The sequence below is a fragment of the Furipterus horrens genome, unplaced genomic scaffold (assembly GCF_987537825.1).
Source record: "Furipterus horrens unplaced genomic scaffold, mFurHor1.1.pri manual_scaffold_5, whole genome shotgun sequence".
Taxonomy (NCBI): Eukaryota; Metazoa; Chordata; class Mammalia; order Chiroptera; family Furipteridae; genus Furipterus; species Furipterus horrens.
Window position 1 is genome coordinate 7,557,009 of NW_028327175.1, and position 144,179 is coordinate 7,701,187.

The 144,179-nt window shown below is 41.5% G+C and overlaps 2 protein-coding genes, 1 long non-coding RNA gene and 1 pseudogene across 3 annotated transcripts in view; 3 read left to right on the plus strand and 1 right to left on the minus strand.

Moving 5' to 3' along the window:
• The first annotated feature begins 17,504 nt into the window (after positions 1-17,504).
• C6 (complement C6) lies at positions 17,505-73,587 on the plus strand. The gene is made up of 18 exons (XM_090276145.1): positions 17,505-17,639; positions 23,883-24,044; positions 25,457-25,613; positions 26,901-27,045; positions 31,372-31,513; positions 36,078-36,216; positions 41,167-41,367; positions 45,879-46,119; positions 50,501-50,623; positions 54,078-54,244; positions 55,607-55,832; positions 56,682-56,853; positions 57,183-57,294; positions 58,952-59,084; positions 59,970-60,158; positions 66,447-66,537; positions 67,401-67,642; positions 72,846-73,587. Exons 2-18 carry the CDS (start codon positions 23,902-23,904, stop codon positions 73,025-73,027), a joined length of 2,805 nt encoding a protein of 934 aa, XP_090132271.1. The 5' UTR covers positions 17,505-17,639; positions 23,883-23,901; the 3' UTR covers positions 73,028-73,587.
• Positions 18,611-19,820, minus strand: LOC150008155 (uncharacterized). The gene is made up of 2 exons (XR_016511276.1): positions 19,785-19,820; positions 18,611-18,924 (listed from the first exon to the last, which is right to left on the minus strand). It is a non-coding gene; the product is annotated as an uncharacterized LOC150008155 (long non-coding RNA).
• Positions 73,588-91,574: 17,987 nt separating the features above from the next.
• Positions 91,575-94,864, plus strand: LOC150008156 (calcium-transporting ATPase type 2C member 2 pseudogene; annotated as a pseudogene).
• A 74-nt stretch (positions 94,865-94,938) lies between these two features.
• Positions 94,939-144,179, plus strand: part of MROH2B (maestro heat like repeat family member 2B) — a 55,332-nt gene continuing 6,091 nt past the window's right edge. Inside the window, exons 1-37 of the mRNA XM_090279300.1 lie at positions 94,939-94,996; positions 101,694-101,755; positions 103,175-103,285; positions 104,251-104,410; positions 104,933-105,031; positions 107,679-107,833; positions 111,261-111,401; positions 111,774-111,866; positions 111,957-112,026; positions 112,464-112,577; positions 113,485-113,558; positions 115,081-115,203; positions 115,904-116,017; positions 116,853-117,009; positions 117,155-117,195; positions 117,832-117,973; positions 118,539-118,582; positions 120,660-120,767; positions 121,419-121,535; positions 124,018-124,125; positions 124,641-124,793; positions 125,813-125,839; positions 126,532-126,651; positions 126,873-126,952; positions 129,447-129,582; positions 129,675-129,770; positions 130,052-130,141; positions 130,509-130,629; positions 131,792-131,889; positions 134,126-134,278; positions 136,941-137,098; positions 139,331-139,457; positions 139,970-140,157; positions 141,239-141,379; positions 141,784-141,898; positions 142,679-142,825; positions 143,061-143,243. Of these exons, the coding sequence (XP_090135426.1) occupies positions 94,939-94,996; positions 101,694-101,755; positions 103,175-103,285; positions 104,251-104,410; positions 104,933-105,031; positions 107,679-107,833; positions 111,261-111,401; positions 111,774-111,866; positions 111,957-112,026; positions 112,464-112,577; positions 113,485-113,558; positions 115,081-115,203; positions 115,904-116,017; positions 116,853-117,009; positions 117,155-117,195; positions 117,832-117,973; positions 118,539-118,582; positions 120,660-120,767; positions 121,419-121,535; positions 124,018-124,125; positions 124,641-124,793; positions 125,813-125,839; positions 126,532-126,651; positions 126,873-126,952; positions 129,447-129,582; positions 129,675-129,770; positions 130,052-130,141; positions 130,509-130,629; positions 131,792-131,889; positions 134,126-134,278; positions 136,941-137,098; positions 139,331-139,457; positions 139,970-140,157; positions 141,239-141,379; positions 141,784-141,898; positions 142,679-142,825; positions 143,061-143,243 (4,224 nt within the window). The remainder of the gene's footprint in view (positions 94,997-101,693; positions 101,756-103,174; positions 103,286-104,250; positions 104,411-104,932; positions 105,032-107,678; positions 107,834-111,260; positions 111,402-111,773; positions 111,867-111,956; positions 112,027-112,463; positions 112,578-113,484; positions 113,559-115,080; positions 115,204-115,903; positions 116,018-116,852; positions 117,010-117,154; positions 117,196-117,831; positions 117,974-118,538; positions 118,583-120,659; positions 120,768-121,418; positions 121,536-124,017; positions 124,126-124,640; positions 124,794-125,812; positions 125,840-126,531; positions 126,652-126,872; positions 126,953-129,446; positions 129,583-129,674; positions 129,771-130,051; positions 130,142-130,508; positions 130,630-131,791; positions 131,890-134,125; positions 134,279-136,940; positions 137,099-139,330; positions 139,458-139,969; positions 140,158-141,238; positions 141,380-141,783; positions 141,899-142,678; positions 142,826-143,060; positions 143,244-144,179) is intronic.

A 144,179-nucleotide genomic window follows, 5' to 3' on the forward strand; every position in this document is an offset into this window, starting at 1 on the left:
CCACGTGCATTCAGCAGCCTCCTGCTGCACTGGCAATTGTCCAGATTGGATGCTGTACACCCTTGTTAATGATTTCACGCTTCAATCCAGTCCCAGTTCCTAAGCCAGAAGCAGAAACACAGACAAATGCTAACTAACCCACAGCAGCACTTCGTATTGCAATGACCGTCTTCCTTAGGAGCCAAGGAAAGATGAAAACACTTTAGCCAAATGATTTGAAAAATAAAACTGGTTATTTTACCTCCTGATCATGGGTAGGTAGTTACGTACATAGCAAATTCCTCTGTTTGAAGGGATGCTTTTCAGATAGCATGTGTTACTGATTTGTTTTGTGTTAGTATCTCCTGTTGGAAGTTCTAATATATTACGCAGTTAGTTCAGTCTTTTCAGAGTGACTCCAAACAGCAGTGACATACAAAGTTTAGTCATGACCAAATGGGTCAGTACACAGAAATTTCTAATAATCTTAAAAGGATGGAAACATGAAAAAATAAATTTCATCTTAAAATTGGCATGTGAGTTATAGAGGCCCTATCCACACGCAAACACAGTCTTACAATTGTCTTTTAAATGAGCTCAGAAAACTCAGGCTTCCCTGCATGCTCCACATGCCTGGAAGCCCCCCGCCCCCAGAGTGAAGGGACAGACAGAGGCCCTTCCTGTGTGGAGCCCCGGGGAAGCCAGGGCTGGCCCATCCTCACAGCACAGTATACCCCTGGCTCCTACTCCACTTTCAGCGACTTCAAGTAGCTTCTCCTGCCCTGGAGTACCACTGGGGACTTTTAAATTGTCTGTAGCCATTTCCTCTCTCTTTATTTTCTGTTGGTGCTTTTCCTCTCCTCCCTGCCCATCGTAGCTCTTCAATTCCAGTTTTCAGAAGTATATTTTAGGCAAAGTGGATCTCGAAAGGCAGGAAGGAAAAAAGGAGGGGAAAATGGGGAAGGAAGGGAGGGAGGGAGAGAGAGAGAAAAAAAGAAAAAGAAAAAGAAGAGAATGAAGGAATTTACTTGCTCCCTACATAGTGACAAGATTTTTTTCCGCCATGAGTTTTTCTCCTTACAAAAAGATCTCTTGCTTATTACAGCATTTAGTCTATTTTATTCAATGAAATATTTTTTATTCAATTTCTGTGTATTCTAAAAGCTTGTCAGAAACATAGAATTTAAAAGTATTTTGAAAGCAGGAAAAATCACCTTCTGGCAGAGGGATATCACTATTTTTTTCAAATCTCATTAAATATAAAATAAAAGATAATTCAGGGGGTTGATAAGAGGCCATTAAACAATTTAGAAATGACTGTTAGCACCATTTGAAAAGTTTAATTGTAAGACTTTAAATGTTTATATGCAACTTCAATATTCTTTTCCTGGATACATGATCTTTAAAAATAAAGTGAAAAATTATTTTATTTTTAATTTGTGGGGTTTTTTTTAATTTAAAAATGATGGGAGGAAGAAACTTAACAATATAGTTATGTCTCTGCTCTACCAATTTCTGTTGAAAAAAAACTTTAAAATGTAGACATTTTAAATTCGATTTGGAGTATATAGAAATTTCTCTCTAAGATATATTTGAGTCTATTTTAATTTCATCTTCAGCTTAACACTTCTTAAATTTTATTCTGAAATGAAGTCTTCAGAACTAGAATGCTTTTGTAGAGAAATGCTTCTGACCTCAATATTTCGGTATCCTTGGGATGCCTGATGAGAGCCCATAGGAGAAATACGAAATCAGTTACTTTGGACTTGGCCGTTGTGCTGAATGTCTGCTGCTATGTCTTCAAGTCATCGGTAAGTTTTCCACTTTTTAATTATTTTCTTTCCTTTATTGATAAGGATGCCTGTAAGGTTTGTGTTTCTTAGAATGACTGGTTTAAAAAAAAAAAGGTTTTGTAGATGATAGTTGACTAAGTTTTAGAGACTGTGTTTTATCAATACATAGTATCTGTCATACCTTGTGATTGGTAGGTGACTGACAAGGTCTGTGTGAGGTGACTGGGGGTCGCATTTACACGTTCCGGAAGCAAGTTCTGTGTCGTGTGTGGCTGTCGTTCTAACTGAAGTGCGATCTTGTCCAAATTAACCAGTTAGTATTTTCAGTTATTAATTCTGTTCTTTCTACTCAGTGTTCATCTTTAAGATGAGTGTTTGAGCCTCGAGAAGTTGTGGGGTTATTGTTTTGTGTTCGGGAACAAGTCTGGAAGTCTGAAAGGACTGACTGAGGTTTGACATTGTATGTTTGAAACCCAGTCTCTCAAAAGTTTGCAGTGTGCCCTTTCCCTGCCTGGAGCTGTGTGACTGAGCCACGCAGCTGTTCTGTGTGTGCGCCAGCTCCGTTTCCCACCAGGGAACCCCTTCATTTGCCAACACTGAGATTTTAAAAGATATTGGAATGTTAGAGCTTATATTAATTTTGTGGTGGAATTAAAAACAGAACGTGGGACTGAATTACTTTGGAAAAAAATTAAACTATAGGAAACTTGGGCTATAATTTGTGATTGATCTAGAAGTAATTATATGTATGTGGATAATAAACAGAGACATTAAAAAATAAATTAGTTCTTCCTCCTCTGAGGTTTAGGTTTCCAGCTGGGGGTGGTTTGCTCCCTATAGGACATTTGAAAATGTGTGGAGGAGGTTTTTTATTGTCATAATGACTGAGGACAGCCCCAGGCATTTCGTGAGTGCAGGACAGAAATGCCAAAAAACCCTCAATGCATATGAGACATTCTGACCTAATGAAGAACTGTCACTTCATAATGCCAACAGCACTCCTGTTGAGAACTGGCGGTGGCCCTATTCTATTCTTTTAAGATTTTCTTTATTTATTTTTAGAGAAAGGAGAAGGGAGGGAGAAAGAGGGGAAGAGAAACATATTGGCTGCCTCTTGCTCGCCCCCAACCGGGACCTGGCCTGCAACCCAGGTGTGTGCCCTGACCAGGAATTGAACCAGCGACCTTTCGGCTTGTAGGAAACGCCCAACCCATGACATATAGGGAGATATGAAGAAACTAGAATGAGTCATCTTCTCCTTCTCTTTCTTCTTCTTTTGAAACGCAGCATCAGGACAATAAAACGAACTAATTAGGAAACAAAAATGTCCCTCTTCCAAAAATTATAGTTAACACCCACTGTAAGCAATTGGCAATTGAAATCCTCAGTGGTTGTGCAGAGGGCCTTGCTGGTTGCATGGAAGGGGTAATGGGCTGGAAACCATTGAAATCTTATTATAAAAAATAACGCTATTATCTCAGAAAACAAAAGGTTTCCTATAATTTCAAGTGCTCAACATTGGGACAGCTGGGGAGGCTTAATATCATTGGACCTGAAAAACAGGATTTAACATTAAAGGGAACCCTGCTAAGAGCCCAGACATTATTGTGTGCATTGATATGAAATACAGTATTCCCTCACTTATTGTGGGTACTACGTTCTAGACCCACCCACCCCCCACGAAGTAGGAACCTTACATTTATTCTACACTCTTAAACCTACATAACTTTAACAACATACGTACACAGTACTGCAAAATCCCGCGATAGAGCAAAAAATCCATGATAAATAATTAAATATAATATTTTTTAAAATCCCGCGATACAATGAGGCCGTGATAAGTGGACCACGATAGAGAGAGGGACGACTGTAAACATAAGAGACTCTAGAAATTGACATGTATATCAAGGAAAAGAGGCTAAAATAAACTACATATTTGGCTCATCCTTGGCCAAGGAAACATTTTTCCTCGACCTCTTATGCTCCTCAAATGTTGGAATATAATGATTTTTACGTTGAGTAAATAATTCTTTCAAGTCCATTAGAGCAATATCCCCTAAAAGCAGCACCAATTCATTCTATTATTTTTAATTAATGTTTAGGATGTAATTTCTCATCTGTGATCATGACCCAGAGTTCTGTTCTTTATTACTGAACTAAAACCCATGGACATTTGGTTAATCTCATTGTTTATATGTAGACACAGTTACTTTCATTTAACAAGTCTCTAACTTTAGAACCTGTTTACTACAACCTGCGAGAGTTCAAAAAATATTTTTGCAATCTTTTCTAGTAAACTTGGGTTTTAGTTGTGTATTTCTCTGTTCTGAACTTTTGAGCTATTGCTGAAAAACCAAGTAGATAATAAAAAATGTATTTGCCTTGGGGCTGAGTTTAGGCTGTAATGTTACAATTAGTTGAACTGTAGTTTGATGTTAGGAAACTGACATTATCCTAAATAATCCTCACAGCAGCCGTCAAGGTTTGGTGGTCCTATCACCACCCCACAGCGTCAGAGCGCGTAAATGACAGGGTCCTAAGGTCTAACATTTGGAAAGGGGCAGATGCGCTTCCAGTTTGAAGTTTTTCCTGTAATATTATATAACCTTCCCATTTTATTTCAATATGATTGCTTCATAATTTAGCTGATAAAGCATTCAACGTAATTGTGCAACTACTGTAGTAGACACCTAAACCTAAAGAGAAAATTACCTTTGCTGCCTTCCATACGTATAAGTCTAAGAAAACACTTCTTATTCAAATAGACTGCCTCACCTTACCTACTGGAAAGGCTGAGCCAAGGCAACCTCACAAAAGGTTGCGGAGGTGTATTCTGCAGTGTTAAGAAAAGGTATTTCAAGCAGTTTTCCTGCAGGGTAGTGCTGTGACACGCCCGTGTCATCTTGCGAGTTTCTCTTGGTGACTTAGCATCTGGGATTATTCATCCGCCCAGCCTGTTGCATAATTGTTGTTCCCCACGGATTTCCTCTAAAGTCACTGGAGAGAAGAGTAGGAAGAAAGCACTTTTGTCCATGGACGGTTTCATTCAGCCATCTAGTCCTTGTAGGAAAATAAATTCATCGCTGCTGCTTTATTTGTTTTCCCGCCTCCTCTGACATGTATCTCCCAAGTGCCCTTCGGGGTAACAATACCTATTTGTTCCTAAATGTCAGCAATGTGAGAAACCATAAAAACCAAAGCCTTTGTTTATTACAGTAGTACCTGAGGCAGGTCTAGCTTCAAGCTGAAGGTGCATCTCTCCCTCACAGTCTATGAATGATATTTTTTATATCTGTAATTCAAACAGATTGGAAAGCATGATTTACAGTAGAATATCAAAAGGATTTGTGGCGTGTTCAAGTTTCTGGAGATGGGGGACGGGAATAAGGGAAGTATTTAATTAAATGAATATGGTTAAGAGGTTAAATTTATTCCCATTTAAAGGGCTACACGAATTTCTATGGAACAAAGCAGTTTTTCATATGGGGTAAGTTCATGAATCTCTCATCATAATAAGAAAGAAATAAAATGTTGTAAATCCAAAAAAGGCAAGGAGAATAGAGATCTCAGTGGACATACTATGAATTTCAACGTTTGGAAACTAGAAAGCAGATGGAAGAATGGCACCTGACTTGGAGCACAGGAAGCGGTGGGCTAAAAGGCACATGGAGGTGAATCCCAAAGGGAAGAGTTTGCCTCTGCAGAACCTTGTGCAGGCGACAGGCTTGGAGGCGCCACGTTGCCTGTCTCAAGATAAGCAACCATGTCCCATCTTTTCCCAGCAAGAGATCTAGGCCTGGAAAAACAGATCTCACACATGGACTGAAGAGCATCAGGAGTGACGAATATGTGGACGTTCATAAAAGTAAACAATTTCTTCCTCTTAATTTCTCTAAAATACATATGATGGTTTAAATTATTTTCCCAACCTTTTTTTCATTATCACCTCCTAGGAAACTTGTTAGACTTCTCCCCCCTAACCACTCACTTCCCCCCACTGAATAAAGTTTTAATATTTAAGCTATATTGAATACCTGTTTATATGTTATATGCATATCAGTGCTTTATGCATAAAAAGGAAAACAGTTTATTCTTTTTATTTAATGCAGTGGTCAGAATGACTAAACTTTTACAAGTTAAAAGTTAAGCTTAAAAATAAAATGTTATAGGCTGCTAGCATGTAACAACTTTATAACTGCACGATTATTGCTAAGTAAATTTTCATGTAGTTATATAGTTCTATATATTATAATTTATAAAATTAATAGCATATTAGTAACATAGGTAATACACAGTAAGAGAAGCATATGAAACTATTAATTGTTGAAAAGGTAATAATTTAAACATTAGATTTCTAAAACTTATTTTTAATAAACTTAATTTTTAATTTTTGGTTGATATGCAAAAATAAATAGATGTTCATTTGGATTTAGTCAACATCTTTTTCAGCACTTGACACAATGGGTTGAATTATTTTTATAGAATTGAATAATAAAATATAAACTATTTTCATTGAATTTTCAAAGCCAAAGTCACAAACAAAAACCACTGAGGATCAAACAAACAATATCTATGAGGCAGTCAACAGCAGTCAATAGACGTTTGTAGGCCACTCTTGCCTCAAAACAGAACAAACAATCAAAAGAAAGAAGCCATCTACTCCCCGGTTATTTAACCCTGATCTGGCATACGTCATGTCCGCCTTCCATGAACTCAGTGTCAACGATGCTCACGTGATACGCAAGAAAACCCAACAAGGGAAATTCAGTTCTTAGGAAAGACTTTCTACTGGTTAGGGGTCAGCTTTGTAGGGTCATAGACGACTGTGATTCCTAAGAATTTTCATCACACCCACCAATAGCCACGTGGCATCCTTGTGGGACGATGTTGCCTCTGTTGTGAATGGATAGTTTAAAGCAAATGTTATGATATATTATGGGGTTTATGTGAAAACTGTAGCGTAAAGACCTGGGATCATGATAAATGGAGGTATATAGGTACTAGCACTAAGAAATATAAAGATCAAGACAAAACAAAAAACCCAACTCTCAGCTGAAAACGACTGGTACTAATGAGAAGACTGAAGAAGTGGGAAAAGGTGATGTAATGGCTTTGCTTTGTCATGAAAGACTTTTGTTCTATTTTTTAAATTATGTGAATAGCTTCTTTTAAGAAAATATTGTAGTAAAATATAAAAATTAAACTACCAAGAGTGTTTATTATATCCTTTCCCTTTTTTAAAAAATCTAGTTTATATACAGGCCTTTATTTTTTCTAATTACACTCAAAGCATTAGTAAGTCTATTAAAGGAAACAGGCATCAGAAATGATTCGGGTGACCATGGGAATACTGAAAGACAGCAGGAAACAAAGTAAAACCAGTTCCACTAGAGAGCAGCAGACCTCTAATTCCCCTTTTACCATTTATTTTGTGCATTAATTTGGATAATCACTAAAGGCCCAGAACATTAGACTCTTCTTTATTAATAATGCTTTACCTGCATAAAAATGAAGGCTGTACAAATGGCCAACAGGTACATGAAAAGGTGCTCGAGATCACTAATCATAAGGAAAATGCAACTCAAAACCACGGTGAGCGGTCACCTCACACCTGTTAGACCGGCCATCACAAAAAGAGGGAGAGAGGTGACAAGTGCTGACGAGGGTGTGGGGAAAAGGTAGCCCTGGTGCACTGTTGGTGGGAATGTAAATCAGTGCAGCCACTGTGGGACACAGTGTGGAGGTTCCTCAAAAAATTAAAAATAGACCTACCATATGATCCAACAATCTCACTGCTGGGTATATATCCAAAGGAAATGAAAGCAGAATATTGAAGAGATATCTGCACGCCCATGATCACTGCAGCATTATTTCTAATAGCCAAGACATGGAGACACTCTGTGTCCCTCAGCAGACGAATGGACAGAGATGTGGTGCACAGCAGTCCCTCTCTATATCGCGGTTCACTTATCACGGGTTCACTTATCGCGGCCTCACTGTATCACGGGGTTTTTTAATATGTTATATTTAATTATTTATCGCGGATTTTTCACTGTATTGCGGGATTTTGTGGTACTGCACATGTATATTGTTAAAGTTACGTAGGTTTAAGAGTGTAGAATATGTTTAAGAACATAAGTAATGTTTATAAAAGTGTGGAAAAGGTTAATAAGGGAGTGGGAAAGGTTAATAAGGGACTGGGAATGGTTTATAAATGTGTGGGAAGGGTTTATAAAGCCTTAAAATATATATAAATACTAAAATAAATGTAAGGGTCCTACTTCGCGGATTTTCACCTATTGCGGGAGGTCTAGGACATAATACCCATGATAAGTGGGGGAATACTGTGTATATATATATATATAATGGACTATTAGTCAGCTGTGAATAAGAAAGGAAACCTGTCATTTGTAACAACACAGATGAACTTGAAGACATTATGCAAGTGAAATAAGCTGGAAAGAGAAAGACAAATACTGCACTAAGCTATCACTTATATATGGAATCTAAAAAATAATAGAGTCTATCTCTTAGAAACAGAATTGGGGAGTAAGGAAAATACAAAGCGGTTGGTAAAAGGTTACAAACTTTCAGCTCTAAGATGAATAAGGCCTGAGGATCGAACATAAATTATGGTAACTATAGCTGATAACGCTATATTATAGAACTGAAATTTCCTAAGAGAGTAGAAATTACATGTTCTCACCAAAAAACAAGACATATATAAGGTGATAGACATATTCATTAACTAGTTGGTGGGACTCGTTCACAGTTTATATGTATATCATCAAATCACCATAATTTATATTTAAAATAAGTTAAATAATTGTATTTGTTGGTTATACCTCAATAAAACATATAGCCTCTTTTTAAGCTTGAAGAAAAGAATTCTACAACTCTATCTGTCTCCTTTTATTCTACTTACTAAGTTCTTTAATCTAATAAAATTTCAGCTCCAATGTTTGTCCTCCATCCATTCCTGATCTCCAAATCTAAATTCCACATTCTTTAGACTTTCTCATAACATGCTATTGTTTTTATGGCAATTACCATATTTTATACATACTTTTAAAGTTATTATTTAAAATAGTATATAAGTTATTACATAATTTTTGTGTGTGTTCATTTATTTTGTATCATTTTTCCCTAATATACTATAAATAAGCTCATGAGAGCAAGGATCATATCTGTTTAATTCAGAATTATATTAAGGGTTTAATCCATTCCTTCATCTATGGGAGGCACTCTGAATATTTCAAAAGTGAAGCTGGAAAACAGGCTTTTAAAATAATTTCAAATTAAGGGTGGGTTGGAAAATAGTTTGAGTTCATTCTGAACTCTCTTAAGATAAAATTTTTATAGATGCATAAGAAAAAGTGGCCTTTTATCAAGTCTTAAACAGGATAAACACAGCTAAATGATCAGTCCCATTTTGGCAAATGTTTGAAAAACATGTCAAGAAATCAAGAAACTCTTTGTTCATGTCAACAGGAGTTATGTTTTTCGTAACTGTAAGGCTGTCTCATGATCATTTATAGAAAATAAAACTATCCATCAGTCTGGTTATTTTAAAATATGACTTTGCCAAACGCTTTTGAATTTGTTCCATTTCTTTCCCTTTCCTCTCTCCTTTGGCCACGGACCCAGTGCTGTGGGGCGGATGAGTGGGAGCTGCTGTCTTGCACCGCTGAGTCAAAGATGCGGGGCCCATTCATGCGCTTGTCCGGCTTCCAAGCGTTTCACTGAAAGTGTCCCCCTTGAAGAACTTGGAAAACCTTGATACTTATTTGTGTGAGCCGAGCCTCACTGTATTTTAAATTCAGACTGTTGCTAAAACTCAGACTTGTGGCCGTTCCCCCAAACAGCGTTTCTTCCTTTGCCTGACAGCCACGGCCCTCACCGTGACCCCAGGAACATGGGACCGGGACTTATTTCCTCCTTCGTTTCATGCTTCAGGTCCTGCCCTTTGCCCAGAGCATCAAATCACTGCTGTCATTCCTTTTGTGGTGCTTTTCCACAGCCTCACAGCTCAGGATAAAAGCTTTCCCTCCGAGCGCTTTGTCAGGACTCTCAAGGACCTCGCATCTGCCTTCATGGCTTTAGTGCCTCGTTTACTAGCTGTCACAACCCAGAAAATAAACCCTGCTTGGTGCAGCCCCCTGCAAGCTCTCTCAGCAGCCCTACCTGAACTAGGGATGACCTTTCGCAAGCTCTTCCTTTCCCTCTTCTAGCCTGATCCGAGATGACCCAACTCCAGGAAGCTGCCCTGATTTGGAAGCACGATTTCTCTCTCCCCTACTTTCCACGCTATCCTAGGAGATAGAATAAATAATTTTTAGTAACTGATGTATTTATTTCTAGAATCGCCAGCGGTTGCATGTAGCTCCGAGAAAACAGGCCATATGTACCATCCACTTAATTGTGAACAGGGCTCCGGGCTGACATCAGCTGGGAAATGTGGCTTGGAGGAGCTGGATAGGGTTCGTTCTGATTGAGCATACCATCGCAAAGGTGTCTGAATATCTCTTTGGACACTGTCTGAAACTGCAGTTATTTGAAAATCACAGAATTGATCTTAGTGAAGGATCAATTATTTGTAATAAAAAATACATTCAAAGCATCATAAGCAAGAAAGGACAATTCATCCAACAAAATGGTATTCTTTTTTTTAAGTATATTTTATTGATTATATTGTTACAATAGTTCCAATTTTTTCTCCTTTGCTCCCCTCCGCCCAGCACCACCCCCCTCCCTCAACAATCTCCCCACCAAGTCCATGCCCATGGGTCATACAGACAAGTTCTCTGACTTCACCCTTTCCTATATTATTCTTTTTAAAAAATTAATTAATTAATATTTTTAAGAATAAAAAAATAACAATCCCCCCCCAGACTTAAGACCCTTTATAATCTTGTAAAGGACAATGGACGAAGGTCTCGAGCTCCTCTAGCTGCTTCAAGCTGGACATGGTCGTCGTCCTACCTACCCTTGGATCCAGAAATCCCTAATAAGAGTGGGGGTGTGGAGGGGAGGGTGGCCTTCCCACATGGAGAAGAATCATGCAGACTCTAGGTCAGGTGGCTGTCCCCAGACAATGGCGTGTTTGATTTAACAGGTTGGCATCCTTGTTGTATTCTGGGGGCAACAGATTTGGCCACAGGGTTAAAAGACATCATTCAATTCATAACCACTAGATGACAAAAGGCAGGGATTAATTTTTTAATGTTTCACATTAGGGAAAAAGAGAGCTTCTTTGGGAGAAAGTGTGCCAGGCATGTCTCACCCATCCAAAACCCTTTTGCCCATTATACTTAGTTTGGGCTGAGGGGAATATTTTAGGTTTCCCCCCTCTCCAACCTCTGGGCCCTTTCTGTCCAAGCCTTTAGGATAGAAAAGAGAAACAGTTTTAAAGTGACAGAATGGTATTCTTTATGGAAGTCAAGGAAAGTGCGCCTGAGCCTCACGAGGGACAACATTTACATCCTCTGGGGCCACAGGATCTCAGCTCTATATATTCCTTCAGGTTTCTTCTTCATTCTTCTTTCTGCAGAAAGGCATTCTCTGCTTCTCCTTGCATGTAGCTTAAGTGAGCTTCTCATTATGTCTAATTAATCTCATTCCCAATCCCCAGCTTGGGCTCATGAATTCCAATTAGCTCATACCCAGTCCTGGCCCACAGTTGTCTCCAAAAGGCAGAATTATGAGACCTGCAGCCAACTCAATAGGTCCCATAGGATGAGATTTTCTGAGACAAGACTGGACATATATTTTTCTAAGAAAGCCTAGGAACGTGAAAAAATAGAAGCGGAGAGAATGACCTGCATTTTTAGAAAATACAATATTTTAATAAATATTAAATAAGTGTTCCTTAAAAAGCTATGTAATTCACATACATAGTTTGTTTCCTCTGTCTTCTGATCAACAGATTGTAAATTCCACAAAAGCAGAATTTTTTTTTTTCTGTTTTATTCACTCCTCAAGTGCCTGGGATAGTGCCTTGCAGTAAACTTTTGCTGAATGAGTGAATAAACGGCCCTGGTTAACGATAAAGGTGATAATTACAGTGAATATGACCTACAGACGAGAGGATGAGTGACTGAGTGCACAAGAGGGGTTATGATTTCTGTGACAGACTTATAATTTGCAGTGCTCCTCACATTCACTTCTTTTCTTTACAACTATCATTATCTTTTAACTAAAGTTCCTGAAAGAACTAACCACAATTTATCTTTAAGTTTCAACATAATGTCTAGTGCTTAGTGAATAATTATGAATTGATGAGAATGGGTCAGTATGTACTGCTATTCTTCTGGCACTTTGAAAAGTATCTTACATACCGTAAAATGTTACCCAAATACTAGGTTGTCATGGCACAGCTTTAGGAAAATGCTATATATTAAATATTTGTGTGCCTCCCCCCAAATTTATATGTTGAAACCTAGTCCCCAATGTGATGGTATTTGGAGGTGATGAGCTTGTCATGAGTGGGATTTGTGACTTTCTATCAATTAGATCTCAGAGAGCACTCTTGCCCTTTCTACTAAGCTGTTATAGAGAGAAGATGGCTGTCTATGAACCAGGAGGCGGACTCTTACAGATACCAAATTTTCCAGCACCTTGATCTTGGACTTTCTAGCCTCCAGGACTGTGAGGAATAAATTTCTGTTGTTGATAAGCCACCCAGTTTATGGTACTTTTGTTTCAGCAGCCAAAATGGAATGAGGTAGAAAATTACCTTGGTCACCGTGGTCAAGACACATGGGACAACTAGAGGTCAAGAAGCAAACTAGGAAATTGACACAAGAGTTTAGGTAAGACCTATTTGACCTTAATCAGCTTTCTGGTGGTAGTTGCCTTTTCTCAGTAGGGCCTGAATTAACATCTAACCCAGGTTCCTCTATAATCCTAGAAGGGGCAAAAAACTTGCAGAGGCTTGACTTGTTTTGTCTCAGACTAGATTTCTTTGACACAGCTGTTTATGTCAAATCAGTTTTAGATTAGGAGCTGAAATAGCAGTGTGCTTCCTTTTCGTTCCAAAGAATCACCAAAGCGTTTATTCAATTTAATATCATCCTTATGCATTCCTCAACAGTTCAACAAATATGTAAATAAAAACAATTCTTGGAGCACTTTGTTGCAGGAATGGTTGTTGCCTCTTATGCCAAGTGAGTGAGAACCTACATGGTAGAACTTTGGCTAAGGACATGTATGAGGATAGACTCCCAGATGGGAGTCAGAAGGGAATCGTAGTGGGAAGAAAGAAGTTTCCTCATAAATGTCTGTGTCGGAGAAGCCAATGCAGATTGAGATGAGACCATTCCACTTGACAGTTAGGAGGTTACTGGTGGTCGTTGAGAGAATAGTCCCTGTAGGTTGGTTGTGTTTATAGCCCAGATAGCAAAGAGTGAAGTTAATGAGGAATTGACGGTAATAAGTCAAATGCAGCCAATTTAAACTATTTAATGATTTTAATAGTTTTAAAAAAGAGAGAGAGAGAAATAACATGGTGGCCTGAGGCCCAATGTGAACTTCTGTTTTCTACATTTGAGAGTTTTGATCTATGAATCACCACGTGAAATAATTTAATTTGCCATTTCACTTTATCCACGCACACATTGACTGACAAAGTACGCACTAAAAGACTTGTGAAATAGATGTGGTCATTAGCCTTGGCTCTAATGAGAAATTATAGTAGTTTTGCTGTAATGATCAGATAGCATGTGAACACTTAGCATATGAAAAAGCCTTCAGGTAATCAGCGGCTTCCGCTGTTTATTATCTTATGTTTGGGGTTATTTTCTTGGCAGAAAATACTATTTGGCTGTAAATCTATCATCATTAGCAGAGGAGTAAAGATTTTGAACAAAATACATGTTCTCCTTCTGGAAACATTATAATTGTTCCATCTTAACTTTCCATGTCCTGGCTCCGATTTCCTCCTACACCCTTCTGTTCTTTTGCAACTAAAGGCTTTTTCTATTGGTCCGTCTACATGTAAGCTCGCTACTAACTTTCTACTTTAGGAAAATAGAGAACATTTTGTGTGGACATTGTATTCCATGTGCCCAACCAATACTTTAGAAGGCTGCAGTTTCTGAAACAGCGCTCTGCGGGCAAACTTCAGCGTATGCTCTGTTTCTCAGCAACATGCATCCAAATATTGCTTAGAAAGTACTCATATTCTTGCACAATTGCATACAAGCATTTGATTCCTAGCTCTGGAACAATCACTCATCCATCAGTCCCAAGGAACACTACTTCCACCTCCTGGAACGGGACACTGTGTTTATATTGATCAGACCAGAAGACTCAACTTCTCTTGTAAAGGGCCAGGTAGTAAATATGTTTAGCTTTGCAGGCCATATTGTCTCCGTTGCAACTACTCAACTCTACTGTTGTAGCATCAAAACAACCATAGACAATGACAGTGTGTAACTTCATTTACAAATGAGTAGTTGACTGTGGTTCGCCAAACCCTCCTCTAGAAAAGGGCTCTGACTGGACATATTATTGAATCATCCATAAGGACCCCAGATGGGGAACCCAAACATACATTATTGAAAAGATGCTAGATTCTTAGTTGACACCAGGTCAGTTCTATACTTGGGTCACAGACATTCGCACTCCATCTGAAGAATTCCTCCATGCCACCTTCAACTTCCTCCACCTCTGTCTTTCCTGTGCCATGACACACAACCTTCTCACTTCTCTGTCCTTATAGTGCACGTGGCTTACCAATTCTGTTTAGGCTCATATTATTGGCTCCAGACTTTCATCTCTTTAAGTTATGACTTCTAGAATTTACCTTTAGTCCCAGACACCATGACCTATGAAAAATGTGTTCAATTTTAGGGCCTCAGAGAACCAACAAAAAATGAAGGGTATATATTTAAATGATATATTTTCTTTCTAGTCACCAAATATTTTCTCTCCTATTTACCATCTCACACATTCAAAGTGAAATCTGCTATTCCATCCCCGAAGTGTCTTCAACACACCACTCTGCTTCCCTCCTTAACCTGAAATTCCAATCTTTAAAATTCCGGTACAGTATAAGAGAAGGAAAACGTACTACAAATCAGATGCCTGTATTCTGGTTCTGACATATTCTGGGACACATTTACATCATGCATGTTATAGTATGTTGCTGGGAGTAGTGGTTCCCAACTGTCCTACAAAGAATCTTTAGAGCTGCTGAGGTAATCATTTCCTGCCACATGGTGAGAATTTGAGTTTTTTGAGGAATATTTTTTCACTGTTTCCCATATTGAGAATATAATTAATATTTTTTAAAGATCTTTTTTTTCTGCTGTTTTCCAAAAGTGTGAAATACATTTATTTCACCAACAAGGAAACAGTTTCGATGAAGTAAAGCTACTTATTGAGGATCACACAACAGATTATTGCATAATCAAAAGTAAAATAAAAGCTTCGATGTTCTCAATCCTTATCAATTTCCTCTTTATATTTTTTTTTAATATTTTTTTTTAGAAAAAGGAGGGAGAAAGAGAGGGAGAAAAACATCAATGTGTGAGAGATACATTGATCAGTTGCCTCTCACACACCCCCAGATGGGGACCTGGCCCGCAACCCAGGCCTGTGCCCTGACTCAGAACCAAACCGGCAACCTTTTGGTTGGCAGGCCAGCACTCAGTCTACAGAGCCACACCAGCCAGGGCTCATTTTCTACTGCACTGTTTTGCTCCACTTTAATTTACCATAATATTCATACTAGCCAATCTCAAGCTATATTGTGAACCATTTATAAAACCATAATCATCATTAGATGTTAAAAAACCTTGACCATTGTTATTTAAATTTTCTCAAATTAAATATCCTATTATGTTTTGCTGATATGTGGAAATAATTTTTTCTATAATAAATTTGTATCTAGCAAGCTTACTAAATTAATTTATTAATTCTAATATGTGTCTGTAGATTCTTTGGAATTTTCTACACACACAATCAAGCTGTCTACAAGCAATACCATTTTATTCACTTTCTTTCAATGTTATGCTGACTTCTTACACTAGATAGGAGCTCCAGTGCAGTACTGAATGAAACGGGGTAGCAGGCATTCTTATCTCTCTTCTGATCTAAGGAGGAAAAAGTTCAGTCCTTTTCCATTAACTATGATGTTAGCCTCAAGTTTTTTGTAGATGCTCTTTGCCAGATTAAAAATGCTATCTTCTGTTCCTAATTAGATGAAAGATTTTTTTTAAGAGTAAGTGTTGAGTTTTAATAAATGCTTCTCTGCATCTATTAATTGGTAATTTTTGAGGGTTTTATTTTATTTACTTAATTCACCTCACACCATTTATAAAACACAGTGTAATAGCAGAGAATTAAAGAATACCTTATAAAATATAGAACTATAATTTCTTAAAATAATTTCATAAGCAAAAGAAAAACTATCCATGGCAAAAACTATCAGGGGAAAATAAACATATTAGATCACATTAGAATTAAGAGTTTTCTGTTCAATCAAAGACAGCATAGATAAAATCAGCACATAAGTGAGAGGAGATCTGCAAAATCCAAAATTTACAAGACATCAGTATCTAGAATATATGGGGCATACCTGAAAATCAGGCAGCAAAAGTAAGCAAGGAAATACTGTAGAAAAATAATCAGAAAATAGGAGTTCTTAATTTACAGATAGAAAATTAGAATGTCTGTCAAGAATAAAAAAAGGCTGGCATTCACTATTGATCACAGACGAACTACTTAAACAACCATGAGATGCCACTTGGCATAGATCAGATATGACATCAGTAGGCTGGCTAGCAGCAACCGCTAGTAAGAACTCACTAGTGAGACGCCCTCATAGGTGCTGGTAAGCAGGTAACAGTGCATAGTTTTTCTAAAGAGTGACTCGGAAATCTTTAGACATCTTCTCGCAGGTTCACTGCGTTTCCGATTTCAGGGAGCTGCAGGCAATAGAAGTGCAGACTAAGAGAGTGGTAAGTAAAACGTGGTTCCCATGGCGAATGTCATGTCCGGTAGATTTACATTCAGTAAGGCTCAGAGGCATAAAGCTGAGGGAAGGAAGTAAGAAATCAAATAAAGCTTTAAGCAAAATATCATTTTTATAAATTACAAAAAATGTACATGGAAAATAGTGATATAAAATAAAAAACATTTGCACAGGCCAGTGATGATATGGTTCTATAAACTGTGGAATGTGATCAATTCTATACATTTAAACCTTTAAAAAAGTGTGTCATGCATTTAAAAATTATATATGTATGTATGTTTATGTGTATACTTACATAGAGACAAATACACATTATATGAACAGAAGTATTTATTACAAATATTAATAGTGGTTTTGTCTGGTCATTAAAAAATGATTTTGATTTTTCTCTTTATACTTTTTCATATTTTCTAAATCTTCCTCAATAAATATTCTATAATCAGAAAAAATAAGAATCTGTACCTTTTAATTAAATAAACATTCCTAAAGGGAAAGAGGAAGGCAATTTTAAGTAATTTATTTTAAAGTTGTTTATTTTAATGGAGTCAAACATTTCTTTTCTCTGCAGTAGCAATATTTATTACAATATCCCTTGAATGGGACAATCATTGAAAAGTCAAGTTCTTACGAAATATCCCACTCTTAAGAGTTTGCAGGTAACTGCTGATTGAAGTAATCATTTACAAAGTCCAGGGTTTCCACAGAATGTTTATATAACAAAGTTGAGGTGTGTCAGGTCTCAGCGATACAATGGCATTACCTTTTGCTAGCCAGCAACAGGGTCAAAGGCTCGTTTGGATTATCATTTAAACCCTTTTTATTGTAAGCACCTATTGTTAACCAAGCATCTATGGATTCACTCCTTGGCCACCACTAACTCTGTTTTAAAGGTGAGTGACATAATGATTTCGTTTGTAAGCTTAACCTTTCAGAATTGTAGGTTGTGTTTCCAACAAACGTATTCTTTCATGCGTAAGAAGACATAACTCAGATTATAACTATTTATTTGTTGTTTTAAAATAAGCAGTGACTTACTTTGCTTAAATCTCAAAAGCACCAGAGGTTCAAGTTGCTTAAAGAAATTTTCTTTCATAGAACTACCTTGTCATTAGGACTAAAAGTTAAGCAACTATACCCTTTAGCTAAAAGACCAGTCATGTGCCGGGGGCTCCCCATCTGCATTAACAATGGTAAATAATATTATATCATTTCTTGAGCTCCTGAAGGAAGCACATAAGAAAAAAATTAGGAAATAAGAGATTCAGGGAGTTTACAGGGAGAAGGAAAGGAAGGACCCGTATTTGAGAGCAAACTAGATCTTCTCTAAACCTGTTGGGTAAGATGCACTGAGCTGCGTTACAGACAGATCAGTCAGTGGAGGGTAAAGGGTCGAAATCAGGGGGATTTCACCCTCTATGGACAATCTCTAAATGCTCACAAAGCCATTTCCAAGGACTCAACGGGGTCGCTGATTTTTAGAGTTCAAGACAGGATGGCAATTACAAGAACCCTGCAGAACTGCTGCCCTTCTCCCTGGTCCTGCAGAGGAAGATTTTCTCAGCTATCACCCTCTGTCACTGAGCACAGTTTTTTCCATGTTTGTATGAAAACCATATGGTAATGCGTAAAATATCCTTATATAATTTTATATATCCACCTAATGCCTAGAGATGTTGAAAATTAACAAATAAGGCACCATTTGATATTATATGCCAGGACATGAATACACAAATTTAGTAAAGTACTTATCTTTATTTGAATGAAGATTATCTTTTTAACATAACAGTTACTCCTTGTATCAATAAAATGTTATAAAAAGAGATGCTACCCGTTAGCTCTTTTGCGAGCATCTCCACAAATAAGAAGCTTTGATGTTCCATCTTAATTCAGAGCAGTTTTTAACTTGCCTCTGAACAGTTAGAGCCAGAGAGGAGATCAGAATATTGTTTCAGGGTTCTGGTCTTGTGGCTTCTGAGGATAACAGAAATAAAAATCCACCTATACTTTTCAAGCTTTGGAGAGTTAAAACAGTGTCTGCTGAGAACCGAGAATTGGTCACCTCTTGTAATTCAGCCTCTCCCATTCACTTACACGCGGATCACACAAAATGCTTTACAAATCTGTTCTCTGTACAATGGAGAGAATTATTCTGGAAGATATCCATTCTTCCAAAACCTGGTAAGATAAAGCAAATAAGCAAACAACAGCAACAACAGACAAACCCTCTGTTTAGATTTCCTTCTTGAGGCAGTCTCATATAGGAAGACCCCAACGGGGGGGACGGGAATGGGATTGTGGTCTGTCTAGTAATTAAACTGGGAAACTGAACTAAACAGGCACACTTCACATTATTTAGCAACTTCAGCTCCCAAGGGCTGTAATAGCATAACTAATAAAATATTTAAATTTGAAAAATTTTAAAAAGAAGAAATTAATATTTAAATGTAAATGAATAGAAAAAGCTTTAGAAGTATATAATCTAAGTGGTAATAGCAGTTACTTCTAGAAAGAGGAGGTAGGAATTATGGGTAATAAAGAGATAACATTTAATATTTTCATTTGTATGAGATAATGTATTCATCCGTTACTGGTATAATTTGTAATTTTTTAAAGAAAGTACCCTACAAATTATACACAGAAAGAAAGAAAGAAAGAAAGAAAGAAAGAAAGAAAGAAAGAGAAAGAAAGAAAGAAAGAAAGAAAGAAAGAAAGAAAGAAAGAAAGAAAGAAAGGAAGGAAGGAAGGAAGGAAGGAAGGAAGGAAGGAAGGAAGGAAGGAAGGAAGGAAGGAAGAAAGAAAGAAAGAAAGGAAGGAAGGAAGGAAGGAAGGAAGGAAGGAAGGAAGGAAGGAAGAAAGAAAGAAAGAAAGAAAGAAAGAAAGAAAGAAAGAAAGAAAGAAAGAAAGAAAGAAAGAAAGAAAGAGGGAGAAAGAAAGATGGAAAGAAAAAGAAAGAAAAGGAAAACACCATCCAATCTGAATTTGGGTCTGATGTTTAGGCCTCAGACCATTCTGTCCGATCACAACCTAAATTCTACCTGATCATTCTGGTCCCAACGTCCTATGGTTCTGAGCTGCTGAGGGAAACCAGGAAAGGCGAGTTACATACTTACCGGAAAACTAAAACCAGCAGGCAGGTGCAGTACTCAGTTTAATGATTGAAATAGCCTTGAACTGTACTATGAATTGGATTTAAAAAAAAGCTTGGATAAAAGACATGGGAAGCATCTTTAATTTCTGTCTACTGGCTGGTTTGGCTCAGTGGATTGAGCGTCGGCCTGCAAGCTAAGTGTCGCTGGTTCGATCTTCCAGTCAGGGTACATCAGAGAAGGAAAACTCTGACTCCATAAAACCTCCGCTGCCTTGCGGCATACCTCTTCAGGGGAAAGGCTAAGGGAGTAAACCCCGACAGAAAATCCGGAGCTGGCGTCCCTAAGGCGGTTTGACGTTGTAGTCAACACTGGCAACTCCTGCGGCGCACCTGAAGCCAAGCTGTATTGACTCCGTCTTTCCCTTGGACCCTTCAGCTGCAAAGAGAGGGGGGGTCTGCTGCATGGGCAACAGCGGACCCTCCATATCACCCCGCCCAGGCTCTGTAGCTTCAGCTTCACTGGAGAGGACACTCCAGTGTCATCGCAAGATGTCGATTCAACACGGGAGGAGACAGATACCGTGTCACTCCCGAGTCGGACTGCACAGCCATTCTCGGCGGTGCAGATAGACTCTTAAGAAGCTACACCATCGTCTCTCGAGACGGACGGCTGCCGACGACGACGACTCCCACCCAGACAATGATAATGAATTCTATTTCTTTGTATCTCCCTCAATGCCTAGCAGCACCTAATGGATACTCAAATGTGTGCTGATTCATTTTAACCTGAAGGACACGTTTAGCCACATGTCAATGAATTTGGTGGCTTTTATTCCAGCATTCTTCTCTGAACTTGTAGGAAAAAACTCAAAAAGCTTCCTGATTTATTAAGAAGGAATGGTTTGATTTTTTAACATATTGGAGGAACAATTTTTATATCTGATCTCAAGCTTCTGTCTTGAACAAAAATTTATAAAATGATTAACCCCATTTTTTTTTACTGAAGTATTCTTTCATCACAACTAAGAAATGTAAAATAACCACATTGAAATGTAATCAGAAATTCACCTTTGAGACAATTGAAGGAGCCATACTTCAGTAGAACAATTTGGCAATATCTATCAAACTTTAAAATTTGCATATTGTTCAAGCCACTTTGCTTCTAGGAAGACACCCGTTTACGGATGTACTATAAAATTCTGCTAAGATATATTACAAAGATGTTTGTTGCAGTGTGTGTATAAAATAAATGTCTGCAATTGAGACAATGGTTAAATCTAATATAATACATCTATATGGTATAAAATCATGTAGCCATTTAAAGGAATTAAGTAGGTATGTATATGTTATTATGGGAATACCTTCAAAGTATATTACAGAGTGAAAAAGCAAAGTGTAGAGGAGTACATCAGAGAAGGAAAACTCTGACTCCAAAAAACCTCCGCTGCCTTGCGGCATACCTCTTCAGGGGAAAGGCTAAGGGAGTAAACCCCGACAGAAAATCCGGAGCCGCAGTCCCTAAGGCGGTTTGACGTTGTAGTCAACACCGGGAACTCCTGCGGCACACCTGAAGCCAAGCTGTATTGACTCCGTCTTTCCCTTGGACCCTTCAGCTGCGAAGAGAGGGGGTGTCTGCTGCATGGGCAACAGCAGACCCTCCATATCACCCTGCCCAGGCTCTGTAGCTTCAGCTTCACTGGAGAGGACACTCCAGCGTCATCGCAAGATGTCGATTCAACACGGGAGGAGACAGATACCATGTCACACCCGAGTCGAACTGCACAACCATTCTCGGCGGTACAGATAGACTCTTAAGAAGCTACACCATCGTCTCTCGAGACGGACGGCTGCCGACGAGAGGAGTATATAATCATACGTTTTCTTTTTGTGTATATAAATAATATATATGACTAAGTAAATAAATTATAAGTATTTAAAACTAAATCTGAATCTCAAGAGTCCTAGTTTTTTATTTCAATCAATCACTACGATAAGCTAGGGATTAACCAGTTTATCACTCTTGCTAAAACAATGAATGACAATTGAACAGACAAGTTCATTTCTGAAGTCCATAAAATATCCTTAATCTGGCAGAAATATTAAGAGTAGTATTAGAGAAGTGGCTGTAATTATGGGCTCAAATTTCATTATTCAGATTTCATTAAAACCCATTTGTAAACTCTTTCTTCTACTCAATCAATTTAGCAATATTTATTATTATACTATGCTTGCTCTCATTGTTCTGAATGCTAAAATGAACAAAACAGGCAAAAAAGATAAACCTCCATGGTGTTTAGATTCTACTGAAGAAGGAGAAAGGGAAGAGGGAACAATTCATTGAAACTTAAGTAATAATTTATATAGAAGAGGGGACGGATAGCAGAGAAAAATAAAGCAGTGAAGGGGGAATGGGAAACACTAGCAGGAAACTGTAATTTTTAATAAGATGGTCAGGAATCTGATTTCATTTGTAAGATGAAAAGTAACTGAAACCATAGGACTAAATCACTTTGAGTACTCAATATCCAAACATATTTTTGACCTTCACATAATCCTTGCTGTGTAATTCAAAGAGCCCCTGATTTTGAAAAATGCATGACCAACAGCTGCAATTAAGCTTGCAACACTCTTAAGTGTTATTATTAATTTTAAAAGCTGATACTTCCTGAGCGGTGATTCTCTGCCAAGAATTGTTTAAAGCACTTTACATGAATGTTCTTACTGAAGCCCAACAAGAAGCCTTATGAAGAAAGTAAAAGTATTATTTTTGTTTTCCAGATAATGAAACTGAGGCAGACAAGTTAGGTAAAAGGGATTTTACTTCTTTAAATGAAAGTTACTATATTAATTATGCGGTATTTTCTCCATATATTTAATTATGGTCCTTTTTCTTAGAGCTATAAAGGTCAAAATGGCAATATTGTGGGGCAGAGAAGTTCTGCACATTTCTTTGAATAACTCCCAGGGCCTAGAGGCCCCACAGCGTACGGTGGGAACTGCTGGTCAGTGTTCCCTGCCGTTTGGCCACATCTGGATAAACCCTCGTGTGGTCTGGGCGGTAGAGCCCCAGGCATTGAGAGGTGCTCCAGGAACACAGTAATTAGTGTTACTACAAATTCAGTGGAGGGATGCGTCCCGTCTACGAATGAGAAGTCATGGGCTCTCACTTGACATCCAGCCTCCATGTTAATCCACCTCCTAAAGCCTCAGTTTCATTACCCACCAAATGAGGGATGTTAACCTGCAGATCTCAAAGAGCAATTCCAGCTCTACCTTCTATGACTCTGAAGGCAGAGGGAATCAGTGAACTCTCTCTCTTTTAAATCTGTCTGGCTATTGGTTCCTTTTTTATTGACTTTATTGGGGTGACATTGGTTAGTAAAATTATATAGGTGTCGGGGTATAATTTGACAACACATCATCTATATATGGCATTGTGTGTTCACCACCCAAGTCAAGTCTCCTTCCATCACCATTTATTCCCCTTTACCCTCTCCTTCCCACCCCCCACCTTTTGCTCTGGTGATCACCATCCTGTTGTCTGTTTCTACGAGTATTTTGCTTTTGTTTTTTACAATAACAGGTTTCCAGGGTGTCAGGGAACTGAATAGAGCTTCTGGGAGAATCATTCTAACTCATTCCCCAGGCCCAGAAAAGTATGAAGGATTGAAATATACTTGAGGGTCCTGCCCACACAAAATGAACCGTTGTTTTGAAAAGCATAAGGTTATATAAGAATTCCCATTTTGGAATGAAATGGGTTTCAAATATATACCCCGTCCTTTGTCTGATAACCTATCACTAACGGTTCAGAGAAATTCACTTGTACTGGGGGTTGTAACCACAGGAATATATACTCTAAAAATCTTTAGAAACAAGATTTGTACTCACGAACTTGTAAGGTTATAAGTGTGAACTTAACCTCAAGAAAGGCAGGGAGATGCTGATATTTTCTAAGATAATATCTGAGTCTCAGAACCGAGAACGATTTGTAAAGCCTTGCCCCTGATAAGTCTTTGATACATATTATATCATTCCTTTTCAGGACCTGGGGGCTCTCAAACATGGGCAGACACTCCATCTTGTATTTCATCCTGCTGAGTACTCTGATTGGCAGGAGCCAAGGCTGTTCCTGTGATATTTACCAGTGGGGCGAATGGTCCAGCTGCTCAAAGACCTGCGATACTGGAACCCAGATCAGATCCAGGTGGGCGTGAGCTGTTGAGCTTTGTACGTGTGTGAGCCCTGGAAACCTCGAAGATGAGTTAGCAGTATGGAAAGCGCTGCTCCTCAGCAATGGGGAAGAACAGAACACCACAAAACAAGAATGGAGTTTGAGGTCTTTCCCACATATGGTGGAATGGATGTCTATTTTTGTTCTCTCCATAAAATTGAGAAGTTTCAAAGGCATTTAATTAAGAATCTGTGTGATATTTTCAGTTGACTATTTACGTAGAATCACTACTCAAGCTTTTTATTCAATCTGCATATAACTGCTTGCCACCAGTGAGTGAGTTAATTATAGAGGATTTTATACTCATTAAGCAGAGTCTAACAGGACCTCAACTGAGCAGCAATGCTAGCTAATAGCTTGATTGTTGGCATGTATGGGAAGGCAAGAAAACTGTGTTGACTTCATGACATTCAATAATGTCAGCCTTTTCAGCAATTCAGGCTCCTTGTCGCCGGCAGTTTTAAAAAATCTGCTGGGTGTTTCTGTTCTATGGAGATGCTCACATGACTTGAGGGGAAAAGGCATACGTCTAATGTAGTTTAGCTATGATAGCACTTTTTAGAGATTGATTTTAGAAAACTAGTTTTGCATATGTGGTGTGAGTTTCATTAAAATAGCTGCTTGACTGCCTCAATAAGCCCTCCACTACATATGCAAAAACAGATTTGTTTATAATGGCCTTCTTCCGAAGAGTCCTTCACTGGCCCTCTTGCTGCCTACCAGCGGAAGTTCAGCAAAAAATCTCGTTCCTTCCAACTGTGCCCTTCACAAGCCCATGCCACAGGCCCCTCCACGGACCTGTCATGTGGCTGCACCTGTCACCTTTGCACACGCCATTCCCTCCACATGCCCTTCCCTTGGTTGCCTGGAGAAGTCACGTGAATTTTTCAAGGTGAACCTCTCACGTCACTTTCTCTTTGATCCGTTGGCCCCACGCCACTCTGATTCCATTTCAACCATCAGACCTATCGCAGGGTTTCGTCACCTTTTCAGCTACTTGCAGGAGCCTTCTCCTCTCCTTTCTATCCCGTACACTCTCTTCCAGGAATCCCATCGGGGCCAGCTTCACAGCGTGTGACCCTGCCCGGAGCAGAGCTTCATGCCTGGCTTAATGCTCTACCATCACTGTCTTGAAACCCTTCAGTTTCGAGTCAAGAGCAGCCCTCTTCCCCATTTTCATTTTGCTACTGGGCCACATCAGCGATGCACCTGATCCTCAGTTCCCTGGAGAGATAAGAACTGCACGAGACCGACCCCCCTGGTGTTTCATGAAAAAAATTCTTTCCTTGTATTCACTGTAATGATGACTTCGTGGTGTTTTTCTTATGGGGCCGGAGCCGCAGCGAGTATATCCATTCTGAGCAGCCGGTCCCTCCCTATTGCAGACAAACGGCGCTGGATGGGTTATACTTCCGAAACCCCTGTGTCCTGCGCTGCACCTCTCATGAGTTCAGAGACTGTAACCAGCAAGGGTGTCCCATCAACTGCCTCCTGGGGGATTACGGACCATGGTCAGACTGCGACCCTTGTGTTGAAAAGCAGGTAGGCGATACATGGCCACATTCGGGAAATCGGAACCGCAATAAAAAGGCTCAGACTCCCTGCCAGGTTCAGCCACTCACAGAAATGCTGAATTGTTTCCCATTTCCGGAAATAACCTTTCCCATCTTCCACTGAGGGAAAAATTTCATTTAGTAATTTGGGGGGGGGGGGGGTCGGGGATATTCATTTGACACGTTTCACTGTTGTATGACTGCCAAAAAGAAACCCTGCCCCCCCACCCCCCACCCCCATAGTCGCATTGCAGCTGCCCAGGTGTGTGCCGCTGAGGACACAGGAAGCAAAAGCAGGTGCTGGAAAATGGGGATTTCAGCCTAAGGTTTAAAATCAGACGAAAATTGGGGACATGAACGAAAAGCCTGCTTCCTTATCTTTCCTCTTATTTCCCTCTCTCCATGGGAAAAAAATAATCCTTCAATTTGTTTGGTGTCCCCAGCTGCAATATTGACCCACCTCGAGCTCATTCCTGTAAGGGCATTGCCCGGGTGACCCCTGTCAGGGCAGGTGCTGAGCATTCGCACGTGAGGGGAGAAAAAGAAACTCGTTTGTGGAGCCCCTGCTCTTGCGCTAAACTGGTCTAAGCCCTTTACATACACGAGCTCATTCCAACTTCACGCCCCCTGTGGTTCTTGACTCATTCGCAGATGAGGAACTTCGGCACGTTAGGGGTTAAACAGGCTGCTCAAGGACACGCTGCTAATGGGTGTAGAAGCTATATTCTGAACTGGAAGTGTTCTGACGTCAAAGCCAGAACTCTTTAATCCTGTCACGTTTCTATTCTTCCCCCACTCTCTGTTCTACTCACCATTTAAATCTTTGCAAGTGTAGAGAATGTGTCAGCCTTGGTTTCCATGGTGACTTCCTTGTACAAAAGAACGCCAGATCCTTTCACATTTATCACTCATGTCACACTGGGTCGGAGAGACAGAAGGGCTGTCATTATTATTATTACCCGGAGGAATCTGCACTCAGGAGGCAATAAAGGTATGTGTGCCTTAGATTTCGATTTAATTTAGAATCAGATGATTTTAGAGTTGGAAGTCTTAGAAATCGTTTTGCTCCACTTCCTCATTTTAGGGAAACTGAGACCCAGAGAGGGATGACTTCCTTAAGGACACACAAGAATGGAATCAGAAAAATCATTAGTTCATACAGCAAACACCACTGTAGTCAAAATCACTCCTGTGCATGAGAAGCCCCCTTTTCTCAGGTACATTTGGGCTTTCGCCCTGCCTCCGAGTTGCTCATCTTTCTCTCCTTCCCTCTCAGTTTAAGGTGAGACCTCTGTTGCACCCCAGTCAGTTTGGAGGACAGTCGTGTACTGAGCCCCTGGTGGATTTTCAACGATGCATCCCATCTAAACTCTGCAAAATCGAAGAGATTGACTGCAAGAATAAGTTCCGTTGCGACAGCGGTAATGGACTTTTAGAAAATATTCAGCCTCCACTACCGGTGGCTTGGCTAACATAAAGTTATTCCAACTGACGCCAGTAAAAGCTGTGACAGGGAAACCCCGCCGTAGTTTAGGCACGGGGTGTTGGAGGTGTTATACCACCAATTACCAAGCTATTTTTGTGTGAAATTATAACTTTCCAACTAAAGCCACCCTGACTGCTTACCTGATTCATTTGCTCCTCAAGTACCCAGGTCTTTCCACTGTTATAAAGCAGGAGAAAGAGGAAGGATGAGGAGGAAAGGAAGGAGGAGGCAAATACTTTTAAGAGTTGGCCATTAATAAGCACAAATCTATAATCAGAACAAGCAATTGAAAAGAAGTAAAAGGTTAAATATTTTTTTATACTTTATTAAGCTAAGAATATTAATATTAAGATATGATGCCAGGGGCGTGATCAGAGATGAGGTGACAAATGTTCTGGGCTGGTCCATTAACTGGCTTCAAAGACAATTCCCAAGGAGGAGACTGAGAATGACTTAAACAATGACAATGTTCCATTCAAGTTCGGTACTCATTCAGATTTATAACTGCAGTTAATTTTCCCTAGATTATAATCAGATCTTGAATATACTCCTTAATGGATGTATTTTCTTGCTAATGATTAGCCCTCAACGCTCACCAGTTTGAATAGTCTAGATCAGATTCCTGCAAACTTTTTCAGTGAATCCCCAGAGGGTAAATACTTCAGGCTTTGCAGGCCCTGGGTCTATGTTGCAATTATCCAGCTCCCGAGTCCTCACATCCAAGCTGCCATAGACAGTCCTATACAAATTGGGCGTGGCTGTGTTCCAACAGAGTTTTATTTACAGAAGCAGGCAGCAGGTCAGTTTTAGACCGTGGACCGTAGTTCACTGACCCCTTATCTAAATAGCTCATTTGAATTTAAAGTTAGAGTTCAGATGAATACAATTGACACCATTTCTGTGTACTCTGAGATACACTGGAAAGTGAAGTATTTATAACTACCTAGCAGATTTTAAATTCCATAGAAAATTGACCCCAGACCTTAGACATAGAGGTTTTCCTCCTTCGCCCCTTGCTTTCTGCCTTCAGCTTAGCCAATCCTTTTTAAATGTCAGACAGAAATGCAGGTGTCACGGTTTTCCCTCCATGCCCTGCTCCTCTAACCCTGGAATAAGAGGGTGTGACGAGGGCAGGTAGATTCTGATTGGGTTGTGCCGGGGTCTATTGGTTGTTAAATATCAGGCCTGGATGGACAGGGTCAGGTGAGATACTGACCAAGAGGCTGAGGAGAATACAGACGCAAGCATTCCATACAGAATATTAAGATGAAGATTTAGAACTGACGGATAGCTATTTGTAGCTTGAAGAAGTGTTTTTAGAACAAATTATGAGGGAAAACTAGTTTAATAAATAATAAATTCTATAATTTTTTTTAAAGCTTTGTTTAGGCCAAAACCATTCCGAAATTTAAGATGGCTTTAAATACATCCATAGGCCACCAACTAATTCCTAATGAGTAATTTCAGGAACAGTTAGTAGCGTACACACATGTAATCGCTAGTTCATCAGCAATACATCCATAGCCATTGATTTAAAAAATAATTAAACTATTTAAATGCATTTTCCGTGGTTAGTAAGCAGCTGCTACCCGGAATCCCCTGAGAACCCCTGCCCTGTTGTCCAGGCTCCTTCAGCAGGGATCCCTAGATCTTCCCATGATTCAGCCACTCACTGGTTAATCCCTGGCACAGACTTGGTTGGCAACCATTCTGATTGGGTTGTGCCATGGCCTATTGGTTGTTAAATATTCTACTACTATGCTTCCCTGAAACCACTCACTAATGCTGCCCTCAAAGGGAATAAAAGGTTGGATGGACCATCACGTGTCTGACTCAGGATGATATTTAGCCTTCAACTGCCAAAGAACTGCCCATCGTAAAGAGAGGTTCCCTCTTCCCTTTCCTCCCTCACAGTTTCTGTTCAGAGTCCTCCAAGAGTCCCCAAGACTACGCATATTAATTTAATGAATCTTTGAGAATTACCCATGAGGCTAATCTCCTTGCACTATGCCAAGTCCTCTCTCCAAGTCCTAATTTTAAGCATGGCCGACCAGAGAATTTGCAACTGGTTATAAAAATAATATGTCATTGCAGGAATGAAAATCAGTTCAAGTAGATAGGAAAAACAGGATCAAGTTATGAACCATTACATGGCTCCAGATATAAGTGTATATGTGTTATGGATACGTGCCGGCTAATTGCTGACTTCTGCAATCCTGCCCTACCCACGCTGCCCTTCACCTTGCAACCCCTCTCCCTTGGTGCTTCGTACTCCACTGAGTTTTGTGTCCTGGAGCCATTCCTAACTGTGTCCCATCAGACCTATACCATATATGCCACTCAGTCCTAAACATCACTCAAGGGATGTCCTTTTGCTTTCTTTTCTACCCTTGCTAATAGATCTTCTCCAATGTACCTAGAAATAAAAATAGGTAGCGTTTCCTGTGTTCTAAGAAATCTGGTACCCTGCTCACGAAGCTGGGTTAATGAGAACTATATCCTGCACGTGTATTCCTACCTCTGTTGGATAAAATAGGAATTTTTTTCAGTGTAACAATATCAAAAATTAGCTTTTGCTCAAATTTGTAAGTGCCAAGTTCAAAAAAGTTAAAAATGTAATATTTTGGTTTCTTTTTTCCTTTAGTGAAAGCATCTCTATTTCAAACTAAATAACCCATTGTGTTCTACTCTATAAACAAAAAAAGACCTAGAAATGTGCTCTTTTAAAAATAAAGCATTTTTCAGGTTATATGCTGGGATTAATAGAAATTCTTTTTTTTCCCTATATTTTCAGTCTCATATGATTCTGGGGTGCATAGCTATAATTCTTTATAATATTAGTCTAGATACAATACAGGGTTTTGAATAATCAGATGACTTAATTACTTTCATTACACTCTACCTTCTTAATGAAATTATTAACGAAAAGGGTTCAAACTAAGTGCTTTCTGGGGTAGTCGCTATTAATTTTTCTTTTTAAGTACTCAACAGAGTACCTAGTTTCCCTATGCATTTCATTTAGTCAGAATAGTCACGCATAGCCACAGTGAGATGCTGACCACGACCTAAAATAGTTAATCAGATAACCTTGAGTAAAACGTTTAATCATTGTCAGTGGAGCCTGTGCATAATGGTAGGATGCCAGCAGCACCCCCAACTATAGGCAAGAGGGCGGGGGGCAGGAGAGGGGCTGTCCTGTCTGTAAGGCATTTCCATTTCTGTAATATATAGTTACTGATTCCAAAGATCCTTATGAAATTTAGCAAGGCCAAAAGGGCAAGGAATTGCCTAAGTACAAGAAGTTTGTCCTATTTCCTAAACTCACTAATTTAACCCACCAACTAATACTGTATCACAGAGGCTTTTAACTTGTCCAAAAAATAATTAGATATAGTAAACTATATGTAGTAAAAGAATTCTATGCAGTAAGTATACATAGTGACTATATAAAAAATATTAATTATGTATAGTAACATAATTATAGAGAGTAAAATACACAGATAATGACTGTGCAGTTGTATTTTGATGAATGTAGGCATCCATGTAAACAGCCTCCAATCAAGATACAGAAAATATCCATAAACTTAAAGAAGGTCCTGTTTTCTTCTTTCCACTTAATCCCTCTCCTTATTTTTGAACCTCATAGAAGGGAATCATGTGGCATGACTCTTCTGTGTCTGGCTTTTATAACATCAAAGTTTAGAGCTTCAGCCATATTACTATATGTACTAGTGCATGTGTGTAAAATTAGAAAAAAAAATTTAATAAAGCAGTGGCCTTGCATCTGCTATACTGGGTCAGAATAAAATTCTGAACCTACTGTTCATTTTCTCTGATAGAACGTGATTTCTGCAGAAAGCTTATGTAATGGGAATGGGATTCTACACTTAATTCTCTCATTTAAAACAATCAGCCCCACAGTGACCAAATAATCATTCCATTTCCATATGTTCCTCAATCTTTATCAAAAATAATAAAAACTTCGGTGGATACTAGAATTATTGGGTAATCACTTTGTAAGTTATATGAATATCTAACCACTGTCTGTACGCCTGAAAATAATACAATATTGAATGCCATCTATCATTGAAAAATTTCTAAAAATTTTTTAAAGTAAAGCATGAATTGGGATGAATCAGTTAAAAATAATGAAAACCTGCTTTTAACTTTTCCTTGAAACTTAAAGCACTAATGCTTCCAATTAATAAGCACGGTTTTACACGGTCACTTGTTGTCGGTGTTGTTTGCTCTTCTTGACTAGGCCGCTGCATCGCCCGCAGACTGGAATGCAATGGGGAGAACGACTGTGGAGACAATTCAGATGAAAGGGATTGTGGGAGGAAGAAAACAGTGTGCTCACGGAAGTTCGACCCCATCCCTAATGTAAACATGATGGGCGCTGGGTATGTAACACCTTTTTATCGTCTGGGGGAATAAAAGCATCTCAGAGCTGATGAGCGCGAGGCAGCAATGGAGCGATGAGACACATTGTCTCATTGTTCCATGAAGCTGATTAACCGTTGTCTCTGGCACTTGGCTACCAAGCTCAGGCAGCATGTCGCCAGGACCCTCACTCCTAGGGACTAAAATTATTTAGCATTTTCACAGTTACTTTCTACCAGGCAATGTTAGGAGCTCTTCATACTTATTGCTTGTTTTAACTCTCATACATCCTTTCTGACAGCTCTAGAGCAGACCAGGGCAAAGGGAAGGAAGCCCGCCACGCTGGGAAGTGCCAGGATGGATCCTTGAGGCTAGATCTTGAGTGGGCGAGTAACCACTCAGAAAGGCCAGGAACAAATGGAGAACAAGGGTCTCCGAAAAGTAGGCCTAAAATGGTGTCAAAAGTCCAAACACTAGAGAAGCAAAACCAGTCTTCAAGGGTGAGAGTCAAACCCTGAATCCATAATGGGAGACCAAGCCGGAGGAAAGGGCTTAGGCAAACATTGAAAGAAGAGGCAATAAAAAAAAAAAAAAAATGGTGTGAGAACATTTAGAGAGTTAGAGGTGACATGAACATGGCTAGGCGTTCAAAACTTTTTCTCACATAAACTCTGTGATGCGTGTGCAGGTCAGTGCGATTTATAAAGGCCGAAGATCAGACCTGCATTACCATCGGGTCCTTGTTCAACTTACAAACTGCACCTCAGAAAGGTTCAGTAACCTACCAAGTGTACCAACCATTAAGTGGTGGAACCAAGATTCAAATCCAGACTTCAAAATCCAGGTTATTGACACCGTTTCATACTAATTCAGGACAATGACTGCCTAAACGATGGGAGCAGACTGGTAGGAACCTCCAAAGACCATGCAACCCTCCTCCCAGTCTTTGACTGGGGCTCAGAAGTTCTAATATTCCCACTTCAGAAATTCTGATGGTTCCTATTTTAAGTCATGGGAGCGTTGGAGGTTTGGCAAGGGACTTTAAATGTATTATACTGAGCTAATGACTTAGAAAACTTTAGAAAATGTCAGAGAAATCAATGGGAGCAGAAGAACTAAGCCTGAGTTGGAAGCATGAGAAAAATCAGTAAAGATAATCTGCCGTCCTCTCCTGTTCCCCTGATAAAGAAACCTCCCTTTGATTTTTGACCAGAAACCAGATTGGTTGCTACAGGCTTTTCTTACTTTGCATTGGACTTGTTTTTTAAGTTCTCCACTGATGCTGCCAGGGTTGCCTAACACGAAGCCTTGAGGCATGAAAGGCAAACAGCAGCCATTGCAAGTACCACTTCACTGGACTGGAAGGAAAACCAGAAGCTACTGAATCCAATTCAGGAAGAGCAGGAAAATGGAACAGCCGTTATTAGCCTGGAAGTAAGGGGAACCGGGTTCTAAAGCTGGTTCTGCATTAACTCACTACATCATAACCAAGTGATTGAGCGTCTCTGGGCTGCAGTTCCCTGGGCATATGTTGGACGGCTACAAACTTATTTGAGGTTCTGTCCTAAGAATTCCCAATTAGAGTGGATTTTAGTGAGCATATTTCAACAGCATCTTCTTATCAGTGTGCAGAAATGGTTTTCCTTTTTTTTTTTTCTTTTCCCTGGAAGGAAAGCTCAGCCAAAACTCCCACTTGGTAGTCATGTTTTCTAATGTCCTGATTGATGAGGGGTGACATCACAAACTCACCTCTTCCTCGGTTGGTCTAGACTCTGGAGTTCCAGAGAGGGAGGACCACGTGTTCTGTGTACTTTGACAGGAGGACGATGTGGCCCTCTGCCAGACACAGCTGCTGTCCCAAGGATTCTCAGAAATGAGCAAAGCCCGCTGGCTTGGGACAGCCAGTTCTCCCTCGCCTCCCCGGAAACTGGGTCTGAGAGCGACTTACTGGAATCTCTGTCTAATCTGCTGGCCTTAGAATCTCTGCCCCCTCTCTGACACAGTTCTACCCGTAAAAGCTAGCTGTGCCTCTTTTTAAATGGCATTTCCCCAAGGAAGAATTTGACAAGACAGAACAACATTCTTTCTTTGCCAACATCAGTTATCAGGTCTTAACCCTAAAGCAAGAATCAGGCAATATTAGCACGCTGCTTATTTTTTTCTCAGGTTCAGTCAAGACACAACTACACATACATGCGTGCGCACACAAGCATATTTACATAGGTATATATAATTTTTTAATAGATTCAAAAAGTTACAAAATATGATGCATGAAACCAAATCAGACAAAAGCCCTTTATACATCTATAATATTAAAATCCATGATGTATTTGAAACACCAGCATATTTAAAGTCAATTTAAATATCACAGAGGGGAGGAGATAGAACAGGGCTGAAAACGGCTGCCTAGTTGACTTAACTCATAAAAGATTCCCTGGGCATGGCTTCAGAGAGCCACCTCTGGGAAAATCCTGTCTTCAGGCTCTGTGCAAACCGCTGCTACCTTCAGAGCTTCCTCACGACCTGGGAGCCATTTTTGCGAAGCCCTTTCTAGCTTGTGACAAACTCAGGAGTACTCAGCACAGGAAAGGAAAACGAATGAGTCTGAAGCACCTGTGTTTGTCATGCTAATGTAAGTAGTTCGGACCTTGTTTGTACTTCCTCCCTCAAGTCCCCGCTTTGATGCAAATTTAAATACAAAGGAGAACAGACCTGGAATTGTGCCCTCAGCCCTTGGAGTGTGAGCTGCCTCCTACAGAACCCGCAGGAATCACTCTTTCTAGAAGAACAGCTTCACTGAGCCCCAGCTCACGACCAGCCCTCCTGCTGCGCCTGTTTTCCTCTATACCACCACCTCCCTCACACCGCTGACACCAGATGTGGGGGAGCTCTCCCCAGGGAAGGGTTCTCAGGGACACCAGCTGCCTGTCCTACAATTGAACTCCATTCTGACACCATCTACCTGGAGAGAGAGTCGGATGCCCCAGGTGAAGGGCTCAGTCCCTCGAGACCGCCCCCTCCCCCACTTCAGATGCCACCTCGCCTGCACTCCTGATATATTGAAGGTTCTCACCAACCCCCTCCTCGAATTTGATTACTTTGCTAGAGCAGCTCACAGAGCCCAGTAAGACAATTTACTTACTGTTTACCGCCTTATTATAAGCGGATATGATAATAGAAGCAGATGAACACACCCAGCTGGGAGGCATGAGTAGGGCAAGGTGTGTGGGAAGAAGCACTGAGCTTTCACGCCCTATCTGGGTGCCCCCCAAGTATTCACCAAAACAGAAGCTCTCAGAACCTTATATTTGGGGGATTTTTTTCAGAGGCTTCATCATGCAGGCGTGATTAATCAATAACTCCATTTTCAGCCCCCCTCCTTCCCTCTGGAGAATGGAAGGTGGGGCTGAAAATTCTGAGCTTCTACTCCTTCTGGTGACCAGTCCCCACCCAGGAGGCCACCAAGTCACCTCATTAGGGAAAAAAACGTTGCACATACAGTTACTAGATGTATCGAGGTGGTCACTCCATAAGTTATAGAAATGTCTTATCACTAGGCTGTACACCTGAAACTAATATAATACTGTATACAATTGTATGTCGACTGTAAAAATTGACATACTGCTATTACCCAGGAAATTCCAAGAAATTTAGGAGCCCTATGTCACAATCCAGGGTGAAAGACTAAATGTTAGAACAAAAGATACTCTTAGTGCTCTTATCATTTAGGAGATTGCAAGTGTTTTAGAAGTTCTGTGCCATGAAGAAAGGACAAAGACCATTAAATATATTTATTATCTCACCATACGTAATCCAGTGTTACCAAACATCTGACACAAAACTTCTCTTTTTATTTCCCCTCAGAATACATATTAATATCTATAAGCATCTGGAAAACTATTAGCATTTTGGAAAACTTTTTATCTACCAAAAAACAATTTCTTAAATACTCGATTTGTGCTAAGCTAATTAATCTCTATGCTTCAATGTCCTCATTTGTAAAATGGGTATAATGATTCTACATCACATGGTTATCATACATTTTAAATAACTAACATTAGATATAGATCAAACAGTGCTTAACTTATAAATAGAATTGAATAGTAAGCATTTGTAAGTAAATTTTAAGTATTATTATTAGTTAATGAAAACATTACTACAATTCTATTAAAATATTGGTATTATTATTTTATTGCTAGCTCTCTACAAGAATTCCTTTACTCTAGCATAATGCCAAGAATGGCATTAGTTATGTAATAATTTATTTCATAATCTGCTTCCAAAGTTAGTGCTGTGTTTATAAGTCATGAAATAATTATAAACTCAAATTTTATTTCATGTGAAGGCCCAGAAGAACCAGTGACTGGAATAAGGGGAACCTGACAGACCGGAGGGGCTGAGTTTTGGCTTCCAGACCTTTCTGCATGCGTCACCAGGGACTAGGGGAAAAATGGGCTTTCTTTCCTTCAAGTCATTTGTCATGAGTCAAAAATGTCTAAAAGAGGGATTTCTTTCATATAAGTAAAATAAATTTTAAGGATTGCTCTACATCTACTGAATTCTTGAAAATTACTTTATTTCTAGGTTTAATATTCTGGCAGGAGAGACCAGAGGAGAAGTCCTTGATAACTCTTTCACTGGAGGGATATGTAAAACTGTCAAAAGCAGTAAAGCAAGTAATCCATACCGCGTTCCAGCCAATCTGGAAAATGTCAACTTTGAGGTACGCCAGCCTATCTCAGTGGCATTTCAATGCCAAGGGTGGTGGTAAACTAGAATTTCCAATGAAAAATTATTGATGAATGGATAGAATGAAAAGGCAATGAATATTTTTAATGACCTCTTATGTGTTAGTGTTTAATCCTTCCATGGCCCAGTGAGGTCAGTGTAATATTATCATTAATTGACAAATGAAAAAAACTAAGGTAATTAATTTGCCCGAAGTCTAACAGTTTAGTAAGTAGCAGATTAGAGATTCAAGCCCAAATTTTCTAAACTCCTGAGTTCATGCTTTCCCCAACGAACATACACAGCTGTGGCATAGCCGCACACAGAGAGTGGCCTAACTTATTCAGAATTTTCTCTTACTCTAGCTCGTCCTCTGAGGCAACCACTAAATCTAGGCCTAAAAGAGTACCTGCCTTCTGAAAAGTTGAGATGAATCTAAGTATAATGGGGGTCGTCTTGCCCACCTTCCTTTCTATTTTATGAGTGGATGTGGCATTCTGTGTTTTCCCAAATGGTAATGAGCGTCACGCTACATACTCCCAGAATCTAGCCCAATGCCTTATACATGATAAGGGCTCCGTACTTGTTGGACAAATGTAAAACTTTTATTTAATATATGATAAGAGAAACAGAAAAGACTGGTTTTAATGGTAACATCCATGCATACAGATTGAAGTGCCAGTGGGAATTTCACAGGGTTTAATGATTTCCGAGGCCACTTTATGGAGCGCATGAGTTCAGCAAAAGTCACTCAGCCCTTTTCTTTAAAAAGTAACTTCTGTATACATATAAATACAAGCATTGTCCGATTTGATAAACTCAATTCCACACCATCTAATATATATTAATGGTGTGGGGAGCATCCTTACGGTCCAACTGCCAAATTTAAACAGTTTTGGGGAGATTTACCCTGGGAAGCCTCATCTCAGTCTGAAGGTCGACGTGACAAGGGTAGCAAGTGACCTCTGACCAGATAAAGGGACTACCTGGAAGTAGATGCTAAACCCGCAGGGCCCACCACCGACAAGGGAGGTGGGGAAGACCTGCCGGTACACTAAATAGTAACTCAGAAGAGATGTTTTTCCAGGGAAACAGTAACGTCAAAAGTTCTGTCAGTGATGGTACTATTCTTAACATGTATTATATTGAATAGGTTTTGTAGACAGAGCTAAAACCCAAATATTTACATATCATATTGTCCTGTTGCAGGATGCTTTCTAGCTCTCAAAAAGGAATTAAACCTACTTCAAAATTCATTAATGTCCAACAAAAAATATGCTGCCTGTATTCTCAGCATCTATTTTGTGCAGTTTTACAAGTAAGAAAGGTCAAGCTCAGCACTTGAGGTTAGGGCCCATTTGGGCTTAGGTAAGAGTTCACACTTACAGAATACTTGGGAGTTTTGTTAAGTAGTTGCATGCATAGTTTTACCCAATTCCCATTACTGCCTTCCCAGAAAGGTAGGAAATTCTTTATATCACCTTATTATTAGAAGATCTGGGCTCAGTGAAGATAGAAAACTTCCTCGGAGCTGGGCAGCAAAGAAAAGGCAGAGCAGAATCAGAGTCCTGGCTCCCACTCTATGCCGCCTGTGCTGGAGGAGACCTCGCTGGTCACGACAAGAAAGACATGAACAGCTGTGCTACGTACAGCAGGTCTGAGTACCTTTTCTAAACCATTATTTATAAGGTATCACCTGTGCAATTCACCGATGACTCCAGGCCTTCCAGCTTACAAGAGCCAATTGTTAAATTTTCAGAAAAATTGCAAGCCGATTGTTGAACATAGGCATTATTAAATATTTACTATAGAATCTTACAATTCAATAAAAATATAACAACCATGGGTGATAATTACTGAAAAGTGCATCACTTCTCAATGGTGCTGTTCCATTTTACTACTTCTTATGCTCCTGAGCGTACCTGACATCTCTTGTATCTGTATCATGAAAACACTATGTAACAATTTACTTCTGTGCATCATTTCCCAAGCTGGAATTCAGAAGCACCGAATCGGTAGCTTGAAATCAGCTATGGTAGGAATGTATCCGCCATGAGAAAGGGTAATGCTAGAGTAAGTCACGGTATTTTCTCCCCTTCCAGAGAGCTGGTTGTTCAATATTGAGCAGCAGGCCACTGGATCCACCCACGTGACTTAGTAACTCAAGCCTAGAAGGCAAGTTACACCAGGAAGTAACAGCCTGGAAATCCTTATTCAGAATAAGGTAGACGCACCGCATGATCAGTGTAGTTCTGAAGCCCGTCCAAGCTGAGGAAGCTGCGTAAGCTGACCTCCAACTGCATGTGTCACTGAGTTCTAGGTGATATTCAACTGCTGAGGAAGATCATGGTGACATGTACGTCTTCAAACAATGATTTGGAGATGACCCCACTCAAGGGCACTAGCTGTTGAGTTACTTCTCACTGATTTCTATATTACTTTGCATGCCATTAGCAGGCACGAGCAAGTCTAGGCTATACCTTATTGGAACCAAGAGAGGAGGAGAAATGTAGCAGGCAGCTGACTTCCCTTCTCTTACAGCCTTGGAGTTGATTAAGACAGATGCTGTAACGGTTGGCTGTAGAGAGGCTCCTGAAGAAGGGAGGGAAGAGAAGGCATTGGACAGGAAGTCAGAGTAGAAGGCCATTGGAAGAATTCTGCCCCTCAGGGGTCTCCCTGCTGCTGACTGCAGAGCCATCCCTCAAGATCCCTGCTCCCATCCCCAGAGTCATACCACGTACTCAGGATCCTCCCTCTCTTTTGTTTGGTTGCACTGCTTTGCTCTGGCTGTATGGCTGCAGGGCATGGTTACCTTTTACACTTTGATTCATACCAATATACCGACCTACCTAGAAATGGCCTCTGGCTGCATCCCAAAGCCCCGAAAACCTTCACAGCTCGGCACTTCCTTGAAGCCTTCTTAAATCCCTTGTAAAGTTCACAACTTCAGGTTCTGTTTCTAACCCTCACAACACAGGAAACCAAACGCCGCCCTGCCCCCTCCATAGCCCTCCCCCATTTTCTCTTACCTCTTCTGCCTCTGCCTACTCACCCCCTTTTTCCAAGCACAAAGGTAAAGGCGTCCATGAGGATGGGGCCCCAGGACATCATCAGCCCACAAGAGGCACAGATCATCAAGATGGGCTTAGGGAGAACCTTGCAATAATATGTAAAATGGGAATTAAAACTTTTTTCCCAGAATTTAGTTAACATCTCTTCCTGGGAAGATGAAATTTATCAGAGTCTACCAGCTGTTCCTTATCCGCCACTAAAAGAACTCATCTTCCTCCTTTCAAAAGTTACATCGGCTTTCTACATCCTATATTCCCTTTCATGGAAGAGTATTCTCTCTCTCTCTCTCTCTCTCCGCACACACACACTTTCTCTGTCTCCCTACCGCCATCTTCTTGGTCAGAACAACTTCTGTTGATCTTCCTCTTATATATCTTTTCAGTCCACCAGTTTCGCTCTTCCCGACCACAATTGCCCTAGACCTGGCCATTATCCTGTCCCGCCTGGCTTATTACACCAGTTTTTAAACCACTCTCCTTGCCTCCACTTTAATTAACTACAGTTCATGTGATCTTTGAAAACCACAAATGTGATGGTAACACTCTCAATTTTTCATTCATTCAGTTAATATTTTTAAAGAACTTATTATATGCGGAAGTTTGCCTGTAGAAGCCAATCCCAATATTTTAGCAGGACCTGCCAGACTGGCCCAGTTTCCCAGTTTCATCTACTTTTCCAGCACTGCTCACCTGTGAGCCTACCCTCCCCCCAAGCTCATGGGCATGGTCAAGTTTGGTCTGAGCTTCTGTCCGGGACACCCAAGCCCCTTCCTTGCATTTGAATATCTTTTTATTTAAGGTGATACATCTTATCTTGTGTAAGAACTAGTTCATGAAGCAAAATATTTGTAATCTGAACGTTTTAGAGAAATGGTACAGAAATGTCAGCAACTATATCTGAATATGATTGCATTGCTTTGGTGTTAAGAGCTTTATTCACAGACATTTTAAATGCTATCTAGTGTGCAGTGCAATATCTGAAAGTGACATTGAACTTTTGACGGTATTTTACTGTTGAGCAAGACTTTTTTGCAGTGAGTTATTTTGTCTTTGCTTGACTAATTGTGCAAGATAGTTAATTGTGACATGTGGTTGGCCTCAGTGTTCTTAAATACTGAATATTTTAAAACAAGAAGAGATTTTTCCATTGCAAACCAGAAAAGCATATGTAACATAAAGAAGTACTCTTTAATTTGTTTTGCAAACTTAAAAAATAATATATCCATTCTTCTCTTCTTACCAGCATAACCATAATGAGGGTTTGACATGCATTTAAATCCAGCTCCACTCAGCTCAAGTCAAGTGCCACTGGCTTCTTCTCTTCTTCCGGGCAGAACCAATGGACTGTTTGTCCTCTGCCTTGCAGGCATGGCCAGCAGAGGGCTAATGCCCAGCACCGAAACAAGACTAAGGGCATGGGAATGATTACAGAGCAGGATTGGACAGGACCTGTCCTCTCCTTTTCTAGGCCTTAATTTTCTGAAAGATATCTGAAATTAAATTGCAAACTGTATCAAATTCACAGGCAGACTGAAAAGAGTTGCTTATTATCCTAGTAAGTCTCAGCTTGGGAGCTATTTCCGTGAGCTAGACTTTCCTGGTATTATCTCTCTGGGTTTTATAGCTATTTGTGGCAATTTCATCGATGGCACAACATATCATATATTGAATGAAGTGTCTGTGATTGTGTTTCTCCCAAACTAAGCTATTGACTCTCTGTGGGCAGGAACTAATATCATCCCGTGTTCTTTAGCAAAATGGGTCCTCAATAAAGATTTATTGAATACACAAAGGAATGATCATTGCATTAGATCTTTACAAGTAGCTCCAGGATTCCCTAAACTCTGTTTTATTTCATATGGATTTTTCTCCAGGTAGAAACGAATGAAGATGATTTGGAAACAGATTTCTACAAGGATTTAACTCCTTTTGAAACGAACAAAGATCAAAAAACCTCAGGTTCGAAAGCAGCAGAGAGTGGTTTCTATGTGCCAATTTTTTATTCCTCAACAAGTAGTCAATCCTCCAGTCAGAATTCTGCCTTCAAACAAGCCATTCAAGCCTCCCACAAAAAGGTAGTAAAACTGGTTCCTGAAAATTAACGCCAGTTCCCGTGGGCCTGAAACAAGAAGGGGGAAGTTTTGATAGCAAATGAGTAGGCTTTCTACTTCATTTTTAAATAGCTTTCATGTTTTTGCGGTTGTTGTTTTATCCCACTTCAGAAATGATAGTGGCGGTTTGTGTAACGATGCTTCCTCTTCGCGTATATTTGCCTGTTTATGGTTGTCTTCTTTGTCTTACTGTTTTAGGTGTGTATACTTCTTATACACCACGTGTAACAGAATTTTCCTTTTTACGTGTACGCCGACAGTCTCAGGCCTTTGCTAGGGAAATTCAGCCAACTTCCTTTTAGTATACTCACCGAAACACTTGATCATTTTCCTCCCATTTTCATGTTTTCTTACTCATTTCACTTGGTTGCTGTTTCCTGTTTCTTTACGTCTGCTATCTTTGTCGTGATTCTATCTCCCCTTTTTTATCCTTTCGGTCATTTTGGAAGTTCTGCTAACTTTAAAATTCTGCTCATAGTTACCTTTCTCAAGTTATGGAGCCTAATTATACCTCTGTTTTCCTTTTACCACAATAAGTAATAGCTATACCCTCCCAGAAGATGTTTTCCTGTTCCCCACATCCCTGTTCCACTCTGTCCTGGAGAACACATGTGCTCTCTACCGCCCAACATTCCATCGCAGGCCTTCAAAACCCATTTTGTGCAGACAGTTCAAAACCTTTGTGTTTTGTAAAGATTGTTCTGTATTGGCTTTTATATTATACGTGTACATTTGTATTTTATTCTGACTCTTGTTTCCTTTCCTTAAAGATCCCATGCATAATACTCATAAATTCCAAGATTTTAATTTTCTTATATTTTATGTTTGTGTTGTATTTTTTATATGTATTTGTATGTATGTATGTGTGTGTGCATATATATGTGTGTGTATATATATATATATTTTTTCCATTTACTCATCTCCATTTTCTGTCACCTCATCTTTCCTTTTTTGAGATCCTTCTTCTCATTTAATCATCATATTTTTTTGTATCATCCATAGGTAGGATGCCTGAAAAATATATTCCCTAAATTCTTATAGTATCTCTAAAAATGCCTATGTTTTCCCTGACCAATAAAGATAAAGAATATCTTGGCTAAATAAGGTATCAGGGATCACAGTCTTCTTCTCTTGATGGTTGTTAGATGTTATTCCACTGTCTCCTAATTTCCATTGGTGCATAGAGAAATTTATAAAATTTATACATTTATCATTTTTTTATGCTTAGAATTTAGATTATGTCTAAGTATGGACTTTTCTCATTAATCTTGCCAGAAAAATTGTGGAATTCTTTTAATATGTGAAAATACATCTTCATCCAGTAATCATTCTTCATCTGTTGCTTTTTCTCCTTTTTTTGCATGTTAAACCTCTTGGATATGTCTTTCAACTTGTAAATGATTTAGGGGAGAGATTTTTCTTTTAGATATTTTTAGACACTGGGAGGGCACCATTTTATGGCTCCTCCTGCTTTCTCTATAGTGTCTTTCATATTTTTATTCACTCATTCATACACCTAGATAAATATGAGACCTATAGCATTTTATAGATAAATTTCCTAAGCATTTTATTTATCTTCAAAAGAACCCTAAGAAGTAATCAGAGTAGATACTTTTAACACCATTTTGCACATGAGCAAATTGAAGTCCATATATTTATGTTTAATTCAACACACATTTGTCAAATACCTAACATGTTAGGCACTACACAAAAGTCCAAGAAGCTAAGTGGCTCACATGATTTTACAGTAAGCAAATGCCAGAGTTGGGAATTGAAGTCAGTTTGTCAAATTTTGTTCACTATTCTTACACACTACGTTACACTTCATTTATTTATAGTTTCAACAAACCTTTGAAAAGAGTACAACTCTGATATGGACATACGAAAAAATGAGAATAAAATAGATTCCTTTTATAACATAAGATTGTTAAGTCAGTTGAAATGGACTATGGGTCATATAGTGTCCCTCAAATTTATCAAATCATAGTCTTAAAACAAGTTAGTATCAGAATTACTAGGATATAAAAATATATCACCAGCCCCACCCCCACCCAGATCCTTCCATTAATTTATTGATTCAGGATATCTAGGGCTGGGCATGTGATTCTGGCTTCTTCTTTTTTTTGTTTGTTTGTTTAAAGGCCCTCCAGCTCACTTTGATATCATATCCAGGACTGGAAATAACTACCTAAAATATAATCAAAGATGGGAAAGAAATGGAGATGTTGAAAGATATATATATCTTGACATTAAGATTTGCATTACAGAATTGATTTATAAACATGTTTGAAACTATGTTTATAGTTTGTAGAACCCTCATCTGCAGGTAAACAGCTGTTATCTGATTCTCAAAGAGTCTTCCTAAAGTGGAAACATTTAGGGCTTTTACAGTATCAGATTGAAATATGTGAATCTTCTGATAGCCAACAATTTCTAATTTACAAAATTGTCAACTTCATATGTTTCAACCCAATAACATAACTGTTGTCTTTGATTAAATCAGAACAGAATGATGAAATCTCAGTTTAAATAGGAAATACTACTGCAGCCTCTCTTAGTCTTCAAATATTGCAAACAAGATCCCCAAAACATGAAAATCAATCCAAGCCCTTTAGTTGAGCTTAATGTTGTATTTATTATTGTTTTCAATCGCAGATTTGACTAAACATATTTGTTGGGCATACAGTCTATTTCAAAGTCAAAATACCAGTTTTCTCAGTAAAAATTAGTGCTTTTATCATTTGCTGTGTAACGAAAGGTCTCCCAGAATGTTGAAATAGATCATACATGGTTAAAAACATACTGTCACGTAGTTCTTTAATTTAAAAGGACCCGTTCGAGCCATCCTGCCCTGACAAGTGGAGCACCATGGAGACGCTCATACTCAGCCGAGCTACCAAAGTTTTACTTGTATTTTCTACAACTTAGTTCTTAAAGCTACCTGGAAATTTTGAAGCACTCATTTCCATGCCCAGATATGAACAGGCATTCCAGATACTCACAGGGCGATTGTGCTTCTCATTGACAGCCCACTGTCCTTCCAACTTTCAAAAGCCATGGTTCTATGGCAAAATTCAAGTTTTAAACTTAAAAAATAGAATGAACGGGCACTTGAAATGTACGCTCCACAAGACGGGAGCTTTGTCTGCCTCGTTCGCTTCTGTGTTCAGAGCACCTGAGATAGTCTAGCAATAAAAGTATTGAAAGGAGGAAGGGGGGAGGGAGAGAAAGAAGGAGGAAAAGAGAAAGGAGAAGGGGGGGGTGAATAATGACTCTTTTTCGGTCCTTGTGATTATTGCCTTTTCTTTGTGTTCGCAGTCATTTTGTGCCAGAATTATAGAACACAGGAAGATAGCTGTTTAATAATTTACAGCTGTAATAAAGTTATTTTGCTAACACATGTTCCTCTTTCTGTTTCTTTTGCTCAAACACTATAATTTCCTATAATTGAGAGATCAGATAAAGTATATAAAATTTTTTTTGAAAGAATGGTTACAGGGGTACACTTATAAAACTCAGTGGCTATGTAATCTAATGGAATGAGATTTGTAGCTTAATACCAACCACCTAATCCTAAATCAACCTTACATAACAAGAAACTATTAAAAATTTAAAAAATCCTTCAAGCAGATACATTTGCTCATGGGTGGAGGAGAGAGAATACAAATAACTTTGGTTAATTTTACCTCTTAGTAATGTTGAAGGGTTATGAAAAGTCAAGGTATACAACCCTCATCCGCATGCCAGGTGACACCGCTAACTGAGGCCTAGAGAATTTAAATGCTTTTTTTGAGTGACAAAGCTGTGACCTGAATCTGTTACATAACTTCCCATTGAAAATCTGTGGCACAGTCCCTGTTCAATTAGTATTTGCATTAGCAAGGCTTTCTAAATTAAAAACTCGGTAGGGATGCAGCTATGATTGACAATCAAGAGAAAAAGATGAACTTTTCTGATAACTGATCTCTTTTGGGGAGAGAACATACTAGTCACAGTTTGCATCCTTGAGCTAATCTCATCTGTTTGGGTCCTTCAACATCTCAGGAAAAGGTACTGGACAACAAAATGAAAATTGTAATTTTGCATGTGAGAACGTGCAATAGTTAAAATTATAATACAGCGATCCCTCACTTATCGCGGGTATTACGTTCTAGACAACGCCCCCGCCCCCCCCCCCACCCGCAATAGGTGAAAATCCGCGAAGTAGGAACCTTACATTTATTTTAGTATTGACTGTACAGTACCGCAACATCCCGCAATATAGCGAAAAATCCGCGATAAATAGTTAAATATAATATTTTATAAAATGCCGCGATACAGTGAGGCCGCGATATAGAGAGGGACTACTGTACTAGATTGAAATGAGGCTGATGATCAATAAATGACATTTAACTGCTTGATACCTAAAGACAAGCTTTCATTACCTTTAATCGTCTTTTTTTTTTTTTTTAACTCTTTTCTCCTCTCCCATTCAGGATTCTAGTTTTGTTAGGATCCATAAAGTGATAAAAGTCTTGAACTTCACTATGAAAAGTAAAGACCTGCAGCTCTCTAATGTCTTCTTGCAAGCACTTAACCATCTGCCCCTGGAATACAACTATGCTCTGTACAGCCGGATATTTGACAACTTCGGGACTCACTACTTCACCTCCGGCTCCCTGGGAGGCATGTATGACCTCCTCTATCAGTACAGCCGGGAGGAGCTGAAGAACTCAGGTATGCTGACTTCAGCCCCCATTTTTATTAACTGATCTGAGAGCATGCAATACCTTTTTCTCTTGCTGTATCATTTCAGTTCCTTTTTATTAACTTTTCTTAGACCCTGCTTTATTTCAAAAATGACATGAAGAATAACCAAAAAGTATGCAGTCAAGGAAATAGAATAAAAATAGAAAATTGGGACCAAAGAAGAAGGAAAAAGATATATGCTTAACCTCTTTGAAGAGGCATCAGATTTATCTCTGAATTTCTTGATTATTTAGGAACATCATAAGCTACACATCAGTGGTCCCCCGAAAAGAGAGATGCATGTTCTTACCTCAAGGAAAACAAGATTTGTGCTGGAACCAAATTCTAAAGGATAATTTACTTACAGCATTTTTATAGGCAATAATAATTTTATAGCACAATCATTGTAGCAAATTTACTAGCCATCTTTTTCTTCTAATCATTTTAAGCTAAAAGCCAAGGGCATTAGAGGAAAGAACGATTCGGATCTTTTTGTTTGTTTTTGAATTTTTTGTTTTTTGGGTTTTTAAAAAATTTATTTATTGTTTTTCTCTTACAGTTGTCCCACTTTCAACAATTAAGGTCTTGACAAGGGACTAAGTTAATGTGAGCCAGATATGCACCTACTAGTGATAAAACTTGAAACCAAATGAGAAGCACTTTTATTTGAGGAAAAGTCACAACTTTATATCTTGGAATATAATCAGTGATGTTTTTCTGAATACATATAAAATAATAATATAAACATTTATAAATAAATCTTGGTTTCTTAAGTATTATCTTAAGTTGTAAATATTAATTATTGTTACAGCTTAAGCACCTTTGAAATAATTTCTTTTTAGGCTGCTGTGTGAAATGGCGCAGGGTCCTTGTGATGATTCTATCACATGTCTCTTGAGAACATGGTTAAAAAACCAAATGGTGACAGGAACTCAACTGACCAATTCCCCCAAATAAATCGTAATTCTCCATTATGTCACTTTATACAAAAGAAACCAGGAATTTATTTTTAAAAGACAGCATCGGAGTCAATGGAGTGTCAATTCCATTGTTCTTACCTCTCATATGACAAATACTAATGTTCACTGGGGCTGCCCCAAGTCCTTCCAAACCTTAAGTGACCAGAGATCTCTCATGATCTGCTTCCTAAAAGGGAAGTTGGGATAAATGTCTTTGAGAAGTACTTCCAGTAAGAGGGTCTTAAAGAAATTTCACCTGGCAGAGTTGGCAAAGGTGAAAAGGTTCATGCTGTGATGCACTTTCTCCACCACCTAACATTCATGTTCATGTCTGTTATCCTTTCCTTTGGGGCAATGCTTGCATGATGAATGTGATGTCTTCTGCCACTGAGAACAGCATCCCCATCAGTGCTGAGCCAAAACAGTTGGGGAAACCTCAGGCCCTTGCATTCACATTTGGGGTGAAATTATTCTGGTCACTGCTGCTGTGGCCCAGAGGATAATTTCTCACTTGATGAACTATATTTGTCACGCATTCAGAGCAAAGCCTCCCAAGGCTTAGAGATCAGGTCAGTTAAAGAATGATGTGAATCTTGAATCAACTCTCCAGCATTTAAAAGCTGAAGCACCATAACCAAAATGAAGAGGGATGAGCTATACTTCCCTGTTAGAACATTCTCACCTTCCATCTCTTTCTCCGTAAATGGAGATAAAGATTGACAATCAGATACACATAATAAGGGAAAGAAAGGGAGTTTGAGATGTGATAGGAAACCAGAAATATATAACCATACACACCTGCATATATTATATATGTATATTAATTATAGTCAATAAAAATTTTATATATATTCTTATGTTTAAATTCATATGTACTTATTCATTTCTCTGAGTCACAATAATAATATTGGTGCATAATTTTAATTATGGTTAAGATGAAGCATGCCTACACAGAAACAAAGTTTAACAAAATGGAATTCTCCAGGCAATGTGCATACCTCTTTTTTCCCATTCTCTAGATAAATACATATCCTGGCCTCTTCCTTTTTCTCTCTTTCTATTCTTTCTCCCTTTACTTATCTATAACATGAAACTAGAATATAAGCTTGGTTTTTGTTTGCTTTGTCCAATAAGAATCATATCCCTTGTCATTAATTTCAAAACATGACTTGACTATTGCACAGTACTCCTTCATCTCCCTCAAGAAAAATAAACAAAAGTCAGTTGCTTTTTTATTTGCATCCTTTGGTTTATCCTCTTGTTCCATGTTCCCAAAGTCAATTTAAAACCTTGAATAAAAGGTGATGTTGATTCAGTATGCAAGGTGAAAGGAATTTCAGGAGTTTGGGGAAACATCAAACAATTAGAATATCATAATAGGCAAGGTGGCGATTTTAAACTCCTTTTTTGAGAAGTCACTTTCTGCTCTTCATCTGTGGAGAAAATTAATTGCTTCTGTTGCTCTTTGCCCAGTCAGAGCAACTGAGGACATTTCCAAAATACTCCTCCCTGTGCCAAATCAGAGGGCCACTCAGGTTTGAGGGGCCGTGTGCTGTAGCATCAGACAACTCCTTGGTCAGAGGGGACAGAGGCCAGGCAGCAAGCTAGAGAACACAGCACAGAGGAGGAAAGGATTGTGCTGAGATTCACTGACGAAGCCTTGATATTTTAATCAGTGTATGACCGACCATGGCTCATAAGAGGGATTCTTTATTCAAATCTTCAAGGAGTCTCCTCTAACCCTCAGACAATAAAATTAGCTAAGTTTATGGCTAGTTATGTCATAATTAATGAATTGGACACACAAAATTTCATGTTAACTTAAAATAATCAAAACCTAACAAAAGAAGGAAAAAAATGTGAGCGTTATGTGCTATAGGTACAGTAAATTCCTAACATGGCCTAAACACTTGATTCTGACCCACTTATAAGAACAAAGCTATCAGGAGAAAAGTGACTCATATATATTCAGCTTGATCAAAAGAACCATTTTTATTTTCTAAAGTGAAAGATACAAGGTAAACATGAGGACTTCAAACCAAGAATATTTTATTCCCAACTTCTAATGCATCTCTTCAAATGTGTCCAGCTATAGAAAAATACTATTGAGAAAACTGTGAAGTGGGCACACCCCATCCCCATCTACTCAGCCTCCTTTCTCGGTGATCCCCGCTCTACACATGCTCCTGCTTGCCTATGGTAACATGCAACCCTAAATATCAGTATTTGATCAACTACTTTGCTTTAAGGTGCTTAGGGGCTGACATTAACAGCTCTATCTCTCACGTGGTTGTGTTTTGCAAGGCAATTTTTAACTAAACACCAGAAGAGCTGGATTCTAATATGGATGTTTCAGGTAGCAGGTCAGATGGCTTGGGAAGTGGTTAAGAAAAAAGAAACATTGATTCTTCTCGCATGAGCCCAGAGAGGCAGTACCACCTCAGCCTGCAGGCGGCAGGGCCTTTTTCCATGCCCCGTGCCCCACTCAGCCTCTGATACGGAGATGTCTTAGTCATGGGGAATCGTGGCCAGCGTTGTGGTGGGGAAAAGTGGTCCAGGTGACAAAACCAACAAAGATGCTTGGGAGTTTGATAAAGATAAGGACAGTGAGGGCTAAAGATATTAACACTGGCTGGCCGCAGCCTCGGCGTATCAGAGTTTTTATAAGACTTAGACGACGGTGGAGAGGCGTCCTGCAGAAGCAGCTCTGGGAAGCGAGGATGATTGTGCCAACCCCAGCTCCCACCCCTGAAGGGACAGTGAACAAGGCAGTACCAGCGTCCCTTAGGGACAACGGGATACACATCACGTGCAGGATTGAATTCAGATGAGGGGAGCGAGAGGACAGTCAGTAGGGATGTTGAAAAGAGGCGTTCCTAGGTGAGAGGTCAGAATTTCTGAGCGCACAACGAACGGGTTTTGGAGGCAAAGATGGAGTGAGTCGCCGAGTCGGGGAGAGGACGCACAGGTACGTGTGAGAGCGGGTGCTCAGGGAAGGAGACACGACCTGCAAGATTTATGTTTCAGGCGATGAGCAGGGGCAAGCGTGGAGTGGGCTGAGGTCTCGCAGAGTCAGCGCGGCCCAGGAGGGGCTGGCAGCGGGGCGCCACACGCACTGGGTGCTATCTCTTGGTCTGCAGGGTGCGCACTGGTCGTGGCCAGCAGGATGAGCAAGCTGAGAGCATCATTCTGTGCAGGCACCAGGGAGAGGCCAGCGCGGCCCCTGGGCTGGGCCATGGTGACCCCCGCGTGCTTGGTAGGGCCAGTGTCGAAGGCGGAGAGAGCAGGGACTCCTCTGTAGGTCTCCTGTTCAAGCCCGTGTGGCTCCCAAAGGGCCTAGAGCCTCCTGCGCTTCTCTGCGTCCCCAGTGGTGCCTTCTCAGGAGCCTTTGCTTGTCCTCCATGTCGTAGGTTTAACGGAGAAAGAAGTTCAAAACTGCGTCCGGATTGAGACAACTCAACGCTTCCTTTTCTTTAAAAAAAAGAAAGTGGAAGAGCGCTGCACCACCAACAGGATGTCAGAGAAATACGAAGGTAAGGGCGCGCCTCCGTGGCCCCCTGCGCACCCGCGGCTGGCGGTCATGTCCGCGTGCTGTTTCTACCTTTGCACTCATTTCATTTGTCCTCCCCAGAGCGCTGGGGGTGGCGGGGAGGGAGTGCAAGTAAAACATCATCAGCGCTCCTTAAAAGTGGAAATGGTGAAGCTTTTCTTTATCTTGTGCTTAAGTCGTTTAACTTAATGCACATTTATTAATCCTTCTCATGGACTGGGCCCAGTATTAGGGATTGTGATGTAGAGGAATGTGAGTCAGGCCTGATACCAAGAAGCTTACAAAGTAATGATATGTATAAGCAGCCGTTAAAAATACAGATAAAGGGCCTAGAGCATTATAGAAAAGAAGCTCCGGCCACTAAGCCAGAAACCCGAGTGTTACCTTATTTTTTCCCTTTGGTCGCAACGTGGCCTCTTTTTTATACCTTACAGAAGTTCTGTTCAGCTAGTCGTCAGCTGGTTCTCCAGGTTGATTGTTCTCTAATTTAGCTGTAATTTTAATGGGGTCGTGGGAAGGGGCGAGCACAGCGTTCTACTCTGCCATCTTGGCCCTGAGCGTTAGCTTCTCTTTCTCCCTCTTTCTAGCCTTCAAGTCCACTAAGCAATCCCTCTGCCTCCTTAATACTCCCAGTTATCCCCATCCGTTCACTGTTCATTCCCATGCACACCCTCCATTCATTATTTCCGACCTGGCTCACCACAGAAGCCACCCCACTGGCTCCTGGCCACCGATCTTGCCTTCCTCCTGCCCATTCCACACATTTCCTGGGAGGAATCTTCTCCCAGGCAAGTCTTATCATGCCTTAAACATGTCATGGTTTCACAGAGCCTGAACGACAAGTCCCTGCCTCTTTTTCTCTGCCTAGCTAAATAAGTCATGCTCTGGCCTGTGCCTTGCCATTATAAATAACTCCTTTCTCTGTGTAAAATTCTCGTATTCCCTTACATCACCGGAATGCTTGCTACTCTCTCTGCTCAGGACCAAGGGAAGCAAAATCACAGACACTTCCCAAACGGGAAACTTACTTCTCATAGGGAGTCAGATAAGGAACAAATACAAATATAATCTTTCTTCGTCGGCAGCCGTCCGTCTCGAGAGACGATGGTGTAGCTTCTTAAGAGTCTATCTGTACCGCCGAGAATGGCTGTGCAGTCCGACTCGGGAGTGACACGGTATCTGTCTCCTCCCGTGTTGAATCGACATCTTGCGATGATGCTGGAGTGTCCTCTCCAGTGAAGCTGAAGCTACAGAGCCTGGGCAGGGTGATATGGAGGGTCTGCTGTTGCCCATGCAGCAGACCCCCCCTCTCTTCGCAGCTGAAGGGTCCAAGGGAAAGACGGAGTCAATACAGCTTGGCTTCTAATATAATCTTTACTATCATAATAAATAGATAATTTAAAATATCAGAGCATATAGATGGTCTCTGTGCAGATACCCGTGTTAAATTAAGCATGAGCAAAATGACAAGAACTGTTTTGACAACTATGGATTCATATTATATTTAAAAAAAACACGGAAAAGGAGAAGAGCATGCAAAACAGACAAATAACCTAGTAAAAGAATAGATACAAGTTCTATGCTGGTTTTCCATGCAATAGAATAATTTAATAAGAATGTAAATTTAATAAATTAAGAGCTCAGGGACAAAAAATTAATTTTAAGAATTAAGTGAAAAGGGAGATTTCAAAGCTAAGATACAAAGGCAAACAATAAAAAAACCCACCATTATAGTTATAAATAAATTAGACATTAAAAAGACAAAATTAATTGCTATGTTTCAGAGACACTAATTTCCGTTTCCATTAGATTTATAAAATAATGGTTACTATCTGAATTTTTCTCTGCTTTTGTTAGGAATTACTTTGACTATTTTCTGTATGTAATTAACTTTGTTAATTTTATTTTTTGACAATTATATCTTGTCACTGTCACTTGGTATATGACATATTGGCAAATATTAAAATTTCCCCTATTTTTATATAAAAATAAATACAAAAATCTCTAAAATTTCCTCTTTATACCCCTCTGTATTATTTTACATAACTCCCTTTGAAGAACACCATACTACCCTTCACGGGGAGAGTATTTCACCCGTTATTCTACTCATTCCAGACTATTCTACAATAGGGGCATGGCTAATCCTTCCTGGCACCGAAGAATCAACATCAAATTAGTGGCATTAACTATCACCCATATCACTAGCCTCCTTTTCATTTGATATCTTAAATTTCTTATTTTTTTCTTTTATTTTTTGGTTTTTCAATTACAGTTGTCCCATCTTTCCCCCATTGCTCCCCCCCCACCCAGCCCACCCTTCTCCCACAATCATATCCCTCCCCGTTGTCCATGTCCATGGGTCATTCATACACATTCCTTGACTAACCCCTTCCCTTACTTATCCCCCTTCTCTCCCTCCCTCCTACCTTCTACTGACTGCTATTCTAGTCTTTGCCTATTTAGTTCGTTTGTTTGTGTTGCTCTTTAGTTTGCTGTATTAGGTGATACCATATGGTATTTTTCTTTCGCTGCCTGGCTTATTTCACTAAGCATAATTCTCTCTAGTTCCATCCATGTTGTTGCAAATGGCAGGAGTTCCTTCTTTCTTTCTGCTGCATAGAACTCCATTGTGTAAATGTACCACGGTTTGTGATCCACTCATCTACAGATGGGCACTTAGGCTGTTTCCAGCACTTAGCTATTGTAAACAGGGCTGCTATTTCTTACTGCAATTTGCTATTACTCAGTTCCTATTCTTTTAGTTAAAGACACCATTAGTTAAAAGGGATTGTTCTGAAAATGTGTAGAAAAATCTGTGCTATGTATATTAAATGTCATTGCCTCTAAAGAAACATCATGCCAACTCTTGAGTTTTAATTCGTTACTTGCCTTTGGTTAGTTGTGCTTTTATTCCTGTCTTTAAGCTTAAAAGCACTGTCAACTTCTTGAATGCAGTCACGGATTGGCCCACAGAAGCCAGGTGGTTTATATCATCTCACAGGCCCAAGACATTCACTAATACACACCAAAAGTGGGGGTCTGGTATCAGAAAGCAGGGAGCAGAGTAGTCAGGACTCAGGTTGCATTTGCATCCCAGCCCCCCTGCCCCACTTAGTCCAGGCCAAACTGCTAGCTTTAAAGTCCACGTTCCCAACAATACCTACTTCTCGGGAAGGCTGTGAGAATTGCATAAGATAACGTGTGTGCAGTGCCTGGCATATACAAGCTGTTTAATAAATGGTAGCTGTGGGCGCTGTTATTATCGTTTCTATTATTAAACTCTCTGTAGGGTTGAGGAGCAGTGTTCTCTTGCTTTTCACTTAGCTTACGTAAAGGAGCTACACAACTCTACCAGCTCCTTTTGTGAAAACAGGTTTTCTTCCAAGGGTGAATTTGCAATCACATTAAAGGAGTGATTTTCTTAAAACACCTTGCAGGTTCGATTCTGCAGGGAGCAGAGAAATCCATCTCCTTGGTTCAAGGAGGGAGGAGTAAACAGGCAGCAGACTTGGTGTGGGAGAAAGGGACCTCTGGTCCCAGTGAGAAGGCCTTTTCTGAGTGGCTGGAATCGGTGAAGGATAATCCTGTTGTGATTGACTTCAAGGTAAGATGAAAAAGCAGTATGGGTGAGAGAACTCAAGTAGTTTTCTAGCAGCCCACAACTGCCACACCATTCCTCTTCTGTTTTTCTCTCCGATGCTAAAGGAAATGTCTTCTTTAGTGTGCATGCACAATGGACCTTTGTTTAAATGTTAAATGACACGTCTATTGCTTTTGCTATTCAAGCAAGCATTCTCTAGTATAGGATTTAGAATTTCTTGCATATATAGAATATCAGGAAATGGAATTTAGTGAATAAAACTGCTCAAATTTGCCTTGGGTAGTGTTCTTCATCTCCCCAACGTATACAATAAACTGGATTTCTGTAGTTTTTCTGCAACTCTTTATTTGATGAACACTCTTAAATCTTCATTTATAGTTCCATCAGATAAATGGGATTTGGGATCTATTTGGCTTTCTGGTTCTATCACCTTTGATTAAATTTACTAGCCTTATGTTTGTTGTAATTACATAACAAGGAGATTTTTGTTATTTATGGAATGCTTTGCCCACACCCCGTCATAGGCCACGTAGAACCAGTTTTGCCTAAAACATAAGCACATTTTGTAATGCCCTCTAACAAGATCTTCTGCTCATTTCATTTAAATGAAGACAAAAGACTTCAATCGTTATGAAAGCAGAATGATTTCCACACAGCATGAGGATATATCACGCTCTCCAGGTTGTGGTAGGAAAATGAGATCCAGCCACCTGTGAGTCATACACGGCACTGGATAGTCATCCCTTTGGGGTTTTAAAATACTAATAAAGTGAGCCCTGGTTTGGTGTTAGCCCCATTACTGGTTACTGTAATTCTTCCATTCGCCCTACCAGTGGGTTCATCTCTCCATTGTCTGCCTCTCTACACGTTCTCCTCTGGTTCCACCAAAGCCAATGCTGCCCTGGAAAGACACAGACCTCAGAAAGCCTCTCTTCATCCTCTCTGGCTTTTTCTGCTCCAGTCAAATGTCATGAGGTTTCAGCAGAGCATCCCCGAGCTGCCTTACTCAATAAATGACATGATGCCAGTCCAAGTAGGCGACACCTCCCATGAGCCTTCTTCCATAGTAGAATTCCAGGGAAAGGAACCTCCAGATACGTCATGCCTGCCATACTTTAGGGACAACTAAAGCAAGCTGACCTTGCTGAGAGCTGCCGTCCCCACTGTGGAAGGGAAAGCAACACCTCTTCGCTCCCCCTTTTCTCCACTGGTTCAACTGCACATATACTATATTCTCCCATAATCCCTTTAGAGTGTGGCGCTCTCCATGCATTGCCTCCTGCTCCATGAAAATTGGGCAGCGATGGCAACATATGCAAAGGGATGTCGCTGTGACTGGCCCTCCTCTCTGCCATCTGCTCTTAGCTCGCTCCCATCACGGACTTGGTGAGAAACATCTCCTGTGCTGTGACCAGACGGAACAACCTCAGGAAAGCTTTTAAGGAATACGCAGCCAAGTTTGACCCTTGCCAGTGTGCCCCGTGCCCGAACAATGGCCGCCTCGCACTTTCAGGGACCGAGTGTCTGTGTGTGTGCCAGAGCGGCACCTATGGTGACTACTGTGAGAAACGCTCCCCAGATTACAAATCCGGTAAGTGGCCGTCACTGACTGTGAGGCAGGCACCTTTGCCCCTCCAAAAGGTGTGCGAGGTTGGTCCCTTCAAACAAAAACACACTTCTGTTAACACCTCCTACCTTATACAAGCTCAGGAGGAAAATAAGCCTGTAAAAAGTTAGACGCTAAGGTCAAACAGCCCTGGGATGCGTCCATTGTGCCCTACCGGTGATATGGCCTTGGGGAAGTCACAGAGCCTTTCTGTGCCTCCAACTGTTCATCTATAAAATATATCCAAAGATGTATCATCTATGTGTGTGTATGTGTGTGTGTGTCTAGAATACACAGCACAATGCCTGTAATATGAAATAAAATAATAGAAAATATTATAAAATGTTTAAATGTGATAGTATTGTTGTAAGCCTTTCTATGTATTGTAATGTAGAATGAAGCTAGGGTAAATTAAGCCAGAACCACAGTTTCCATACAGGACTAAGTAATGTTCCTGGTTACCCGTAATTCTCCTTAGAAAGGGGATGTGTCATGGGAGTAAGAAAACATTCCATCTTGGACACATGGTTTGATACATATTGTACTCAAAAGAGCTTCTTCTTTAGACATATATGTACGCATGTATATGTGTATGCAATCTGTGGCAGATAGTTTAGAATGATCACAATAGTTGCCATTTTATCCAGGTCATGGAACAGGCAAAGAAAATCAGGCAATGTGGCAGGCCCTAACTTCTTTTTACCCTCACAATAATCTTGGGATATTCTGCCAAGGATCATGCAGCTAAAAAGGGGGGAAACCGGGTGGGCCCAGCGCCACAGCCCACGTTCTCTTGGTGACCCTGTGCGGTGGGCGCGCCTTCCTGCCTTGCAGATGCGGTGGACGGGAACTGGGGCTGCTGGTCTCCCTGGGGCCAGTGTGATGCCACGCATCAGAGAGGGAGAACCCGGGAATGCAACAACCCCGCCCCCCAGCGAGGAGGGAAGCCCTGTGAGGGGACCGAACGGCAAGAGGAGCACTGCACGATTTCAATAATGAAGGACGAGTAAGGCTGCGGGGTGCGTGGCGGGAGAGAATGGGCCCGTTGTCCGCTGACACAGGCAGGGAAGGCGTTAGTATCCTCCTGCTAAATAAAGAAATTATTAGAATTTTCCCTGCTCCAACACAGCACATTAGTGAGGCATTGTACCTGCTGTTACCCCCTTCTCCCTTCTTTACATATATTATATATACACACATAGATATTACATAATATGTACACATATATAATGGGCCTGTATGCATACATCTATGCATATACATACACATGTAAATATGTGTTACCTACATGCAAGTTTATTATATTATATACACATGTTTGTTTTTCCCTTTTAGTGGACAAGCATGTATCAACGATGATGAATATATAAAAGAAATAGACCAGCCTGACGTAGAATCAGATACAGGGTGTCTTCAGCCAGTTCCTCCGGAAAATGGATTTATCCGAGTAAGCACCCTGACCTTCACTTTTGGTTTGGAATTCAAAAAAATTGAACTTAAGAGTATGCTTTTTAAATTTAGAGTTACCGTTTTTCTAGTTTGATCACCTTCTGTTGACTTAAAAGAGTAAAAAAGTGACCTTTAGAAACGCTTGGCCACTCTTCCACCTTGAATCCCCCGGACATGGCTTTATACCTGTCTTTAGGCCAAAGGCTGCAAGTTTCTTGTGTTGTTTGGCACTACTAAGTCATATGCTAATAGGACACGTATGTGAACATGCGAATGGAGAACGGAACTTGAGCATGACAGAGGTTTGCATGACTGGTAAGAATCTGCAGCTAAGGTCTGACTATTTAATTCTGCGTCTGAGCAAACTAATCCCCAGTCTGAGAATGTTATCAGAGAGACAAACTAGTCTTGGCTATAATCGTAGAAGGTGTTGCGTCTGTAATGACTTACTAAGTTAGAAACCTATAATACTCTTAACCAGTCAATACAATTTTAATATAATTAATGTAAAATTAACCTTTTTTTTTTTTCACCAAGCCACAACATGTTTTTATAATTAAAAAAAAAAAACAATTAGCCCTGGCTGGTGTGGTTCAGTGGATTGAGCACCAGCCTGTGAACCAAAAGGTCACCAGTTCAATTCCCAGTCAGGGCACATGCCTGGGTTGCAGGCCAGGTCCCCAGCTGGTGGCACATGAGAGGCAGCCAATCAGCGTCTCTCTAACACATGGCTATTCCTTCCTTCTCTCTCCCTTTCTTCCCCTCTCTCTAAAAATAAATAAAATCTTTAAAAACAATTTATATGTGTATATATATATATATATATATACATATATATATATATATGGTCAGACAGGCCTGTGGCTTTCTGACCACTCTGTGGCTTTAGATATAAGCTTTCAGGAGACAATTTAAAATTAATCACAAAAAAATTTAGAAGTAAAATAAAATTGATCACCAAAGGCATGCTCCCTACTCAATTTTACCTTTCTTATTTTTAAATTTTACCTTTCTGTAAAAAGCCTTTAAGTTAATGTTTTTTTCAACTGTATCATTTTATCTTGAAAATTTTCATGATCTACCCCCCCGCCCCCCCCCACACACACACTCACATGATAGTAGTTGGGTTTTAATTACCCACAATTGGGAAAAATGTATTATGACCAATGGCTTACTAGGAATTAACACTTTCCAATGATTTCTAGTCCATTAGTCATCATAGCAACTGCATGTGTTTGCATATGTAGGATACATGATATATCCAGTTTATAGCTGCTAAATGATAAGCATTTAGTTGGGCTTTTTAAATTCTTAAAATAGTAGGCTTTCCCATTTACAGGGGAGCAAGTCTGTAAGTGTAAAAAAAAAAAAGACTCCTAATGAATTTAGAGCAGCAATGTGGAAGGAGGATTAGAAAAGGGACCAGTTAGAAAGATGTCCTCGTCAGAGATCATCATCGTCATGAACAAAGGCAGGGGTGATGGCGAAGGCAAGGGGAGCGCATTGGGAGACATTTACAAGCTGAAACTGAGGGGAAGACTCTGTGACTGAGTAGACACAGGATGAAGGAAGAGAAAGAGCCCAGCGTGACCCTGCCGTGTTCAGAAATATTACATGGAGCCCTGATAACTTTGTGGTTTCGGTTTTAATTCTAGAATGAAAAGAAAGTGTACTCAGTTGGGGAAGATGCTGAAGTCGTATGCTACACTGGATTCAAACTTGTTGGCTACCAGTACTTGAGCTGCTTGCCAGACAGGACCTGGAGACAGTTGGACGTGGAATGCCAACGTGAGAACTGGGCAGCCGTGTCCCGTGACCACTCGAAGGAATGAAGGCGCCCAAAATAAACAGAGCAAAGTCACACCCATAGATCAGTACATTTGACTGCTTTTTAATAAGTCTGGTGAAAAGCCTTAGTGAAGCAGAAAGTAAGATCTAGCTGCTAAAATTAGATTTCAAAGTATCTCCACGTTTCAGTTCTGGCCCTGTGTGTTAGCCTCATACACCCAGGGCGGCAAAACATGCTTAAAAAGGGATCCGGGAAGTCTGCTCGCTGCATCTAACCACAGACATCTGCCTTCCCTGATGTACAAATTGATGCTAATGGACGAGTCCCAGGAAGATGATACTTACGCCCTTTGTGTATCTGAAATGGGATTTTACGGGAAATGCAGTTTTCTCCTTGGAGCACTTTCACATCCTTTCCTGAGGAGGGAAGGATGAGCTTGTAGGCTCCCCATGAAATGAGATTCAAACCAGGCTCACATGGGGACTCCATACAGTTATTATGGGACCCCAGGAAGCAGAAATGAGACTCGCATCCATTCCAATGGCCTGCCTCTGAGTCTCTCACAACATGGTGCCTTGCTTTGGGGCAAACCAGAGGGAAGAAGAAGAGGTCCCAATAATGCAATGGGAGTTGGAAGTCTCTGAAGCCAGATCCTTAGCTAGGGAACCTCAGATAATGGAGCTAAAGGGAGGTTTGCAGGGGATGCCTGGGATCCCCGCCCCCCCCCCCCCCCCCCCCGGTTTTCTGATCACAAGGCGACATTAAAGCAGAGCAAATGCAATGAATCATAGTAAAATTGCCTCTTGAGTTGTATAAAATCTGCCCACATCCGGTGAGTATTCTGAGCCCCACTAAACATGTCGAAAATGCTTCTCTTCCTGCAGGGATGCAATGCCTCAAGCCCGTCGTGCCGAGTGTCCTGACACTCGCCCCGTTTCAGAGAGTGTATGAAATTGGTGACTCCATTGAGCTAACGTGTCCCACAGGCCTTGTTGTTAATGGGCCATCGAAGTACACGTGCACGGAGGATTCCTGGACACCAGCCCTTTCAGAGTCACTCACCTGTGAAAATGGTGAGGAGCAGCTCAGAATGCTGGGGTCTGGTAAGGGGGTGCCTCCCACGATTGGGAGGATAGCATCTCCCAAGGCGCTCTTCTGTGAGTGTGTTTGGGGAGGCCAAGGCCAGCGTGTGTAGATGACGAGGTTGTAGGTAGGTCATCTGGTGTAGACAGAGAGGCCAGGTAGAAATGAGAAACGATTGGTCAAGTGGACATATTCAAATTTCTGAAATTGAGGTCATTTTTCTTTTTCCAGATACTTCAGTATTTTGAGGGATTGCCAGTTCACTCGTCTAATGAAATCAGAATTGCCGATTAACTGAGAATCTGGTTAACGTGGAGGGCCATAAAGAATCAGTGCCACTGCTTTTGAATTATGTGAGCACTTTATTTTAACTTGAAACATAGGAATACACATTTATTCACCAATTTTCTGATGTAGGACCAGACTCTTATTACTTCTCATGAGGCTCCTAATTTGAGTTCCGGGACTTCTTCCTCATATAAAACAAATGCATAATATCCCCACACCATGTTCTCTCAGGCCAGTTACTCTAAAACTATAGTTTTTAGCTCCAGGTTGGGCACTTCCTTTAAAAACACCCCCCTTCACGTCCTATTCCCTGATTCTGATATCATTAAACTAGAGAGGGCGCAGTTTTCACTCTTTGTTTAAAATCTGTCCTAGCTAATCTGCATGTGCATAGAGTTGATAAGCATTGTCTTAAAAGCACTTTTAAAGCAAATTAACTACAGAATGCTTTGCAATTTTATGTATTTTTCTTATTCTTTCACAGTACTCTTATTTACAATTCAAAACAGAATTTCCCGAATTACTTTAACTCATTCAATGCGTTCCCTTAGCTGTTATAAAAATAACTGTCTTTTCTGTTCTTATTTCACCAGTTGATATATTTAATCAACTTACACATTTACAATAACAATTGGCATAAATAGATTTGGAACAAACCAAGCTGACTCTTGGTAAATCTGTCGTTCTACTGGTGGGAGCAGAAGTGTGAAGCTGTGTACGAGGAACCACAAATCTTTTCTTTTTTTTTATTTGTGATTACATTTTATTTTTTATTTTTGGATTTTCAATTACAGTTGTCCCATTTTTCCCCCATGGCTCCCCCCCACCCAGCCCACCCCTCTCCCACAATCATATCCCTCCCCGTTGTCCATGTCAATGAGTCATTTATACACGTTCCTTGACTAGACCCTTCCCTTCCTTATCCCCCTTCTCTCCCTCCCCCCTCCCCCCTATTGACTGTTATTCTGCTCCTTGTCCTATTTAGTTCGTTTGTTTGTGTTGTTCTTTAGTTTCCTGTATTAGGTGATATCATATGGTATTTTTCTTTCTTTGCCTGGCTTATTTCACTAAGCATAATTCTCTCTAGTTCCATCCATGTTGTCGCAAATGGCAGGAGTCCCTTCTTTCTCTCTGCTGCATAGTACTCCATTGTGTAAATGTACCACGGTTTTGTGATCCACGCATCTACAGGTGGGCAATTAGGTTGTTTCCAGCACTTGGCTATTGTAAACAGCGCTGCTATGAACATAGGGGTGCATAGGTTCTTTTGAATTAGGATTTTAGGATTTGGGGGGTATAACCCTAGCAGTGGAATCGCTGGTTCAAAAGGCAGCTCCATTTTTAGTTTTTTGAGGAAATTCCATACTGCTTTCCACAGTGGCTGCACCATCTGCGTTCCCACCAACAATGCACCAGGGTTCCCGTTTCTCCACATCTTCGCCGGCACTTGTTGTTTGTTGATTTGTTGATGATGGCCGTTCTGACCAGTGTGAGGTGGTATCTCATTGTGGTTTTTATTTGCATATCTCTGCTGGCTAATGATGTTGAGCATTTTTTCATGTGCCTATGGACCTTCCGTATGCCCTCTTCAGAGAAGTGTTTGTTCAGTTCCTTTGCCCATTTTTTAATTGGGTTGTCTGTTTTCTTGATGTTGAGTCATATAAGCTCTTTATATATTTTGGAGATCAGTCCCCTGTCTATGATGTCATTGGCAAATATGTTTTCCCATATGGTTGGTTTCCTTTTCATCTTGCTGATGTTTTCTTTTGCTGAGCAGAAACTCTTTAGTTTGATGTAGTCCCATTTGTTTATTTTTTCCTTTATTTCTCTTGCCTTGGGAGATATATCAGTGAAAATGTTGCTATGTGGGATATCTGAAATTTTCCTGCCTATGTTTTCCTCTAGGACTTTCATGGTGTCACGGCTTACATTTAAGTCTTTGATCCACCTTGAGTTTATTCTGGTGTGTGGTGTAAGTTGGTGGTCTAGTCTCATTTTTTCGCACGTCCCTGTCCAGTTCTCCCAGCACCATTTGTTAAAGAGGCTCTTCTCACTCCATTTTATGTTCCTTCCTCCTTTATCATATATTGATCGTATATTCCTGGATTTATTTCTGGGCTCTCTATTCTGTTCCATTGATCTATATGTCTGTTCTTATGCCAGTACCAGACTGTTTTGATCACAGTGGCTTTGTAGTATTGTTTGATGTCTGGTGTTGGGAACCACAAGTCTTGATGTTCAGTGTCAGACAGGCAGCTGGCATAGAGGGACCAGCCGGCAAGTCGGTTACTTAGATGGAGGACAGTTAAACAATTAACAGAGCTTCTACAAGTCATGTCTTCTAAATGTCTCATCATCCTTGTTCAAATAATGTCTTCTTTTTAATCAGAGAATCCTTAAGGTTGTATGTGAGATCAGATATGATTAGGCCCATTTTGCTTATGAAAAAACAGGAGGCGCAGAGAAGGTAAATTAGACCCAAGTTTGGGTCAAGCAGGAACTGTGCTAATTCCTCAAGTTCTTCACAATCTTGCCTTCTTTGTCCTCTTCTGAGTTTTTATAATGTGTGAAGGAAAGGGGAAAAGTTAACCTGTTCCATAACCCTAACACTATTGCTAAAGAGATCTCATGAAAATTTGTAAGAACTTGTGGTAAATATAGAAGTTTGGCCTCAATTCACTCCTAGTCATATGTGAGAGGGATAGAAATATTTGAGACTCACAGGCTTCAGAAAATTAAGATTCTTGGGGCACTTTAGGCAGCAACCTCCTCTCTATGTAAATAATAGCTCATGTATACACACACACACACACACACACACACACACACACAGATGCATGACTCTGTTTGAAAAGGCAATTGAATTTATAATCCAAACTGAGGGATAATGAGATGTTATACATCTAGATGATGGAAATCAATATCCTCTCTTATATACTTTCTCTTCAACAACATTGACAAAAATGATTGGCGAAGGAAGTCACAGAAAGAAAAAAAAAATCATCAGTGAAACTGAACACCCTTTCAGTGTGGGTGGAGCTGTGAAGTCAAGAGACTTTCAGGCCATTTGTTGGTCAGGGAAAGGCTTTCAATCCTCTCAGCACGAACAAATGAGATGCTGCATGCCTCACAGCAGAGCTCTCAGATTCCTCTGAGAAATTGACACCTCCAGGGGATCCCCTTGCCCTCAGACCTTTGCACATGGTGATGTTCTTATTTCCACGTTGCTCACACACTGTACTGGGGCGTGTGGGCCACTGAGGCCAGTTCTGGATTCAGCCTGACTCGGTGAGGGCGCAAAGACTCCTTGCATGTGATTGCTGACAATTTCAGCTCCCTAGTGATGGAGGAATGCTCTGTGCCCCTTCAAAGGTGGTTCTCTTCAGAAACAATGTGTGGCTTGGGGTCCCTCCCTGATTTATTTCCAAAGGGCAAAGAGATATAGCTATATAAGAAAGCAAAGTAACATGATCGCATGTCCGTGGAAAGCTTAGGATCTGACATCTAACCAGTGGCTATAGGTCTCCATATTTGTGCAAATTCTGGACCCGCTTTCACCAGATGGAATGAGGGTCCTACTAGAGTAGCAGGAAATGGCAATAGCAGCAGGGAAGAAAACCAACCAGTTTTTTAAACCTTTCTTTTCGCCTCTAACATAAACCTCCTTCCTTTCTCAAACCTAACTTGATTGGCTAAGAGGAGAAACTAGGAACAGGGTCTCCTGGTCTGTCATCTAATGTGGCGGAATATAAAGGTAGCTGCCTACTGCCCTCCTGTGACAATCACTTGCTTGTAGGGGACATTGTGTTTCCGTAGATGCCTGATTAGTCAGATTCGGTCCCAGGAGGTGTTTCATCCCTCAGGCTCCAGAGGTCCATTCCAGGTCCAATTCAACCACTGAATGAGCCTTAATGTAAGCCAAGATAACCAAGATTCCCCCTTCCTTATGATATACCTGAGTGCTCTTCTCTCTACATTAATTTCCCTTCCTCACACACACACTATTCACTGCTCATCTTTGGTCACGTGTCATTTCCTTATGGATCTTCCTTACATTTCTCAGTTATGGTCTTGTTTTATGTGATCTTCCAGAACCACATTCTCTTTCTTCAAAACACCCATCTCAGCCTTTAAGTGTGAACCCATTACTATGATTATGATTAATGTCTGTTTTCCCACTACCCTTTAGATTCATAAAGAAATGGACCACTGCGATTTTAGTCCTTCATCTTTTTTTTTTTTTCCATCATAATATCCTAGTGCCCAGAATATCATGCAGGTATAAATAGCTACATTTGGTGATACATTTCTGCCTTGATTCTTCTTATAAGAATATCAGAATTGCAGGCCATGGCTGCCCTGCATCCATCTGCAGAATTATCATCATGATTATCTGCATTGCTAAATGTAACAGACAGTATTTTGGTCCTCATCTTTCTTGACTTCTCAGCAACATTCAATAGTGTTGACTGTCTGCATACATGTCCTTTCTGTGGTTTCCAAGATATGACACTACCTTTTTTAGATTCTACTTCTCTGGCTATTGCCCTCTACGTTTGGCAGGACCCTCAAGGAAATCCAGCATTTAATGTTGGAGCTCCTCAAGGCCCCAACCTGTCTCTCTACCTGTACTGAGCGCTCCTGCTGGGGAGTCTCACTCCTACCCATAGCTTTGATGCTCCTCCCTATACTAATGACACATACAAATCTTCAGCACAGGCTCCTCCACTGAGCTCCACACTGGAATATCCAAATTTCTATATACAGCAGTCCCCCTCTATATTGCGGTTCACTTATCGTGGCCTCACTGTATCGCGGGATTTTTAAAAAATATTATATTTAATTATTTATCACGGATTTTTCGCTATGTCGTGGGATTTTGCAGTACTGTATACGTATGTCGTTAAAGTGATGTAGGTTTAAGAGTGTAGAATATGTTTAAGAACATCAGTAGTGTTTATAAAAGTGTGGAACAGGTTAATAAGGGAGTGGGAAAGGTTAATAAGGGACTGGGAATGGCTTATAAGTGTGTGGGGAGGGTTTATAAAGCCTTAAATATATATAAATACTAAAATATATGTAAGGGTCCTACTTCGTGTATTTTGACCTATCGTTCCACTGCTTATAAAGACAGCAGTCCTCCCAAAGCCCTATAAGACCCTGCCCAAGGCCATATCTTGGTCCATGCTCTTATTTTGAAGCACTTCACCCTGGTCTCCAGTTCTAGGAAAGTCACATGCTGCCACTCTCAAGCACTTCAATGACTGATGTATCCTTTGCTTTGAAAACGTCCCCTTTTCTCTTCTCATTTTACCCTTCCTAACCTCTTAGCGATGTCAGTTTTCTTGGCAAATGCTTTCTCTTTAATAGCATTAAGAAGGACAGCAATTCTATTTGTATTCTTGTGTTTTTTAATTTTATTGATTTGAGAGAGAGAGAGAGAGAGAGAGAGAGAGAGAGAGAGAGAGAGACATCAATTTGTTGTTCTACTTATTTATGTGTACATTGGTTGGTTCTTGTATGTGCCCTGACTGGGGATCAAACTCACAAACCTGGTACTTCTGGATGACACTCTAACCAAACGAGCTACCCAGCCAGGACTGTATTTTTTCATTGATATCTGTCTACCTCCATAAGACCATAAGCTCTGGGAGCATAAATCTGGGTAAAATTTTGCTTAATACTCTACCCCCAAAACCTAACATAGTGCTGGAAATATCATAGTGGCTCAATAAATATTTTAAACACAAATGAACAGAAAGTGCTACTTTTTTAGTTATCTGAACTCAATAGCAATTTTAGGTTGAAAAGTGACTGCTCATGAGAGCCAGAAAGGACCTTTCAGATGGAATATTACATGACGGCTTATTTGGAAAAGCCAAAATGAATGCTCTAAGTGAAAAAATAAATGACCTTTGCTCCTAAATTCAGGTGTATCACTTAGAATCTATACTGTGCACTGTTCTTCACTCATTTTTTTCTTCTTTTAGATATTCTGGGCAAATTAAGGGGCCATTGTCCACTAGGACAAAAAGAATTTAGATCTGGATGCGTTTGTATGTCCCCAGAAGAAGACTGTAGGTAAGAGATCCTCTGTAGACTGTGTGTGGGAACTGGGAAGATCAGTCTAGTATAGCCAGCTGGACGGAGGAGCTTCTTGAAGCATAAACATGAAACATATTCATTTTTCCAATAACTGATAGCCTCTGTGTTCAGTTGAACTCCTTCCCCCCCACTGGTTGCACGTTTTCTCATCATGTGTCTGCTCAGTTCCCTGAGTTTTCATGGATTTTGTGGATTTAAGCAGTCCTATTTTTATTGGAAAGACTTATTTCTGTCTATTTTAAAACTTCAGACTCAATGATCTCAAAGCCTTCCTCTTTCCCAACATATAGGGCAAAGTCCTGAGTCCAAAAGCTTGGAGGAAGTAGTATGAAGACACACACACATGGACTCACATGGGCAAGGTCAATGGGGTCTATTTTCAAACTGTAGGCAGGAACTGAGCTGGACTCAAATAGGCAGAAAGGAGAGACTGCTCAATGTTGATTGGGCAGGGCATGGGATGGCAGCAAAGGAAGAATAATCTTACCAGTTTGGAAAGTGAGCAATACAGTTGTCAGGTGATAAAGAAGGATTAGCGGGATGGGAAAATAATTCTAGAAAGGCAAGTTGATTGGAGTCAAGATATGGAAGACCTTCGTTACAAGAATTTAAGAACACAGATTTTAATCCAAAGGCAATTGTCAATGATACCAAGACTAAGATGAAATTTTAGAATGATGAATCCCAGAGTATGCAAAGGGACAGAAAGAAGAGAAACCGGAGGGTGGGGGAGTAGAGTAAAGATAACTAGGTATTAAGGTAATATATTTAACTGGCTAGACACCATTTCTCGTTTTCTGCTCTTCATGTATAAATGCCTTCTTTCCTCTCTTGGGCAGCCATTATTCAGAAGACCTCTGTGTGTTTGATTCAGATGCCAACCGTCACTTTACTTCTCCGGCTTGTACGTTTTTGGCCAAGAAATGTTTAAATAATCAGCAACTCCATTTTCTACATATTGGCACCTGCCAAGATGGTCCCCAACTAGCCTGGCCTCTTGAAAGGGCAATACTTTCATTCAACAGCACAACGGAAGAACCCTGTGGCTATGACACCTGCTACGACTGGGAAAGGTGCTCAGGTAAGGTCCTGGGGGGACCACCTCCCCAGAACACTCTCACCTAAAATTCATCTCAGCCAGCGTAGCTTACTTGCATGTATATACTCTCTCTTAAAATTAACTTTTCCTTCATCAGAAATGACTCCATTTTAGTGTAAAAAATGTATGAAGTGATTTAAACAGAAGAGAAAAATAGGACCCATCCACAATTAGAAATAACTGCTTTAACCACTTTGGTGGAAATCTCCCTAATCTTTTTATCTCTGCATACACTATCAGCACAGTTAGACGCCATGAGGAAGAGTACCCATCCTGACTGCATAGACCCGGCACCCTTCCCTACTCCCAGCTTTGGAAGGCACGAGTCTACATTACCTAGGGTTCCCTTCGGCATTGGGGACCAGCCGGGGCCAGCACAGGTAGAGTGCCCTGGGCCTAGACTGGGTTCCCCATGGACACCGACTGCTGAAGCAGCTTCCTCAATTTTGTTTTACATCCTGTTGTAGTGCCTGGCCCTAGCCAAGGCTGGCATATTATTCAGGCAGGACACCCTGAACCCAGACAGGGTCCCTTAGGGACTCAGGCTCTGTTTCTCTCTGTGGAACATTCTCGGACCCTCTCCCACTTCTCTCCTCCACCATGCATGGGGTCAACCAGATGTTCTAAGGGATCCCATCCATAGAGTCATCCCTGGCTCAGAGCTAGATCTCATTACCAGAGAGCACCCTGCTGAGCCCCCACCAGCAGGGTAACATCTCTCAACATTGCCTGGGATTGGACTGCCAGTTTGGTACTGACACTCTCAACCAGAGCGGCTTTAATCATTTATACAAAGAAGCATTCCTTTAAAAAGTGTTCTCCGGGGGTGGCCCTGATTATATTTCAAAACTTTTTTAAATAAAGTAGGATCATACTCTACATATTATTTTACTTATTGCTGCTTTTTACTTATATCATGAAACTATTTCCATATCATTGCGTATTATTCCACCGCATATTTTTTAATGTCTGCAAAAGCTTGTATGGACACTTTGGGATTTAGTTAACCAGTCTTCTGCAGGCATTTAGATTTGCTCAGGTTGTTTTGCTGTTACAAACAGTGCTGTGATAGACAAATCTATCACAGAAAAATTTATCATGTAAGATTATTTTCTTAGAGTATATCTTAAAAAATGGAATTTCTAGTCAAATACTATTTTAAATTATAAAGTCTGTTGTATCAATTTGCTTTCCAGAAATATTTTTACTATATTATATTTCTATCTACCGTGTGTGATAAGGACTGCCCTCCCACTCCCTCACCAAACCTGGGCTTACCACTCCTTTGTATCTTTGCCACTTTGATACTTAAGAAGTGACGTTACACTTCCATTCTCTGTAAGTGTAATGGTGGTTTGCATTTTATTTGCGAATTGCTTGGAAACAGAAACTCCACAGCAGCACATCTGCTCTGAGATAAAGTTTGACCCTGAAATAGCCCAGATTAGCTTCCTATAATACATAAATATGGGTTGGGGGTTAGAAGTGAACAGAACTCAAGTAGATTTCCCTTGTGACACTCTTCAAAAACTTACCTTAAAAGGGGTATAAATTATGCAATAAAACCTTGTTAAATTGTTACATCTAACTTTTGCTAAAGCCACCTTATTTGGGGGGAGCAAAACAACCTCACCGTTCCCTTTGACTCCTCTTTCACTTCCCAGCCCAATGTTCCTCCACTTAGTCCTGGAAAAGGGGAGCGGTCCCTGTCACCCAAATAAAGTTCCGTCCTGATCTTCATAAAAGCCGATGATCAAGGTCCAGCCCCCTTGACAGGTGGCAGGATTGAACTCATGGCAGAGGGTAGACACAGGGGCCATGGTCAGCGGACCATCTGATGGTGGCAACTCGGAGGGTCGGTGTGGGGTGCTTCCAGCCTCCGAGCCATATGTGAACAAAGCGATTCCACTGTGAGAGACAGCAAACCAGGGCCCCATATGTGCATCGCCAAATCCTACTCACTACTAACTCATCTCATAGATTAACACGACTGTTCATTCTTTCACTGTTGAGCCAATACCATTATCCAACTGCCATCTCTCTCAGACACAGTAATTTGTGGTAGGAAAAAAGCTGACAGTCTTATGCAGCAACATTTTATATTTAAAATATGAACTTTTTCTTTGAAAATGTATAGTGTTAAAACACCATTGTCAAGAATACATACATAAAATAAAAGGAATTTGGGCAGAAGATCAAATAAAAATGGTCCCCGTCTGTGCTATAATAGGTAGCTCAGGCATGCAGGGATGTGTTTAGTGTTAACTTTCCTTCCTCCTTATTTAGCACAGAGAAAGGCCTTCAGGGAACTCTTCTACTGCAAAGTACTTGTGTTTTTATTTTTTGTTGTTTTTCCACAAATTATTCTTTTTAAATCTGTCTGAGTAACAAATAAGGCGCGGCTCACAATTTCATAGAAATCTGTCTTTACCATTAGTTCTTTGATTTATATATATCTAAGTCCCAGGAGTCTAAATTTATCTAAAAGAAAGAATATAAAATGTTTGAATATACCAATTTTGCTCAACTTAGCAGAATGTCTTGGGGTAACCACACTAAAATGTAAATATTAATAAGAGATTTATGTTAATTAAAGAATTCTTTGATCCTGCACACAGTCAGAAAACAGAAAGCATCTTCTCCCCTGTAGATATGGCCTGCCTCCTGCAGCCTTCTATAATTAGAGAGCAAAATCAGTGTCGCAGAGAATTCAGTTCAGGTAGCACTATAGAACACTGTCAGTGTGCACACCACAGCATTTATAAAGAAATAGAAAGCCAAAAATGCATTTTATACCTAACCCACTCATGGCAAGTTGGGAGATGATTAATCTTGAGTCGAATTGTATGTCACTGTGATTAAATTTTGTTCTTGATTACTGTGTACTTTACTAATTTCCTTCTTTCTAAACTGCAATAAGAAAAAGTTTACAATTGAACTTCAAAGTAACACGAAGTTCACTTTTCAAAAGTTAGAACACAAATAATTTTGAAAGGAGCCTATTTTTATGAATGTTAAGTGTTTTGTCTGGATTTCAAAAATACCCACCATCGACCACCAAGAGGGGACGAGTTATTCAGAAAATAGCCATTTGTTAGTCAATATGTGGAAGTCACTGTACAGAGTATGGTGAGATGTCTGAAGTTAAAGGACTTTGTACACTTAAATGTCCTACACGGCTGGGGGAGCAGCTTTACACGATTATTGCATGAATGCGTCTGATGGACGGCCATATGTAACAAGAGCTGCAGGAGGGATAAATACTTCTGGCCCGCAAGGATGTCATCAGGTTGAAAGCAGGAGAACAGAGTGTTGAGGGGTGGATGGATGTAGGTGACGGGCAAGGCCCCTGGTGCTGGTACTCTGAAAATAACCTTGCTAAGAGCATTGAAGACACCACTGTTCTAAGAGCAGTGGTGACTGTGGCCTTTCCAGAGACCAGACAGTGTCCTGTCCTTCACCATGTCCTGTCCTTTCCAACAATGGACAAGACTTCCCACATCTCAAATCTGCTCTTGCTGGTTAACAGAGGTCATAGAGGGGAAATGCATGCTTCCTCGTGAAATGTTCCTACCAAGGGCAGAAGGCCTATGCATGTGAGTATCTCCCCACTTCCTTTCCCTATTTTCTCCCATCAGTTGAGACACATGGGTTAGAACTAATATCCACCTAAAAGAAGCTACTCATTAATCAAATCCCTGCTGATTCTCAGCCTGAGTCAGATGTTTTGGCAAGATGAATGATCTCAGATCCATCAAATTCATTTCTTTTTGAATATGTATGTCTGCATCTGAAATTCAGAATTTGAAATCAATGAATGAAGCAGAATTAATTGAGTGTCACTGTAAGAACTGAGTGGGACAAACAGATGGATAAGCCACAGTTACTGTTCTCAAACAAAGCACTTGTAATTGTCTCAGGAGAAAGACCTATGAAAAGCTAACTAACAAGAAAGTATGAAAATGTCAGATATAGTACCGACAAGTTTACACTGTTAAAGTTCAGTTAAATAAAAGATTGATATGGGGGTGAGTGGCTATGAAATGCTTCATGGAGGAGGTAAGACTTGTAGAAACTGGGCATATGAGGGAAAGTAGGAAAAAGCACATTCATCTGATTTAAAAAAAAAAAGGGTTGAGAATGGTATGGGCAAAAGGACAAAAATGGGAACACCTTTTGGAAGGAGAGTGTGGGTTACTCTACCTGGAATGGAGAAAGCAGGAAAGATAAAGTTGCAAAGGGAAGTTGAGGCCAAGCTGTGAAGGACCTTGAACTTTGATTAAAACATGTATGTAGATAAATGAGTCTGTGATTTAATATACTTGACTTTGGTAACTTTATTCCTATATGATTTTTTTTTTCTTTATTGAATTTATTGTGGTGACATTGGTTAATAGGATCATGTAGATTTCAGGTGTACATTTCTATGTTACAAGGTCATGCTTAAATGATTATTTTAATACTATTTCATAAACACATAACTTATATGAACTATGAAGTGATTAGGTGGTTTTGAAACTAGGCCTCGCTTATAAGAGAATTACCTAGTTTAACTGACATAAATAACCAAGGAATATCTTAGAAAGAAATAATAAACAAATATATAGAGTTAGGTTAAAGAGTTCAGTCTATGAGTCATTTAGGATTTAAAACCTGCCTTTACCACTTACTAATGTGGGACCATGGACAAATCACTTAACATCTCTTAGCTCATTTTCCTCATCTCTATAATTAGCCTGCTAACATGTATTTCATATACTGTTGTAAGGATTAAATGAAATAAAGCATGTAAAGTGCTTGGCATATTATGTGGGGTTTATAGTACATGTTCAATAAATGGTAAGGATAAGTGTACTTTGGCAGTGCCGTGAGAAGAGAACAGAAAAGACTGACTGAAGACATTGTAGAAATGGACCGACAGGATGGAACTGATTGGATGTGGGCAATGAGCAGAAGGAGGGGTCAGAGGGAGCCCCACTGCTGCATCTCACTGGCTGGCTGTGCATTCTCCTCTCTCACACCCAGGCCACTCCCTTCAGCCACAGTTGGGTGTTTCTGGTCATTGCCTTTGTTTCTGCTTTGTCTTTTATGGCCACCAAGGAGCTTGTCACTCTGGAGACAAGGCAGTAAAATCCAACCCTGGCTACTGTGGTGAGTCACATGGTCTCTCTCTTTCTCATTTCAGCCTCCACTTCCAAATGTGTCTGTATGTTGCCCATCCGGTGCATCAAGGGTGGAGACCAGCTCTACTGCGTCAGAATGGGATCCTCGATGAGTAGTAGGACAGTGAACATCTGTGAAGTAGGAGCTGTAAGATGCACCAATAGGAAAGTGGAAATCCTGCATCCTGGAAAGTGTGTGGCTTGACACAGTGACTGATAAACAAACTTACTGTCCAAAACTAACCCCTACAAAAGGCCATTCTTGTGCAAACAGCAGACTTGCATGCCCAGAAGTTACTGACAAATTCTTTTGTGTTAGTCTCTTATTGTTATTCTCCCCTGCCTCTCTTGCCTTAGCTTCCCCTCCAGTTCCAGCCCTGACATCCTGTAGCACATCCCTAGGTAATATCTTTCATATTGGCCTAGTGAACCCTTCTGTTCATGTTGCATTAAAATGATAGCACTTTAGAGGACCTTATGAAGCCTGTGGTATTAAGCATCCTCCCAAATAGAAATAAGAACAAAAACCATAATTTTCTTCAAGTCAAACACAGAAATCTAAAACAACCTGTAAAGTACATTCTTGAAACCCAACCTTCCCACATTCATTCAACAAATAGTTTTGAATGTCTACCATGTGCCAAGTACTGGTTAAGGTGCTGGCGAAACAGCAGTGAATGAAACAAGCAAAATCGTCTGCCTTCATGAAACTCACATTCATGTGGAGGAAGATATACAGAAAATAAAATAAACACAACAATTACACGCTGTGTTTGATGGTGGTAATTGTTATGAAGAGAATAATACAGGGAGAGGTGAGTCTTATCCTTAAGCCTCATCTTATGCAAGGAAGTATTCCAATAGGAGTAAGCATCACAGTAAGAATGATTGGACTCAACTGGAAATTGTTTAGAGTGGTTAATAAATTTCTGGAGTTTCAGTCTCTTGGGAAGAACAAAAGAGATTCTCTTTGCCTCAGCTAAAGTGCATCACAAAGTTTTAAGCCAAAGCCTGTCCTGGATGGAAAATCATCAGAGAATTTTCAAGGAATAATTTTTAAAGTACATCGTATCTTTCATATTAGGCCATACTAAGTAGACCTCCATTTCTTAGAAAGTCTCCAATGCCATTGGGGAAGAGAAGTGTCTTGGAAACCACAGTCCTCAAATATTCATGTGCATCGATATCACCTTGTTAGTACAGGTGCCTGCAACGCCTCCCCAGTCCTGGTTCAGCGGGTCTGGGGGGCGGGGGGCCTGAGAATTTGTATTTCTAAGAACGTTCCAGGTGGTACTGCTGCTGATGGTTTTGAGAACGCTTAGTTTAGAAGTGGAGTCACTAGACAGCTAATCTTGGTTTAGAAATGGATGTCAGAACCTTAGCGTGCCAGTCTCCCAGGAGGCAAGTGGAAGGAAGCTGACTCCCTTCCTCTAAAACTCATTGGGACCCCCACCTGGTGGAAGGGGCGATGAGCCACAGCCCCCTGGCCACACTGTCGGTGGGCCGTACACATTCCACGCAGCTCCTCCTCCGCTCACTAATAATCGGATGTTGACAAAGTCGAAAACATCTCGCAGTGTCAGAGGAGAACGGTAAAGGAAAGAAACCCTAGAAATGGAAAAGGTATTTTCTGGTGTAAGGGAAACTAGGAATTTTTCTTTTCCCCAGCGTTGGTAACTCGTCTTTGTCCTAGCAGCGCCCCTCCAGTCCCCTCTCACTACAGGAGAGGTGCAGGCCTTCAGGGCTCCCAGGGCCCCAGACACAGGGCGAATACCCCCACATCCTAAGGAGAGGCACCAACAATTGCATCCGGGAAGTTTTCTCAGGACTAAATTGGCCCTGCTCTACACGACTCACAACAGCCCACACATTTCAAGGCTGCTCAGCAGGACTGAGGGAGGAGGGGTGTTGGGGATCTACAGCCACGTGAACGCAGTGCCCAAAGTGATAATCTTAACCCTCCCCAACTCCTAACCCTCCCCTTGCTGAAAGTATCCATGGAAGTCAGAAAAACAAAGACCCAAGAGAGTCATTTGTAGGGTATGAGGGTACCTATAGCAAGGATTTACCAGGCTGCCCCCTCTGGGGAGCAGGGCGCTGGAGGGGTTCCTGGGGTACACTGGAGAGTTCTCCCTGGCCTCTGCCCAAGACCACCTCCTGCTTAGAGAGTGTTGACAGCAGGAGGCTAAGAGCATCCAGCACACCGTTTCGCCCCTTTGTAGTGAGAAAGACAGGGATTAAGTGTCGTGCTTCTCCATCTGCGTCCCCAGGTACACCCAGCGAAGGAGAAACTTTGCTGGCTCTGCGGAAGGAGCACGGAGGAGAAGAAAGGCAGGCACTCTGAGACTATCTGAATCTTGGACGTGAACTATAGAAAGCACCAGAAGGAGACAGAGCTGCCTCCCTAAGGAAGTTCTGGGGGGCAAAGCAGGTAGGAGAAAAGCAAAACATCACCCTAAGGAAACACAGCGACCACCAGTAACATTGAGCCAGATTTAGTAAGAACAAGTCCAGAGGTGGCGCCCATCATGGATGGTTACATCAGATAACTCCTGGCATCTCACCTAGTCCGCTTCCTTGCTTCCAACACAGAAAATCAGACCCGGCAGACTCAGAGGAGGGCGGCATCCTAGAAGGAGGCAGCCCCCCTCATCACTTCCATGACGCTGGAGAGCTTGGAAACATGCCAACACAACCCTGGCTCCTTCCCCACCCCAGGTCCTCTGACCCAGGAGGCTGGTTGATACCACAGGCAAGGAACGTGTTGAGATATAAATTGAATATGAGAGTGAAGCCTTACACTAAACCAACCCCTAAAAACAGGAACAGACCAGAAATGTATACGAGCCGTCCCAGATTTATTTATTAAAACCACAGAAAGGTATTGTTCCAGAGTTCTGGAAGACAGAAATCTGAGATCAATGTCTCAGCAAGGCCATGTTGCCCCTGACACCTGAAGGATAGGCTTCTTCCTTGCCTTTTCTGGCTTTTGGTATTTTTCAGAAATCTCTGGCATTACTTGGCTTGTAGATGCACCCATCACTCCAGTCCCAGCCTGCATCATCATGTGGAAGTCTGCATTGGCTTCCTTCTGTGCACGTCTGTCTACCCGCTTTCCCTCCACAATCCTATCCCCTTTAGTTCATGTCCATGGGTCATGCATATAAGTTTCTTGGCTTCACCCTTTCCTACATTATTCTTAACTTCCCTCTGTCTATTTTGTACCAACCAATTATGCTTCTTAGTCCCTGCACCATTTCCCCATTTCTCCCCCATCCCCCTTCCAGCTGACAACCCTGCAAATGATCCCCATACCTATGATTCTGTTCCTGTTCTGGTTGTTTGTTTAGATGAATTTTGTTCTTATTTTTTAGATTCAGTTGTTGATAATAGTGAGTTTGTTGTCATTTTAATGTCCATAGTTTTTATCTTCTTTTTTTCAAATAAGTCCCTCTAACATTTCATATAATAATGCCTTGGTGATGATTAACTCCTTTAGCTTTACCTTGTCTGGGAAGCACTTTATCTGCCCTTCCATTCTAAATGATAGCTTTGCTAGATAGAGTAATCTTGGTTATAGGTCCTTGCTTTTTATCACATTGAATACTTCTTGCCAGTCCCTTCTTGCCTGCAAAGTTTTTTTGAGAAGTCAGCTGATAGCCTTATAGGCACCCCTTTGTAGGTAACTCTGCTTTTCTCCTGCTGCTTTTAAGATTCTCTCTTTATCTTGAACGTTTGGCATTTTAATTATGATGTGTCTTGATGTGGTCCTCTTTGGGTTTAGCTTCTTTGGGACTCCCTGTGCTTCCTGAACTTGTATGTCTATTTCCTTCACCAAATTTGGGAAGTTTTCCTTCATTATTTTTTCACATAAGCTTTCGATTTCTTGCTCTTCCTCTTCTCCTTGCATCTCTATGATGCTGATGTTGGCATGTTTAAAGTTGTCCCAGAGGTTCTTAAGCCTCTCCTCATTTTTTCAGTTCTTGTTTCCTCATTTTGTACTGGTTGACTGTTTTCTCTTCTTCTTTATGTTCCAAATAATTGACTTGAACCCTCATTTCCTTCTCTTCACCATTGGTTTTGTGTGGATTTTCCTTCGTTTCATTTAGCATAGCAAATGCTATGTGTTTGTCATACTTAAGCATATCTGTCAAGTCTGTGAGCATCTTTATCACCAGTGTTTTGAACTCTATATCTGTTAGGTTGTCTATCTCCTCGTCTGTTAGGTTGGCCATTTCCTCATCACTTAGTTCTCCCACTGGAACCTTGATCTGTTCCTTCTTTTGGGCCATACTTCTCTTTCTCCTCATCTTGACAGTCTCCTGTGTTTGTTTGCCTCTGTGTCTTAGGTAGAGCTGTCGCACCTGTTACATTGTAAGGGGAGGAGCCTTAGGTATTCATCAGTACAGGGCAACCTGTTTCACCACGTTGTGGCACTGTGTATGGGGAAGGGGTCTGAGAGGGAACAATGCCGCTTACTCAGCACTTGCCCCTTTTCCAGGCACTTCTCCCACTTCCGTATGGGCCTAGCACCTCTTTAGCTGTTGCCCTGGCCGTCGTTCCCAGAGTGGGTGAGTCTGCAGATGTTCTAGGACCATGGTGGGCCTTTAAACAAGCAGACTCTGCTGAAATACTGGCAGTTTCTGCCTCCGCCCCAACCCCCACTGGTTTGCACAATCAGATACAATGAGGCTTTATTGTTTCCAGCACAGGAACTGTGAGCTGTGGGGTCTGGTCTGGCACTGGGGGTGCTCCCCAGGTGTCCCTCACAACTTTTTTAAATGTGTGATTGTACTTTCTGCCTGCCTGCCACTGCTGCCACCACACTGCATCCTCTCTGCCCCAGCTCCACCCCTCCTACTTGAGTATTTCTTCTTTATATCTTTGTTGGACTTCCATGCAGCTCGATTTTCTGAAACTTCTGGTTGTCTCTAGTTTTGAGGTAGTTGTATTCCTTCTTAGTTGTGGAGAGAGATGCAGTGTTTCTGTCTAGGCCTCCATCTTGGCTGGAAGTCCTATGGCAAAGGTTTTTTTGAGTGCATTAACCCCTTAAAGTCTGTATTAAGTTACTTTGTGTACCACTTACCAGTTGTATTTTTCACACTCTGATATTAATATTAATAAAGCAATTTAGTACAATAAGTGTTAAGAGCTAGAGAAAAAACCATCATCATGAAGCAGAGAGCAAAACTGAAACATATTAAATACCTGGAATTTGGACCTAGAATCTCCACTACTGTCCTAGAAGGTTAAGTAAATTTTAGGTCAAATGTAAAAGCTTTATCTATCCTCTTAGGCTATTAGAAATGAATATAAACCATTCATGCTTGTATCTTAAATAAGAGGAAAACAATTCAGGTCCTTTTTTAATATAAATTTTAGTTTTTGTTGATTCTGCCAGGTATGGACGAACTAAAAGAACTTCATCAATCATAGTGTTATATATCTCAGACACCCTGCAAGCAGAGTTCTAAGACTATGTCTGGTGAAGAGACATTCAGGCTTCACTAATGAACGCCTCCTTTCAGCAGTCTATGGTAAAGCTCACTAAATTTTATAATACTTCACTGTTTCTTCTCTTTCTGCAAAAGCCTGCAACTGGCACAACTCAGATTTCTCAAAGATTGTGTCTCTTCTGTCATGTGCAGAAGAGCACCCAGAAGCTAAACCCAATCCACATCCCTTCCTAAATTCCAAGTCTGAGTAACGAGAGTCTGGTGAATCATGATGTGTGGTTGGTATTGGACAGCAAATACCCTGAATCTTGATTAATTGGATGCTAAACGGCCAGATGTCTCTAAGGTCACCTTCATTCTTTTGGGATACATCATATGTGGAATCAATGACACATCAAGCTTCTTACCAAACAAATGGCCTGCAAAATTATAGTTGTATCTATTTTATTTTATGGGAGTAAGACAGTCACTGCTACCCTATTTGTCATCTTGACAGGTTCTAGCTATACAGCTTCAGTTCCATGTGTCAAATGACAGTTAGTTGAGGTATGTCTCACTAATCAAGGGACTCCAAAGGACAGATGGTGCCTTGAAAGTCATGCTTACAAAGATTTATAGAGAAAGGTGTTCCTGACAGCATTATTTATAATAGCAAAAAATGACAGAGCCTAAATGTCCTAAATAATAAATTATGGCCCCGCCGTATGGGAACAGTACAAGACCACTGACAAGCATCTTTTAAAAATGATTTTAAAGGAAGTAATAAAAAGTGAAAATACCAGGCTATCACACTGTATATGATTACAGCTATGTAAATTATGTTTATATAATGCCTTTGAAAACAATGACTGGGAGAACAAATCTCTGGAATTTGGAGTTATTTTAATTTTCTTATTTGTATCATTCTTCATTTCTAGATTTTCTGCAATCAGCATGCACTTTTTTTTTCATAATTGAGCATGAAAAGTTACTCTAAAGTCTTTCTCTTCTACTTTGGTTGAGAAATGCAGAGAGTTACTTCTGCTTATATAGATACAATGATAGCAGACGGGCCTTAGAGTTCAAGCCAGCCCCACTGCTCTGGACTTGCCCACATAAAGTCGGCAGTAGCTTTCAGCCAGACATGTGAGCTTCACGTGCATGCATTAATTCAGTCACAAGCATTTTCCGAATACCTGCAAAGTCAAAATGCAGAGATTTTCGAGGTGCTTATGGTATACAGGGAAGATTTTAAAGTTGTATTTAAACCAGTATTATACAAAATAGAAAGCATCGGGTCATTGTTGAAAACTTAAACAGGTACAAAAACATCTTTTGGAAATTAAAACGAAGATAATTAATAAAATCAAGCCTAAATTCTCACAGTTTGGTGACAGTTGGAAACACCGAGTAGCGGTTTGAACTTAGAAAATCCTCTCATGTGAAAATGGAGACAAAACCAGCTAACTCGCTCTGTTTGTACTGAGAATGGGTTGGAATGTGTGTATTCCAACTACTAAGAGCCAGAATGAATTGTGCTTTCAACTGCTCAGGTCTTATTATCATTATTTAACACCACTGGAGAGAGTGACTGGACTTTATCTTTTATTTTCTATTTCGCGAGACACTTTCTCTACTGTCGACCTGACCATTGGAACCTGATTTATTAAGGCACTTATTAGCACACTTAGAGCATTACTTAGAAAAATAGCGGACGTATTCAGATTCCATATCTACCAAAACAGATTCTGAAAGGCGCTTGTTCATGGTGCTCATAAAGGCCTGACCACGATGAGCAATATCAGTAATAAAGGTTTCAAGTCCTCTTTGGAATGAGTCATCCTTCATGCCAAGTCAGTGGAAATGGCCCAGTGTTTTCCATAGAAAACCTAACAAGTAACAATATCAAAGCAATGTGGACAGAAGACCCATGAATAAAAAGTTAAGGGAAAATTAGACAGGGTAGCTGAAAATACATGCCAAGGATCACTTATTCTATACCACCCTCCCGGTCTGCAGAGGTGACGTAGATTTGGAAAAGGTGTTTGCATTTTTTTGTCTACACCAATATGTGGAAGAGGCTCCAGCAGAGACATAGAAAAAACGCTTTGTGGACTTTTTGTGGAATCATTGGACCCTGAATTACTCAACTTGGGAGTGTTCATGCTTTTGGTCTTCTTGTTATAAAATAATAAATATTCTCTAATGTTTAAGCTATTTTGTAAGTTGGGGTTTCTGTTACTGTGGCCAAAGTTATTCTGATTCAGAAATTAATCATGGTCTTGAGGTTTGTACTTTCATGATGTCTCAACACTGAGGACACAAAATTCCACCAGAGTTTCAATGAAAAACTCTGGTGGACTGAGTCCTAAGGACAGGTAATACACCACTACCCAGCCTCAACCCAATTCAGACAATGAGCCAAGTAGTGATCAATTCCACACTCTAACTGCCTAGCAAAAAAATAATCAACAGTTCCCTGATGGGTATTAATATCAACTGAAGACTCTACCTTTTAAAAAATATTCAATATTTGATAATTAACTAAAAATTATTAATCATGTGAATACAGGAGCATACAATAGTTATATAATCACAAGTCAAGAGAAAAAATATACAATAAATGCAGATACTCATGTGATCTAGATATTAGAGTTAGGAAATAGAACATTAAAATAAGTATGACTATTATGTTCAAGAATATAGTTTTAAAAAGGAAGAAAGAAGGCTGATGTGTCTGGATGGAACGAGAGAGTGAAATATGAGACTGAATGTAGAGACCAGGGATGATCATGCAGGATCCGCTAGACCATAGTAGAAAGTTTTAAGTTTTTTCTAAGTCATAGTTTTAAGTGAGAAAGATAAAAAAATATATCTAATTTTCATTTGAAAAAACAATACAGAATCAAGGAGACTATTTAAGAAGCTATAACTGTAATCCAGGTGAAAGATACTAGTAGTTTAAACTGGAGTTGTTATAGAACATATGAAGAGTAGCAGCTAGATTCAAGCTATGTTTTAGAGGTGGAATCAACAGAACTTGCTGATGGTTTGAATATAATTGATCATAGAAAGACACCAAAGATAACTCTCAGCTTTCTGACTTGAACAGAACTGGGTAGAATGATAGTAAAATAGACTAGGGAGCTAAGGGAAATCTCATAGGAGTTGAGAAGCTTTCCTGAGATCACCAGCTAGATAGTAGCAAAACAAGAACTAGAACCCAGTGTCCTCATTTTTATTGCATTCCTTTCTATTCTTTTTGGTAGCATCATGCTTGTCTGGATCACACACACATTGAATAGAAAAATTTTGTTTAGGAGTCCAGTTTCCAGGAGTAGTCAGACATTACCTTTCAGACTTTAGACATGGGTGTCAAGTATAAATGTCTTCAGAGCCAGGAATCAAAGGATGGGTGAAGATCAGGTTTTATGTAACAGAGAGTGGCAGGTGCAGGTGGGGTCTTGATGAACCAGCAGCATATATATGCCACATAATGGCATTCAAAATCAATTTTAAAGTATTTTTAATCACTCTCCTGCCAAGTAAAGCAGATTTACATGCAGTGTTCCAACTCCTGATAATTAAATGCAAATATGTTTTGTAACACCTTATTTCACCTGGAGCGTAAGCAAAAGATAAGCACATTCTAATCAAGGACTCTACTGTCCTCTTGTTCAGCCACTTATTGGAAATAACAATGTGTTTCTAACTGCAAGAATATTTGCATGTAAAGCAGAAACCTAGATATTATTCCATTTACAAACAAAGAACTAAAAGGAGGCCATGCCTTATGATCCAGTGATTACAATTAATCAACCTTTCACGACCAAAATCCAAATAAATTAATTGGATTATTTTATCTGATGCGTTTATTGTTCCTTTGAGGTATAATGCCAAGAATCCTCAACCTCATCACCTAGTAACAGACAACAGAAAAAGGAAGAAAACAACAATTATAAAGTAGTCGCTACGAGTGATGTCTGAACATATAAGTCCTCAGAAAGGAACCAATGGGGAAAAAAACTGTGGCATAAAAAGAGCTGTTTCCATCTGTCTCATGAAATTGCTTAATGATGAGAAAAAATGTTTAATTTGTTTCTATTTCAATTAGGAAGTTGCTCAACTTAATGTTTCTTTGCCTGAATGCCTTTTATATGCTTACTTTCTGAAGATGCATTTAGTAAAAGGTCAAAAATTTAATCCATTATGTAGCCCACATTACAAAATAATTAAGTAATATCTTGAAAACATATGACCCAAGGAATTTTGTTATCAAGTTAACATTTTAGAATTTTTATTATCACTTTTGTATCTATTTTTTCATAACATTTATTTTCTTTTTTTGGCTCTCAAGATACCTGTTCTGGCTTAATTTATTTCCTTCCCCACTCCTTAATAAAAGTGGGCAACTTGTTTGATCTATTTCTTCTGCTATTTTGTTATAAATAATAGATTTAATGTGACTGTATGAACATGGCTATATTTACTTTCATCTGTTTACAAAAATATATGCATGGACATCAAAAAATGTTATTGTACATGTAGAAAATCAAACATTAAATTCACAACAGTTCATACAAAATACCTGAGACTTTTAGGTGATGGCAAGTTTAACATGAGCCAACATTGCAATAATTATTCCTGCTATTTCTACTGTAACTACCCTTGACAATAACAGTAGTAACACTTCATTCTAGTAAAGGTATGTTACAAGATTACTCATGAAATCAACAACTTTGCTATAGACATATAACAATGATAAATAAAATATTTATATATATTTTTAAAGTTGTATGTATGCTTTTTTTAAAGTATATTTTATTGATTATGTTGTTACAGTAGTTCCAATTTTTCCCCTTTGCTCTCCTCTGCCCAGACCCCCCTTCCCTCCAGCAATCCCACCCCCTTGTTCATGTTTATAGGTTGTGCATATAAGTTTTCACCCTTTCCTATATTATTCTTAACTTCCCCCTGTCTGTTTTGTACCAACCAATTATGCTTCTTAGTCCCTGCACCATTTCCCCATTTCTCCCCCTCCCCTTCCCAGCAGATAACCCTCCAAATGATCCCCATACCTGTGATTCTGTTCCTGTTCTGCTTTGCTTAGTTGGATTTTCTTTTTATTTTTTAGATTCCACTGTTGATAGTGGTGAGTTTGTTGTCATTTTAGTGTTCATAGTTTTGATCTTTTTTTTTAAAGTAAATCCCTTTGACATTTCATATAATAGTGGCTTGGTGATGATGAACTCCTTTAGTTTCACCTTGTCTGGGAAGCATTTCGTCTGCCCTTACATTCCAAATGATAGCTTTGCTGTATAGAGTAATCCTGGTTGTAGGCTGCTTTTCATCATATTGAATACCGCTTTCCAGTCCCTTCCTGCCTGCAAAGTGTCCTCTGAGAAATCAGCTGATAGTCCAATAAGCACCCCCTTGTAGGCAACGCCCCGCCTCTCTCTTGCTGCCCCCAGGACTCTGTCTTTATCTTTCACCTTTGGCATCTCAATCATGAGGCATCCTGGTGTGGTTCCCTCTGGGTCCAGGTCGCCCAGGATCCCCCGTGCTTCCTGGACTTGTCTGTCTATCTCCTTCACAAAATTTGGGAAGTTTCCCTCATTTTTTAATTCTTGCTTCCTCATTCTGTAATAGTTGACTGTTTTTTTCTTCCTATGTTCTAAATCATTTATTTGAACCCTGGTTTCCTTCCCTTCACCATTGGTTTTGTGTGGATTTTCCTTCGTTTCACTTAGCATAGCCTTCACTTCTCCTCTTTTGCATCTGCTTGCTGTACTCGAGCATATCTGTCAAGCCTGTGAGCATCTTTATCACCAGTGTTTTGAATTCTGCACCTGTTAGGTTGTCTATCTCTTCATCTGTGAGGTTGGCTATCTCCTCGTTGCTTAGTTCTCCCACTGGAAACTTGATCTGTTTCCCCCTTTGGTCCATACTTCTCTGTCTCCTCATTCTGACAGGCTCTTGTGTTCGTTTGCCTCCGTGTCCCCGGTAGAGATGTTGCTCCTGTTAAGTTGTAATGGGTGGAACCTTAGGGATTCATCAATACGGGACAACCTGTTTCACCACGTTGTGGCGCTGTATGTGGGGGAGGGGTCCAAGAGGGAACAATGCCGCCTGCCCAGCACTTGCCCCTTTTCCAAGCACCTCTCCCACTTTCACACCGGACTGGCACCTCTCTAGTTGCTGCCCTGGCCATCGTTCCCAGAGTAGGTGGGTCTGTGGGAGTTCCAGGAATGCTGGGGGCCCTTTAAACAGACTCTGCTGAGACCGGCAGTTTCTGCCTCCGCCCCAACCCCCACGGGTCTGCACAGTCAGAAGCAATGAGGCTTAATCTTTCCCCCGTGCTGGGGCCATGAGCTGCGAGGTCCAGTGAGGAGCTGGGAACGCTCCCCAGGTGTTCCTCCGGACATTTTAAAATGTGTAATTGCTTTCTGCCAACCTGACGCTGCCACTGCTACTGCCACCACCACACCGCGTCCTCTCTGCCGTGGCTCCACCCTCCTACCTGTCTGGATGAGTATTTCTTTTTTATTTCTTTGTTTGCTGGACTTCCATGCAGTTTGGTTTTCTGGAACTTTTTGTTGTCTCTAGTTTTGAGATAGTTGTATTCCTTCTTCGTTGTGGAGGGAGACGCAGCATGTCTGTCTACGCCTCCATCTTGGCCAGAAGTCATAAGTGACTTTTTCTGTATGTGTGCTTTAAATGATGCTAACTCGTTATTCATGAACCAGAAAGAGAATTAAATGGGGTTAAGACCACAGATGTAGCGAGCTTCAGGATGGACCCAGAACAAACATCTAAATCAATCTCTAGGTGACTGATTAGAAACTATAATGCCACATACATTTTAGGCAACCAGGGTCAGTTTGGTGGCATGAATTCAGAGAAGAGCAAGGACTCCATGCCATGAATGAAATCCTTCTCTTAAAAGCTTATCTAACCTGGAGAGAGCAGCAGTGTTTGAGATCCCAAACTTGGGTCCAGCTAACCAGTTGTCTTAGGAAATGAATCTTTGATATTCTCCCAGCATAAAAGGCCCATGTTACCAAAATACAGTCTGGTCCACAATGAGGATTCCAGCTTACTGGGAAATCCAAGTGTAAAATACTAACAGAGAGGCAGGTGCAAAGTGAGGGAGAAAGAAAACACACACAAGGGCATACAAGATACATGTAAATCCTACACAAGATCAACTTGCAAATAAAATTGTCAAAGTACATGGGAAAATAAACATCAAAAAGCTGGGGAAAAAAAACAGAATAAATTGCTCTAAAATAATAGCAAAGATTAAAATAGTCTTTTAAGGACTAAAATCGTCAGAGCTGATGATGAAGAAGAAAAGAAGGAGGAACAGGAGAATAATAACCATATCAACAGCAAAATAGTGGCAGCTAAAATGCATGGAGGACATCTGTTACTATTTTAAAGTGGACTGATTTATTTACTACAACAAATCAATGAGGGAAATAAAGGGAAAAATGGCAATTTTACCTGACCCCCATTAAACCCCTAGAAAGCCCTGCTTAACTTCTCAACCTCTGGACTTTGGAATCAGCAAACACCTGAAGAGGAAAAAAAATGGTGCAAAAGCCTGAGCATTCCTCTGCGAATTTCCACTTTCTCCCCTGTTCTTGCTCTCTCCTCTTTAATGCAAAATCAATAATTAGGAAACAAAGGTAGGAAATCTCAACCAATGATCCTTGGTGCCAATTCAACACCAATAGGAAGTCAACAGGAATCCCCAGTTTGGGGTGCAGTGAAGAAGGAATCTTTATTCAGTGGGAAACAGCTCAGTGGCGACACAGCAGGGCTGTACAAAAGATTCACTGACAGAAATAAAAGCCAAGAGAAATCGAGAGTATGTGGGGGGAATCTCAGATCAGAGCTGCTAATGGTGAAAACAGATCAAAGAAGGAGGGTTGCAGAGGGAAGAGCCCCAGACAGCAGCACAGCTCTGATCTGGGCTCAGCCAGGCTGTCATGGAGCCCAGAGCAATGGCCCACTAGCTGGGTCACCCACTGGGCAGGACAGGTGCAGCTCGTGAGCCCCTGCCATGCTTCTCATTATTGGAAGCAGTCTGAGTAAAGAACGGCCTTGGGCTGAATGCAGCCACTGATCCCTCAGTAGCTGGAGGCATCAGCTTCTCTCTTGAAGACAGTGCCATATCTTTTAGAGGCCAGCATCCGCCATTGGTCCTGTAGAGATCCACACCTCTGTGTGTTTTTAAAATATTCATATGTTACAAATACACTTTTAACAGGTGTTACATGAAACACCTTTGTTTTATTGCTTATCTGTGAAATTACAACTGTCACATGGACGAATACCGCTCACGCTCTTGGTATGAGCTGCCTGATGTCAGTGCTACTTTTTATAGATGACATCAGGCTGACTGGAAAAGAAACGTGTAACGCAAAGGAACCTCAGAGACAAAAGGTTTTGAAAATGTAAAAGCACCCCAGAACGAGGGTTTTATGACAGTTCAAAGACGTGGGTAGAGCACTTTTACATTTTACAAGAACTTTCTCATTATATATTGTTTCCTTTGATACTCTGTGGAAGTGGTAGGACAGATGTTACCATGGACAACTTGTCCAAAACCAATCAGTCCATAAGTGATATAGCTAGGTAAGGCCTTGTGAATCCACATGCACTCTTCTTATTCCATAGCTTTCAATTTGATATGATATTGTATATACACATTAATTAATACTAACTCTTTTTAAATGAATGTTGCTAAAGTTTGACTCTCATCCTTGTGCTTAACTTTGATATTACCAAAAAAAAAAAAAAAAAAAAAAGGGCACCGAGGAGCTAGTTCTGACCTGAACCAGTTAATAGCCATACTCTCCTGAAAGTCAGGTGACTTCTATTCCATACACATGAATACCCACTAACTGCTGAGGCATTTAGACAAAACATCATGAATAATATAATAAAAATGAGTATATCTCGCCCACTCAGCTGGCAGTCAATAAAAATTGCAGTGCTCTAGGAGAGGAAAATATGATAAACAGAACTAATGATCCAGACAGAGAGGAAGTATATTCTCAGAGTGATTTTTTTCATTTCTAGTGGAACTTTCCTTTGGGCTCAACCACACAAACTGGCATCCTTTCATAGCCAAAGTTTATACAATTGGTCCTTTGTATTCATGAGTTTTGCATTCATAAATTCAACCAATGGCTGATTAAAAACATTTAGAGAAAAACAAAATACTGGAAACTTTCAAAGGGCACAACCTGAATTGGCCATGCACTGAGCACCGCAGTGAATCCATGCAAATGAAATGATGTGTAGGGATACCCTGCTGTAGCCTATAAACAAATGTAAGTTATATGCAACTACTACACCATTTTATACAAGGGACTCGAGCATCCTCAAATGTTGGTATCTGAGAGGGTCCTAGAACCAAATGCCTGCAGACACCAAGGGAAAACTGTTTTCTTCGTCACAGGAAATACTCCTTCTAGAAACTGATATACAGTGATCCCTCACTTATCGCGGGTATTACGTTCTAGACCCCACCGTGATAGGTGAAAATCCTCGAAGCAAGAACCTTACATTATTTTAGTATTTACTGGACAGTACCGCAAAATCCCGTGATATAATGAAAAACCCGTGATAAATAATTAAATAAAATATTTTAAAATATCCCACGATATAATGAGGCCACGATAAGTGAACCACAATATAGAGGGACTACTGTATTTTTAAATTTGTTTGAGGTGCATTCAATCCAGCCCTTGACAATTCTGCCAACAACAAATGTGTTTCCTTCCAGTTCTGTAACGCCACCTCATGCCCTCCCGGCCTGCAGCATCTTTCTCTTATTTGAGACTTCAATCTGCTGCAGGCTCAGAAAACACTGTGATCTTTCTGTAATTCATGTTTATTTTTAGAGGTATATAACTCTCATTAGAAATTATGCGTCTATCTTAACCCAGTTTAGACTTGTGTTCTGACAAAAATGTTTGTGCCGGAAGAGTTTCCGTGAGCAGGCTTTGAAAAATATTCAGAGGAACTATTCCTGGAGAGGCAAGATCATGGTGGGGCATGTTCCTCCACGTCCCTGATTGAAAGAGTCCTAGGTGTTTGATTCATGCCACCGAACAATGTCTGGTGAGGGTTTCTTCAAAGATAAAGAGTATGAGTCAGATAAATAAATCACAGCCCCGTGAAGCAAGAGGAAAGCACATTTGAAACAAAGCATGTTTGAAGAGGGAGGGACTAAACATTCAGTGGGTGCCCACCGGGTCCCAAGCACTTTCTGTAACATAAGACGGAGGCGTTGTTACTATCCCCACCTTAAAGCTGACAACACTGAGCAAGTAACGAGCAGAGCCAAGATGTGAACCCACGTCTGTTTAAGGGCCCGGACCATTGATTTCTGCAGCCTTATGTCCTGTAGAGTACACGCTGGACCGGAGTGCGAGCCGGCCTTCAGGGGTGGATAGCATTAACGCTCCCAGTTGTTCACTGCTTGGCTGGCAGTCCTAATTTTCACTCTTCATAAAGAGTTTCATAAAGTGTTCTCTCTTTTCATCCTAATGACTTGCCACTCGCTAAAAATAACCCCACAGATCTCCCCTGCCAATTTATTTGCACTTCTTTTAATAGTTTCTTAACACTTTCCAATTGGGTTTTGAGGTAACTTTGTCATGTTGACCCATCTGCTACAGCAACCTAAACTGGTCACAAATGGAATTGCCTCCAGAAGCCATAGGGGTGACGATGCGTAAAGAGGGCTGAAAAGTGGCACTTGTGGGCAGTGAAGGTTCTTTCTAACTGAATGGGCCTGTCCCATCCAAAGGGAAGAGCTATACTTGGGTCCACCTAACATTTGCTAGTTAGAGAATATAAACTGAGAGGTGACAAATCTATCAGGTTTTACCATTTGAGACGCCAGACTTTAATGTAAAATTTCTCAACTTTATGTAAAAAAACCCACATTGAGATGTTGCTGTGGCAGAGAGTTGATTATTGCTCTGAGCTACATGCCCTCTGTCTTCGTTCCCTTCCCCACCGGGGAAGGGCTGGCTGTGTGATGTGCTTCACTGAGTGGTGGCTGTATTCCACATGTAACCAGAGCTTAGCATGTGCCACTGGAGCTTCTGATCCCAACATGAGAGGCACCTGGAGTGGAGCCTAGCCCCGTATCTGCAGCTTGAAACACGGCCACCCCAGCTGGCTGTCATGAGCCAGGAAAGAAGGTGTTTGTTGTTGCATGTTACTGAGGTTTCTGGGGTGATATTTACACATCATCATTGTATCCAAAATCTCACTAAAACATTTGAATATAAATTTAAAGAAAAAAAATTAAAGCACAAAACACTCTGGAAATCAACTGTGGCTCATAGTCCTATAGGTTTCTACCTCCGTTACTGGGAGTTTTTTGAGGGGCACTCAGAATGGGTCTATTTTCATTTAAATTCCATGTCCCCCCCAAAAAATAAAAATAAAAGTAATTAATTGTCTGCCCCCCATCATTTCAACATTTCATATCACCCATCACTGAGAAGAAGAAAAACAAGAACACTGATTTTTACTTCATAAACATCTGCCACTTTATAACTAATCTCTCCTTATTAAAAATAGAAATTTCTCCAGAGCCAGATTATGGGGAGATTAATCTATAAAGGATGTTGAGTCATCACTAAAATAAACTATCTCACATTCCCACACACCATTTTCCCACATAATCCCTACAAAAGTAGGTAGCACTCTTGAAAAGGAATTCAAAAACACTCCCCACAGCACTGACTTAACTATTGATTATTGAGACACAAAGAAGCAACTTTATTTAGCAACAAGTTGACATTCTGAGTTAGTTAAAGGCAGTCTTAAATCTGGATCATTAAAGATGCTATGCCCAGAGAAGTTTCGTTCTCTCAGTATAGGTTTTGTCTGGCCATCCTCGTGGGTACATAGACTCAACGATGACTAGAACAGGCTTTCCTATGATGCTTTTCTGCCATCTCTAAGTGACACCCTAATCCTCAAGCCAAAAACAACTCACCACAATAACCCACCTTCTAGCCGAAAGGGAAGATAAAGAAAACATAGGTCAGTCTCCTTTCCTTCTGAAGGCATGACCCAGAGGTTGTTATACACAGCACCTTTGCGCACATCCTACTGGCCAGAGCATTGTCCCGTGATCCTTCGGTGCTAAGGAAGCTGAGGAAATGTAGTCTTTACAGACATATTACTCCCCAGCTGGTTTGGCTGGGGATTGAGCGTCGGCCTGCGAGCTAAGTGTCGCTGGTTCGATCTTCCAGTCAGGGCACATCAGAGAAGGAAAACTCTGATTCCAAAAAACCTCCGCTGCCTTGCGGCATACCTCTTCAGGGGAAGGGCTAAGGGAGTAAACCCCGACAGAAAATCCGGAGCCGGAGTCCCTAAGGCGGTTTGACGTTGTAGTCAACACCGGCAACTCCTGCGGCGCACCTGAAGCCAAGCTGTATTGACTCCGTCTTTCCCTTGGATCCTTCAGCTGTGAAGAGAGGGGGGGTCTGCTGCATGGGCAACAGCAGACCCTCCATATCATCCTGCCCAGGCTCTGTAGCTTCAGCTTCACTGGAGAGGACACTCCAGCGTCATCGCAAGATGTCGATTCAACACGGGAGGAGACAGATACCGTGTCACTCCCGAGTCGGACTGCACAACCATTCTCGGCGGTGCAGATAGACTCTTAAGAAGCTACACCATCGTCTCTTGAGACGGACGGCTGCCGACGAGTAACTCCCCAGCTGCATTTTAATGACTATAGAAGAGAATATGTATAGGTTGAAGAGAAAACTAACAGTCTAAAATGCAGATAAAGAGAACATTTTGACAATTTTTTAAACATTGGTTCTGCTTTGTTCTGTGTATGTAAATTTATTTAAAAATCTGTCTCTCTGTATGCTTCTTTAGTAAAAACTGCCTTTCCCCTTACTTCCACTATGTAAATATTGAAGAAAGATATTTAAAGAAACAAATTAAAAACAGGACCATAACTTTTGGCTGCCCCAAAATGGCCAGAGGACTTGATCCAGCCTTTTCCTTGCTTGCCACAGGATTGATAGTGAATGCACTTCGTTACGAAATGAAAGTGGTGAATTTCACAAAGAACACTCAGGCAGGTGATCTGTATTTGTTCCTTAGTGGTTAATGGCTACCTGTTTATCAAAGGACAGCATGCCAGGGCACTTTGCTAGGCATGGAGGATACAAATGGATAGCAACGCACACATGTTCTTTGTCTTTATGGAGAAAAGATAGACATCAATCATATCATTGCTCAGACAGAGGCATGATTACGATGGATGGAAGTGCAGTTAAAGTCGATGGTGCAGGGCAACACGTGGGCAACGGGGAGGTGAAGATAAACCAGCTGCTAGAGAACACAAAAAGCTGCTCCTTTTACACTCCAGCATGAACTCCAGCTCACTTCGTGCATCTTTTGTTTCGAGGGAAAACCTAAGGGATTTTTTAAGAATATGCCATCCAAAAATGTAGCTGATTTGCTTCCTGGGACCACTGTTACGCCTTTAGGAGTACTCTATTGAGATAGCAATTGATTTTTACTCTAGTTTTCTATTAGGAAAAGAAAAGCTGAGTCGCCGTCGTTCGGCAGCCGGAGTGCGCAGCCAGGCCCGTCCTCGACAAGGATCAAGACACGCACGCTGGGGCGGCCGCCGGCGGGAGCCGAGGCTGAGCGAGGGGCCTCCAGCCGCTCACCGTGGTCCAGACACGCTTCTCCAAGTTCTTGCAGAAACTCGGCTTCTCGGGCGCGGGCCATCAGTACGAGCCCCTGGAGAGGGGCGAGTTGGAAACCTCGCTTGATGAAGAATTTGAATTGAAAGCCATCGAAAAAGAGAAGGCAGTGGTAGCTCTGCCACCCAAGGAGGCGAGCAAGTGCCACAGAGAGGATCTGGCCAAAGCGTTTTGTGTGGACTTACAGAATGGGCTGTCAGAGTTCTCGGTGACACAGCGCAGGCTGGTCCACGGCTGGAACGAGTTTGTCGCTGACAACACTGAACCCGTGTGGAAGAAATATCTTGATCAGTTTAAGAACCCGCTGATCCTGCTGCTTCTGGCCTCTGCTTTGGTGAGCATCCTCACAAAGGAGTATGAGGACGCCATCAGTATCGCCGTGGCCGTGCTCATCGTGGTCACTGTCGCCTTCATCCAGGAATACAGGTCAGAGAAATCTCTGGAAGAGCCGACCAAGCTGGTTCCTCCCGAATGTAACTGCATAAGGGAAGGAAAGCTCCAGCATCTGCTTGCGCGAGACCTGGTTCCCGGAGACATCGTGTGTCTCTCGATCGGAGACCGGATCCCTGCGGACATCCGTCTCACTGAGGTCACAGACCTCCTGGTAAATGAGTCCAGTTTCACGGGAGAAGCTGAGCCATGCAGTAAGACAGGCACCCCACTGACAGGCGAGGGGGACCTCACCACCCTGAGAAACATAGTCTTCATGGGGACCCTGGTTCAGTCTGGGAAGGGGCAGGGAGTGGTGATCGGGACAGGGGAAAGGTCTCAGTTTGGAGAGGTGTTTAAGATGATGCGGGCCGAAGAGACACCTAAAACTCCTCTGCAAAAAAGCATGGACACTCTGGGGAAACAACTGACCCTCTTCTCGTTCTGCATAATCGGCGTGATCATACTCATCGGCTGGCTGCAAGGCAAGCACCTTCTCAGCATGTTCACGATTGGGGTCAGCCTGGCTGTGGCCGCCATTCCAGAGGGTCTGCCCATCGTTGTCATGGTTACTCTGGTCCTGGGAGTGCGGCGCATGGCCAAGAAGCAGGTCATTGTGAAGAAGTTACCGATCGTGGAGACTTTAGGTTGCTGCAACGTCATCTGTTTGGATAAGACGGGGACTCTGACCGCCAATGGAATGACTGTCACCCAACTTGTAACGTCTGATGGGCTCCATGCCGAGGTCAGCAGAGTTGGGTACAATGGCCAAGGGACAGTCTGTCTTTTACCGTCAAAGGAAGTCATTAAGAAGTTTTCCAACATCTCGGTGGGGAGATTAGTGGAGGCAGGCCGTGTCGTCAACAACGCTGTCATCAGAAACAACACCGTGATGGGACAGCCCACGGAAGGGGCCTTGATCGCCCTGGCTATGAAGATGGACTTGAGTGAAATTAAAGATTCATACGTGAGAAAAAAAGAGGTCCCGTTCAGCTCCAAGCAGAAGTGGATGGCGGTAAAATGCAGCCCCAAGAATGAGGAGCAGGAAGACATTTACTTCATGAAGGGGGCCTTTGAAGAAGTGATTTGTTACTGTACATGTACAACAACGGGGGCATCCCCCTGCCACTGACACCCCAACAGAGATCCTTCTGCCAGCAGGAAGAGAAGAAGATGGGGTCACTTGGCCTGCGGGTGCCGGCCCTGGCTTCTGGGCCCACGCTGGGGCAGCTGACATTTCTGGGTCTCATCGGAATCATCGACCCTCCGAGGGCTGGCGTGAAGGAAGCGGTGCAGGTTCTGTCTGAGTCCGGCGTGTCCGTGAAGATGATAACGGGGGATGCCATGGAGACGGCCTTGGCGATAGGAAGGAGCATCGGCCTGTGCAATGGGAAGCTGAGCGCCATGTCTGGGGAGGAGGTGGAAAGTATGGAGCAGAGCATGCTGGCTGACCACGTCGGGAAGGTATCTGTCTTCTTCAGGACCAGCCCAAAGCACAAACTCAAAATCATAAAGGCTTTGCAGGAGTCAGGGGCAATCGTGGCCATGACGGGGGATGGGGTGAACGACGCCGTGGCCCTGAAGTCAGCAGACATTGGGATCGCCATGGGGCAGACAGGGACTGATGTCAGCAAAGAGGCTGCCAACATGATCCTGGTGGATGATGACTTCTCAGCCATCATAAATGCGGTGGAGGAAGGCACGGGGATTTTTCATAACATCAAAAACTTTGTCCGATTTCAGCTGAGCACGAGCATCTCGGCCTTGAGCCTCATCACGCTGTCCACCGTGTGGAACCTGCCCAACCCCCTCAACGCCATGCAGATCCTGTGGATCAACATCATCGTGGACGGGCCACCTGCACAGAGCTTGGGGGTAGAGCCGGTGGACAAAGACACCCTCCGGCAGCCACCGAGGAACGTCAAGGACATGATCCTCAGCAGAGCCCTCATCCTGAAGATCCTCCTGTCGGCTTCTGTCATCGCCAGCGGGACCCTCTTCATCTTCTGGAAAGAGACCCCCGAAGACAAGGCGAGCACCCCGTGCACCACGACAATGACCTTCACCTGCTTTGTATTCTTTGACCTCTTCGATGCCCTGACCTGCCGCTCTCAGACCAAGCTGATACTCGAGATCGGCTTCCTCCGGAACCATATGTTTCTCTACTCGGTGCTCGGGTCGATTCTAGGGCAGCTGGCCGTGATTTACGTCCCACCCCTGCAGAAGGTCTTCCAGACGGAGAACCTAGGAGCGCTCGATTTGCTGCTTTTAACCGGATTGGCCTCATCCGTGTTCATTTTGTCAGAGCTCCTCAAACTATGGGGAAGATTCTGCTGCAGAGCCAAGAAAGCCGAGACTCACAACGAAGCTGTATTGTGGAAACCGGACCAGTGTGAAACCCTCTAAATAACCTATATTTTTATGTGACCACGGCCCCTCCCCCAAACCTCCTTAGAGAGGTGTTTTCAGGACAGCGTAGCATGAGGTCACTCGCCGAGTCCTTCCTGGGAAGCCAGCAGGAGGCTCGGGACCAGGCTCGCAAGTACACATGCTCTCCCTCGGGGCTCTGGGACAGACTGTGAGGACCGTGTACAGAAACACCTTGCTATTTATTAAATCACAATGATTTAAAAAAAAAAAAAATGAACACCATATATTTGTACTGAAAACAATAACTGCATAACTCTTGGAAAATAAATAGAAAAAATCGATCATCTCCTAACTTTTCTAATCTCTATGAAATCAAGGAATTCTTTATGTACAGACGTTCATTAAAATTTATGCCATCACTTACAAAAAGAGTAAGAAATTATAGCAATACCTAAATGGCTAGCTTTCTTCTTATTGATTCTATTGCATATTGTTCTCTAAGATTCTAAGTGCATGTAATTGTCAATGAATTTTTTTTTTAATTTTCCCATATAATGTTAGGAGTTTTAAGACTCTCATCACTTCAATAGCTCTCTGAGCCACCAATTCTTGGCCCTTCCCCAGTGGGTGAGTCATGGTGTTCGAGGTGAGCTGCTGGTCTTGCCCAATCCAATGAATGCCCTGAGGTAACTACCAAATTTTCATTTGTCCACTAACGGGTGATTGGGCAATGATCCTGACCGGTGCTTCTCAGACTTCAGCAACTCAAATATCACCAGGAGTACTCATTAAAAATACAAATTTCTGCCTCTCATGCTAATTTACCAGGTCTGAGGTGGACCTGGGAAGGGACATTTTAAATAAGGACCCCAGGTGATTTCTGTTACTAGGTACTTGTGGGCACATCAGAAAATGGTGATACTGACTTAGGAAGCTGAAAATGTTCTTAAACACCTACAATAAGGTGAGGACCCCTACAATAGGTACAGTGCAAAATAGTGGTCTATGAAAAGAATGATGAATTCAAAGATTTATTTGAAAGTGTTTTACCTTTGAATCTGAAATGAATTTCACTAATGAAGGGAAGATAACCAGAGAAGCAACAGCACCTGAGCACGGTGCTGAGCCCCGCCCCCCTTCCACCTCCGCACTCCCCACCCCCACCCCCGCCACCTGGCTCCTTTCCCATCCAGACTTATAGACTGCTAGGACTTTTTCCCACTCCCTGTAGCATCTGCCACATTAACATACCATCTGGACACACCTTGGAAACTGAGATCATATAGATTTAGGGTTAGATTTATGTCCATACTAGTAAAGTTAAAAGCATTATAGCCAGAGTTTGGCATTCTAAACAAGTAAATAATGACATAAGTTCCTTTGCATAGAACTAATAAGACCAGTTGTCAACAGAGGTTCTTTTTTTTTTTTTTTTTTTTGACCAAGTCTTTGACTGGAATGTCAAGCCTAAAGGAAACATACTTGGGCTCAGATTGTTACCAGAAAGCCCTGAGGAACTGGGAATGACTTTCAAAGGTAATAAAAGCCCGTGAGATAAAAGGCCTGGTACCATGGTTGGTTGTGCGGTCCACAGCAATCTTTCCAGGGAAGGAACGAAGGTTGTTTTCCTGAAAGATGGCTAGAAGGGACCTTAAGGCACAAGGAAAGACCAGAAAGACTTGGAAAAAACAGGTGTGTACAGGCAAGGATGAATGCCAGATATGTGGCACAGCTTCTGTGCCCTGAAGAACAGACTGAAGGTCACCCCAAATATTCCTTGGATAAGTTCCAGCAAAGCAGAACTAAAGATCATAAGTGATCATTTGCTGCTCTTGTTATGTTTATGCAAACGAACAGGATAAATTAAAAATGGACTTAATGTAGTCCCTTTAAAGACAAGGAGGGTAACCTTAGGGAGAAAAATTATTATTCAAGGAAAATCACAATGATCAGTAGTAGAGTATAAAACAGGGCAACTAACCGTCTTAAAAGTTTCTTCTCCAGATTTAGAGACTTGTTTGCAGGTTATGTTACATAAATTAACACGTGTTTTTTGTTTTCAAAGGACATAAGCCTATGATCGCATTACCTGAGTGATTATCTGTACACATAAGCCTCACTTAATCCTCTCTGCAGCGCTGCCTCCTGAGACTCAACGGTTTGGCTGAACTAAATGGCTGGATTGGGGAAGAACGGGGTGGTCTGTGGACTTCACTTTAAAACGGGTTTCTCTTTTCTATCCTAATGGCTTGGACAGAAAAGGCCCAGAGGTCTGAGAGGGGGAAAAACCTAAACTATTTACCTCAGCCCAAACTAAGTATAATGGGCAAAAGGGTTTTGGACAGGCGAGATGTGCCTAGCATACCTTCTTACAAAGAAGCCTTTTTTCTTTTCTTTTTTTTTTTCTTTCTTTCCCTAATATGGAACATTGAAAAATTAATCCCTGCCTTCTGTCATCTAGTAGTTATGGATTGAATGATGTCTTTTAACCCTTTTCGCCAAATCTGTTGCCCCCAGAACACAACAAGGACACCAGCCTGTTAAACCAAGCACGCCGTTGACCGGAGACAGCCAACTGACCTGGAGTCTGCACGATCCTTCCCCATGTGGGAAGGCCACCCTCCCCTCCACACCCCCACTCTTATTAGGGTTTTCTGGACCCAAGGGTAGGTAGGACGACGACCATGTCCAGCTTGAAGCAGCTAGAGGAGCTTGAGACCTTCGCCCATTGTCCTTTACAAGATTACAAAGGGTCCTAATATTTGAGAGGGCGGGGATAGTTAATTTTTATGAACCAGGGGTATGGACTTGGGGGGGATTGCTGGGGGAGGGGGGTGCTGGGGGGAGGGGAACAAGGGGGAGAAAATTGGAACTGTTGTAACAATATAATCAATAAAAAACATTATAAAAAAAATGGACTTAATGTAGTCCCTTTAAAGACAAGGAGGGTAACCTTAGGGAGAAAAATTATTATTCAAGGAAAATCACAATGATCAGTAGTAGAGTATAAAACAGGGCAACTAACCGTCTTAAAAGTTTCTTCTCCAGATTTAGAGACTTGTTTGCGGGTTATGTTACATAAATTAACACGTGTTTTTTGTTTTCAAAGGACATAAGCCTATGATCGCATTACCTGAGTGATTATCTGTACGCATAAGCCCCACTTAATCCTCTCTGCAGCGCTGCCTCCTGAGACTCAACGGTTTGGCTGAACTAAATGGCTGGGTTGGGGAAGAATGGGGTGGTCTGTGGGCTTCACTTTAAAACGGGTTTCTCTTTTCTATCCTAATGGCTTGGACAGAAAAGGCCCAGAGGTCTGAGAGGGGGAAAAACCTAAACTATTTACCTCAGCCCAAACTAAGTATAATGGGCAAAAGGGTTTTGGACAGGCGAGATGTGCCTAGCACACCTTCTTACAAAGAAACTTTTTTTTTTCCCTAATATGGAACATTGAAAAATTAGTCCCTGCCTTCTGTCATCTAGTAGTTATAGATTGAATGATGTCTTTTAACCCTTTCGCCAAATCTGTTGCCCCCAGAACACAACAAGGACACCAGCCTGTTGAACCAAGCACGCCGTTGACCGGAGACAGCCAACTGACCTGGAGTCTGCACGATCCTTCCCCATGTGGGAAGGCCACCCTCCCCTCCACACCCCCACTCTTATTAGGGTTTTCTGGACCCAAGGGTAGGTAGGACGACGACCATGTCCAGCTTGAAGCAGCTAGAGGAGCTTGAGACCTTCGCCCATTGTCCTTTACAAGATTACAAAGGGTCCTAATATTTGAGAGGGGAGGGATAGTTAATTTTTACGAACCAGGGGTATGGACTTGGGGGGGATTGCTGGGGGAGGGAGGTGCTGGGGGGAGGGGAACAAGGGGGAGAAAATTGGAACTGTTGTATCAATATAATCAATAAAAAAAAAACTTTGGTGCAGTGGGAAAAAAAAAAAAAAAAAAGCATTATAGCCAAGAAGTCTGGATTAAAAAAAATTTTTTGAAAACCAGAAGAGAAAATGAAGTCAAGAGAAAAATCCTGAGCCTGGGGAGAGGCCAAGTCCATGATGGGGGTGGGATGGGGAAAGCAGGAAGGGAGGTAGAGAGGGCTTTGCTTTGCTGTCAGTTGGACATTCCGTTCAACTGCCCCTGGCAGAGATTCCAGTCCATTGAGCATGCCCAGTTTGTGTGACTGACTCTCACCAAGTAGAACAATCAACAAGATCACCATAAAGGCTTTACCAACACCAAGCCTGTAAAGTGACCACTGAAAATCATTGCTAAATTTGCGATCAATGGACCCAAGTTTAGAGAGAGGAGCTTGTTTGATCTACAAAAATGGTTTGAGTCCCATTTTCTAATTTCTTCCTTCTCAGATCCTCTGGTTCCACCAAAGGGACAATATCTGGTGATATGCAGCCATTTTGTTGGTCAGCAGGAGCTCAGAAGCAAGAAAATGTCATGGTGGTAGAATACAGTGTCATCCTACTCAAGAGCAGCCCATCGCTGGAAGCTTCCAGATCATTGTGCCCATCCAGTGAAGGAGGGGCTTTCAGTTAGAGAATCTCATGTGACCCTTGTATGAGAAACCTGCCAACCTGCTTCTTCGAATTTTTAGCCTTACTGTTTCTGACACTTAGGTGCTCTCTCTTAGCCTGAAATAGTGAAGACATGACTCAGAAATCTGTAGGTAAGCACCACGCCCTCCTGAGGAGTTAGGTGTTTTGTGTCTGTGTGCCCACCTGCATATGTGGGGTGGGGGATGGTATGTGCCATGGTGAGAGACCTATACACCTTAAAGGGTTTATGAAAAGCTATTTTAAAGTAAGATTGTTTCTCTCTATTCTCCCTTACTTCTTAAATCATAAAATCACACTGATTATAAACAACCAATGATAGACGGGGAGCCTTATCTTCTTTAAAAACATATAGTCTGTCTGAGGATAAAGTGGCTACAACACAAGGAAAGACCATTTATTTTTGTTAATGTAAGAAACATCCAAACCTGTACATAAATTTTATGAGTTATTTGAGCCAAGCTGATGACATATACTGGGGAACGAGATCTCAAATATTCTGGACAATAACCGTTTTGCAGCTTCTTTTATGCCTTTGAAATTAAGGAGGGAACCTAAGGCGGATTACATGTTGGTGGGAGGAAGCAAGGTGGGGAATGAGTTACAGGATAGTTAACAAGATTATGTGCTCTCTCAAGGGGGGTTGCGTCTTGTTTCATAGGTATGTTAACCTAGACGCAGAGAAATGATGAACAAGGGCTTGCTTAAAGCATAGATAAACTTTTACTAAGAAGTGATAGGCTTGAGTGGCTGAGTGAAAAATGTAAAGGGAGAAAGAAAGAGAAAGAAAGGAAGGAAGGAAGGAAGGAAGGAAGGGGAAAAGAATGAGAAGAAAAAAAATATATATATATATGCATGCCTGAGGTGTGACTAGGCACCATGGTCTGCCCATTTAGGATTTTATGATCACATGACCCTAACAGGTTACTTCCTTTGAACCTCATTTTTTTTTTTTTTGTCTTGTTCACACTGTTTAGCCTGAAATACTGATTAATTAAGAAGAATGCTTTGGAAATATTTTCCCCAGTTTTCAAGTATGGTTGCCTTTCTGCTCTGCTGAAAAACACCGCCAAGGGGCTCTGTTGTTGAACTTGGAAGCTTGTGAAAAATCACCATCTCCTAAAGTAGCTCTTCTACCAAATTGCCATGTGGCCTAAAATTGCTCAATTTCTTTGACTCAATTATTTTTTGCATTTGCCAGAGAGCTGTCTTCAAATACAAATATTCCTGGAGTGTGCCAGTCAAAAAACCTTTAGATTATTATCAGGAAAAAGCAAGGTTCCATGAGCATGGGCCATTAGGGGGACTGGCAGGGCCCAGAGGGAAAGAAGATGTGGAAATGAAACCGGAAAAGACGGTGTTCACGCTGCCTGTCACCTACCAGACTCAATAAGCAGAGACAGGGATGGAGTCTTTATGGGCATTTAATTCAGATGGTCTGTGATCTAAGAAGATGGTGGGTTTGTACCCTAAGAGACCATCCTAAACTCCATTATAAACAGACTCTTATTATAAGGAGAAGAAAAGTGTAGGTAAGGGGTTTGGAATTCAGGGAAAAAGTTAATCGGATAAAAGCTGCAGCATTCTTTCCTCCATGTCCTGGGCTGTGGTCTCTGTGTCCTGGGACATGGCCCTGTGTCCTGGGCAGTGGTCGCCTCACCCTGGAGCACAGTGGCTCAGATACCATCTTGGTTGCTCACAGTCCTCCTGAGGCTCAAAGCTGGAACTGCTTATGGTCTCCTGGAGTCACGGTGGGTCCTACCTCCAGTTCCTGAAACGGTAGCTGTTTACAGACATTGATTATGAAGCCTATTAGCTGTTACCTGAAGCTAAAATTTTTCAACATTTGAGTCCCCCGTCAGAAAGAGGAGATGGAAAGTGGGCTGAGGACAGCCTGGATCACACTGTGCCTTCTCACACTCAGGTCAGGTGTCAGGGCTTCAGCTCACAGAGCCTGAGAGCTGAGCCTTGCTGCGAAGGATATAAGGCAGGCGATGCCTACAGGTCTGGAGGGATACATAGAAATCTAGCATCTTTTTCCTACAAATTTAATTTAGGTTTTGGAAAAAGTACTTAACATTAGCTAGTTTTGAATGTGTCAAGTATAGGAAATATGAGTAAGACATAGTTCCTGCCAACAGGGAACTGGCAGTTAAGAAGAAGGGGAGAGTGAGAGAGGGAGTGGGGAAAGAGATAGAGGAAGAGAGAGAGAGAAATCTTTCTGTGACTTTGGATTATAATTAACAAGAGGACATTTTAGCACAGACTTTATTCATTTCTCCATGCATTTCAGAGACTTTTGGAGATATTAACCTCACTCTTGGCATGCTGAACAAGGAAGATAATATCAGCAAAGTAAGGAAAATAATCTTCCCATTCACTTTTTCTAGTTCGGTTATTTCACCACTTCATATACGTTCTTCTTTGCCTCCACCTCCTCTTTTCTCTCTGGTTGCTTATGTGGTAATCAATTTTTCAGAAAATGCACTTATGATAAAAGTCATTATAATCTCTAAACAATTATATTTGGCATTTGAGGAATCAGAGTATCCAGTTCTAGAAGTTAGCAAAGAATGCCTCTTTCTGTAATCTTTTACAGGAAGATGTGGAAATGAGTATGCTGGATTCATAAGCATGTGGATTATAGCCTCCTCCTATATAATTTTAGGACTCCTCTGAAAATCCCAGAAGATCTCCCCTAGTCATCTATAATGCTACTTAACAATTACAGGTTCTTTCCTCTGAGATTGGAAGGCTATTCTGGCTCTGTTATTAACCTTTTGTATAATAATAATAGCTACCTTTCGATGTACACTTATTATTAGCTTTCCAAACAATAGTGCATCATATTCTATTCCCTTCTCACAACTTTGTGAGGTAGGTATTGTCATTTCCATTTGGCGGCTAGGAAAGAGAGGAACCGAGAAGTTACAGGCGTGGCCTAAGAATAGAAGGACTACATCAAAGCATAAAGCTCTCTAACTCCAAAGTGATGCTCCTGGTAATTATTCAAGGTAGCCTCCCTGTGAAGGACAGTGCCTAGTCCTTTATCTCTTAGTCCAGTGGTTCTCAATCATGACTGCATGTTAGAGTCTGTATTCAAAGAGAGTTGTTTCACATTTTAAATATGGGTACAGTATCTCAAGGGAACATATTTGAGGCTGTCGGAGGTTTCCGAACACTAGGTTCTTATCTTCCAAAGACCGTGGAGCTGCCTAAGAGATTTACAACAGCCTTCATACACATCGGGTCAAACCATATAATTCTCAGAGACCATAGCTTTATCAAAAAAAAAAACACAACTTACTCCCTGTAAAAGTATGAATGAAGCACGGGCCAATAAATCTCCCTTAGAAGCAAGTTTCACAGCTTAGCACCCTCTCTGGGAATCACATTTGTTCCTTCATACTGTGGTCACTCCCTGGTAGTAAGAGCAACAACCAAGCTGATGGGCATTTCCATTCCCCCTGAGTGCCCGACAACAGTGATTTCAAGACTTTGCTGTCAGATAGCCCACCCTTGCCTTCAGTTAGGTTTTGCCATAGAAATATAGTCAAGGTAAAATAGTTTTTAGAATGAACTTTTCTCTATCTAGAAACCTTTGACTCCTAAAGATGCATATTATGTTCAGGAAGCCCCAGTGAAGTAAGATATGCAAAATCTATTGCGTAGTAGAGATACATTGCTTAGTTTAGTGGTGACGTTCATTTGGACTTCCTCTGACTCCTTTAGATTTGCAACTCAAATTACTCTGCACCCCTTGTGTGTTCACAGGAAGACACCTATAGTCATCTGACTTCCATTGTTCAGAATACGGACATTTTGGATGATGCCATCGTCCAAAGGCTGATTTATTATGCTTCTAAGGACATGAGAGACAGCAATGTAAGTTGAGTTGTTGACCATGCATCAGGGTACAGCCAGCAGCAGGTGTTGGAGCGACTGAGCTGCACCATGTAGACATCCACAAGCTTCTTGTACATCACGACCACAACCCCAAGTCACTTTTCTTTGTTCTTCATGGTAACCTGGATACAGTAACAGTGTCTGTTATGTATCCTTTCACAGATGAGGAAACTGAGGCAACGTTAAGAAAGACTTTAGAGGTAACATTACCCAATCTACTTTTAAATGAAGCAGCTGATGTTTAGAGGACTTTTTTTTTTCAAAGTAACAAGCTATGTATTGACAGAACACTTGACTAGAACTCAGTTTTCCTGGCTCCCATATAAATTTTATCTCTTTATGTGCCTACTTATGTATGCACATAGGCATTGTCTCTGAAAATTTCTTTGCTGAAATTATTTTGAGTCCTAGGATAGTGGTATTTTCTTCCAGAAAGGATTTTTTCTTGTTTACCTGCCAAGAGCACTAGCAATCTATGATTAATTTCAGAGCTCTGTAGTAAGGTTGACCTGACTTACCTAGGTCACCATTACCAAAAACAGAAATCCCATCAAGTATCTCCAATATCAAAGGCATTATTAGATCAGGACAGTACTAAGACCCAAAGATCTAGACTCCTAGCCCCGGTTTTCTCTTCTCATGGCCTTTCCATCACAGTAATTCTACCGCAGGACTTCATATCCCTCAGACATAAGACATAAATCCTATGTTTATGGCATCTGATCTATTAGCAAGAAAATATGTATTGACCCCAAGTTTACAAGATTCCTGTTTATAACCTAGTTTTAAAATTACCTCTTATTTCCCAGCTGCTGACAGCTACCCTGAGGATTTTGCCCCAGATTTGTAAATAGCCTATCCCAAAGCCAGGAGAACTTACAAATATTATGTATCCTGTTCCCCTCTGCTCTTCCTCTTATCCTTGTTTTCCTTTTCTTCCTCAGCTCCCCAGAGAAATCAGAATGCTAGCTGGTGAGGTTTTGGTGTCTCTTGCTGCACACGATTTCAACTCTGTGATGTACGAAGTGCAAAGTAACTTCAGGATCCTGGAGCTACCAAATGAGTTTGTTGTGCTCGCCCTGGCTGAACTGGCGACCAGCTATGGTAGGGAGGGAATGCTCCCCACCTGATTGCTGAAAACCCCAGTGGGAGCAAACAGCACAAGGGAGAGCATCTCTACTTTGTGCCAACCTAAAGGATATTGATAAGAGGGATTTGGGCAGCTGCTCTCAGTTTGTCTGGATTCTCCCCCAAACTCACCTTCCCTTTCATCCAGCTTTGTGTTTGCAGAAGCACCTTTTCCTCAAGGCATCTTCTGCAAACCAATGAAAACTTACACAAAGCAAGAATTTCTTAAGATGCTAGACCCACGGGATATAGGCAAGTTCTGATAGAAGGGATGAACATTAATGAAATAATTATCCAAATAAGTAACTGTTACTAAACTTAGGTCCAGGTGGCTATATGGCTAGTACCCTCCATTCAGCCAGTGGTTCCTTAAATCTCTAACTGAGGCCTGGCATTATGGTGGGGGCGGGATAGAGAACACCCTCCTCCTGCACCTCCGGAAATGCCTGCTGTTGGCCTGAGAAGACAACGCCTTTCTTCTCTCGCCCCTCACTGCAGCGTCCCAGAGCATCCCCTTCATGATGATGTCCCTGCTCACCATGCAAACCATGCTCAGGCTGGCTGAGGAGGAAAGCATGAAAGCAGCTTTCTGTGTTGGTGGGTACCCTGCGCCTTCTGCTTGAAGACCAGGCTATGACTTGAGCAAATATCACATTTTTCTTTTACTCCAGTCTTGTTCTTTCTAAGAGCTACCCTTGACCGAGTGCCTGCCACATGGAAGGCCCTCTGCAGAGAGTCATCAACTCTCAATCCTCGCAATAATTCTTCAGAGTAAGTACTTATTAGACCGTTTTACAGAAAAGAATCCGAGGGCCATGGAAATTAAGCAGGTTTCCCAAGGTGGTGACAGCGTCGATGAGATGTGGAGATGTCATTCAAACCCAGGTCTATATAACCACGTGATCTACAGTCTTTCCACTGTATGGTCTCCATTTCTACTGCCCTTCTTCTTTAATTGGACCACAATTTCACTGTAATGATTATGAGGACTCACTTGCTCTTACCAGTTGGCTAAACTTTAACATCTCTTTATAATGCAATATTGTAATAATGATAAGTGGGCAATCTAATTAAATACAAGCAATCATAAAATCAAGGAAAATAGGCAAACAAAGTATGGCCATAAACCTCTTCCACCTTCAAACTGAAATACATCTACAGTAATCAAGGGTTCACAGAAAACAGCATTCACTGGGACAGCCAGGGAAAAGCAATCACAGCACAGTGCGAGGCTTCCTGGATAAGTCTGAAAACCTACACTCTTGTCTCTGATCTGCCGCTGAGCCGGCAGGTGCCTCCACCCTTCCCTCAATCCCCGTTTCACCTCTAAAACATCCAATGAACTGGGTGCTAAAATCCTTTCCACCCTTAACATTCCCAATGTGATTATTTTTGTATTATTTGAAAGCTCATGCTGTTAGGGATGTCTTCTTTACCTATTAACCAAGACTTACATTCTATTTTGCCCTTTTCCTCTTCTTCTGTCCTCAGTGAAGCTTATATTTATATCTGACATATACTAAAAATTGTCTATGTGCCTGGGCACTGTCTTGGATATTTCATTGGACCCTCATAGTAATCCCATTAAGCAGATAACATTTTCCTCCACTTTGAAGAAAATCAAGAGAAAATTAAGGCTTAGAAAGCGTAAACAGCTTGCCTGAGGCCACATAGCTAGTATGTAGTGGAGGCAAGATTTGAACCATAAGAGTCTGACTCAAGGACTTGAGCAACTTTACTAGATTAACACACTTTTCAATACTGTTTTGCTATCCATACTTAATATGACAGCAAACCTTGTGTTCTGCAAATATACTTCAGCACCTCTGATAGCATTTCTACTCGCAAGATTAGCAACCAAAAAAGTACAAGAAATTAACATGAGGAATCATAATGGTAATGAATAAGGCAATTCTCCAACTTTGTATTGTACATTATCTCATGCCCTTTGATCTTAAAGCAACTCCTGCCTGACTGCCCGACTGCCACTAAAGAAAAAGTATAATATTCAATAGCCACCTACCCACCCACCTATCCATTCCATCAGCAAATAACTTGACCTTGTATCTGCTGCTTTAAAATATCATCCAAGGATAAGACACCATCCCTTCTCTCATGTTACTTATAGGCCAGTGTGAGGTACACGCACACAGACACATGCACGAAAGACTGTGATAAAGCATAGCAGGGGATTATCGGGAAGAGTTTAGAGGGAATGGTCAACTCTAAAGCTAAGATACTTGGCACATTTGCAAGAGTTTTCTTTGCATGGGTGATATCTTTGAGAGAGTAAACTATGAACTTTATCATCAATGAAAGGGGTAGAATGAGGGCTGAAGGAAAATTAAAATTATTTAGTGCATTTGATGCAAACACATATGGGTTAGTGGCCCAAATGACATTTCTGTCAGCCTAAGGTCTTCTTAAATTTTATTAAAGTAAAGCAGGCACATAGGAAGACATGCAAACCAGAAGTGTATGCGCTGATGAGCTGTGGCAAAGTGAACATGTCCATTGGACCGTCGCTCAGACCAAAAACTAGGATAGTACTTCCACCCCATAAATCCCCCTTCCCCTCTTCTCCCAATCATTGCCCGCACCACCCTCTCACAATCTTGACTTCTAACACCAAGGATTAGTTTTGCCTCTTTGTGAGATTCATATGTGTTGTTTTGTGCAGCTGTACTCTATTTTCATTTCTGTTTACTATTTACATGTCTACACTACAATTCTGTTTTCTAGTTGAATTGTTGGCTGACACATGGATTGTTTTCTGTTTGAGGCCATTACAAACAAACTAATATGAACATTCTAGAACACGTTTCTGGTGCCTGGATGGATGTATATCTGATGATTATTTACCCAGGAGTAGAATCTGGGTCACAGAGATCCCATATTCAACTTTGGTGGATAATGTCAAATAGTTTTCCAAAGTATTTGTATCCATTCATAATTCCACCAGAGGTATGTGAAAATACCAGCTGCACCTTAGTCTTCTCAACACTGGGCATTGTCTTAGATTTTAGCCATTTTGGAGGGTATGTAGTAGTATCTTATTTTAGTTTTAACTTATATTTTACTAATGTGGCTGAACACTTTTTATATGTTTATTTGGTATAGGCATAAGATTTTATAGAAACTATTTCACTCTATTTGCTAATCATCGGTACTCTGTTTTCAAATTATTTTATGGTCCTTCTCACCTTTATATCTTTCTCAGTCTGTGGTTGTTTTTAAAATGCAGCCCTTGAGAAGTTCAGCAAGGCCATTTATAAGTACATCAACCACTGGAGAGATTTCCCCTACCCCAGACTGGATGCCAACCGACTCTCTGACAAGATCTTCATGCTGTTCCGGTACATGATGGAGAAGTGGGCCTCCGGGGCCTCGCCAGCACGCGTGAGTGGAGACTCAGGCTGGCTCTCCTTCTATGCCGGCTAAACTTCCCTTTTATTTTCACATGATTGCTAATCTCATTTTTTTTGGAAAGCTGTGGGCTCTGTTTTATCAGGTTGATCAAAACATCTGTTTTTCTTATTGCTAATCAGTATTTATTCATTCTTCCAACTAATACCTATTGAGTGTGCATGACACGCCCGACACGGTTCCATGTGCTGGGGACACAACAGATGTTACGCAAACCAGAGTCCCCACTCCCATGCAACCAACTTTCCAATGTGAGGCAAGAACAATAAGTAAGCTAAAATGAAAAATATCTATATAGAATGTTAGCTATTTCATGTCATTTATCATATCCCATATTTAGGCTGAGTCACTGGTTGGTAAAAAAAATAGTCCAAAGAAATTTCCTGTGTTTATGGATCTCACAGTGAAATAAAGTGACATGTAAAGAATTTGGTCGACTTCTTCAAAATATTGTAATGCTTTTCAGAGAGTAGATCACAAAGTACATACATATAATCCTATCCTTATCTTGCTTAATTGCTATCATTTTTTCAAAGTTGGCTAAATTCTATCCGATCTAACCTCCTATTGCTATATTAGAAAAGATTTAATACTTAACCACCTTCTCTAGTTTGGTTTCTTTTCTATACTTTAAGCTAGTAAGGGATTTATTATTAACATGCTGGGTTAAAATTCACAAACATGAAATTTAAAAAATATCTTACAGACGTCTTTCCTTCAAGACACGTGAAAAACAAAATTCAATACAAATGTGATGGCTACTTCCGTAAATTTCCACAAGAGTTAGGCAGTTGATAAGGACATATATAAAGTAATAAGGGAGCACAGACAAAGAAGCACTTAACTCCTGCGATGAGCACTGGGAAGGCTGTGTCATTGGAACTGAGCTTTTGACCCCTGAAGTCATTTACTACAGGGCAGGTGCACTCCCGAAAGAGGAAATAAAACCCGCCACAGCTTAGGGTGGAGACAGGCTGACACGCACACTGGAGTGAGTCTGGTGGGAGAAGACAAGGAGGACAGGGGAAAGGGGCTATAGAAGCAGGAAGAAATGAAACCAGGAAGGTCTTAGCTACATAGTGAAGAGCCTTGACTGCTACTCAGGAACTTGGACTTTCTTTTTTTTAAAGAAATGAGACACCTTTAAAGAATTTTAAACAAGGGTTTGAGTGTCAGAAAAATTATAATATCAATGCTAAAGATGAATTGGGTGTAGGGGTGGAGTAAGACAAAAGGTATAGCCTCAATCAGAAGGCTATAGAAACGTTCCAGGTCATAAATACTAAGGGGATCAAAGAAGTCACATGATGAAAAATAGGATCAGTAGGACTTGGCATCCATAATGATGAAATGGAAGCACCTGGGATGATTCTTAGATTTCCAACTAGAAAATCTTGGGGCCATTAATCAAGATGAGAAAAAAAAAAAGAAAAAAAAAATACAGAAGGATTAACATATTTGGGGCTGTAGGAAAAATGGGTTTAATTTTAGACATTTTGACTTGAATGCCAGGTGGAGATATTAACAGGTTTGGGGGTATTCAAGATTGATGTAAAGAAGAAAGGCAACAATTGGATGCACAGATTTGGATATCAGCTTTAAAAAGTGACAACAGAATTGGTGGTGGTGGATAGAGCTCTTCAAGAAGACTACATGCTGCATTATCAGAGGGGACTCTTTGTAACCTATGACGAATGTATGTTAACTGTGCTGTACACCTGAAACAAATACAAAATAGTGTTGAACTCAAACTTTAATTGAAAAATAAAATCTTAAAAAGGAGTATGTGGAGTGAAAAAGTGCCAAAAATAGAGTTTGGGTGGGGGGGAACCAATACCGAAGGAAAAGCAGAGGAAGAAGAACTCGCAATAGGGAACCGAGAAGGGGCTGCTGAAGGAGTGGGAGAACCAAGTGGACTGAGATCTTACAAACTGAGAATGGAGGGATTTTGAAGAAGCAAAGAGAAATCTAGACTCCATTGGCATAGTGCTCACGCAAGAAAAATCTTGAAAAGTATTCATTGCACAGAAATGTGCTAGAAGGACCATCTAGCTGACACATGGCTTTGAGTGAAATAAATGGTGGCTGTTATTGGCATTACCTCTTGGGTAGTTTTCTGTACAGCAAAATGTAGCTAACAGAATATAATTCGTCATATAATATTAAGCAGAAAAAGCAGAATATAGAACTATGTATTAAAGAATGATGTAATTTAAAAAAAAATTTAACTCCATAAAGAAAATTTTCTTAAAGTGAAATAAAGAACATTTAAAAATTCACCAAGCTGTGATTATCTATGAGAACTGTGGGTACACTGTTTTCTTCATCATGATTTGAGGGAATTTCTAAGCTTTTATAATCAATATATATTACATTTATATTTGTTCATTTTTTATGTCATTGGAAGCCAGATTATAGTGGATTGGGGGATAAATTGGAGGAAGGAAGAGGAAATAGCAAATGTAAACAACTCCTTCAAAAAGCTTTGCTGTGAGAGGAAGAAAAAAGAAACAGAACTGAGCGAGGATAATAGTTGGTCGGGGTAATATGGAATCAAAGCATTTTTTAATATGAGGGAAATTTTAAATTTGTTAATCGTCGTCGGCAGCCGTCCGTCTCGAGAGACGAGGGTGTAGCTTCTTAAGAGTCTATCTGCACCGCCGAGAATGGCTGTGCAGTCCGACTCGGGAGTGACACGGTATCTGTCTCCTCCCGTGTTGAATCGACATCTTGCGATGACGCTGGAGTGTCCTCTCCAGTGAAGCTGAAGCTACAGAGCCTGGGCAGGATGATATGGAGGGTCTGCTGTTGCCCATGCAGCAGACCCCCCCTCTCTTCGCAGCTGAAGGGTTCAAGGGAAAGACGGAGTCAATACAGCTTGGCTTCAGGTGCGCCGCAGGAGTTGCCGGTGTTGACTACAACGTCAAACCGCCTTAGGGACTCTGGCTCCGGATTTTCTGTCGGGGTTTACTCCCTTAGCCTTTCCCCTGAAGAGGTATGCCGCAAGGCAGCGGAGGTTTTTTGGAGTCAGAGTTTTCCTTCTCTGATGTGCCCTGACTGGAAGATCGAACCAGCGACACTTAGCTCGCAGGCCGACGCTCAATCCACTGAGCCAAACCAAATATAGTGAAAGAAAGGGACTATTAGAGGTTAAAGAAATAAGAGGGGCAAATATTGAAATGAGAATTGATATAGATCTAAATATAGATACAAATATAAATATAACTGCCCCATGCAATGACCTTAACCTAAACATTTTTAAAAGCTTGTTAGAAACATTTCTTGGTTGAAAGCAGTGAGTAAAGTTTCAGCGGGGGACTCTAAATCTCCTGGTATTCTAAGAAGTATATAAAAGGCATAATGAAGAACTAGAAATGCTATTTCTTGGTTGCCTCTGCAGACTCTGCCCATCGTTAAGGCCCATGGCCCCACGGTGAGCCTGCTGCTCCACTGGGAAGACCTCTGTGAATACGCCCTGGGCCAGGTGCCCTGGCTCCTGAGCCAGTACAAAGACAAAGAGATTGACTTCCATGTCACTCAGGTAAGAGCCATGCCCTAAGGGAACTGATTCAGAGTCGCTGGTGACCATCCTAGAGCATACAAATCTCGGGAGAGCCTAAGGACCTTAAATGTCTGTCTCGGCAGCTGAACTTAAAAATACTTCTTGGGAAATAAGAGGCAGCAAGAAGCTGGCATACTGGATCATAGCAATTCCAGAAAAGGATTAATAATCGTTTTCCAAGCTGCTGAAGCACTAAACCAGGTAGAGGGGCCAGATCACTTAAAAAAAAAAAAAAAAATACCGGTAACTGCAGGAAGGTTATGGATTAGTTCTCACAAAATATAATTATTTGCCTTCCACATTCTTTGCTTGCTGCTTCACGGGCGGCCTCCAACTAACCTTTGATCCTAGAGCCTAAAACAAATACTGACCGCAGCCATCCTTTATGACATTGGCCTTCCGAAGGACTTGAAAAGAAGCATCTTCGCCAATTTGCTCCACCAGGTAAGAAGGCCGGCTGTCTAATCTGACTGTTTTGTTTTCGCCAGCTTTCTGTTTCTAACACCTACCCCCTGCCTTTTCCTCCTCATTCAGGTGTGCAGAGTTCCAGAGCCTCCGGGCAAGGAAAACGAAATTGAAGCTTCAAGCTGTTTCCTCATTCTAGGTAGGGCCAAGCATCCAGAGGATTTTCAATAAAAATGTCTGCAGGTGATGCTGGTGACGCTGAGGAAGGGCGTGCAAACCATCAGCCTTCGTTAACTTTCACGCGTACGCACACACAGAGAAATGTTTCTTCAGCTCACAGCATTCTGTGCCTGTCCTTAGCTTACCTGTTCCCCAAAAAGAGTGCACTATATAGGGTGACTGATCACCTAGAGAGAAAATTTTCAGTTCTAGGACCAGAAAAGTGCCTGGTGTATTTTGGTCATTAACCACTTAATTAGTTCTGTGATACTGAAGAAGCAAGAACATCATAAAACCTAACTACCAACCCAGGAGTGACTTTAACAATCCTCACAGAATTCCTCTCTTCCCGTTCACAAATATTTTATTTGAAGAGAAAATGAGTTCTTCTGATGCCAGTATGTCTTAAACCTGCAGCCCATTCCACCCCTGCAGACCTGATGGAATTTTTTGATGAACAAGTGAGAAGTAATAATGAAGCCACTCGGAGGGGAATCTTGAGTTTGTTAAGACTGGCTATCAGTGCTGAAGGTAAGCAATAGGGATGAAGCCAGAGTGGTTTGTTTTGTACCAGGAAGAAAACCAAAATGTATGCCTGCTCTGATTCTATCCTGTGTCTTCGGGATGTTTCTAGAACACTATATTCAAGTGAAGCTCTGTCTTCTTGGTTCTCTTCAATCTACTAATCTTAAACAGGCATTTTTCAGTTACCTCCCTTCTTTTATATTTATAGATGCACTGAGTTGAGAAAGATGAGTAGAATATTTGAGAATTTAATTTAGAATTTAGAAGATCTATTAAGCTAATTTAAGTGGCCCAATAAACAGATAGTGTGTGAGAAAAATGCACAATATTCTAGAGATTAGTGCATTTAGGAAAGAGCAGAACTTAATAAACTATCATAGTTCATTAATTCCAAGAAGCTCATATTTTCATAATATTGGAATATATCTTAGAATTGACAGCATTTTTAATTATCAGTCACTATAGTTTTTCTTTTTTTATGCCATATAAAATAAGGGTGACTCATAACATTGATGATATCTTGGATTAATAAAATATGATAATTTATTTTTGCACTACATCGTAATAGTTTTTAAACGCACTTAGCACTGAGATTTACTGAAAAATCAACAGGAAATATGAAGTAGTCTCACACAATTTAAAGCTGAACTATTGGGCGTGATGTATTGAATTCACCTTAGACTCTAACTTAATTTTAAACAAGATGGAACCAAAAATAATAAGGAGCAAAGAATGCAGCCAACATCTTGAAAGAGGTGGAGAAGGAGAGGATAGCAGAGAACCGAAGAACGTGAAACATTAAGGGCAAGAGACTTTGCAATTACGTACCATGACTCTAATGAGTGTTCATCAATGCTGGAACATACTTTACTCTCACTGAATCATGTCTCTCAATCTCTCCTCTGCCCTTCAGAGCCCAGCTTTAGGGATCACATCACCTCACTCGAAAGAACAGTCAAAGTCATCCTGGGTGACCCCAGTATCAAAGTAAGATAATTAATGGGGACTTTTATGTGGTTGGTGGTAGTTTTAGGAGTGAACCAAACAGTTTTGGTCATTTAAGGATCTTCTTATGAGATTAATTTATAAAGAACTCAGATCAATTCTATTCGTAAAAGAACTTCATTTTTCCCGAAAAAAGAAATTAAAATAAGGACATTCAGTTCAAGGGCTTCTCAGCAGAAAAAAAGGATTTTTGCACAGAGCATTACTGTGCAGTCCTCTTCAAATAGAGGCTTTAGAAATACATTGTTAATTATACAAATAATATACCTCCCTCCAAAAAATTATAACTTCTGACCTTGTTCAGTGAACAGACATCCCATTTTCCAAGCAGGGAGCAAGTAATAGATTGTTAAATGTTTCCAGATTATTTGATCAAAGTATTTCATATTAAGAAAGGTATAGAACTTATCCTAACACAAATTTTTAAAAATTAGCAATCATATTTTTTGTATGAAAACCATATTTTATTTGGCTCAAAGGCCTACCTAGAAACCAATAAAGAAGAGAAAATTCCCCGAAGAAGCCTTGATTGACTGGGACTGTGTTTAAAATAAAAGTTATGCAATAAATAACAATGGAGTGATTACATAGCAAAATCAGACCCAGTAATTGGCCAAGCCAATTAAAGAATTACTAGAGGACTTTAGGGTAGAATAAAAGAGCACAGAAACTTTAAGGAAGGCCAGCTCCTCAGTCTCACTTAGTGAGACTCCTGGGTGGCCTTTCTGCTAACTGCCACCATGTACCTCTGCCTTCCTGTTCCAAAGGATTCTTTCCTTCCCGGCCTCCATTAAAGGACCCATTCACTAAGGAATTAGATCTGAGCTTTTTGTCCTCCAGGGAAGCAATCCACTAAATAATTAAAGTTAAATTATTAAAAATGTGTAACAAAAATTCATAATCCCTTATTCTAGACTCTAGGGCCACATATATTGCAGTATTCGTAATTTTTAAGATTTTAGAAAGTATTACCATGACAATAGCCCACAGTCAGAACCATTAATATTTCTGCCAGAAAATGTATGGCTGTCCACACTACTACATAAAATAAGACACAAATAGCTTTAAAACAGTTCATTTTGGGTTTTGCCACTAACAAATTGACGCCAAATTTAAAAAATAAAATCCCAGTTTTCAAAGTTGTTTGGATTTTGAATTTGTGAAGATGGGATTTTGGAACTTTGCTTCAACTTCTGTCATTGAGGATTTTAAAAGTGAGGCAGTGTTTTAGCCCAAAGTTCCCAACATTTCATAATTTATAATAATAGAGGGTATGTGTTGGGAGCTAGGGGGAAGGATTTTGGTTAAAGAGAGCTTTTTTGGTGAACTTTTAATCATAACCTATAGATTATATCCCGCTCTGTCTATTCTAGTAACATTATTCAGCTTGTACCTTTTTTAAAAAAGATTCCCATGAAATGATCCATGAAGGTTAAAGAATAGTAGCTCAATTTCCATCCTGCCCAACACAGTAAAATTTGCAAATGCATTTTTCGTATTCTAGGTGAGAAATTCCACCCTCCTTCTCATCCAGACCATGTGTGAAAAGGGCTACATTGAAGCCCGGGAAGGATGGCCGCTCATCGATTATGTCTTCTCCCAGTTTGCAACATCCAACAGGAACTTGGTATGGAAAGGGTGCAGTTTTGAGTCCTGCTCTATAACCAGCATAGTTGACTCAACTGGGTTTTGCAAGAAATGGGTGGGGGTCAACTCAACTGGTTTAGAAGTTATCACTTCTGCTGATAAATTTTCAGCCTCTAGGGCTATCAGTTCCCTTCCACTGATATCACTTCGGACTTATACAAAACACAAGGTTGTTAAACCACAGTTTTTACCTCGGAGGAGGCAACATGGCCTCCAAGGTTTGGGGTGCGGGGGGTGGGGTGCAGACAGAGGCAGAGGAAATGAGTCATTTAGAGAAAACAAGACAGCAATACGTGTGGCGCTGAGTTGGCTTCTTTCGAAGGAACATGTGTATAAGATCTCAGTGACTTTAGCAAGTTCGTCACAACTGCCACTGCAGTCCACTCCACTAGGAAGCATTGTGTTTGACAGTTTTCTGTCCCAGAGAAAGGCCTGAGAGAGAGAGGGAATATCTGTGGTCCAAGAATCCTTACCATTTGCTGTTCAGCTTCAGTCAGCAGTGTTTTTCTTAACCCATTCCTCCACGAAGGATTTTAAAACAGGGATTGGCTGGGCTCCATGAGCCCCTTATGTTAAGTGACTACATTCTGCACCCAGAGTCTGAGGACACATCCCCGTACAGTCAGAGGGGACCCCCAGAAGAGATTATTAACAACCCACCTGTTTCGTGTTTCTTAAAGGAGAAACCAACAAAACCTCTCTCCCATGAGGATGAAAAGGGAGAGCAATCTGTCCGAGAAACAAGCCTCGAGGTCTTAAAAACGCTGGACCCACTGGTCATTGGAATGCCCCAGGTAAGAAATCTTTGTCACCACTTAGGTACTTCGATCATTTTTCTAAAACTGCCCATCTAGGAGTTAAGACACAAGTTTATTGTCCAGGTGTTATCAGCTCTTTGATGCTCTGATTAGAGGAAGGTAATTGTGATGCTCACTGTCCCGCACGCAGTAGGTCCTCAAAGATGGGTATAGAAATAATGAATTAATCTCCTATAACTGGATAGCAAATGGCAGTTTATAAGCACCTTAACTATTATTGCTCTCCTTCTCCTACATACCTAGACATGCTGTTGAGTGGTGAATGGTCGTTCTCATGCAGTGAACACTGAACATCCCCACTCACCTGGGCAGGCATTAAAAGCACACGTTCTCAGACCTCACTTGAAGCCTAATATAATCTGAACTTCAGGAGAGGAGCCTTGGAATCTGTATTTTCCTTAAGCTAAACAACTAGAGAAAAGATTTAGTGGCCAGAAATACATGGTAAAACCAAGAGACCATCAAGACCAGTTTAAGTGGATCAGAGGCTTTATCTAGATGGGGGCACTTGAGCGGAACTGAGGGATGCAGAGCCTAGAACAGTTCTTCACAATCAAGAATCGATCATCCTGACCCAAATTCTAGGAGGAACCCATGGAGAAACACCAACCAACACTCACTACCACTAGTAGCTGGAAATGAATGTGCTGTGCAGAGATTTTGTTTGATGATTTCATTCTGATTTGGCCTAAAGAGCAAAATAATAAGTGGGAAAATTGTTTTAAGTCAAAGGTAAACACACAGCGAGGACCAAGGAGAAATAATAGAAAAGAATCGGCAACCCTTGCATCTTGGCCTGTGTTTCCCACAGGTGCTATGGCCAAGAATCCTGACTTTTGTGGTACCTGAGGAATATACTGGAACACTGGACTACCTGTTCAACATCATCAGGATTCTGATTATGGCAGAGGAGAGAAAGAGGAACAATGCCTCGGAGTCAACAGCCCTTGTCATCTCTACAGGAGCTGGTTTGTACATTCAAAAACAAAGCAAAACATTTCTCTTACCTGAGATTCGTTTCCAGAAAAGCTACAGGGCTTTGATCTCCTACCCAATCCCGATCTGAAATTTTCTAGCTCCCACAGCAATAACGAAATTGCGTTCTCTTTGCAGTGAAACTTCCTTCACCTCAACAGCTCCTGGCCAGACTTCTGGTGAGTAAGTTACCAAAAAAACCAACGTGGGATAAATTGGAGCCAATATCGATAACTCAGTTCTAAATAAATGCCGATAAAAATTACAGCTGCTCCAAACCAAAAGAAACACTAAAGGCATAAAAAATGTTCTGCTAGACTAATGACACTCATGAAGGTTTATAATTGCCAAGATTATCTTCTCACTCTGAAATGCTTGTTAAACTTCATGGTTTTAGAATAAACATAGACCGAATTTGATCCATAAGTACTGTTCAGACAACTTTCACCTCTGTTGCTTAGATTGCATTCTCTTTTTCTTTTTCTTTTCTTTTTTTTTTTTTTTTTTTTTGCCCCATATATATCAATTACTCAAGTACTAGTTCCACATGCCCTTATTTAATCAATAAGTATATCTGGGTTGGTACCTTTTGTTTATCTCTGCTCTAGAATAAGTGAGAATAGGCTGTAGTAATTCATTAAAAGAGTAGCTGGTGTAGGAATCGAGGGAATCCAGGATAATAGTAAAAAGGAAAAGGTCAGCGGCCTTTTCTTTGAAGTTTTTCCTTATTCTATTTACCTGTTAAAGAGTATAAGAATAAAGGTAGGTGGCCCTCTAAACACCCTGAGCTGACCAGCATTTTCTCTGTCTTTCAGGTAATATCTATGCTTGCCAGTTTAGGGCAGCTACGTGGCGCTGCTGCAATAGGACTTTTGAAGATATTGCCTGAGATAATTCACCCCAAATTGGTAAACTTATGGAAGACGTGCTTACCTGAGCTCCTGAAGCCCCTGGAAGGTACAAGGGAGTGGGATCGGGTCTGTATGCGTGGAGGCAAGAAGGCAAAGAAATGAGGCACCAAGTCCCTACAGAAAGCCATTATTGTTTATTTTAAGCAATCAAAACAATGAACTTGATATACCAGGCAGACAGCTATATTTTGTTCTTGATTGCTCATGTTCTGTTTCTCTACCAAATAACTTATACTACAAGAGGACGTGGTGCCTAACACCCTTAGCAGGAACTCTTACTTTTGCCCTGGTCCTTTTCTTGTACATAGAGAAACTCTCCTCTGGCATTGTTCTAAAAAGTTATTACTCATTCATGTTAGAATATTGAAATAATGGTCATTTCAGTAGTTACTGTTGAAATTAGCAAAACACCCAGACTTTATCATGGATTGAAGACCTTCTTCCCACCTGACTCGCCCTTGAAACGGACAATGTGGTAAATTTCATCTGAAATAACCATCCTGTGTGAAAGCAAAGCTTGAAATGGGGCTCCAGCAACCTCTGGGGACTTTGGTAGGGAGAAATTGAGTCTTACTTTTGGGGGCAGTTATGGCATTAATTTCTTTTTCCAGGAAAGAACACTAGTGTCATGCTATGGGAAACCATGCTGCTTCAGGTAAGGGTAGCACCTGGATTAATTGTTGATGATGGGGTGATAAAATCAGCCGAAGATACCCATCTGGATTGCAAATGGCAGAAATCAACATTTCTTTTTCTTAGGAAAAGGACTAAAATGTTAAAGTGATCACTTAAGAATTATGCTCTTTAAATCACCATAATTTGAGCAACAATCTTTAGTCTCCAATATGATTAAGAGTTGAAGACAGGTTTGAATGTTTCACTTACTAATATTTTTTTCTGTGTCTTTCTTAAATCTTTTCTAATTTTTAGGGGTTTTATTCTCTCCTTGTAATTGCATTATTTTGCCGCTCATATGAAGAATCGCAGATTAATGCAATTTTTACATCCATGCTTCTAAATACAACTCCATTTCCTCCTCTGTATCTGCTTCTCACTGTCTTTTTCCTGATTTCTAAAAACCAAATATCCATGTTTTACCCTTTCTCAGAAAAAAAATCTCCTCTTATGAAAAACATTTTGGACTTTGGCAACTAAACACAGCCCCAAATGATGCAAATTTCCAAAATGGTAAATTGTAGACAGGAGTTATACACTGGATTTACATGAAGGATTTTGATTTCAGGAGCCTACAGGAGGTCAAGAAGCCCATGAGCAGGGAGCTTTGCATCTCGCAGAGGAATTACATACACTTCTTTTTTTATTTTTGAGGGACTTTTTTTTCAATTACAGTTTACTTTCAATATTATTTTGTGTTGGTTTCAGGTCTATAGCATAGTGCTTAGACAATCCTATAGTTTACAAAGGGTTCCCTCCAATATTTTCAGAACCCAACTGGCACCATACATAGTTATTAAATATGATTGATTCTCTTCCCTACACTGTAGTTTACATCTCCCTGACTATTTTGTAGCTGACATACAGCTTCTTTTAAAATATTAACTTTCAGTGACCTCTCCCCAGCACCTCCACCTCCCCCCATCAGCCCTTCCAGAGTCAGAATCTTGCTGGGGGCGGTTCATAAGAATCAGCCTGTTTTAAAGACTCCCACTGTGGTTCTCACCCAACATGAGGTGTAAAAACCACTGTCTACTCTCCTGGTCCTTACTTCTAGGATCCACCTCTTCTCCTTATTTGTGTTTCTTTTATGCACACCCCCCCCAATCCCCTGCCCATCAAAATTCCTACCTTATGTTCCCCTGCTACCATTTTTTAAGAATTGTTCTTACTAGGAAGAAAGGTTCTTTCTCTAGAGGGAAGCCTTGAGGACAGTTTCTTTCCCGGTTCCAATCTTGAGTGTGCTTCTGGCCTTCTTGCAAAACTGTCTGCCTCTGCCTTCTTCCCTTCGCCTTCCAGGGCTGTTTAATTTCTTTCCCTTCAAAGAAAGGCCCACCCACTGAGTGAGGTCCTATGAAGGAATGCATACAGATTTTGTCATTGGCTTTGACATTAAGTGTCCTTTTTTTAAGCTTAAAGTAGACAAAATAATAGATTTTAGAAATTGCAATAGATTTTGTCCTCCAAAAATACAAAAATGCTTTTTTATGTATTGTTCAACAAGAAGGACATGAGCTCAGATGACTGATTGGGGCCTTGGCTCAGAGCAATTTGTGAAACTAGGAGGATTTAGTTCTTGGAGTTGAAGTGAGCAGTAAGTGCCTGTATATCTAATTGGTTTTTAAAGACATTTATCTCTTTGTTCCAAAAATGTCCCCTTTTTTTTTTAGTATATTATAAAGCAAACTAACATCGACTAATGGAGTTTTTCCAAATCTATGCACAACTTGAAAAACCTTAACTTCAATTTCAGTTTCAAGATAGATTACTTTTTAAAGGTTTTTAAGCAGTTTTTATTTAAGAAGAAACAGAAAGGCACTTACATGGAGTGTCTTCCACATTCTGTGTAACCTATTCCTAAGGGAATTCAGAACATAACACAATGTGGCTTTTGAAATAAACTAAGATGAGAAGTTCCAAAGTAAATCGTTTTTATGGGAAATGGAATAATTCCGTTTAATAGGTATTTGTACTTTTGAAAAATAAGGTAACAAACAAGTCCCAAGAAAGCACACTACACAGTCACGTCTGTATCTGACTTTCACTTCCTACCACAGTTACTCAAAGAATCTTTACAGAAGATCGATGACGTAGCCTGGACCATTCAGCTGAGTCGGGATTTCAACCAGCAAATGGGCAGTTACAGCAACACCTCCATTGAGAAGGTTGGTGTTCAGCGGAGGGGCCTGAGCTCTACCTTATAATGTAAAATAGCTGCTCAAGCTCCAATTTGTCTGCATTGTCATCAAAAAGAGAGAGGAATTCTTTGAACAATGCAACCTTCTTCTCACCTCACATTTGACCAAAAGCTACTCATGGCGCCACAGCTGTCGGAGAGGAAAACCGAGAAGTGTAGTGTCTTCAAGATATATGTGCACTCATTGAAATTCAGGGGTTCTGTCCTAGAGAAAGAAGAAGAAGGGATACTGGAAGGCAAATAGCAGCCCTGCTACAGCACTTGGCACATAGCTTGTGGCCAGAAAAAAATCTACCAGAGTTTAACAAAAACTTAGAATGAAAAGAATGCTCAACGGCCAGTGCTTTCATTCTGCTGTCTCCAACTAGCCTCTACCCAAGCCTCCTCACTGTAACCATCTATTTCAAATGGGGTTTGAATCCTCCTTCTGCTCCTTAAGCAGCTTTAGGTCAATTACTTACCTTTTCTGGAGCCCCAGGATACTCACCAATGAAACAGAGATTATGGCCACCTCCGAGGGTTGGGGTGTGATGCGGGTTAAATGAGATAAAGTGTGTAAAGTCATCAGAGTCCTGCTTTCCAACCTCTCATCTTCTGTTGCTTGTCCTTTGTTTCCCAGAAGTTCCTTTGGAAAGCCTTGGGTACCACCTTAGCATCCTGCCAAGACACAAACTTTGTAGGCTCACAGATTAAGGAATTTCTGATTGCACCCAACCAACTCGGAGATCAACGACAGGTAGGACCCCTTTCTCTCAAGTTCCTCTTATGACAACAATAATTAATTCCATCCAGAAAAATCCTCTCACAGCCTCATGAATTATTCATGGATACCATTAGAATAGCCCAACTGATATTTTCAGAAAAATGGCACATCCCTGTCTAAATATCCATGCTTTATTATTTAACCACATTGGTAAAAATGTTGAAAAATGAGTTTTATCATTCTTACTTAACAAGGGTATCTTTAGCATATTTTGACATTGGCTATATTATTTGAGTATGATGATAAACATCAAAAGCATTGAGTTTACAAGCTTCATGTAACCTTATATACCAATGGTTCTCAACCTAGAGAGAATATAAGTATAATCTGGAGAGCTTTTGCAAAGCACTTTTACACACTACTGTAGCCCAGGCTGGATGGGTGGGTGTTCTCAAATGTGGAGGAAAGAGAGGGCATGTATTTAAAAAACAAAAAAAACAAAAAAGCTCCCCAGGATGATAAGGATCATCTAGTATAAAATAATTATTGGGTTGTGTTGTGTACTCTCCTCAGGAATTCCAAGGTACTTAGGGTTCTTTCTCTCGTAGTAAATGTCCAGATACCACCAGACTTATTAAACTTTTGAAATTGCTTCTTCTTCTTTTTTTTTTTTTTTTTGCTATAATTTCTTTTGTCCTTGACAGATACTTAGTTATCAATTATTGCTCTTGGTATTATTTCTAACACCATTTTTCTACTCTAGTTGCCTTTTTAGTTCTGCTATAAACTAGGAAATAAAGAAGGTTTACTTTAGATATAAGCATGCAATAAGGCTCTCATTCAAGGTCTGAGGCATTTACAAACTTTAAAAGACAAAGTTTAGGACATCCGTTTGAGCTTCTTTAATTCCTTTTCTACTTCACTTCATGTTTCCAAGAGTGTCCCACGCACTTGAGTTGCTCAGTAAATGGTCTCTGAATGGGTGAGGTGCTGCCACCTAACCCTTAGTCCTGTGAGCCTGCTGACTTCCCGTCTCCCACTGATGGCTCTCACTCACATAACACCGGAGTTCAGACTGTGGCTCTCCCACGCATGGCTCTCACTCACGTAACACCGGTGTTCAGACTGTGGCGTCAGACTAGCTGGATTCAAATCTTAGCTTCAGGATACTATCGATACTCCTCAAGTTCCCCAAAGTAAAATAAGAAAAAATAGATCGCCTCTCGAACCTTCTATTCATGGAGAGTGTTTTGTGAGCAGTTTCAAAGGAAAAGGAGATTTGAGACTGAGAATTGCTACTGTGGGGAGTTGAACTATGGGAAGACAGGGGGGTATTTGTGCAGATTTGAGGGCCCTGCAGGGGTTGCAATCATCTTCTACTGCCACCGAGTGTCTCTGTGACATCACTTTTTTTCAGTAGCATCCAGAAGACCAGGTGTAGGCACAGGTGACAGGTAAGTTGGAGAGTCAGATTTTCCCAGAGCTTGGGTTTTGCCAGACTGAAATGACAGAGAGATAATGGCACATAGAGAAGTTGGGGGAGAAAACAAGAAGGGAGGTCAGGTTGGAGGGGCAAGATGGGGGGTCAGGTGGGAGAGGAGAAACACAGAGCATTATGGGGCGAGAACGCAAAGAAGGTAAGAGACACAGAGATGATTCTATCTCAGGCCATGACCAAGGAGCGCAGCTATGTCAGGCTACAAGCCTTTGAGTATTTCTCCAGCATCATCTGGTGATGGAGGGCAGGTGGCCTGGTAGCTAAGGACTAATAACAATGCTGGCTGAGACCTGGGTTCTTCAGCAGGGTTATGCAACCAAACCAAATGTAACTGGTTCGTGAACAAATTACCACAAAGGTACTGTGGTGAAGTCAGCCTGGGAGGCAAGAGAGGGAGAAGGAGAGAAGGTGGATAAGAGGGAACATAACCTTAGGGTGCAGAACAGGAGCTACCAGCTTTCAAACACTTAACCACTTCAAGTTTTAACAGCAGAGTGATCCTTTTAAAATGTCAGTCACCTCAAGCTCAAAAAAACCCCACCAACCTAAGACTCAAAGTCCCAAATCTTGAGCCTTACGGTCATTCACTCAGCCCTCCTCGGTGGACCCCGGGCCTCTGCGCCCGCTCTCTCTCTGTTTGGAACGCTCCTTCCCAGAGCCCAATGACTCGCTCCCTCACTCATTTCGGGGCTCTGTTCGAGGTCACCCCGTCAGGGAGGCCTTCCCTGGCCCTTCTACCTGCAGCGACCATGCCTTTTCTGTTTCGCTTTTCTCCGTCACACTGATCGCCATCAAACAACTGTGTTTTTACATTTATTGAATTTGCATTTGTTTCCCATCACTTCCCTGCCACCTCCCTTAGTTGTGCCCTCCATGAGGACAAGGAGTTGGGTGTGTGTCTGCACTCGTGCATCCCCAGCACCTGGAAAAGTACCTCCCACCTAACAGGGGCTCGGTAAGTATTTGTTGAATGCACGGATGGTTCAATTCAAAACCTCATATCTTTTCTGATTTTAGGGAATAACATCTATTTTAGGATACTGTGCCGAGAACCACTTTGATACTGTTTTAAAAGTTCTCAAAACATTCCAAGATCAGGAAAAGAGTCTCATGAATCGATGTAAGGTAAACAAAACAACAACAACAGCAAATAGTTTTCTTCTCCAAAGCTTTTGGCCGTATTGTACTTACCTCTGTCCTCAGCTCTTGATTCTAGGTCAGAACGGCAGGCCCCCAGGCCCCACAGAATGACCAGCAAGGTAACAAGGCTACTCTGTTTTTCTGTCACTAATGCTGACCCGGACGGTCCTAAGAAGCTCTGTGTGTGCCTAGGTTTGTCCCTTCCAGCTGCTCAGGCCTCACAGTTTCCATTGTGTATGCCCTCCTTCCCCTGAAGGAGACAAATTTCATAAGTAAACATGAACACAAGCCTTCTTGCAGGTACCTCTGTTAAAGCCTGATCTATCCACAACGCAACCAGCGCATTTAAATCTGGATAAACAAGAGTATCTGTTTTAGACACATTTTAATCATCCCAGTCTCATTTCTTAACCCCTGTGCTCATCCGTAGGATTAGGAAGAGCCATAAGAGAAAAGGAAACTCCTTCAGTCATATTTTTCATGCCCCTCCTTGTCTTCAGGGTCTTTTTTCTGGGAAAAAGAGCCTGAGCAAGACTGATGTCATGGTAATCTATGGAGCTGTAGCCCTCCATGCTCCCAAGGCTCAGCTCCTCACCAGGCTTGATCAAGACATCGTATCCCAAGTCCTGTTTCTATATGGCCAGTGCTCTCAGGTAATGACCAAGACCGACTGCTTGCATTTCCAGAGTCGGGTTCCAAAACTTCCGGAGAGGCTCTGTCCTTGGGAATATTCATGGTCAAAGGGACAGGCCAAAGGCATGACAGGATCTGGTATGTTCATAAGATGAGAACACGTGAGAACAGGAAAGTTTATTATGAAACAGAAGCAGGTAATTTGTCTCTCTCCTAAGGTCTGAGGATGTTCCCACGATACTCTCCCAAATCAATTGTACCCATAGTGGTCTTACCTACCTTTGAACTTGAAACAATCACCCCCATTCTACTTTATAGTTAAATACATATATTACAAAAAATTATGGCCCTTTTCCCTGAAAAACAACTAAAGCTGATTGTGAAAGTTGTAAAATATGATGAAAGGGTGGCAAAGAAAAGTTACCTGAAATCTGATAGACAGTTGTAATGCCAGACTTGGATGGGAATGCTCACAGCACAATAAGCTGAGGCAGCTGGCAGGTGTGTTGGGGTGGGTATATTTTTACATGGCTCTGTTCAACTAGGGCACCATTTTGCTCTCGCGGACACAACTGCGCATAAGCAAACACAACCCAGAATCGCTACAAGTCTTCCTTCCCTCATATTCCAGTCTCATTGGAACATATTTGCATTCTCAACACAAACGTTATAGCAGAACTGACTGTATCCAGTTCCAAAGGGAGCTGCTCTATTAACATTCCTTTTAGAAGTTTACACTGCTCTTTCCACCACGAGCTATTCCCCTTTTTCTTACCAAACTGTGAAGCCTGAAACCCAAAGGCTTGGCATCTTCATGCTGCCTTCTGTAGAGCAGCCATGACTCAACCAAGGATAAGCTTCTGCCAGCAAGCAATACCTCACTTTGAAAATGGGGGAGGAAGTGAGCAGATCCCACCCTTTGGCGAGATGAGGTGTCCCGCTCACCGTGTCCGTCGGGCTGATGGGTGGATCTTCTTGCTGGGGCACGGGAACTCTCATACGCTTGCTCCAGTGTCTGCTTTTGCCTTTGAATTTTCAGGTTCTGGGCATGTCTATGATGAACAAGGTATGTGGTATGTTTTTATATATATTTCAACACAAATCACACTCCCTGGAAGTGCAGTAAGCAGAAATACCCTCTTGATTTCATTCCAGAGGACAGCATCCCAATATATAACTAATGAATCCAATTCTGCAGCCAGGATGGCAAAGCCTAACCTTGAACCAAACAGGTTGCTGTATCCAGTTCCAGGCGGTTTGGAATTTAGGCTGTAAACTACAGCAGTGTTTTTCAAACTGTAGGCTGTGACCCTCCAGCAGACCATGAAATTAATTTAATAGATCACAACCAGCAACATTTTTATAGTGAAATAAAAGAGAAATTGAAGAGTACATTGCATATAGCAAAAAGTACCCTAAAACTCTGATAGATAGATACATACATACATAGATTGATAGATAGAGAGAGGGATGGTCCATGTACATATGGGTTAGAATTGTGAACTGTTTCCTACTCTAGTTTGTGGTCAGAAAGGTTTGAAAGCCACTGCACTAAAGAAACCTCAGTCTATCAGGAGGTTGGGGGAGGGAGCTGTTTTTCACCGTCCCTGCAACTCCACCCTAGCCTGGGGTAGAGATGGCAATAGAGGCAGAGATTCTCACTCCTTCTGGGCACACATTTCAGCCCTGGGTCACATGTCACAGCACCAGGAGCGCTGCCTAAGACCCTGGCTTGTACCTTGAATCATTCTGCCTTAGGACATGGATCTGCAAATGAGTTTCACAAGAAGCGTCACTGAGATTGGCATTGCTGTCCAGGATGCGGAGGATCAGGGGTTCAAGTTTTCCTACAAGGAGGTGCTGCTCGGTCATATGCTGGTGAGTGAGCGGAGAAGACATAGGCAAGGCCCTGAGAAGTCCATTGCCAAGTGGAAAGGGCTGTCTTTATAAAAATGGGGGAAAGTCACTCGCCAGCTCCAAGGAACAGATCCCTGCCATATCTCTGCCTGAGGGCAGCCAAGGGTCCCATGAGGTGTCACCTGCATCTGGAAACTCCCTGGATCCTCTCTGAAACATTTCACCTCCTATGTGTGTGGCAGGACTTCATCAGGGACGAGCCCCTGGACTCCTTAGCCAGCCCTGTTCGTTGGAAAGCCTTAATCGCCATCAGATACCTCAGGTAGAGAATTTTTTGTTGTTTTCATTGAAAAGATGATTTCCTGCCCCAGGTCCTTCTGACTTATGAATCAGTGCCAACTCCAGTGCACCCTCCCCGAAATGAACACAGTTTATCAGTGGGTTATTTCAAACAGGGGCCTTTGCTCTTTCCAGAGTTAGAGAACTGACAGATGGATCAATGGAATCACATTTATTGATATATGAAGACTGAAATTTCTGTGCAAAAAGAAATGTTTCTTCCTAGATCGTGGCCTGTAGGAAAATTTGAATCTTCCTGTTTAAAAAATTGCAAAAGCTCTAACCATATTCTAGTTGGTTAGTAGCAATAAACCTGAATAAGAAAATAATTTTACGTAAATTTAAAAAATAACATCCCCCCCACCCAGCACTAAAAGAAACGCAAGTTCATTGTTAAAACTTGGAAGTTATATTAAGTTTGTTATTTTTAATAATAAAATCACTCCTATTTCTTCCCCTCTTTTCAACATTTTGGCTTATTCCCTTCAAGTCCTTATATACATAGTGCTCCGTTTTGATTAGATTTAAGATCTTACTCTACATATGTTTTTTCATCCTGTTTTTTTCTCACTTCACCTTTTATATCCGCAGATTATTGCCAATTCTTCACAAACATCATTCTTTTTTCATTAAATTTTTTAAAAAAATTTTAACTACGTTAAAATACACATAATATAAAATCTATCGTGTTAGCCAATTTTAAGTGTACATGGTGTCATAGTGTTAAGTAGAATCACATTGTTGTGCAAACTACACCCATTAAACCTCCTACCACCAGCCCTGGAAACCACATTTTACTTTCTGTCTCTAAGAATTTTACCTGTGAGGTACCTCATAGAAGTAGAATCATATAGTATCTGGGTGTTTGTGCCTCATTATTACACTTAGAATAACATCCTCAAGGTCTATCCCTGTATCAGGCATTAAACTAGATTCTGAAAAGACAATAAGGAACAAAAAATGGCCTTGTCCTGAAAGAGTCTGAGCCTACCGGGGGAAATAGATCCAAAACACACCTACGTAATTTCTCTAACGTGCAGTCAGAGGCAAGATGAGGGAAGGCATGGGCTGCCATGTTTGCAAAGATGAGGAAAATTTGAAGATGGCTCAAATAAATAAAACTTGAACACGAATTAAAAATTAACCAGGCTATAGAACAGTGTTGTGGTGTAGAAATATAATGCAAGTCATGTGTTATTTAAAATTTCCTAGTAGCCACTTTTAAAAGCATAAAAAAACCAAATTAATTCTAACACTTATTTTATTTAATCCAATATATCTGGTATATTATTTCAACATGTATTGTATATAGAAAATAATACTGACCTAATTTGCATATTTTTTCTTACCAAATATTAAAAATCCAGTGTGTTTTAGATCAGCAGCACATCTCAATTCAGACTAGTCACCACTCATGTGTCCAGTAGCCCCATGTTGTTTGTGGCTGCACTCACGTGGACAGAACACATGTAAACTAATGTCTAATGACAGAAAGTAAGTCGGTGTTTGCCTGGACAATAGTGGAGGAAGAGATGAACTACAGAGGGGCATAAGGAAAAATTTGGGGTGATAGCAATGTTTTGTATTGATTATAACTGTCGTTTCATGGGTGTAAAAATTATTTAATTGCACACTTTAAATGGAAGCAGTGTGTTGTGCATAAATTATACGTCAATCAACTCATTTTGAAAAAGTCAGGCAGACAACAAAGATGAGAAGACTACTGAGCATGTATCAAGACATTTAACCCTTTCAATAGAGCTGTCCTGGCCACTCCTGACTTCTCCCCTGCGAGAGGACCAGTTCCGCCCTGCCCGCCTGGGGAGTGTCATTTCTCATGTCTTTACTCAGTTGCTCACTGACAGGTGGTGTTAGATTGTCTTGATTTACACTGATGTAGTAGCAAATGGAATTGTTCACCTCTCATGGAACATTTGCCTTTTGCCGAGGTATGTCCAGGTTTCTTCATTCCTCGTGTGCAAATGTAAGAGAGAGAAAAGAGAGGGAGGAAGGGGTCATTTAGTCACTCGTGCATTTGTAAGAACTTACAGTGTGTGTGACATTACACATAATGTGAGAGGACAGAGGAAATTGATAAACTCACTGCTCCAAACTTAGATCATCTCTCTCTCTCTCTTTTACACACACACACACACACACACGAGCAATGAAGAAAACAAGTAGGTTAATGTTATCACAGGTCATATACTAAAGGGTTAAGTAATGCAAGGCAAGTGGCCAGCTCTTATCACTCTGATGAATTATAATCGAGGCGTGTTGATGATGTTCACTAGTTCAGTGTCATTCTATGTCCCCACTCTCTCTCTCCCCGCTTCTGTCACCACCCCTCAACATCCCAGCACGTCAGAATGTGTATCTGACCGCTTCACACATGACCTGCAGTTCTTGGGGACTCTGCTGGGTTCTGTTCTGTCTGCCTGCGTGACACCCACTCCTCCACGCGGCTCTCGTTTCAGCAAACTGAAACCGCGGCTCTCCCTAAATGACCACCTTAATATCCTTGAGGAAAACATTCGGAGGCTGCTGCCCCTTCCACCTCTGGGAAAACTCAAAGATGAGGGCCAGACGGACAAGGACAAGGAGCACATTAAGGTCGGTGGGGTGAGGCCCGCGCGGGAGGAAGAACTCAGCGGGGCTTTCGTCTCCGACCCCAGCCTCACCCTGCCACTCACATCTGATTTCAGTTTCTCTATGAACGGTCCATGGACGCTCTGGGAAAGCTGCTGAGGACCATGATGTGGGAGAATGTGAAAGGAGAGGACTGTCAGGAAATGTTTAATGTGAGTAGGGCCACCGCTCAAACTGAGCTCCACGTCCCTTAACCTGTGCGCCAAGGCACCACTCAAAGCTGTACCTCATCTTCACAGAAAGACGCCCAGTCCGACCCGCTAACCCCATCATGTAGGGCTGGTCCACTTTAAAACAGTTCGTGGGGAGGTGAGCCCCCGTTGCAGACGAGGCAGAGAGAGCGAGACAGAGAGCGGGGCAGCAAGGGCGAGGGAAGGCGAGTGGGGGAATACGAAGCACGCTAAGGAAAGGACTCTTCTTCTTTGACCAACAGCTTCTCCGAATGTGGCTTGTTTCACAAAAAGAGTGGGAAAGAGAAAGAGCCTTCCAGATTGTCGCAGAAGTGCTGACGAATGACGTCGAGGTAACGAATCCCCCAGAAGGAATAGGCGTCAGTGCTTGCTAACAGCAGGGATCTCGGAGGCCCCTGGAATCCCAAACTCCTGCAGGATGGGTCTCCAGCCCCAGCCCCAGTGCTTTCTAGAGAGGGGTCTCCCAACCTCAGGGCAGGGCGGGGGGAGGGGCGCAGCACGGGGCAAGCACCTGGGATCAGCATCTGGCTGTCTTTGCCCACTTGCTTGCTTTTCCACCACCCTTACGGGGCAAATCCAAGATTTCATTCCATTCCAAGGGCCTGCAGGGAGCAAACAGGGATGGAATATCCAGGGTTGGAAATATCCTGAGGGATTATCAAGACACTTTATCACCTGGGGACCTCCCTCGCCCTGCAGGCACCAGGGAAATTTAAAATCGGCTCACTCCTTGGCCTTCTGGCACCCCACTCCTGCGACACCCTGCCCACCATCCGCCAGGCTGCTGCCAGCTCCACCATCGCTCTGTTCTGCATAAAAGGTGAATGAGGGACAAATGAGGAGAAATCCTTGTATATCTGTGGCTCTCTCCTTCCTCTCCTCTCTTTCTCCCTCTCTCTCTCCTCACTTCCCTCCCTAGCTCAACCGTTTCTGAGAAAAAGTGGGACCATTTCAGTAAGAGAAGAAATGTGTCAGAGTGGGAACCTCAGAGAAAGAAAAGAATTTGAATTTTATTATTATTCTACCTATTCTTCCTTTAGCCTCCTTTATTTCCTTGAAACATGCGAAGTTCCCATCTTCAAATACTCTCTGTTAACAAGAAATGCACTAATTTGTTATTTACTTTAACTCTTCCTCTTGATTAATAAGCATGGTAGAGAGAAAGAACATGAGTATTAAACACTTACTAGATATAATTAATGAGTGTGATACTAAATTCAATGCCCATTTGATACTCAGGGATGTTAGTCAGTTTTGAGATGACGTATCTGAGGTTAGACATGTACCAGAAGCTTGGACTGCTGAACTCATAAGGCTGGGCTTTGAGCTCAAGTCTGTGTGACTCTAAAGTCTGTGTGTGCTTGTCGGGCTAGGTGGCCTTCTGCCTAACCATTCAGGTGTGAGTGTCCACAATCACTATATATTCAGACAACAAACAGGAAAATCGTTACTATTTAGGTCTATCTATAAATTGAAATCAACAAGCACCTACACAGTCGCTGATGTTCCCATTACAGGAGTTACCTTTCCATCTGCCCAGAGCGGCTCACTGCAGGATGAGACTCCGGCAGAGTTGGCAGGATAGCACAGCAGCATGAGCCTGGGCATCACTGTCATGGAGTCAGACAGACCAGGGTGCAAGCTCTGACGTCCCTATTTTTTTTTAACTCACTGTCATGTGGCCAAATGGGTTCATATCTCTGCCTCAGCTTTCTCATCTACAGGATAGGGAAAATAACAGGAGAGTCCACCTCAGATGATCTTTCTGAGTAATCAGTGAGGTCATTGTAGGTGAGGATTCAACACAGTGCCCAGCAGGTAGAAAGTACTCAATACAAGTTTGTTCTTATTCTCACTGTCTCATCATTTGTTTGTTAAAGGTGTCCAACAGTTGAGTTCGTGTTGCATCCAAATATAGCCAGGCTCCTCAATGTCTGTCAGGTCTCTGAACTCTCACCTCTCTCTCCCGTTGCTGCTTTTAGGTATTCGCCTGGAAATGGAAAGGCTACAGGGTTTGCAAGAAGGGCTGCAGTGTGATGACGTGCAGGCCCAGGTCAAGATTTCTTCTAAAATAGCAAAGGTAACAGGCGTGGAGGACTGGCCAAGAGATTTCAAGATGATTCTGGGTTGACTTTCAAATGAGTCAGCTGTGTACACCCCACTACCAAAGAGGGCACCAGTGTGGCCATCCAAGCTGAGTGGAAGACCTTTGTCCTGTTGTTTATGCACTCTGGGTGGACACGTGCCCAGCTGATGGTTGCTACTGCTCATTTCATACTCTGGAAACCTTGTCAGTCAAGTGACCCTCTCCAGGTAGAGGAAGACAGTGGGGTGGAGTAGCAGGGACAAGGGCAATAGAGTAAATCAGGTAGACTCCATGTGCACTGCTCGAAGCTCAGAATCCTTACCTCCAAAAAAAGCTCCTAACCCACCTCTCAGAGCTGGTATGAGGACAGGCTGGTCAACTCATTCATGTGTTCTATCATCCATTATTCACCTAATATTCCCTGTGCACCTGCCATCTGCCAGACTTTGTCCTAAGCTCTAAGAACAGAAAAGGACAAAATGCCTGCTCTCACTGAGCTGGCAGGCTAGTAGACGGAGTCTGCCAGATAGATAACATGTCAGGTAGTGACCATTGAGAAAAATACAGTCGAGTGAGGAAGGGGTAATCCATCCCTCAGAGAGCACCACCCTAAAGGAGAGAAGCATGCAGACATGTGGAAAAGAACGTTCCAGGCAGAGGGGAAGCAGCAGGCACAAACACCCTGCAATGGGACATAGAAGTAGATCAGGGATCCAAGAGATAGCCCGGGGCCAATTCAGGAACCTTCCAGGTTTTGTTAAGGACCTTGGCTTTTACTACAGTTGAAATCTAAAACCATCAGAGAGGCTTCTGAACAGAAGAGTCAAGACCACTACCTGTAACTGTGCCACTTGAGAAAAATGCACAAGGGCACCCCCCATGTGAGACAGCATCCCCCCTAAAGAAGATATCGTAGATCTGTATGTATTATGGCAATTATCCCCAGATGGCAAGGAAGTGTCCAACAAAATTAGTTGGACTAGAGGACAGAACGCCTTTACCTAATTTGCAAAAAACCGTTTATGGGCTAGCGATAGTTCTGTGAAGAGGAGCTAAATTTTTATTTCTAAAGTGTTGTCTGACTGCTGTGTTTTGACTGGAATATAGGCTGGCAAGAGTGAAATTAGTGAGCCAACTTTGGAGGAAACTATGAGAATCAAGGTGGGAGATTAGGTGACTTGGTCGAAGGCAGCAACAGCGGTGACAATGAGAAAGTGATCAGAATATGAGAGAGGAGCAAGGTGGGAACTGGGGGGAACATAGGTCACATGCCTAAGGAAGTGTCTGACACCTGATAGGGGCTCAAAAACATGAGTTCCCTTTCTTCCCAGACCAATCCCCATCACAGTGTTGTGGGTTTTTTTAAGAAAGGTAGAAGAGGGCCACTGAGCTTGGCCCCCAGGCAGGCATTTGGTGCTACATAGAACAGACAGGCCAACCTAGCCCTTTGATCCGGGAACCATGATATGTAACAAACTGGCCGGGACATGCCACTGCTCATGAACAGAAACCCACTTCCTCTCAAGGATGATTCCACCAAACATCATCAGGCCATTTAATACAAGGGGGGTCGGTTGTGAACAGGAATGTTTTCATACCTACAGACCCATAATTATGACCACCTTGCTTGATTAAAGCCCCAGGTAATGCTCCTGGAATTCATTCAAACTGCTGACTTTTCATACACACACACACACACACACACACACAAACCACACACATACAGTCACACACACAGTCACATACTGCTATCAACCAACATTCGGTATAGTTCTTGTATGTAAAGACCAAAATTGCAATTTCTTGACATTTTATTGACTATTCTTAATATTGAGATAGAGAAGAATAAAATATGGGACTCATAATGGTTCATCCTCACTAGCCTTTAGCAGACATGAGACTTACTTCTATGCTGCATGATATGTACTATGAAACATACTCATCACTGTGTACACATTGTGCATCACTTTTCCCCGACGGAGGAAAACCTCAGTTTGGAGAGAATATTGCATCAGCAGGCAACTCCAAGGAAATTTTGCTTAGAGGTTAAAGGTCATGTCTGTGTCCTATTTGAGTATTTTCCCTGGTTTCTAAGGCCCCAGTCATATGTTCACTGTTTGCCAGGCCCACTGGTCTCCAACATCCTAAAGCAAGGAGTAACAGCATTTTGTATGTGTCCTGATATGACGTGTGGTGGTTGATAACATGAGATTTTCTGGTATCTTCTCAGCTTGTTAGTAAACTCATCCCAAGTGAAGAAATTGTCATGTTCCTGGAGGAAATCCTGGATGGTCTGGAGACCCTCAGCCCCTCGTGTACAACGGCCTGTGGCATATGGATGATCACCGCCCTGAAGGAACAGGGAGCTGCTTTGGAAGATCAGGTAAACTGGCCGCCAGTTGGACAACCAAGTAAAATTCCAATACTTCTGAAATGCCATGTTGGCCGCCACGTCTCACTGTGTCTTCTGATGGGCAGCAAACAAAGCCCACAGAGCCTTGGCAGATCTCAGCAGAGACCCAAGTTGTGTTTCAACAACCAGGCTGATGCTGATGCTTCAAGCTGTCGCAATCTCCTCTCTAATCTCTAATTGTAAACACTTTCCAAACTTTCACTCATTGGCCAGAGGAAGCCCCTCTGAACCAAGGGCATTTGGATTATGGAAAACTGGGTTTTAGATCTTCAAGGATGAGAGGGACCATGTGAACATGCCTTTGTGATGGCCCTGAGAGCCAGGACACACTCTAATGCCACTGGCACTCTTCAAGCTGGTCTTCCACACACCTTAGAATTTATTTGGGGGGAAGGAGGACTGTCACTGAGGAACCAATTGAAGGGAAAGTCCTCCATCTTTTTTCCCAACTGGAGAGGGAGGCAGAGAAAACAGGATTTCAATTAAGGAAGCTTGGCTAAGAGCTCCAAATAGAAATGCTTTGTTCTCTCTCTCGAGGTTGGAAATGAAATACAAAACATCCAATGATTAATAAGGAGGCAAAGACTCCTTAACTCAATGAAGGCATCCCAAGGAGACTAGGAGAAAGAAGTTAAGGTCCCCACAGCCCACGGTTACTATCCTAAGTCAACGAATTCTCTAACGCATGACTTTGACAAACGACCTCTGTGTTAATTACTTTCCAGTTTTGTTTTGTGTTTTCAAAAACACCTATTGACTATATATAATTGGCAGGCACTGGGGTAGGCATAGGAGAATCAAAGGTTAATAAACACAAAATGTTCATGAATTTGTGTATTTAGCATAAAAGCGAGCTGCACAATAAGTAAACGTGTACAAAGGGACTTAAATCCTCTCCAAGAATCATTGCAGTGAGACTCTGTAGTAACCATGTTATACTTAACCTAAAACTCTCATCCAAAATAAGTGAAAGAAACATCTTTCTTTGCTGGAAGCAAAGCTACTTTACCATAGAGACATAGCCTTCTCCAAGTCAGAAATCCAAATGTATAACATCATTCCACGCTACTCGCAGATTGACACCCAAATTCGTAAAGGCGGCCTTCAGTACCCTCCAGGGTCTGGCTTCACCCTTGCTATCAAATGGTCTTCCTTCCATCACATTCATTCTCTCTGTGCTCCACACTTGACCATTCTCCAGCTCCGGAAATCTTTTCTGCATTTTCTTGTGCCCATGATCTCATGCTGCTTTTTTAATATTGATTTGTTTTATTTTATTTTTAATTACATTTATTGATGTGACAATTGTTAATTAATCCTTTCAGTGCCAAGGTCGCTGTGAGTGACGCTGACAAATTTTTCCCAAAGTGCCAGCGTCGCCCCCAGAGACTCTTTTTTCAATGGCTATAAATGTAATCAACAATGAAATAATTTGTACTTTATTCTTTGTTCTCTTTTTTTGGTACCTCAGGTTATATATTGATATAATTTTTTCTCATGTTGATCCAAATTTCAAATTATGCATGGCACTTAAAGGGTAAATAAGATTCTGTAGGTTTCAAGTGTACAGCTCTATGATACATCACCTGTGTATGCATTGTGTGCCCACCCCCAAAGTCAGATCATCTTCTGTCACCATATATTTGATACCATTTACCCTTTACTTCCTCCCGACCCCTTTCATCTGGTCATCGCCATGCTGGTGTCTGTGTCTATGAATTTTTGTTTATTAATTGTTCATTTGTTGCTTTCAGTTTTATATCTAACATATGAGTGAAATCATATGGTTCTTAAATCTTTCTAACATTTTGTTTAGCATAATATTCTCAAGATATAGATTTTATTTTTTAGAGCCATGTTAGGCTCACCACAAAATTGAGCAGAAAGTACAGGGTTCCCCTACACCTCCTGTCCCCACACATGCACAATTGATGAGCCTACATTGACACATGATATAATCACCCAAAGTCCATAGTCTACATTCGGGTTCACTCTTGGTGTTGGCAAATATATAATGACATGGGTCCACCATTGTGGTGTTATACAAAATAGTGTCACTGCTCTAAAAATCCTCTGTGCTCCACCTAGTCTCATGCTCTTTGATTTTGCAAATTTACCCATATTCTTTCTGATGAGAATGCCTTTCCCCATCGCCTCCACATTGCCTTTTGAAATTGCTCTATATCCTTCGAGACCCAGACCAGATGTCCCTCCAAAGCAAGCTCAGTTTCTCTGGATTCCCCCATCAGTCGTGTGTATCCCTCGTATACCATTTGTCATACACTGTCTTGTGTACAAGCCTTTGAGTATATGCCTAACAGCCCTTATCAGCCCACCCACTTCTTCTGAGAGAGGGCTACATCTTATCTATCTTTGTACAGCGCTTAACGTAGCACAACACCTGGCATAAGGCAGCCTTTCACTAAATATTTACTAAATTGTTTAAGAATAAATTCCCACTTCATCAATAATGCTCCCAAATAAGAGAAAAACCATGTATAGAATGATCACTTTTATCACTTTTAAGTTTGTATAATTCATCAACTACCGATAGACTGACCACACACACCCTAAGCCCTTCAAATAAAAAGAAAATGATAACTTAATGTTTGATTTGGCTTTTTCTTTTTAGCTGTTGGAGATCTTGAGCATAATTTACTATCACATGCCAGTCCTCAGACAAAAGGAGGAAAGTTTTCAGTTTATGCTGGAAGCCGTCTCCCAGATAGCCAGCTTTCACACGGACGCCGTAGTCACCAACCTTTTACAGAAGCCTCTGCCCTTTGACAGGTAGAGTCCTCACGAAACTGGTCCCTTCTCCCAGGAAAAGCCACTCTGCAAAGCATCGGAAAAGGGTTGTTGTTTGAGAGAAAGATAGGAAATAAAAGGATGAAAACATCTCACCTGAATCATAATTTAAAAATTAGTGCTTGAATCACAAGTAATGTGTTCCCTCATGTTTTCCATGTATACATGCTCTTTGAATAATAATGAGATTTTTCTTAAACACACCATAGGAATAGGTATTAAAAAGCAAATATTTCTCCTCTTTTTGGTTGCCCAAAATAACCTCTTTGGTAGGTATCTGTCTTTTTTTTTTTTTTTTTTTTTTTTTTCAGATTTAATGTGTTTTATTGATTAAAATATTACATTTGTGCCAATTTCCCTTCCCTCTGCTCCCCTCCACCCGGTGGCCCCCCTCCCTCCAGTTGTCCCCCCCTTTTAGATTATGTCCATTAGTTGTGCATACAGTTCCTCCCAATCTCTCTCCGTCTATTCCATTCCCTCTTACCATGATCCCCAATTCCTATATCATCTCCCTCCCTCTCCCCACTCCCCCTCCCTGTTGACCTCCCCCCACTATGCTTCCCTTACCCACAGTTCCTTTTCCACTCTCGTTGCCTGTTTCGTTTGCCTTTGTTTCATCTCCCTAGCTTCTGTTTTTTAAACCAGTCCCTTTAACATCTCATATAATAGTGGTTTGGATCTAATGAACTCTTTCAGTTTTATTTTGTCCTGGAAACACTTTCTCTGTCCTTCTATTCTGAATGACAATTTCGCTGGATAGAGTATTCGTGGTTGTAGGTTTTGGATTTTCATTACTTTGAATATTTCTTGCCAGTCCCTTCTTGCCTGTAGTGTTTCCCTTGAGAAGTCAGCTGATAGTCTAATTGGGACCCCTTTGTACATAATTCTTTTCTTCTCTCTTGCTGCTTTTAAGATTCTCTCTTTATCCTTAATTTTTGACATTTTGATTATAATGTGTCTTGGAGTGGTTCTCCCTGGGTCCAGTCTCTTGGGAACTCTCCTTGCTTCCTGGACCTGCATGTCTATTCCCTTCCCCAAGTCTGGGAAGTTCTCCTTTATTATATTTTCACTCAATTTTTCAAGTTCTAGTTCATCTTCCTCATTCTCTGGCAAACCAATGATTCTTATGTTGGGCCTTTTATAGCTGTCCCAGAGGTTTCTGATCCTCTCATTGTTTCTTCCTATTTCCTCTCGCTGCATTGGTTGACTGCTTGTTCCTTCTCCATATTCCAGTTTGTTGAAATGAACTCTGGATTCCTCACCATCTGTCTCGTATGTGGTTTTGTTCCTTTCGTTATGGAAGTTTTTCGCTTCTTTCATATCTTTTTCCTGCTCTTTTGTGAATTCTGTAAGCCACCTGATAACAATGGCCCAGAACTGAGCCTCTGACAGGTTTCTTATCTGTTCATCTGTCAGGTTCTCTATCTGCTGTCTGGTGAGTTGTGCCACCGGGATCTCTATATTTGTCTGCCACATTTTGACAGATGCGTTTTGTTTTCTTGGGCCGGCTGTCGGGGGCAGTGCCTGTGTACGCGTCACAAGTCAGCGACCGGCGCCTGTCTGCGACCTATTTCGCAGCCCTGTGGTGCTTTCTGTGGGGGCGGGGGTCCAAGATGGATTCACACAGTTATTCAGCTAGGAGACCGGGATCCGTCCTCCCGCCCCCCTGGGCCTCACTGTTCAAGGCGATGCTGCGACCGCTCTCCCCAGCGCCGGAGTAGGCCAGGGGCTTGATTGGAGTCGCGCACGCCAGGGGCTTGATTGCCTCCGGGATTTTTCGCCGCCCCGCCCGCCGCTCTGCAAACAGCTTTGCCTTCTTTAACTCTTACCTGCCCAAATGGCACCGCTGGTTTATAACTTCATATGTTGGGCTTCCGTGTAGTTTTATTTTCTGGAATTTCTAGTTATCCTTTGTTTTGAAGTAGTTGTATTCCTCTCTGGTTGTAGAGGGAGACCTAGCGTGTCCGTCTAAGCCTCCATCTTGGCCGGAAGTCCGGTAGGTATCTGTCTTGATGGACATTAACAAAGCTCAGGAGCCCAAGGCCAGAAAGCCAGACTGTTAAATAAAACATCCTTAATTTCCCCAGGCATGCTCCCATGTCCATCTGTCCTTGAAATTTGGATTAGTCATTATGTGGGTTTAGAGTGAGTCAGATGGAATAGCTCGTATTCTAAGGAGTTGCGCCTTATCAGTCCCCTGCCGTGCTACCCTAGGGACACAAAGACACTGTGGAAGGCATTGGCTGAGAACCCGGCCTCCAGCGGTAAACTCTTGAGAGCCCTGACAGACAAGCTGGAGAACCGGATAGATGATGACCTGGCCGGCACGGACGCAATTGCAGTGAGTGGGACAACCCGCCCCGTGTCTGGAACTGGGTCCCACTCCATGACTGTCCCCACTGGGAACTTGGTGACGTACCATGAGTCCCACTTGTCTTCTCATGCCCTGATTGTAAATCAGCTCCAGTTTATAACAGGAAAAGATGACAGTAATTTTGTCTGTGGCTTCCGTTTTTAGAAGCAAATTTCTCATCAGCCCAAAGAAAATCTGTGTCTCTCTATTTTCAAGTTTGTCTTTGAGATGTCTGAAGTACCCTTTTCTGTTGGGTGACTCCCCCCACATGCCCACTGCTGGAGAACATTTCATTTACCAGACCGGTGGCCCCTGGAGTTTGGAGTTGCCAAACATGGAAGTTCTAAGAGAGAAACATAGTCTGAGTTGATTTCTATGTGTTTTTACCGTAAATGTGGTCAACTTGGGAGGCAGTTGTCTGGGGACAACACAAAGTTGTTGACCAGGATGTCCTTGGAGGAAAGGAGCCTATCTGGACATGGGGCCCTTCCTCCCCACAGGTGGCCTGTGCCATCCAGGAAGTGGTCTCAATAGGCACCCCTGTGACAGGCCTGTACCCAGAGCTGTTCACTCAGCTCCTGAAGCTGGTCAGCTGCACACTGGGGCAGACGCTGCCCACGCCTACCCTGAGCCACCGGCGGCGGGTGATGCGGCAAGGGGAGCAGCAGCAGATCGCAGACCCCTGCAGGTAAACGCTCGGGGCGAGGGCTCCCTCCATAGCTGTCCTGGTCCCCGATCCGGATCTGAGACTGCAGAAATCAAGGCCCGTGGGCCTCAACTACCCACGAGGAGACAATGCTCCACCAGTCCCCTGTCCCTAAGCCAATACCCAGTGTACTTGCCTAGAATGGTCACAGGGCAAATAAGCAGCTGTGGCTTCTGCCCCCGAGGTCCCGCTCTGTTTCCTCTGTCTTCTTTCATTGAGACCTTTCAAGGAAAGCTGGAAGTCTACACTATTCGAGGCCACCAGGGAAAGAAGATAAATAAAAATCGTATTTCACCAAGTATCAGACTTCGCTGGTTGAAGGAAGCAATCTTATTTTGTGTACCCTTGAGAAAGAAAACAAAACAATTAAGCCATGGGTCAATGCTTTCTTATAGTTTAAAATTGTATTTGACTTTTATCCAAAGAACTAGTTTGGGTTTATTAGGTATACATTTTCAACCAATATCACATTGCTCTGTGTCTCTGCCCTTTTGTATAACTTCATTCCAAGGTCAAATCCATTTTTAAAAAGACAGTTTAAATAGCAGTTAGGCGCAATGCGTGCTGTTTCAATAGTACATGTAACTTTACTGAAATGACATCGGTCTAAAGAGGCATTTCTAAATCCATGCATGTGTGTATGTATGTGTGTGTGTGCGTGTGCATGTGTGTGCGTGTACGTGTGTGTGCACAGCCAACAGCAACAATATCGCGACTACCGTCTGGCCAACAACTATAACACACTGTCCACTGCAGGATGCACCCTGCTCTCCGAGGTGCTGTTTCAGAATCAGTGAAATACAGTGTTTGTTCGCTCTCCAGCCTTGGGGCTTTATTTTCTCACGAGAGGTTGACGAGATGTTGTGGCTTTATTTACCAGCCAGAACCATTTCGATGTTCCCTTTGACGGCAGCGTGAGATCGGGCCACCTGCCTTTTCCTTGCACAACATCCATTCAGGAAGGAGCAGGGGAGCGTTGGGGGGACGAGAAAGCGCGGACTGTGGAAGCCACAGATCACTGCGCAGGGCTGACTTCTCTTGTGGTGCCAACCGGTTCCTGCAGGCTCTCCACCATCACCCTGAAGTGCGTGCAGGCCCAGGCGGTGAGAGGAGGCCTCGCCAAAGAGTCGGACGAAGGGGACCACGTGTGGACGCTGCTCCACAGTCCCAGTACACACCACCTCGGAGTGTGTGCACTGGCCAGGTAACGAGCAGGTATCCCAGAACTGGACCCAAAGGAGAAAACCAGAAATGGAGTAGAAATGCAGTAAAGGGCGACCTCCCCAAGAGCAATTGACTCGCCAAGGGCTTATACACAGTCAAGGGGGTGAAACAGGGAGGAGAGAGCAAAGGGGTTTGGTGAGAGATGGTAGAATTAGCCCAGAACTCACCACCCCCTCAGAAGAACAGCTGAACATTGAGCGGTCCTAGGCAAACCACACTTAGCTTGGGCACTCGGTAGGCAATTTTTAAGTTTAAGCCTTGGTGCTCTTTCCTTGGACATCCCTTTGTAGAGGAGTTGTTTTCCTGAGAGACATAGACTAGAATTTCCCCCGTTGCTGAGAAAGAGAGGAGCCCCTGCTACAGCTGGAGTCGTGCGTCTTCCAGGAGCATGGCTGTGTGGCGGCACGGGGTCATCCTGGCCATCATGGAGCACCTGCGCCCGTCACTGACCTCCTCCTCCGAGAACTACCGCGTCACCGGCACGGCGTTCTTCTCTGAGGCAAGGCCAGCAGCGTCACCGCAGGCCGGGGCACTTCCCTACGTCCCCCGGGGCACTTCTCCCAGGGACCTGCCAGGGAGACAGGGTACCTGCCAGGGACATGCTACCTGAGCAGGGAGTGAGAGAAAAAACAAGAACTCACCCCCCACCTCTTCTTTCCCTCTGGTCTGCAGAAGTCAGCCTCCCAAGGCAGAGAAGGGCAGAGAATAAATACGAGAGGGACAAAACAAAAAGATGTATATTACTGTCCCCCACTGCATAGATTCAAGGCAGTCCCAGTTGATCCGGAGAAGGAAAACGCCCGTTTTCCCTGCCCTGTTTGTCCACTTAGCTTAGAAGCATCTCTTTAACTAGGTACAGTCGTCCCTCACCATATTGTGGTTCACCTATCGCAGCCTCGCTGTATTGTGGGATTTTTTAAAATATCATATTTAATTATTTATCATGGAGTTTTCGCTCTGTCGCGGGATTTTGCGGTACTGTACACGTATGTTGTTAAAGTTACGTAGGTTTAAGAGTGTAGAATAAATGTAAGTTTCCTACTTCATGGAGGGGTCTGGAACGTAATGCCTGCGATAAGTGAGGGATCACTGTATTCTCTTCTCATCACCACGTAACCTTGGCCGGTGGGCTGCTCCCAGCCAGAGCTTAGCTTCTGCAAGACTTGCGGGCCCATCAGAGGGTTCTTCCTCCTCTGCTCAGCAGTAGTTAGCAGGCCTCTGGCACTCTCCTGAGGCAAGCCACTCCCTTACCTAAAGGCGAGGAGTGTGTCCATTTCAGCTCATGAAGGAGCCGATCCTCTGGAAGCACTGGAATCTGCGAGACGTGCTCATCTTGATGGATCAGAGTGCCTGGGACTCCAGTGCCACTCTGAGGCAAATGGCCATCCGAGGGCTTGGCAATACAGCTTCTGGGGCCCCTCACAAGGTAACAGGAGGGGTTTGGGGCGAGGGGTTAGTTTATTTAAGTAGAGTTTGAAATACTTATTGCCTAGCCCACAGCTGTCAAAAAATTCAGTGCCAATCCAAATAAATTGCTGAAATTGTAGCTCGTGAGTGGAAGGATTTGTGACCCTAATAGAATTTCAGCCCCCTTGTCTGGGGTCTCCTACCAGATACACATACAACAACTTTTGAGATTAAAAGACCTTGCTTCAAAACAGGTGAAGAAGCATAAGCAGATCATATTAGAACCTGTCATCCGAGGTCTGTACCACCTGGCCCGCACTGAGGTCGTCTGTGAAAGCTTGAAGGCTCTAAAAAAGATCCTGGAGCTGCTCACAGACCGAGACGTGAGCTTCTACTTCAAAGAAATAGTGCTGCAAACAAGAACCTTCTTTGAAGACGTAAGTGAGCCTGTTCAGGAATCTTCCTCCCTCCCCCCCCTCCCCCCAGGAGAAGTGAGAGAACACAAAGAGGTTCAGGTAGGGCTTGCAGCAGACAATCTCCGGGTCCCATCCCTCGTCCTTGGCCCGGCCCTGATAGTACCTGCACAGCGGTCACCTGAACAACTTCTGAGCAGGCTGTTGACTTTCTGTGCCTCTCTCTCTAAGGGGACTCTGTGGCCCAGGAATCATAATGGGCCTGAGCAGGCTGGGCCCGACGTCAGGGAAGGACCCTCAAGTGATAAGAAACAGGCATTTGTAGCAAAACGCCCCAGTTTTCTCCCCCCTCGGGACTGAGTTCCACCTTCCTACGAGGGAACACACTCGTCAATATTCACTTTTGTAGCTTTTGTCTCTTTCCTCTCTCATCCCCACTCCCCTTCACGCTTCCTGGGCTCAACTCCCAAATAAGTTACTTACATCTAAACGCTCATTCTCAAAGTTCACTTTGGGGGGAATACAAGTTCTGACTATAAATTATACTCAAGACAGGACTCGGGCGCCAGTGAAGACGCTATCACCTCCAACGCTATCTTTTCCACATCCGAGATTCAGCGACTCAAAACGCTTCTGTGGCTCCTTTCATGCAGGAGTTGGTATGAGCTAGAGCTCGTCGTCGGCCAGATTTAACCCCGAGCATCTTCTCGTAAATTGAGTTTTATTGGAATACGGCCACGCTCACTGGTTGCATAATGTCTATGGCAGCTTTCCCATTTCATCTGCAGAGTTGATTAATTGTTACAGAAACCAGATGTCCCGCAAAGCCCAACTGATTTACTCTCCGGCCTTTTCGGGAAAAGTTTGTCAACCCCCTGATCTAGTTCCTAGCCCTGATCTCAGAAAATATCAGGCTGCGGTCCTGGACAAGGGAAGGTCGCTTTCCTTTAGAACTTCTGG

Coding starts and splice junctions, on each gene's coding strand:
- C6 (XM_090276145.1), top strand. CDS start 23,902: ATGGGCAGACACTCCATCTTGTATTTCATCCTGCTGAGTACTCTGATT. Junction 56,854..57,182: donor ATTTCAATAATGAAGGACGA/GTAAGGCTGCGG, acceptor TTTCCCTTTTAG/TGGACAAGCATGTATCAACG. Junction 60,159..66,446: donor GTCACTCACCTGTGAAAATG/GTGAGGAGCAGC, acceptor TTCTTCTTTTAG/ATATTCTGGGCAAATTAAGG.